At 45.7% G+C, this 144,179-nt stretch overlaps 1 protein-coding gene across 1 annotated transcript; it reads right to left on the bottom strand.

Annotated features, from left to right (window-relative positions):
• Positions 1-57,655: 57,655 nt before the first annotated feature.
• LOC123407980 lies at positions 57,656-58,355 on the bottom strand. The gene has a single exon (XM_045101226.1). It carries the CDS (start codon positions 58,211-58,213, stop codon positions 57,872-57,874), a length of 342 nt encoding a protein of 113 aa, XP_044957161.1. The 5' UTR covers positions 58,214-58,355; the 3' UTR covers positions 57,656-57,871.
• Between the last annotated feature and the right edge of the window lie 85,824 nt (positions 58,356-144,179).

Here is a 144,179-nt window from a genome sequence, read left to right as displayed (position 1 = left end):
TAATAATGATCATCACACTTACAACTCAATACTTAGAGAAATGATGACTCTATATGAAATGCCTCCGGTAGTGTACCGGGACAATGATCTAGCATAGTAATGACATCAAAAAAATGGACAAGCCATGGAAACATCATGCTAGCTATCTTACGATCATGCAATGGCAATATGGAAGTGGTGGCACATGTCATGAGACAGAACGGTGGTAGTTGCATGGCAATATATCTCGGAATGGCTATGAAAATGCCATAATAGGTAGTTATGGTGGCTGTTTTGAGGGTGGCTATATGATGGGTGTAATGCACCGGCGGAAGTTGCGCGGTACTAGAGAGGCTAGCAATGGTGGAAGGGTGAGAGTGCGTATAACCGATGGACTCAACATTAGTCAAAAAGAACTCACATACTTATTGCAAAAGTCTATTAGTCATTGAAACAAGGTACTACACGCATGCTCCTAGGGGAAAGGTTGGTAGGAGTTAACCATCGCGCGATCCCGACCTCCACACAAAGGATGAGAATCAATAAATAAATCATGCTCCGACTTCATCACGTAAGAGTTCACCATACGTGCATGCTACAGGAATCACAAACCTTAACACAAGTATTTCTACGAATACACAATTACTCACTAGCATGACTCTAATATCACATATTCATGTCGCAAAACTATTGCAAGGAATTAAACATATCATATTCAGTGATATAGAAGTTTTATGTAGGATTTTATGACTAACCATGTGAATGGCCAACTCCTGTGAACTCTCTAAATAGGTATAAGTGAAGAATGAGAGTTTAATTCTTTCTACAAAAGATATGCTCCGCTCTAACAAATATAAGTGAAGCAAAAGAGCATTCTACAAATGGCGGTTTTCTATGTGTAGGGAAACAGGCAATCCAAACTTCAAAAGATATAAGTGAAGCACAAGAAGCATTCTATAAAGCCAACCCAGGACTATCTCATACCAGCATGGTGCATAAAATAAAAAGGAAAAATAAACACAAAAGACGCTCCAAGCATTTGCACATATCATGTGACGAATTAAAATATAGCTCCGAGTAAAATTACCGATAGATTGTAGACGAAAGAGGGGATGCCTTCCGGGGCATCCCCAAGCTTAGACGCTTGAGTCTTCCTTGAATATTACCTTGGGGTGCCTCGTGCATCCCCAAGCTTAGGATCTTTCCTCTCCTTATTCCTTCATCCATCGTGCTCTCACCCAAAACTTGAAAACTTCAATCACTCAAAACTCAACAAAACTTCGTGAGATCCGTTAGTATAATCAAATAAATCACCACTTCAAGTACTGTTGTGAACTCATTCTAAATTCATATTAGCATTATATCTACTGCAATCCAACTTCACCATGGTTCATACCCCCCGATACTACCCATAGATTCATCAAAATAAGAGAACAATGCATAGAAAACAGAATCTGTCAAAACAGAACAGTCTGTAGCAATCTGTATATTTCGTATACTTCTGATATCTCAAAAAAACTGAAAAATTACGAACGTCTGGAAAATTTGCATATAAATCAGTAGCAAAACGAATCAACTCAAAATCTCTTCCAGAATAAAAAATAAAATTAATTTTGTGAGCAGAAAGTTTCTGTCTTTTCTCAGCGTGATCAAACAACTATCACCCAAACTAATCGTAAAGGCTTTGCTTGGCACATTATTTTTAAAAACACAAAGTAATTGTACAAGGGGATAATTATTTTTGTGAGAAACTTCCATGAAAAATTCTACATTGTTTTCATGAGCATGAACACAAGTGTTCAAGGTCGACCCTCACTTCCACAATGCATCACCTTTCAATCACTTTTCTTTTTGAAAAAGTTTTAAGTTCCCCTCTATATTTTTTTGTTTTTAAACTAAATAAAAGCACTCAACAGAAATAAATGTCTCTCTAAAACTTCCGGGTTGTCTCCCATGCAGCGCTTTCTTTAAAGCCATTAAGCTAGGCATAAAGTGCTCAAGTAATGGATCCACCCGGATCCCAAGGTATATCAAAGCCAATTTTTATTAGCAATGATTTGAAATTTAGTAGTGAGCACAAGGTAACATATATTAAGCAATGACGAAGTCTAACTCTCTTCCTATGCATTGGCATGTCATAAAAGAACTATTCATGCACACCAAGTAAAGGCCAATACATAGCATAAGCAGTTTCTTGCAATTTTATCATATTGGAAACATAGAGAGGTGGAGATGTAGTTCCTCTCTCATAATAACTGCAAGTAGGAGCAGCAAGCACATGCATATTATATTCATCAAAATCATCATGTGTAACATAAGGAACTATTGTTAGCTCATCTTCATAAGCATCATTCATATTGGCATCATGGCCACAAGCGTAGCAAGCATCAAGTTCATCAAAAAGGGATATTTCAAACGAATCCAAGGGATCATAGCATTCATCCTTCGGTAAAAACGAAGGGAAATTAAATAATGTATGAGTAGAAGAGTTACTCTCATTAGAAGGTGGACACGGGTAGCTAGTCTGTTCTTCCTCCTTTTGTTCTTCGCTCTCCTCGTCATCTTTTTCATCTAATGAGCTCACAATTTCAGCATTTTCTTCTTCCATAGTTTCTTGCAAAATAATAATCTCTTCTTGGGCAGCATAGGATTTCTCCTTAAATCGTTCAATATGGGCATTATATTCATAATTAGTATAACAATAATGAAGCATAGCCAAATTTTCAGATCGGTAAGGAGCATCATCATTATCATCATACCTTTTAAACAGAGCCTCAATTTCATAAGCACCCATAAAAGCAACAAACTCTTCTATTTGATCCACATCATAGTAATCATATATATCGTTAGCATAAGAAGCCAAGGTTCTATGATTATTAAACTCACAAGAAAAGGGAAGGTGTGGAGCCTTCATCCTAGAGCAACAAGTAACACCATGTCTCTTGCATAGTTCACAAGCATACCATTTCAACAAATGGATTTGATCCATAAAAGTTTCCCTTTTTGAGTCAAGCGATAATCCCTAAAGTATTCAGATTGATCCAACGTGTATCCCATTATATAATTGAATGGGGCTTTCTCAGGATTATTAAAGAAGTATACAATATTTTCCACGTAACGAGCATCGAGGGTTTTAGGAGGTTCCCCATCTCCATGAGTAGCAAGTACACCTAATTTTTTTGGTATTTCGTGTTCCATATCCATAACTAAAGATAGAGAACAACTTAGAACAGCAATTAAATCTACTTAGTGATAAAGCAAACAAGCACACATGAGAATATTCACCCCACGCTTTTGCTACCCGGCAACGGCGCCAGAAAAAGGTCTTGAAAACCCACAAGTATAGGGGATCAATTGTAGCCTTTCTCGATAAGTAAGAGTGTCGAACCCAACGAGGAGCTAAAGGTAGGACAAATATTCCCTCAAGTTCTATCGACCACCGATACAACTCTACGCACACTTTACGTTTGCTTTACCTAGAACAAGTATGAAACTAGAAGTACTTTGTAGGAGTGAAAGGATAGGCTTGCAATAAAGTAAAGAACATGTAAATAAAACAAGGGGCTGGTTAGAAAAAAACAAATACGAGTGTCTAACGAGTGTGGAAAAGTAGTGGTAGGAGTTGAGGAATTGTCCCTAAGCAATTGACTACGTTACTAGATCGATAGCAAGTTTTATGTGGGAGAGGCCTCTGCTAGCATGTCATCCCTTACTTGTAATTCTATGCACTTATGATTGGAACTATTAGCAAGCATCCGCAACTACTAACGTTCATTAAGGTAAAACCCAACCATAGCAATAAGATATATTGGTCCCCCTTCAATCCCATATGCATCAATTTCTATGCTAGGTTTGAAGCTTCAGTCACTCTAGCCTGCCAATACGTAGTCCTATCAACATACAACTTACCCTATGGTGTGATCCACGCGCGCTATCATATGATGGGCACCAAAGAACAGCAACATAACCACAAGCAAATTAAACCAACCATAGCAATTCATCAATCACCGATAGGACAACGATAATCTACTCAGACATCATAGGATAGCAACACATCATTGGATAATAATATGTAGGATAAAGCGCCATGTTCAAGTAGAGGGTACAGCGGGTTGCGGGAGAGTGAACCGCTGAATATAGATGGGGGAAGATGATGGAGATGTTGGTGAAGATGACGGAGGTGTTGGTGTAGATCGCCGTCACACAATGATGTCCCGGGCGGCGTTCCGGCGCCGCCGGAAGAGAGGGGGAGAAGGCTCCCCTCCTTCTTCTTCTTCCTTAACCTCCTCCCTAGATGGGAGAAGGATTTCCCCTCTGGTCCATGGTCTCCATGGCGGCGGAGGGGCGAGAGCCCCTCCTAGATTGGATCTCTCTCTCTCTCTGTCCTTCTGTTTCTGCGCTCCCAGATTCTGCGTTTCACCGTTTCTTAAATTCCCGGAGATCCGTAACTCCGATTGGGCTGAAATTTTAACACGATTTTCTTCAGGATGTTATCTTTCTTGCGGCGGAAGAAGGGATCCAACCGCCTTAAGGAGTGGCCACAAGCCTGCCAGCCGCCGCCGTACCTCCTGGTGTCGGCTACAGGGCTTGTGGGCCCTCCGTGCATCGCCTCGCGTTGATTCTTCTTCCCAAAAATCATAAATATTCCAAAAAAAATCCCGTAAGTTTTTATTACATTTGGACTTCGTTTGGTATGGATATTCTGCGAAACAAAAAACATGCAACAAACACGAACTCGCACTGGGCACTGGATCAATATATTAGTCCCAAAAATAGTATACAAAGTTGGCAAAAGTATATGAAAGTTGTAGAATATTGGCATAAAACAATCAAAAATTATAGATACGACGGAGACGTATCACTTACCAGCGCTTGTAGTAGCTCCTGGGTATTTGATACCGGTGTTGTTGCTCACATTTGCAACTCAAAGCAGAAACTACGGAATAAGCGGAGACTGGCCAAGGACGAGGTGACGATGCGCGTCGGGAATGGCTCCAAGGTCGATGTGATCGCCGTCGGCACGCTACCTCTACATCTACCGTTGGGATTAGTTTTAAACCTTAATAATTTTTATTTAGTACCAGCTTTGAGCATGAATATTGTATCAGGGTCTTGCTTAATGCGAGACGGCTACTCATTTAAGTCACAGAATAATGGTTGTTCTATTTATATGAGTGATATGTTTTATGGTCATGCTCCGCTGGTGAATGGTTTATTCTTGATGAATCTCGATCGTGATGTTACACATATTCATAGTGTTAGTACCAAAAGATGTAAAGTTGATAATGATAGTCCCACATACTTGTGGCACTGCCGCCTTGGTCATATCGGTGTTAAGCGCATGAAGAAGCTCCATACTGATGGACTACTAGAGTCTCTTGTCTTTGAATCATTTGACACATGCGAACCGTGCCTCATGGGCAAGATGACTAAGACTCCATTCTCAGGAATAATGGAGAGAGCGACCGACTTATTGGAAATAATACATACTGATGTGTGTGGTCCAATGAACGTTGAAGCTCGCGGTGGCTACCGTTATGTTCTCACTCTCATCGATGATTTGAGTAGGTATGGGTATATCTACTTGATGAAGCACAAATCTGAGACGTTTGAAAAGTTTAAGGAATTTTAGAGTGAGGTTGAGAATCAACGTGACAGAAAAATTAAGTGTCTACGATCTGATCGTGGAGGAGAATATTTGAGTCACGAGTTTGGCACACACCTAAGGAAGTGTGGAATAGTTTCACAACTGACGCCGCCTGGCACACCGCAACGCAATGGAGTGTCTGAACGTCGTAATCGCACTTTATTAGATATGGTACGATCTATGATGTCTTTTACCGACTTGCCGCTATCATTTTGGGGATACGCATTAGAAACTGTAGCATTCACTTTAAATAGGGCACCGTCCAAATTCGTTGAGACGACACCGTATGAACTATGGTTTGGCAAGAAACCTAAGTTGTCGTTTCTTAAAGTTTGGGGCTGCGATGCTTATGTGAAGAAACTTCAACCAGAGAAGCTCGAACCCAAAGTGGAGAAATGTGTATTCATAGGATACCCTAAGGAAACTATTGGGTATACCTTCTATCTTAGATCCAAAGGTAAAACCTTTGTTGCCAAGAACGGATCCTTTCTAGAGAAAGAGTTTCTCTCGAAAGAAGTGGGAGGAAAGTAGAACTTGATGAGGTAATTACACCCCCTCACGAACACGAAAGTAGTGCAGCACGGGAAATTGTTCCTGTGGCCCCTACACCAACTGAAGAGCAAGTTAATGATAATGATCATGAAGCTTCGGATCAAGTTACTACTGAACCACAAAGGTCCACAAGGGCACGCTCCGCACCAGAGTGGTACGACAACCCTCTGATGGAAATCATGTTGTTAGACAACGGTGAACCTTCGAACTACGAAGAAGCAATGGCGGGCCCGGATTCCAACAAATGGCTTGAAGCTATGAAATCCGAGATAGGATCCATGTATGAGAACAAAGTATGGACTTTGGTGGACTTGCCCGATTACCGGCGAGCCATAGAAAATAAATGGATCTTCAAGAAGAAGACTAATGCAAACGGTAATGTGACCGTTTATAAAGCTCGACTTGTCGCAAAGGGTTTTCGACAAATTCAAGGAGTTGACTACGAAGAGACTTTCTCTCCCGTAGCGAAGCTGAAATCAGTCCGAATCATGTTAGCAATTGCCAGCTTTTATGATTATGAAATTTGGCAAATGGACGTCAAAACGGCGTTCCTTAACGGGAATCTTAAGGAAGAGTTGTATATGATGCAACCAGAAGGTTTTGTCGACCCTACGGGTGCTAACAAAGTGCGCAAGCTCCAGCGGTCCATCTATGGGCCGGTGCAAGCATCTCGGAGTTGGAACAATCGCTTCAATGAGGTGATTAAAGCGTTTGGGTTCATACAGGTTTACGGATAAGCCTGTCTGTACAAGAAAGTGAGTGGGAGATCTATAGCTTTCCTCGTACTGTATGTGGATGACATATTATTGATGGGGAATAATATAGAGATGTTTGAGAGCATAAAGGCCTATTTGAACAAGAGTTTTTCAATGAAGGACCTTGGAGAAGCTGCATACATATTAGGCATCAAGATCTATAGAGATAGATCGAGACGCCTCATAGGTCTTTCGCAAAGTACATACCTTGACAAGATATTGAAGAAGTTCAATATGGAAAACTCAAAGAAAGGGTTCTTGCCAGTTTTGCAAGGTATGAGATTGAGTAAGACTCAGTCACCGACCACGGCAGCAGATAGAGAGAAGATGAGTACTGTCCCCTACGCTTCAGCCGTAGGCTCTCTAATGTATGCCATGTTGTGTACCAGACCTGAGATAAACCTTGCCATAAGTTTGGTAGGGAGGTACCAAAGTGATCCCGGTATGGAACACTAGACAGTGGTCAAGAATATCCTTAAGTACCTGAAAAGGACTAAGGAGATGTTTCTCGTTTATGGTGGTGACGAAGAGCTCGTCGTAAAGGGTTACGTCGGTGCTAGCTTCGACACAGATCTAGATGACTCTAAGTCACAGACCGGATACGTATATGTTTTCAATGGTGGGGTCGTGAGCTGGTGCAGCAGCAAGCAAGAAGTCGTGGCAGCATCTACATGTGAAGCGGAGTACATAGCTGCTTCAGAAGCGGCTCATGAAGGAATTTGGATGAAGGAGCTCATCACCAACCTTGGAGTGGTTCCAAGCGCGCCGGGTCCAATGACGCTCTTCTGTGATAACACTGGGGCCATTGCCATAGCCAAGGAGCCCAGGTTTCACCGGAAGACCAAGCACATCAAACGCCGCTATAACTCCATCCAAGACCATGTCCAGAGTGGAGTGATAGATATTTGTAAAGTACACACGGATTTGAATATTGCAGACCCGTTGACTAAACCTCTTCCTCGAGCAAAACATGATCAACACCATAATGCTATGGGTGTTTGATACATCACAATGTAACTAGATTATTGACTCTAGTGCAAGTGGGAGATTGTTGGAAATATGCCCTAGAGGCAATAATAAAATGGTTATTATCATATTTCCTTGTTCATGATAATCGTCTATTGTTCATGCTATAATTGTATTAACAGGAAACAGTAATAATGTGTGAATAAATAGATCACAATGTGTCCCTAGCAAGCCTCTAGTTGGCTAGCTCGTTGATCAATAGATCATCATGGTTTCCTGATCATGGACATTAGATGTCATTGATAACGGGATCACATCACTGGGAGAATGATGTGATGGACAAGACCCAATACTAAGCATAGCACTACATCGCATTGTTCGTATGCTAAAGCTTTTCTAATGTCAAGTATCTTTTCCTTCGACCATGAGATTGTGCAACTCTCGGATACCGTAGGAGTGCTTTGGGTGTATCAAACGTCGCAACGTAACTGGGTGACTATAAAGGTGCACTACGGGTACCTGTGAAAGTGTCTGTTGGGTTGGTACGAATCGAGATCGGGATTTGTCACTCCGTGTGACGGAGAGGTATCTCTGGGCCCACTCGGTAGAACATCATCATGAGCTCAATGTGACTAAGGAGTTAGTCACACGATGACGTGCTACGGAACGAGTAAAGAGACTCACCGGTAACAAGATTGAACAAGGTATAGGTATACCAACGATCGAATCTCGGGCAAGTTCTATACCGACAAACAAAGGGAATTGTATACGGGATTGATTGAATCCTTGACATCGTGGTTCATCCGATGAGATCAACGTGGAACGTGTGGGAGCAACCATAGGTATCCAGATCCCGCTGATGGTTATTGGCCGGAGAGCGTCTCGGTCATGTCTGCATACTTCTCGAACCCGTAGGGTCTATACACTTAAGGTTCAATGACACTAGGGTTATAGGGAAATGTTATACGAGGTTACCGAAAGTTGTTTGCAGTCCCGGATGAGATCCCGGACGTCAAGAGGAGCTCCAGAATGGTCCGTAGGTAAAGGTTGATATATAGGATGGATGGTTTTGGACACCGGAATTGTTTCGAGCATCACCGGTAGCGTACCGGGACCACCGGGACCACCGGAAATGGTCCCGGGGGTCCACCAGGAGGGGCCACCAGGACCAAGAGGTAGCATGGGCCAAAAGAGGGAGGGCAACCAGCCCAAAGTGGGTTGGTGCGCCTCCCACAAGAGGCCCAAGGCGCATGAGGGAGAGAAGGGGGAAACCCTGGCGCTGGTGGGCCTAAGGCCCACCTAAGGGGTGCACCACCCCCTCCCCCTGTCCTTGCCACCACACCTCCCATCTGGGGAGGCTAGCGCACCACCTAGAGGGGAAACCCTAGGTGTGGCACCACCCTCCCCTCCTCCTATAAATAGAGAGGGGTTTGGGGCTGTTTTGCACACGGTTTCTTCTCCCCTCGGTGCAGCCCTGCTCCCCTCCTTCCTCCTCCTCCCACGGTGCTTGGCGAAGCCCTGCCGGGAGACCTCGTCTCTCCATCGACACCATCTCGTCGTGCTGCCGGAGAGCTTCCCCAATCTCTCCCTCCTACTTGTTGGATCAAGGTGCGGGAGACGTCACCGGGCTGCACGTGTGTTGAACGCGGAGGTGTCGTGGTTCGGCACTAGATCGGAATCACACTGCGATGTGAATCATCGCGAGTACGACTCCATCAACCTCGTTCTAGCAATGCTTCCGCTTAGCGATCATCAAAGGTATGATGATGCACTCGCCCCTCTCTCGTTGCTGGTCTCTCCATAGGAAGATCTGAATATGCGCAGGAAATTTTTTGAATTTATGCTACATTACCCTTCATCCCTAACGTCCACAACAGTGGGCCCGTGCACACGGGGTCTTTTGGGCCCCGTGTGCACGGGGTACTCACCAAGTCCTTGACGAGCCCGTTTGCATGGGGTCTTTTGGGGCCCATGGGAACGGGGTGTGTTGGAGCTTGGCTTCTTGGTCTTTAGCTTGGGTCCTTCATCTCTGCTTTATTGTCGCTCTTTCTCTTGGCCTTGGCGATCCTTCCTAGCCTATGGGTGGATGTCTTCCTCGTACCCGGGAATGCAAAGGATTTCATGGTCAGGTAGCATCCAAGTTCCATTGGTATTTATGTCTAGCTCGAAGAGGAGTGAGTTCACCTTAGTTTTGACTTCACGTGCGCGAGATCTTGTCATAGGTCCACTTGTAGCTTGATGGGTTGTTGTAGTATCCATGGGATGGTGGTGGGATGCTCCGTATCAAGTATCTATAGCCGGACCCCTCATACCCGTCATAAACGCGTGGGCACGCCGCCGTGTCCCTGACCGGTCACAAAAAATTGACCCGGTTGGACCCCTCAAACGGGCCTCAAATGCTCGGGCTAACTGGTGCCCTTCATATCCAACCCAAATATGGGGCGGATATGGGGGAGGCCCTCAACGCCTGCAACGTCAGCCTCACGACCTGGCCCCACACGCATTCACCGAGAAACTCGAAAGTCCGATGGGCGCCTCAACCGTCGCCACAGTGTGAACGTCGCGTGGCACCGCTCTGGCTCGCCGCCATAGGCCATAGTCGACTATTTAAGCCGGCCGATGTCCCACAGCCCTAGCAGATCCACCTTCTTGCTCCCTCAGCCGCCACCTTGGAGACTAGGGACGACATGCAGTCGCTCTGAATCGAGCCCGGTTGGAGTGTCCCGACACTCGAAGAAGATCCGCGCAAACCCTTGTTGGCCCGCTCGGCTTTCGCTATCACGCATCTCGCCATGCTGCGCGGCGGGGCGAGCAAGGTGGGGGGACATCGGAGGTGGCGAGGAACTTTCAGCCACAGTAGCAAGGTTCAAGAGAGGGGATGAGAGCGACTCAGATCTGGTGGCGTGGTTCACTCACCTCGCTACCTCGGCTATTTAATACGCTACACGAAGATACCCCATCGAGTACTCCGTTAGCATGAGGAAGATCTACAGGATCCCGGTAACAACGTTCATGTAGCACGAGAGCGACATTCAAGCGCGGGAATCGGGGCGTCACTCCACTACCTCCACTACCCACGTCGTCGTTGATTCCGCTTCCCCACCACGATCCATCAATTCAAAATATCGCGGAGAATTCGCCTCCCTCATAACCCGAATAGATTCCGTAACTGTGATGCGTAATGAGGTGAGCCGAATATCGTGTCGCTCGTCCTTCCGTGGGACCACAAGCATTCGAACGACACAAGAAGGCGACCAGATAGCCTGTACTGTAGCGCGAGTAGGACCCGTCCTACCTCGACGAATGGACAATCGGAGCCCCGAGCTCGCGATCGTCTGAATCATTGAGTTTATCTTCCCGAAAGGTATTCAACTATTACCTATTAGAAGCAGGTCGGCATGCTCCAGCACTCAGAATCTTTAGCTCTTGAATCTGCGGAGGTTTACTCAGAGCCCGAGTGATGTAGTCCCGGGCTATAACCTCAGCGTCCCTGATACGTCGAGGGCACAAAAGAGTGCCTTACACTTGGACAGTAAAACCTCAGATGACTCAGGGGCTACTGACGGGGTTCTACATTAGGGGTAGTCCTACGGACCTGCATCCCTAGGCCTCCCTAATACCCTACATGGACATGAGCGTCCGAAAAGCCACCGGTCCAGTGATGACCTCACTCGGGCAAGCTTATCTTCAATTAGCCTGCACGAGGTCACTCAGATCGTCTCGTGTCAGTCGGATGTGCCCCGACACTAGGACTACTACAAGGCACGGGCAATGAAGGGACTGCAACGGCTACAGACTTAAACTGTCACATGAAGTGTAGTGAAGTCGTGGGTTACGAGTAACGCTGGAGTTAGAGCTGTCGTTTCTACTAACTTCTGTAGTTATTAGCATTAATTCGCCCTTGTAATGAGGCCCGACCGATCATGGCGCACTCTATATAAGCCACCCCCGAGCTCCTGACCGAGGGTTTAACATCATGTACTATCACACATCCCATATGCAAACATCAGCCTAAGGGCTCGAGACGTAGGGTTGTTACCACTCCCGACTGGGGCCCGAACTCGTATATCCGAGTGTATCCGCTGCGCTCTAGCTAGGCTCCGACCCTCATTTGTATCCATGTTATTATTGTTAGGATCATTCCCACGACCCATGACAAATGACCTAGGATTCTCTTATATAGGGACAAGAGAGGTAGGGGACAAAATGGTCCGAAGGGGTGTCTCTCCAGGGATGGGTCCGATAGGCCCGTGCGCATGGCCAAAGTTGACCCCATGTGCATGATGGTCCTGTGGGCATGGTACAAGCCTATGCGCATGAGGTCCTTGGCGTCCACGGCTATGGGCCCGGGTGCACAGGGTCTTTTGGGGGTCGTGCGCACGGGGTACTCACGGAGTCCCTGACGATCCCGTCGCATCGGGTCTTTTGGGGGCCGTGCGCATAGGGTGTGCTAGAGCCTGCCTTCTTGGTGTTCAACTGGGTTCTTCATCCGTGCACTATTGTCGCTCTTTCTCTTGGCCTTGACTATCCTTCCTAGGCTCTGGGTCGATGTCTTCCTCGTACCTAAGAATGCAAAGGATCTCATGATGAGGTAGCATCCAAGTTCCATTGGTATTCATATCTAGCTCAAAGAGGAGTGAGTTCACCTTAGTTCTATACCACGTGCGTGAGTTCTTGTCATAGATCCACTTGTAGCTTGATGCGTTGTTGTGGTAACCATGGGGTTGATGGTGGGATGCTCTGTATGAAGCATCTATAGCCGGACCTACCCGTCTCAAACGTGTGGGCAGGCCGCACGGTCACTAAATGGTCGTAAAAAATCGACCCAGTCGGGTGAAAGGATCGATATGGTTGACTAGAGGGGGGTGAATAGGCAACGACCAATTTTAATTAATTCTTAGCAATTTAGGGTTAGCAACATAAAGGTTCTCTAAAATGACAACTCAGTGATGAAACTATATGATGCTACCAACTAAAATCACTAAGGCAAGTAAGAGATAGTCTACAACAAAAACATACACAATGTAAAGATTAGAGATAACCGCAAGTGGAACCAACGAAGACGAGGATGTGTTACCAAAGTTCCTTCCCTTTGACATGAAGTACATCTCCGTTGGAGCGGTGTGGAGGCACAATGCTCCCCAATAAGCCGCTAGGGCCACCGTATTCTCCTCACGCCCTCACACAATGCAAGGTGTCGTGATTCCACTATAGGTGCTCTTGAAGGCGGTGACCGAACCTTTATAAACAAGGTTGGGGCAAACTCCGCACAAAGCTTGGAGGCTCCCAACAAGACCATGGAGCTTCACCACAATGGAATGTGGCTCCGAGGTGACCTCAACCATCTAGGGTGCTCAAACACCCAAGGGTAACAAGATCCGCAAGGGATTAGTGGGGGAATCAATTTTCTCTTGGTGGAAGTGTAGATCTAGGCCTTCTCAACCAATCCCTAGGAAATCAACAAGTTTGATTGGCTAGGGAGAGAGATCGGGCACTTTTGAGCATAGGGAGGAACAATGGAGCTTAGGAGGGTCAAAAGGTAGGGTTCTTGACCAAGGAGAACCCTTTATATAGTGGGGTGGGAATCCAACCGTTTTCCCACTCACAGCACGAGCCCAGCGGTACTACCGCTGGCTGTAGCGGTACTACATCTCGCACTCCAACGGTACTACCGCTGGCTGCAGCGGTACTACCGCTGAGCCCAAGGTAGCGTAAAGATACTATCGGGACAACCACCGCCAAGAAAGTCTTTGCAAAAATTCCGATGAAGTACAGCCGCAAGGATGACGGTACTAAAGTCCTGGAGCGGAACTACCGCTGACCAGGGGCGGTACTACCGCTGGGCGAGCAGTACTACCGCCAGCTCTAGCGGTACTACCGCCAGCTCTAGCGGTACTACCGCTAGGGCGAGCGGTACTGCCGCTAGGAGACCTTTTTGCGAGAGGAGAAAATACTAGAGTTGGGAAAAGCTCCAAATTGCAGGGGAAAGGGGATGGAGATAAAGTGTGTGCGTGCAAGATTGATTCCACCCAAACTTTCCCAATACGGATCCCCTCTTAATAGTACGACGTTCCTACGACTCAAAAACCACCAAAGAGAGTCGTAGAAGACACCGTGGTTCTATTCCAAGGAGGGTGCCAAATCGTCTTGTGCCTTTGTCATGTATTATCTGAAATGCTCAATGCACACAATTAGTCCATTAAGGTACTGTCATCAATCACCAAAATTACTTAGGCATAAATATGCCCTAACAATCTCCCCCTTTTTGGTGGATTGATGACAATACCGGATTTGCACAGTAGAAACATTTGATCATAAAGATAATTTAATAGAGAGAATTGAAGAGCATATGACTCACACCATATGATAAAAGTAGGTCTCACAATAACAACAAGTCTCACATCACACATATTAAAGATAGCAAATACGATAAACCAAGTTCAGAGAAAATACGATAAAGATAAAGCAAGCAAATCCAACTCCTAGACTCTCTCCCCCTTTGGCACCAAGACACCAAAAAGGGGCACACCTAAGACACAGGTCGTCACTCCTCATCCTCAGAGTCATCCGTGGCATCCGGATCCTGCTCGTCCTCCTCATCCTCAATGTCCTCCTGAGAAGCCTCCTCCTCAGCATCAGACCCATTCCACTCGTAACCTTGAGCCCTCGTCCAGTCAGTCTCTGGAGTGATGTCGTCCTCTGAGCTGCTTGAGATTGGCACATCAAGGGTCTTTAAGACACGCTTGTGCCTCTGACGGTTCTCCTTCTGGGCCACATGAGACTGATACTGTCCCTTGGCCTGCATACAGAAGAGAGTCTTCATCTGATCCTTCAGCTTCACAGCCCAAGATGGCATAGCAGAAGAGCGGGTATGCGAAGTAGGTCCTCCTCCAGCAGCAGTCTCTATGTTTGTATCCATGGGCTGAGAAGAAGTTGATGGGTTGGCCCATTTGTCCTTTATACGCAGCTTGATAGGATCATGCACAAAATAGTCCGCTTGAATAGGGAAGGGAACTATCAGATACATATCGTTCCACTTCTTCTGAATATAGGCAAACAGGTAAGGCCCGTAGATGGGAACCTTACTGTTCATGATGCAATTCCAGAGCTCATGAAACATCACATGAGATATGTCGAGAGGCGCAATGTCCTTAGTCCTTGCCTCCTCACACAGCAGAAGCATCTCAGCCAGATGACCATGCACCTCGTCCTTGTTGCCAATACGAGGGAATAGGGAGTTGCGGAAGATCCGATGCATGATATCCATATGCATGGGGAGCACACCTTTTTTGATATAAAGTGGTTGCAGCCTGTCCTTGGGAGTGGAAGTAGACGAAGCTGGAGCATGAGGACGCATCCCAAGAACATTTTCTTCCCCCTGGAAGTCGACGTTGAGGAACTGCATGAACTCCATCTAGGAACGAGTCAGCTTCTAATTACCGGTCATCCAGGTCATGGTGCGCTCGTCATCAGGTTGAAAGTGAACAGTGACATAAAACTGAGCCACAATATCTGGACCAAAGTCCTTTCTGAAGGTGATGATATTTGTAAGGCCAAGCTTTTCAATCAAGGAGAGAGCCTCACCAAAGTAGTCCGGATGCCGCCGAAAGTGATCGAGGTCGATCCACTGCACTCGGACGAAGATCTTCTTGAAGGGCACGATGATGTCACGATAGATCATTGCTTGTTCCCATGACCAAACATGATCGACGTTCTTGAGCTGAATCTTGTCATCACCATAGGGATCACGAGTGTGGAGTGTCAGAAAGTCCTTAGGGGCCATAGTGCGAACATTGACCCCTTTGGACTTGGTGGCAGTCTTCTTGAAGGACTTCTTCTTAGGATTCGGACTGGAAGTTGCGGAACCTTCTCGAGCCTCTGGAGTGCGATACTGCTTTGGTTGGGTGTTACATGCAGGATTCGAGCGACGAGGACCAGCTGTGACACACAAGACACACACACCAAAAAGAGCGACAAAAGTAGTCATGGCAATGTTCAAAAATCATAAGAAGAAACACATATTGCCAAGGGAATACAAAATAAAATAAAATAAAAAGATAAAAGAAACTACCCTCCTGGCGTTAGTATCGCTCGCCCTGGCGGTAGTACCGTTGGGGCCCTGTCGGTAGTACCGCTCCCCCCAATGGTAGTACCGCTCGGGGTCCTGGCGGTAGTACCGCTAGGGGGTTGACTTTCAGATCTAGACATATTTGAACCAACTAAAAATACTAGATTCGTTTCAAGAGATCCACGGCTAATAAATAAACTCATCGAATCCCCATAGCCCTAAAATATGTGGAACTCGAGATCATCTAGATGGAGACAATCCTAGTCAATGGGATCCGAGGTTCAGATCAAATCCATGAGATGTATGATAAGAGCTACGAGATCTAAAACATGGAGAACTAGGGCATGTGAAAATATTTGCAATAAAGAACATTAGACCTAAAATCCCCTAAGATATCTCCCTCGTTCCATCCAAAAACTAAGCACAAAGCATATCCATGGATCCAAATCAACAAGCTCCTAACCCTAGAAACAAACACACCAACCAAGAGAAGAAGGGGAGGAGCTTTACCGGTGTCCATGGCACTTGACGGAGGAAGTAGGAGGGGAGTAAACCCTCCAACTCAAAGGAGAGGAGGGGCTCCATAGAGAGAGATCTAAACGGGGGGATTTCGGTGTAGAGGGAGAGAGAGCCACGAGGAAGAAGAAGCAGGGCAGGAAAAGACGGCTCCCCCTCCTTTATATAGTCCAAGGGGCACGGGCCCAGCGGTAGTACCGCTGGATCATGGCGGTAGTACCGCTACCCTGGTGGTAGTACCGCTGGGGTCCTGGCTGTAGTACCGCTACCCCTGACGGTAGTACCGCTGGGGTCCTGGCGGTAGTACCACTACCCCTGGCGGTAGTACCGCTGGGGTCCTCGCGGTAGTACCGCTACCCCTGGCGGTAGTACCTCTCTAAAAGTCACAACAAGACATAGGACTTCGTGGAAATGATGTGGGCAACGACTAGTCAGTGTATACAAAAAGGTAACACCAGCAAGATATACTGACTAGTCATTTTGTGTCCTTTCTTCAACACGAGAGAAATGTGGGGGCGGTGTCCGAAGCCACCTATGTTTGAGACAAAGGTATGACACCGCGAAGCATTATCCTTGGGTTCATGACCAACGCTCATCTTTGAAGCACAAGTGCTATTTAATAATGGCCAAAGTGAAAGACTTGATCGATTTATGCATAATGGGGGGAGGGAAAGTTCATTGAGAGAACAACACTCCCCCTATGTCCATGCCTACACCTAGAACAAGATGTAATGCAGAGTGAGATGCAAAGTGCCTAGTTTCAATCCACATTACTTGAATCAATGATATTTAGCTCATGCCTTAACTCCCGGGACCTTGCTTCATCTAGGGGCTTAGTGAAAATATCTGCAAGTTGCTCTTCAGTGTTGATGAAGTGAACCTTAATATCACCTCGCTATCAGTGTGCTTGGTCTTGCTATGTTGCACCGGATTGAGGGAAATCTTGATAACACTTTGATTGTCACACAGAAGAGGCACTTTGTCACAAGTGACACCGTCATCCTTTAAAGTTTGCCTCATTCATAGCAACTGTGCACAACAACTTGCAGCTGCCACATACTCAGCTTCGGTGGAAGATAGTGAGACACAATTCTGCTTCTTTGAAGACCTACTTACCAGTGAACGACCAAGGAATTGACATCCTCCAGAAGTTGACTTCCTCTCCACACAGTCTCCCGCCCAATCTGAGTCGGAATAGCCCACTAGGTTGAAGTTTGCTCCTTTGGGATACCATAGACCAAAGTTTGGGGTATGAGCCAAATATCGAAAGATTCGCTTAACAGCCATAAAATGGCTTTCTTTTGGTGCAGATTGAAACCATGCATAAATCCCTACACTCAACATGATATCCGTTCTAGATGGACAAAAGGTAAAGAAGGGATCCAATCATGGAGCGATATACCTTTTGATCCACTACTTTACCATTGGGATCACTGTCAAGCTAGCATCTTGTTGCCATGGGAAACTTGACCGGCTTGACATCCTCTAGCTCGAACCTCTTAAGCATGTATTGAGTGTACTTGGCTTGTTTGATGAAGGTCCCTTCTAAGCCTTGTTTATCTCGAACCCGAGGAAGAACTTCAACTCACCCATCATAGACATCTCAAATTTCTCGGTCATTAGTGCAGCAAATTCTTCATTGAAAGATTCGTTAGGGGAACCAAAAATGATATCATCAACATATAGTTGGCATATGAACAAATCCCCTTTGACCTTCTTAGTAAAAAGAGTGGGGTCTATCTTCCCAATTTCAAACCCACGATCTTGTAACAACTCAGTAAGTACTGATACCACACACGTGGGGCTTGTTAAAGGCCATAGAGTGCCTTATTAAGTTTGTACACGTGATTGGGGAGCTTGGGATGTTCGAACCTCGGGGGTTGTTTGACATAGACCGACTCATTTAAAGGACCATTAAGAAAAGCACTTTTCACATCCATTTGTTGTAGTTTCAAATTATGATGAGAAGCAAATGCAAGCAGCATGCGAATAGATTCTAGACGAGCAACACGGGCAAAGGTTTCACCGTAGTCGATACCCTCGACTTGGGAGTAGCCTTGAGCCACCAATCTTGCCTTGTTTCGAACCACAATCCCATTGGCATCTTGCTTGTTTTTGAAGATCCATTTGGTCCCGATGACATTATGTTCCTCCTTTGGTCTTGGCACTAAATTCCAGACTTGATTACGCTCGAAGTTGTTGAGTTCCTCATGCATGGCCATAAGCCAATCCTCATCATCGAGCGCTTCCTGTACCTGTTGAGGTTCACAATACGAAATAAACGTGTGGTGCTCACAATAATTCCAAATTTGTTGACGAGTGGATACTCCCATTTTCAAACTGCCAAGCACATTCTTCATAAGACATGACTTGACTCTCATCTTGTTCGCAATCTTGGCTGCTCGACGCTCCAAGAGTTCTGCATTGGATAACTGGGGAGCATCGACTTGATTACTTTGCTTGCCCTTGCATTTTGATCCTCCCTTGGCACCAGTAGCCCTCTTAGGTAGCGTGGAAGGGAATTGATTTTTGACTTGAGCAGGCTCACTTGTTTGTCCTTGATCTTGTGGTTGCTCTTGATCTTGATCTTGTGCTTTTATTTGGTCTAGATCTTGTAGTTGCAATTGATCTTGATCTTGAGCAGATTCGGAACCTTGTGTAAGAACTTGGACATCATGGGGCACATCGTCATCTTTTAGCAATTGATCTTGTCCTTGAACTTGTTCAACTGGTTGAGGGTCTTCTCTTTGTTCATCGGAAGCGTGTGGGGCTTGTGAGGATGATGGCTCCACTTGAGTAGAGCATTGTCCTTCTCCTTCGGCCACAAGGGGTTCCTCAATGGGGAGTATTTGACCAATCCCCATTCTTCTTATGGCTTGGGGAGGAATTTCATCACCTACATCACATAGACCACTTTGCTCCACTTGGGAGTCATTATTTTCATCAAACTCCACGTTACATGTTTCCTCAATGAGCCTGGTGGACTTTTTGAGGACACGGTAAGCATGAGAGTTTGTAGCATAACCAACAAAGATGCCCTCTTGTGCTCTAGAATCAAATTTAGCTAAACGTGCACCTTTCTTGAGAATGAAACACGTACACCCGAATACCCGGAAGTACTTGAGATTGGGTTTGATTCTGGTGAGAATCTCATATGGGGTCTTGTTCAAGCCTTTGCGGATATAGAGCCGATTGGACGCATGACATGCCGTGTTGATGTCTTCGGCCCAAAAGTTATATGGAGATTTGAATTCCGCCATCATTGTTCCTGCCGCGTCCATCAACGATCGGTTCTTCCTTTCCGCCACACCATTTTGTTGAGGGGTGTATGGTGCTGAATATTGATGTTTTATTCCCTCATCACCTAGAAATTAATCCAATTTGTAGTTCTTGAACTCGGTGCCGTTGTCACTTCTAATCATCAAAATCTTTGCTTCATGTTGACGTTGAGCTTCGCTAGCAAAGTTGATGACAGTTTGTTGAGTCTCACTCTTCCTCTTGAAGAAATATACCCAGGTGTATCTTGAGTAATCATCAACAATCACCAAGCAGTACTTTCTGCCCCCAAGACTATCAAATGATGGAGGACCGAAGAGATCCATATGAAGGAGCTCCAACGGCCTCTTAGTGTAAATGAGAGTCCTTGGACGATGAGCAGTTTCATGAATCTTCCCTTCAGTGCAGGCACTGCAAGCACGATCTCTGGCAAAACTCACATTCGTTAGTCCATGAATATGGTCCCCTTTGAGGAGACTTTGCAAAGATCTCATATTGACATGAGCTAGTCGGCGATGCCAAAGCGAGCCCACATCAACTTTAGCCATTAGACAAGTCGCGGTCTTAGTGGGTCGCTTTGAAAGGTTCACCACATAGAGACCATTTTCGAAATATCCAACATAGGCTACTTTAAGAGTCTTGCTCCACAAAAGGACCACAGTATCAAGATTAAAGAATGTGGAAAAGCCCATAATTGCAAGTTGACGAACCAAAAGTAAATTGTAAGCAAGGGACTCAACAAGCATGACCTTCTCAATAGATAACTCTTGAGAGATGACCACCTTACCGAATCCCAATACCTTTGATGATGATGCATTGGCGAATTGGACATGGGTGGGCATAGATGGGGAAGGATGCACATCCACCACTAAGTCCTTGCTTCCGGTCATATGATTTGTTGCTCCACTATCGAGCAACCATGACACGCCACCGGAAGCAAATTCCTGCAATAGATCAAGGCTTGGTTTTAGATACCCATTTTTGAATGGGTCCTTTAATGTTAGAGACAAGGGTCTTAGGAACCCAAATAGCCCATTCAATGGACTCATGGTAAGAACCAACAAATCTGGCATAAACATGCCCATCACCAGCACGACATAAAACATTGGATGGATTGAGTTTGTTGGCTGTGTTGGTAGAAATGGTTTTGCCCTTCTTGACGCTACCATTCACCACCTTTTTCCTGTTCTCCTCTTGAGTCCCTTCGCCCTCTTTGACAAAGATGTCCATGAGGGTAGGGGATCGTTTGTGCATGTTCTTCCTTTTTCTTTTGACTTGGATGTAAGTCCAAGTCCCTCCTTTCCTACAACACCCTTTTGATTGCTCAAGAGGTCATTTAGGTTCTTCTCGCCTTGGATGCATGACACAAGGCCCTTCTCAACTTGATCCTTCAACTTGGCATTTTCCTCCACAAGATGTACATGCTCACAACAAGGGTTAGTTGTACAAGCATTATCAATTATAACAAAAGGAGGACAAGTAGATATCTCCTTGGTAAGCTTTGCTTGGAGTTCATCATGAGACTCTTTCAGGGAGAAATGAGCACCTTTCAAGACCTTGTGAGCCTTGTCAAGTGTGTCAAAATCCACTTTGAGTCTGTCAGGGCCAACCCCAAGTGTAGCTTTTTCAGACTTAAGCGCACGAGTAAGAACAGTAGCATGATCTTGTTCCTTTTGCAATTTAGCGCAGTCATCGTTGTATGACTCCTCGAGAGCCAAACGAAGAGTGCACTCCTTTTCTAGGGCAATAGATAATTCAGCAATCTCATCAGCATAGTCACGACTATGTCCTTGCAGCTCGGAGATGGTCTCCTCATGAGACTCGATGAGGTCATTAGCCTCACCCAGTTGTTCCAAAAGATCAACAAAGTGCTTCTTGGGTTCTCCTTTGATCGTACACATAAACTTGTCAAGATCATGCTCATTAAGTTCCACAACATCACTATCATCAACAAAATTCAACAATGAAGGAGCAGTAGTGATGTTGGTCTTAATGTTGGGTGTTACCTGATCTATACCTTTGGCCATGAGGCACTTGGCGATGTGGTTATCGTTGGGGGCGTTGAAGAGAGACACATTCTTGGGAGAAGGGTTGGCAATGGCGACAGTCGCAGTTGCCACCACATCATCATCGTCATCATCATCGGAGGGGTACTCTTCAAGGTCCACCATACCCTTTGGGTGGGGTTTCTTGACAAAGTTGTTCTTGTTTGGGAATGACTTGGTTTTGTCTTTGCGAATGAGCTTGCCCCGTTGTATTCCCTCTTCTCATAGGGACATTCTGCCACGAAGTGACTCGCATTACCGCAGTTATAGCATGTCCTCACACGTTGCTTGGATTTGAACCCACTTGAGTTGTTCTTGGTGAAGTGGGGTCTTGAGTTCCTCTTGTTGCCCCAGAATTGCCTTGACGCAAGAGCCATGTGCTCGTAATAAGCATACTTAGTGTCTTTATGGCAGCTCTCCTCTTCCTCATCCTCTTCTTCTTCTTCAGAAGCAGTCTTTGCCTTTAAAGAAAGGTTGGGTGAAGCTGCATTTGACCGAACGCGAGCAAGTGCATTGTCAGCGGTCTCATTCATGATTGACATTGCAATGAATTCATCCAACACCTCGCTGGAAGACAAGGAGTGGAAATCTGGTCGTTGGCGAATGACTGATGACATGGCTTTGTTGAAAGGCATGATGGCCTTGAGAAACTTGCGCTTGATGCATGTGTCATCCACATCCTTGCTACCATGATCCTTGAGAGCAACAACAATAGGAGTCACCCTTCGATAGAGATCACGAGGGTCCTCATCTTCCTTCATCACAAACTCATCGGCCTTATCAAGTACCACTTCATAGTTGGACCGTTGAATGCTTGAGCTTCCCTTGTACAACACCATAATGTGCTCCCAACAGTCCTTAGCCAGAGTGAAGGGGCGCAGTGAGGAAGATCTTCAGGAGGTACTGCGGACTGTAGAATAAACAACGCGAAGTGATTATATTGATTGTTCGCTTCTTCTCGTGGAGTGAGGTTGCTTGGATCATGAGGATAGTAGCCTTGCTTGATGATTCTCCATAAATTTGTTGAGTTGTGATTCAAATGAGACTTAATAGAAAACACCCAGTGATGGGGTTATAGTCCCAGGGTAGGGTCATAGGCCTGTCCTATAGGTCCTACCCAAGGACTACCTTTCATAGAGGACAAGGCCCTTAGACGGTTCCGATTGAACTAAGGACGCCTCCATCATCCAGTCGGCGACGAGCACTCGGAGCATATTTAACGTACCGACTGGAATCCACTCTGTACATCGTAACCTCCCACGAGAGCAACGGTCATACGTTTTCATACACCATTATTAACATTTAAGGCTTACGTTACCTGTAACGTAGGCACTTATTCACCACTATTCCACGCCTATCCACCGGGCCATTATGAAGGGCAGCGCACTCTATATAAGCCGCCCTTCCCCACTGGTGCACGGGTTGGCACTTGTTGTAATCGTATAATCCACTCGACACTAAGCTCCCAAGAGCACTGAGACGTAGGGCTTTTACCTCCACTGTAGAGGGGCCTGAACTCATACATCCTCGCCGTAGCTAAGGCTCTGCCCATCCTTTCGTACCCTACACTTCTACTGTCAGACTTATACCCAGGACAGTTGGCGCCCACCTTGGGGCAGGCGTCTAAGCGACTTCCGGCGAGTTTGCGATTTCATGTTTTCATCATGTCGTCCGGCGGAGATCTGTGCATGGGTCATGAGATCCTCTTCGGTGCACTCTCATTCACCGTCGACGATTCAGCATGGCTTCGGGATGCGCCCCTCGACGTCGAGGCGCTCCCCAGTCGCGGGGCTACGCACTTCCGTGCCGGTTCTCGCGGCGTTCTTCTTCTCGAGCCATCGGCCCCGGTGTCGATCTTCGCCCTCGTCACGCGCCGCAACAAGTGATCTCGTCGTCCACGGCTCCAGCGTTGGGTGCGACACGCCCAGGCGCGACAGAGCGCGTCCTCTCAAGTGGCGGTGCTTGAATCGGTTGTGGTCGCGCCGCCATCCCAGTGCTTGGACTCAGTTCTGACTGAGCTACCTTCCGAGTACCTGGGTCGCGGGCCTGCAGCCGAAGTTCTCATGGCCGATTCCCATGAAAGTCCCCTCCGGACTAGTCGGAACGAGCATGAGGTCGGAGAATCATCCAGTGCTCGTCGTCAACACCATCGTTCTGCCAGTAGACGCACTCGCCAGAGCAACGTCGAGGTGTTCCCCACACCCATCCTCAACCTGGGTGCGGCTGCCAGGATAGCCGATTCTCTCCAGCCGACTGATTCAAAGGCCGGTAGGGGGATCAAGCAGATTCGTGCCCTGTTGCATATGGCGCAGCAGCAAAATTCGGCGGTCTCCCAGTCGCACAACAGGATCCACAACAGTTCTGTTCATGCGAACACGCATCGGTCGGTTTTCAGTCCCGACTCTCATCAGCGACACAGAGGGGGCAGCCGTTCCAGGAATCCCGAAGATCATCGCCGATCGCGTACTCCTCCACGGGGTGGGCCTTACAAGCCCCGGCATCATGATGATCGTCGTTCGGTCGGTGACGCGCATGATCCAATGCCCGATGCAAGAGGGTACATCGCCCAGAAGAAGGTCGACAGAAGTCGAGCCCACCGTGATGGTCACGACAGAGACCGTCCGAGTGGAAGCAGGACCGTCGTTTCTGGTCCCGAGTGCTTCAGTCGGGCCATCCGCTCAGCTGACATCCCTCCCAATTTCCGATTGGCGACGGGAATCAGCAAGCTCACAGGAGAGTCCAAGCCAGAAACTTGGTTGGACGACTATGGAGTGGCAGTCCAGATCGGTGACGGAGATGACCAGGTCGCCATGAAACATCTCCCCCTGATGCTCGACGTCTCGGCACGAGCTTGGCTGAACCAGTTAGCCCCATCAAGCATCTACAGCTGGGCAGATCTGTCCCGAGTCTTCATCAAGACCTTCGAGGGTACGTGCAAGCGCCCTGCTGGTCTCGTAGAGCTCCAACACTGTGTCCCGAAGCAGAACGAGCCCCTGCGCGATTTCATCCAGCGCTGGAGAACCCTCTACCACACGGTGGAGAACGTCACGGAGCACCAAGCAGTTTGCGCCTTCAAGGCAGGCGTGCGGTACAGAGATCTGTACCTGAAGTTCGGTCGGACAGGCGACATCTCCATGAGCAAGATGATGGAAATAGCCGCACGCTATGAAAATGGCGAAGAGGAGGACCGCATACGTAGCGGCAAGCATAAGTCAGTCGCTGATGGAGATGGGAACAACAATCGGAAGCAGAAGCAGAAAGCTCAACCCACTCCGCAGGCAGAGGCAGCAGCCGTTACAAATGCCAAGTTCAAAGGAAAGGGGAAAGCTCAGTACACCCCCAAGAAGAAACAGTTCGGGAATTCCATCCTGGATCAGCTGTGTCCAATCCACACGAAGATGGACGAAGAAGGCAACGCCATATTCCCGAAGCATACCACTCGGCAGTGTCGCCTCCTGATCCAAGGATTCGGTGAAGGGCAGCCGAGTGAAAAAGACACCGAGCTGGATGATGAGGACAAGGAGGATCCGTTCCCCAAGTCCATGCAACGTTGATGATTTTTGCTGATGTGGAAAGCAAAAGTCGACTGAAGCTGGTTAACACGGAGGTGAACATGGCAACCCCAACCACCCCCACGTTCCTCAAGTGGTCACAGACTGCGATCACCTTTGATCAGTCGGACCATCCAGCACACGTACCCACCCCAGGGAGGCAAGCTCTGGTCGTCGACCCGGTGGTGGAAGGATTCAAGCTGCCCAAAGTCCTCATGGACGGTGGCCGCGGCTTGAACATCATGTACGCCGACACTCTCAAGGGGGTGGGCTTTCCGATGTCCAAACTTAGTGAGAGCAGTATGCAGTTCCACGGAGTCGTCCCAGGACGAAAGGCCAAATCACTCGGCCAGATCGCGTTCGATGTCGTCTTCGGCTCTGACAAGAACTTCCGCAAGGAGAAGCTGACATTCGAGGTGGTGGACTTCCAGAGTGCATACCCTGAGATTCTGGGCCGTCCGGCATATGCGCGTTTCATGGCCCGTCCATGTTACGTCTATTTGAAGCTGAAGATGCCAGGTCCCGAGGGTGTGATTATGGTCACAGGCAATCGGCAGCGGGCCGACGAGTGTCTGCAGCAGGGGTCGAGGATTGCCGATTAGCAGATGGCTATTCTCGAGCTGGATGAGTACAAGAAGACAGCCGACCCTGCTGACCTGATGTGTTCGAAGAAGCCAGCTTCCGTGTCCGCATTCCAGTCGGCGGGAGACACGAAGAAAGTCAGCATCCACCCGACGGACGACGCCGCAGCTCCGACAAACATCTCCACCACACTTGATCCAAAATAGGAAGCCGAGATCATCCAATTCCTCCGTGAGAACTGGGACATTTTTGCATGGAAGCCCGCTGACATGCCAGGTGTACCCAGGGAGTTGGCTGAGCACCGACTGCATGTGGATCCTGCTGCTCGGCCCGTCCGAGAACGCCGGCGTCGGTCCGCCGTGCACAAGAGGATGGCAATCGGAGAGGAAGGGGCTAAACTTTTGGCAGCCAACTACATTCGCGAGGTACACCACTCCGAGTGGCTTGCTAATGTTGTCATGGTGCCCAAGAAGGACAAGTCTCTCCGTATGTGCATCGATTTCAAGCATCTCAATAAGGTCTATCCGAAAGATCACTTCCCGCTCCCCCGCATTGATAAAATTGTTGATTCGACTGCGGGTTGCGAGCGTTTATCATTCCTTGATGCCTATTCAGGCTATCATCAGATCCGTCTGTATGGTCTGGATGAATTAAAAACAGCCTTCGTCACCCCATTCGGGTGTTTCTGCTACATCACTATGCCATTCGGTTTGAAGAATGCAGGAGCAACTTTTATGCGCATGATCCAAAAATGCCTCCTAGACCACATCGGTCGAAATGTGGAGGCATATATGGACGATGGCGTAGTCAAGTCACGCAAAGGTTCCGACCTGCTGACTGGACTTGGCAGAAACATTCGCTAACCTACGTAGGTACGATATCAAGCTCAACCCAGCCAAGTGTTCATTCGGCGTTCCCAGCGGCAAGTTACTCGGTTTCATCGTTTCCGAACGGGGGATCGATGTCAACCCCGAAAAGATCGGGACCATCGTCCGAATGGAGCAGCCGGTAAGAATACATGATGTTCAAAGGCTCACAGGTTGCCTAGCGGCTTTGAGCAGGTTTATCGCTCGACTCGGCGAGAAGGCGTTACCTCTGTACCGACTCATGAAGAAATCAGATACCTTCGAGTGGACAGACGAAGCCCAAGCTGCATTCGACGACCTCAAAGCCCTGCTTTCCACCCAGCCGGTTCTTCCTGTCCCGCTCAGTAAAGAACCCCTTCTTCTGTACATCGCGGCTACAAATCAAGTCGTCAGCACCGTTCTGACAGTCGAACGCGAATAAGAAGGAAAAGCGTACAAGGTTCAGCGGCCAGTATATTATGTCTCCAAAGTCCTGACTCCTTCCAAGCAGAGATATCCTCATTATCAGAAGCTTATTTATGGGATCTACATGACTGCAAAGAAGGTGGCTCATTATTTCCAAGACCACTCGGTGTCTGTCATATCTGATGCTCCGTTGTCGGAAATTCTCCACAATCGGGATGCATCAGGCCGAGTGGCAAAGTGGGCAATGGAGATGCTATACTGCGACATCAAGTTCGAATCCAAGAAAGCTATAAAGTCTCAAGCTCTGGTTGACTTAATAGAAGAATGGGTAGAACAAAAGCAACCGACTCACATCTACTCGGCCCATTGAACCATGTTCTTCGATGGGTCCAAGATGTTGAATGGCTCCGGCGCAGGCGTAGTGATCATATCCCCAAAAGGTGATAAACTTAAGTATGTGCTGCAGATACATTTTGATTCTTCCAACAACGAAGCAGAGTACGAATCTCTCCTTTACGGATTGCGCATGGCCATCACAGTAGGCTTCCATCGCCTGATGATCTATGGCGACTCAGATCTGGTGGTTAATCAAGTAATGAAGGAATGGGACGTAAGGAACCCCACCATGACTGCGTACTGCAACACAGTAAGGAAGCTCGAGAAGAAGTTTGAAGGTCTGGAACTTCACCATGTTCCCCGACTGAAAAAAACCAAGCAGCAGATGAATTGGCAAAACTTGGATCCACTCGGAGACCGGTCCCGAGTGATGTCTGCCTCGAGCACCTACACCTCCCCTCGGTGAAGGAAGATCCTTTTACAGAGGAGCCAGTACAACCGAAGAGCTCAACAGATTTGACTGAAGTCGAGGTCCCCGCTGTGGTTGATTTGATCATGGAGATTCTTGCTGTCATCCCCGAGTGGACTGTGTCGTTCATTGCGTACATCATGAGGCAAGAGGTGCCAGAAGACGAAGTCCAAGCTAGGCAGATCGTCCGCAGGTCTAAGTCCTTCACCGTCATTGATGGCCAGTTGTACAGGGAAAGTGTTTCGGGCGTCCTTCAGCGGTGCATCTCCCGTGAGGAGGGACAGTTAATCTTGGAAGAAATTCGCTCGGGAACCTGCGGTCATCATGCCTCCTCAAGAGCAATCGTCGCCAAAGTATTCAGAGCTAGTTTCTTCTGGTTGCAGGCGAATGAAATGGCAAAAGATATGGTCGACCGATGCGAAGGATGTCAGTTCTATTCAAACAAGTCCCACAAGCCAACATCTGCGCTAAAGACAATTCCTCTTGTTTGGCCATTCGCCGTGTGGGGATTAGATACAGTCGGACCATTCAGAACAGGCCAAGGAGGATTCACTCATCTGCTGGTAGCAGTCGACAAGTTTACCAAGTGGATTGAAGCAAAGCCCATCAAGAAGCTTGACGCCCTTACGGCCATCAAATTTATCACAGACATCATCGCCAGACAATGGCACAAACTTTGACTCGGACAGATTCAAAGGTTTTTTCACAGGCCAAGGTATCCAGTGGATTTTGCATCCGTGGCACACCCCCAAACAAACGGGCAAGTAGAGCAGGCGAATGGACTTATTCTTCAAGGGTTGAAGCCTCGACTCCTGCGATAAGTTGGACATGCCGTCGGCGCATGGGTCACCGAGCTGCCTTTGGTGATGTGGGGCCTCCGCACAACTCCGAATAGATCTACAGGGCGATCCCCGTTCTTCCTCGTTTATGGAGCAGAGGCAGTCCTTCCGAGTGACTTTCTTCACAACTCTCCACGAGTCGAACTCTTCTCTGAAGCCGAAGCAGAGCAAGCCAGGCAAGACGGAGTGGATATTCTAGAAGAAGAGCGCGAGATGGCACTGACTCGCTCAACAATTTATCAACAAGATCTGCGGCGATTTCACGCGCGGCACGTCAGGAGTCGCACATTCCAAGCAGGCGACCTGGTGCTCCGAGTGGATCAGCAGAGACCACACAAGTTGGCTCCCGCCTGGGAAGGACCCTTCATCATCTCTAAGGTGCTAAACAACGGAGCATATCGACTCTGCAACCTCGACAGGGAAATGGACGAACCGCGAGCATGGAATGGAGATCTCCTGAAGCGCTTCTACACATGACCGCCGACGGAGACAATGTAAAGAACAAGTATCATTGAAGTAATATAAAGCAGATTGATTTCTTGCCGATTCAAAATTCTTCCGCGTTTGCAGACTTCGGTCTGAAAAACTAACTCTGAGTGTACACTAAAAGTCGCACTCGGGGACTTAGGTGCGACCCAGAGTCGCCTAAGTACAATCTCGCTCTGAGTGTGCACTGAAAGTCGCACTCGGAGACTTAGCTGCGACCCAGAGTCGCCTAAGTACAAACTCGCTCCGAGTGTGCTCTAAAAGTCGCACTCGGAGACTTAGCCGCGACCCAGAGTCGCCTAAATACAAACTCGCTCCGAGTGTGATCTAAAAGTCGCACTCGGAGACTTAGCCGCGACCCACAGTCGCCTAAGTACGAACTCGCTCCGAGTGTGCTCTAAAAGTCGCACTCGGAGACTTAGCCGCGGCCCAGAGTCGCCTAAGTACAAACTCGCTCCGAGTGTGCTCTAAAAGTCGCACTCGGAGACTTAGCTGTGACCCAGAGTCGCCTAAGTACAAACTCGCTCCGAGTGTGCTCTAAAAGTCGCACTCGGAGACTTAGCTGCGACCCAGAGTCGCCTAAGTACAAACTCTCTCCGAGTGTGCTCTAAAAGTCGCACTCCGAGACTTAGCCGCGACCCAGAGTCGCCTAAGTACAAACTCGCTCCGAGTGTGCTCTAAAAGTCGCACTCGGAGACTTAGCTGCGACCCAGAGTCGCCTAAGTACAAACTCGCTCCGAGTGTGCACTAAAAGACACGCTCGGAGACTTAGCTGCGACCCAGAGTTGCCTAAGTAAAAAGCTTCCTCCGAATGTATACTCGAGATGCACTCGGAGGCTTAGCAGACCCTCATTGAGGCTCATGTGGATGTGAAGACAACTGAAAACTAGATGAGTAACAACTCGCTCCGAATGCGCACTAACAGTCACACTCGGGAACTTAGCCGTGACCCAGAGTCACCTAAGTAACAACTCGCTCCGAGTGCGCACTAACAGTCACACTCGGGGACTTAGCTGCGACCCAGAGTCGCCTAAATAAAAGATTCCTCCGAATGTATACTCGAGATGCACTCGGAGGCTTAGCAGACCCTCATTGAGGCTCATGTGGATGTGAAGACAACTGACAACTACATGAGTAACAACTCGCTCCGAGTGCGCACTAACAGTCACACTCGGGAACTTAGCCGCGACACAGGATCGCCTAAGTAACAACTCGTTCCGAGTGCGCACTAACAGTCACACTCGGGGACTTAGCTGCGACTCAGAGTCGCCTAAGTAAAAAGCTTCCTCCGAGTGTATACTCCAGATATACTCGGAGGCTTAGCAGACCCACATTGAGACTCATGTGGATGTGAAGACAACTGACAACTACATGAGTAACAACTCGCTTCGAGTGCGCACTAACAGTCACACTCGGGAACTTAGCCGCGACCCAGAGTCGCCTAAGTAACAACTCGCTCCGAGTGCGCACTAACAATCACACTCGGAGACTTAGCCGCGACCCAGAGTCGCCTAAGTAAAAGCTCGCTCCGAGTGCGCACTCGGAGGATTGGCAGACCCTCATTGAGGCTCATGTGGATGTGAAGACAACTGACAACTACATGCTCCGCATGTTTGCCATTGGTTCCACCAAGAAACGCCAAACAAAAACCACGAGCCAAAATCGTGTCAAAAAAAACTTAGCGAAAGAAGAGCAAAAGATCCGATTCGAATTCAAAGTTGGATCTACGATCAGTCGGCTCGGTGTGAATCAAGCTTATCCACACCGAACCATGAATTTGACGGCCAACAGCAGTGGCCAAAGTTTAGTACAGATACCACTCGGCATACCGAGGTAAATGTGCGTTCACCATAAAGTTTTTTCAAGCATCACCGGGACTGGCAGGCTCCACAAAGGTGTCAAGGTCGATTCTGTCTGCAATACGAGTGGCTCTGTCGAGGAAGGCCTCCATGAAATCTTCGAATCGAAGCTTCTTGGTATTGGCGACCTGCAACCTCTTCAGCTTTTCTTCGCGGGCTTCCTTGCAGTGCACTCGGACCAGAGATAGCGCCACGTCCGCACCACAGCGAGCGGCAGACTTCTTCCATGCCTATACTCTCCTTGGGACGTCCTCCAACCGAGTCATCAACCCATCTATTTCTTGCCGGGAGTCGTCCTCAGGCCACAGCTCCTTGTCGATCCGGCCGACAACTTTTCTCAGGCGGCCAATGAAAGGGACCACCCTGTTAAGGCAATAATGCGCTCGGAGCATGTCCCGGTTAGCTTCGTCGCCGAGTGGAACATTCAGAACAATCGACCGCTCAATTTTGGCTGCTTCAGCCTCAACGTCCCGATAGAAGTCTGCACAGAAAAGACAAGCAGAAAGTAAGCACGGAGTGAACTCCAAAGTCAAGAAGCACTCGGCAACAACTTACCACCAAGCAGTGCAACCATCTTCCTCGCCAAGTCGCTGACGTAGTTCTCCTGCGCCATGCACCGAGTGTTCATCACCTTCAGCTGGCCCATCCATTCAGATCTCTGACTCTTCAGTTTTTCAACTTCGGCTACCAATGCCTTGTTGGTCTCGCGAGACTCCTCCAAAGACTTCTCTCGGTCAGCAAGAGCCTCCTTCACACCAGCTAGGTCATTCACAGCCGCCTCCAAGTCCGCAGCAAGCTGAATCTTCTTAGCCTTCAGAGCATTGTACGCAGATCCCATTTCGCAAGTCTTCTGCCAAATAGACACAAAGGGAGGATCAGACACATTCAACAAGGAAAAAGTATCGACACATATGACAAAACAATCAAAGTCCAAAATTCTTCAGACCCCTGCTGATGCAAGCAATCGACAACGGTCTCGGGGACTACACCTAGTGGGTTCACTAAGAGTGACCCCACTGGTATGAAGCTCGAACAGGTCGGCCCTATCGAGCTCCATCGCAAACAAGCAACATTATGAGAATACTATTACTCGACCCGAGTAACACTACTCTCGGGGACTACACCCAGTGGGTGCACTCGGAGTGCCCCCACTGGTACCATTCGGGCAGATCAGCTCTGATCCGTTCAAATTACGGAAAATACATATAAAGACAACTGCCGGTGCAAGCACTCGGCAGAAGTCACAGGGACTACACCCACTGGGTTCACTCGGAGTGAACCCACTTCAAAATCATCCTACTGTATCCGAGTATATCGCTGAAACCCCCAGTGGGTAACAAGAGGAAAGTAAACACTTACTAGCGCACTTACTCGGATATCGTCCCGGAGTTCCAAGCTTTTCTTGTACAAAGACGCGATGGAGTCATACGCCCCCTTGGCATCACCCACCATCAGCTCCACCTCCACCATGGCTTCCTTGGCGGCCCCCACCTGGTCTTCCGGGAGGTGTCGGGCGTCATATTGAACGGTTGATGGACCCGGCGCGACAGAAGACTCCCTGGGCATCCCGAGCTCCGCTCCAGTAGGTTCCGCCGTGAGGGGCACCGTCTCAGTTGGCGGCACCGTCTCAGTCGGCGGCACGTTCGCGGTGGGAGTAGCAGTAGATGGGACAACCTCAAGGACAGGCGCCAAAACTGGCTGCGACCCCCTTTGGTTGTCGTCCTCCAGATGGATCACCTCCGAAGGAAGCCCGACTAAACAAAATGAAATTACAGAAAAAGGTCAAGATCAAGGACAACACTCGTGAAACAGCAATGCAGCTCTCAGAGTCATGACAACGTACCTTGCTCGGACGTGGCGGCGTTATCCGTGTCCATGGGATCATCGTCCTGGCGCGGCAGAGAGGTGGCGGAGGTAGTAGCTCTGTTGAGTAAAATCCACTCGACGGATAAGCGTGAGTTCAATCGGATACTAAAGAAAGATGGAAGAACAAGACACTTACGCTGAGGCGACTGGAACAGCGATCCTCATCCGATGCAAAGCTTTCCGAGGATTAGGCCCACTAGGTTTGGCCATGTTGGACGGCTGGTTCACGGGCTCGGCAGCAGCGTCCCTGGTCCTCTTCACGCTCCGAGCACTCGGAGCCACGGGAGGGGCTGGCGGAGCACTCGGGGCCGCTGGAGGAGCCGGCGGAGCAGCGGGATCGTGACGGCGCTTAGTTTGGTGCTCTGGTGGTGAAGGTGGCGAGTTGTGCTCCCCATCCTCCTCCTCCTCCTCCTCTTCCGTCACCTCCTCCGTCTCCCCACTGTCGGAGACGTACTCGGCGCTATCCACGTTTCCCTCCTGGCTGCCCTCCTCTTCCTCGGCTGGATTCCCGTTCGAGACGGCAGAATACCAGTTGGTCCACTCCTGCACAAAACACAGTCGGCAGCGTCAGTCGGCGGGACAAGAAAATCAATAAATCTAAGAAGATTAAAAGCACTCGACAAGATGTGCTCACCTCATTCGGAGGAGGATTGTCGGCGCGGAAGGGCTTCACCCGTCGGGCTCCTTCAGGGTTATCACATGCGCCTGTGATGCCGCGAACCAACGCTCTCATAGTCTCCCCGCTCACGCACTCTGGATGAGACCGAGTGGAGTCCGAAGGCCCCGCGTAGTGCCACATGGCGTGGTGTCGGGCCTGCAGCGGCTGGATGCGCCGACCCAGAAAAGTCTCCAGCAGGTCCGTGTCGGTGACTCCCTTGCGGACGACGGCTATCAGCGCATCGACCAAAGGCTGGATCTGGATCCTTTCCCCCTTAGAGAGCGCAAGCTTCCTGGGAGGGCCCGGACGGTCTAGGCTAAAAGGTGGCAACTCACTCGAAGCATTTGGACAAGCAATGTCCTGGCAATAGAACCAGGACGATTGCTAGTTCCTAACTGACTCGGACAACTGGAGGGGGGTAGCTACTCTTTGTTTTCTTCTGGAAGCCTAAACCCCCGCAGAGCTGGAGGATATGGTTCTTATCGTCTGACTGGCTAAGCCTTTTGACGGTTTGGGATCTAGCAGAGAAGACGTACTTAAAGAGCGCCCAGTGGGGGGACATCCAATAAAGCACTCGCAAAGGGTGATGAATGCAGCAAGGTGGGCTATTGCGTTCGGAGGAAAATGATGGAGCTGCGCCCCGAAGTAAGTCATGATACCTCGGAAGAAAGGATGGAGAGGCAAGGAGAAGCCTCTGAACACGTGGCTGAGCAGCCGAACGCGCTCCCCCTCTTTCGGCGCCGGCTCCGTCTCGCCTTCCGGTAGCCTCCAGGACTCGTTGACGATCATGCGTGCTCCACCAGCTCCAGCAAGTCGTCCTCCGTCACCAAGGAGGGGAGGAAATCCCCCTGGATCCAACCCACCGGCAGCGCCCGCTGCCGCCGCTGAGTAGGGGCCGCCCCCTTCTTCTTCTTATTCTGCGACTCGAGTTTGCTGGTCTGCCCCTTCGTCATGGCGAATGCGACGGATCCGCAGAAGAGGAGGGGAAGGAGGAGGCTTGAGGCGTCCAGAGAGCTGCGGGAGGAGCGGGATTAATGCGAGGAAGATGAGCAGCGCAACAGGAAATCCCGCCGGAGAGGCTTAAATAAGCTTCCGACTAGGTCACTAACAGGTGGACCCAAAATCTTATCTGCCCAACCAGCCGCTGTGATGTTAGTGGAGAAGATAAAGGCGCGGTAATCGAGGAGGCAAAACCTACTCGATGGCGATGTCGTCATCCCCGCTCAGTGCGCGACAACCGAAATATGAGGATCCCGGAAAATCCGGCGCTGTCAGTTTGACTAGTCACATCGAAAGATTCCGCGGAAGCACTCGGTCCCGGACGGTTCGTTTTGCTGGTATATCCACTCGGATCACTGGATGAAAGGATAAAATGGATCAAGGGAAACAACGCTAAAGTCACCTCCATACCAGTCGGTTCCATACTCTAGACATCACTTCATCGTTCCAACCCCGATCCATTCGGGGACTAATGATGGGGTTATAGTCCGAGGGTAGGGTCATAGGCCTGTCCTATAGGTCCTACCCAAGGACTACCTTTCATAGAGGACAAGGCCCTTAGACAGTTCCGACTGAACTAAGGACGCCTCCATCATCCAGTCGGCGACGAGCACTCGGAGCATATTTAACGTACCGACTGGAATCCACTCTGTACATCGTAACCTCCCAGGAGAGCAACGGTCATACGTTTTCATACACCATTACTAACATTTAAGGCTTACGTTACCTGTAACGTAGGCATTTATTCGCCACTATTCCACCCCTGTCCACCGGGCCATTATGAAGGGCAGCGCACTCTATATAAGCCGCCCTTCCCCACTGGTGCAGGGGTTGGCACTTGCTGTAATCCTATAATCCACTCGACACTAAGCTCCCAAGAGCACTAAGACGTAGGGCTTTTACCTCCACCGTAGAGGGGCGTGAACTCATACATCCTCGCCGTAGCTAAGGCTCTGCCCATCCTATCGTACCCTACACTTCTACTGTCAGACTTATACCCACGACACCCAGTTAGCAAAATCACCCTTAACAAGCTTAGGAGGAGGACCAACAGGGTTAAGACGCGGTGTAGGAACAGGTCCTCCATAGACCATGGGAGGTGGAACTGAGGCATAGGTTCTAGTCCCATCATTTTCGAGAGGGGAAGAAGGTCGCATACCTTTAGCCGCTTCCTTAGAGGAATTGGCCTCCGAATCTGTGTTGGCGGGTTTAACCACCAACGTCGGTTCGGGTTAACCTTTAATTCCCTCAATTAACTCTTTAAGCATGGTTTTGACTTCGTTCATCAAGGACGTCTTGAGGGCGGCCATAGCCGTATTCAAGTCATCCCTTATGACCGAAGTCAAGCCCATGGCCTCGGGTTGCCCATGGGGTACTCCCTCATCATCTTCCATACTCTTCGGGTGGTGAAACCCTTAACAAAGAGACGTGGCTCTGATACCAATTGAAAGGATCGATATGGTCGACTAGAGGGGGGGAATAGGCAACGACCAATTTTAATTAATTCTTAGCAAGTTGGGGTTAGCAACATAAAGGTTATCTAAAATGACAACTCGGTGATGAACCTATATGATGCTACCAACTAAAATCACTAAGGCAAGTAATAGATAGTCTAAAACAAAAACATACACAATCTAAAGATTAGAGATAACCGCAAGTGGAACCAATGAAGACGAGGATGTGTTACCGAAGTTCCTTCCCTTTGACAGGAAGTACGTCTCTGTTGGAGCGGTGTGGAGGCACAATGCTCCCCAATAAGCCACTAGGGCCACCGTATTCTCCTCACGCCCTCACACAATGCAAGGTGTCGTGATTCCACTATAGGTGCTCTTGAAGGCGGCGACCGAACCTTTACAAACAAGGTTGGGGCAAACTCCACACAAAGCTTGGAAGCTCCCAACAAGACCACGGAGCTTCACCACAATGGAATGTGGCTCCGAGGTGACCTCAACCGTCTAGGGTGCTCAAACACCCAAGAGTAACAAGATCCGCAAGGGAGTAGTGGGGGGAATCAATTTTCTCTTGGTGGAAGTGTAGATCTAGGCCTTCGCAACCAATCCCTAGGAAATCAACAAGTTTGATTGGCTAGGGAGAGAGATCGGGCACTTTTGAGCTTAGGGAGCAACAATGGAGCTTAGGAGGGTCAAAAGGTAGGGTTCTTGAGCAAGAAGAACCCTTTATATAGCGGGGGGAATCCAACTGTTTTCTCACTCACAACACGAGCCCAGCGGTACTACCGCTGGCTGTAGCGGTACTACAGCTCGCACTCCAGCGGTACTAAAATCGAGCCAACCACCGCCAAGAAAGTCTTCGCAAAAAGTCCGACGAAGTACAGCCGCAAGGATGACGGTACTAAAATCCTGGAGCGGTACTACCGCTGACCAGGGGCGGTAATACTGCTGGGCCAACAGTACTACCGCCAGCTCTAGCGGTACTACCGCTAGGACCAGCGGTACTACCGCTAGGAGACCTTTTTGCGAGAGGAGAAAATACCAGAGGTGGGAAAAGCTCCAAAGTTGCAGGGGAAAGGGGGTGGAGATAAAATGTGTGCGTGCAAGATTTATTCCACCCAAACTTTCCCAATACGGATCCCCTCTTAATAGTACGGCGTCTCTACGACTCAAAAACACCAAAGAGAGTCATAGAAGACACCGTGCTTCTATTCCACGGAGGGTGCCGAATCGCCGTTTGCCTTTGTCATGTATTATATGAAATGCTCAATGCACACGATTAGTCCATTAAGGTATTTTCATCAATCACCAAAATTACTTAGGCATAAATATGCCCTAACAACGGGCCCTCAAACGGGCCTCAACGCCCGGGGTGATAGGCACCCATCATATCCAACCAAAATATTGGACGGGTATGGGGGAGGTCCTTAACGCCCGCCACGTCGGCCTGACGGCGTGGCCCCACGAGGATTCGCCTGGAAACCCGAAGGTCCGACGGGTGCCTCAATCGTCGCCGCGGTGTGAACGCCACGTGGCACCGCTCTCGCTCGCCACCCGAGGCCAAAACCGACTATTTAAATCGGCCGGCGTCCCCTAGCCCTAGCACAGCCACCTTCTCCCTTCCTCCGCCGCCACCCGAGCCCATCAGCCTCCTCTTCCCCGCTCTCTGGCCTCGGTATGGTGTGTCGTAGGATCACCACCTACGTTCAGCTCACGCTAGACCGCCGTATCAAGATCGAGGCAGAGATCCACGCTCGGTGTGCCGCCCCTCATCGCTATGAGTCTCCCTCCGGGCTCGCCGAAAACAAGGGAGGCGGAGGAGGAGGAGCCAGAGGCCATGGAGAAGCATGAGGTGGAGGATTAGGATGACGCGGGGATCCATGCTTCGGGGTTGAACATGGCAGAGGTGGAGGCAGGGTTCGCCGTTGCCCAAGCCGAGGAAATGGCGGAGCCGCACGCCATCCTGAATTTCATCCGGGATGAGGTCGAGGTGAGGGCCAACCGCCGGCTCTGTTGGAATTATGCCCTAGAGGCAATAATAAATATAGTTATTATTATAATTCCTGTATCAAGATAATCGTTTATTATCCATGCTATAATTGTACTGAATGAAGACTCATTTACATGTGTGGATACATAGACAAAACACTGTCCCTAGCAAGCCTCTAGTTGGCTAGCCAGTTGACCAAAGATAGTCAGTGTCTTCTGATTATGAACAAAGTGTTGTTGCTTGATAACTGGATCACGTCATTAGGAGAATCACGTGATGGACTAGACCCAAACTAATAGACGTAGCATGTTGGTCGTGTCATTTTGTTGCTACTGTTTTCTGCGTGTCAAGTATTTATTCCTATGACCATGAGATCATATAACTCACTGACACCGGAGGAATGCTTTGTGTGTATCAAACGTCGCAACGTAACTGGGTGACTATAAAGATGCTCTACAGGTATCTCCGAAGGTGTTAGTTGAGTTAGTATGGATCAAGACTGGGATTTGTCACTCCGTGTGACGGAGAGGTATCTCGGGGCCCACTCGGTAATACAGCATCACACACAAGCCTTGCAAGCAATGTAACTTAGTGTAAGTTGCGGGATCTTGTATTACGGAACGAGTAAAGAGACTTGCCGGTAAACGAGATTGAAATAGGTATACGGATACTGACGATCGAATCTAGGGCAAGTAACATACCGAAGGACAAAGGGAATGACATACGGGATTATATGAATCCTTGGCACTGAGGTTCAAACGATAAGATCTTCGTAGAATATGTAGGATCCAATATGGGCATCCAGGTCCCGCTATTGGATATTGACCGAGGAGTCTCTCGGGTCATGTCTACATAGTTCTCGAACCCGCAGGATCTGCACACTTAAGGTTCGACGTTGTTTTATGCGTATTTGAGTTATATGGTTGGTTACCGAATGTTGTTCGGAGTCCCGAATGAGATCACGTACATCACGAGGGTTTCCGGAATGGCCGGAAACGAAGATTGATATATAGGATGACCTCATTTGATTACCGGAAGGTTTTCGGAGTTACCGGGAATGTACCGGGAATGACGAATGGGTTCTGGGAGTTCACCGGGGGGGCAACCCATCCCGGGGAAGCCCATAGGCCACGAGGGTGGCGCACCAGCCCTTAGTGGGCTGGTGGGGCAGCCCAAAAGGGCCCTATGCGCCTAGGAAAGAAAATCAAAGAGAAAATAAAAAAAAAGAGGAGGTGAGAAGGGAAGGAAGGACTCCCACCCACCAAACCAAGTACAACTCGGTTTGGGGGGGAGCCTTCCCCCTTGGACTCGGCCGACCCCCTCGGGGCTCCTTCAGCCCCAAGGCAAGGTCCCCTCCCTCCCACCTATATATACGGAGGTTTTAGGGATGATTTGAGACGACTTTTACACGGCAGCCCGACCACATACCTCCACGGTTTTTCCTATGGATCGCGTTTCTGCGGAGCTCGGGAGGAGCCCTGCTGAGACAAGGTCATCACCAACCTCCGGAGCGCCGTCACGCTGCCGGAGAACTCTTCTACCTCTCCGTCTCTCTTGCTGGATCAAGAAGGCCGAGATCATCGTCGAGCTGTACGTGTGCTGAACGCGGAGGTGCCGTCCGTTCGGTACTAGATCGTGGGACTGATCGCGGGATTGTTCGCGGGGCGGATCGAGGGACGTGAGGACGTTCCACTACATCAACCGCGTTCACTAATGCTTCTGCTCTACGGTCTACAAGGGTACGTAGATCACTCATCCCCTCTCGTAGATGGACATCACCATGATAGGTCTTCGTGCGCGTAGGAAATTTTTTGTTTCCCATGCGACGTTCCCCAACAGTGGCATCATGAGCTAGGTTCATGCGTAGATGTCTTCTCGAGTAGAACACAAAAGTTTTTGTGGGCGGTGATGTGCGTTTTGCTGCCCTCCTTAGTCTTTTCTTGATTCCGCGGTATTGTTGGATTGAAGCGGCTTGGACCGACATTACTCGTACGCTTACGAGAGACTGGTTTCATCGCTACGAGTAACCCCGTTGCTCAAAGATGACTGGCAAGTGTCGGTTTCTCCAACTTTAGTTGAATCGGATTTGACCGAGGAGGTCCTTGGATGAGGTTAAATAGCAACTCATATATCTCCGTTGTGGTGTTTGCGTAAGTAAGATGCGATCCTACTAGATACCCATGGACACCACGTAAAACATGCAACAACAAAATTAGAGGACGTCTAACTTGTTTTTGCAGGGTATGCTTGTGATGTGATATGGCCAACGATGTGATGTGATATATTGGATGTATGAGATGATCATGTTGTAATAGAAAATATCGACTTGCACGTCGATGGTACGGCAACCGGCAAGAGCCATAGGGTTGTCTTTATACTAACGTTTGTGCTTGCAGATGCGTTTACTATTTTGCTAGGATGTAGCTCTAGTAGTAATAGCATGAGTAGCACGACAACCCCGATGGCAACACGTTGATGGAGATCATGGTGTGGCGCCAGTGACAAGAAGATCGTGTCGGTGCTTTGGTGATGGAGATCAAGAAGCACATGATGATGGCCATATCATGTCACTTATGAATTGCATGTGATGTTAATCCTTTTATGCACCTTATTTTTCTTAGAACGACGGTAGCATTATGTGGTGATCTCTCACTAAAATTTCAAGACGAAATTGTGTTCTCCCCGACTGTGCACCATTGCTACAGTTCGTCGTTTCGAGACACCACGTGATGATCGGGTGTGATAGACTCAACGTTCACATACAACGGGTGCAAAACATGTTGGGGAACGTCGCATGGGAAACAAAATTTTCCTACGCGCACGAAGACCTATCATGGTGATGTCCATCTACGAGAGGGGATGAGTGATCTACGTACCCTTGTAGATCGCACAGCAGAAGCGTCAGAGAACGCGGTTGATGTAGTGGAACGTCCTCACGTCCCTCGATCCGCCCCGCGAACAATCCCGCGATCAGTCCCACGATCTAGTACCGAACGGACGGCACCTCCGCGTTCAGCACACGTACAGCTCGACGATGATCTCGGCCTTCTTGATCCAGCAAGAGAGACGGAGAGGTAGAAGAGTTCTCCGGCAGCGTGACGGCGCTCCGGAGGTTGGTGATGATCTTGTCTCAGCAGGGCTCCGCCCGAGCTCTGCAGAAACGCGATCTAGAGGAAAAACTATGGAGGTATGTGGTCGGGCAGCCGTGAGAAAGTCGTCTCAAATCTGCCCTAAAAGCCCCATATATATAGGAGGAGGGAGGGGGGCCTTGCCTTGGGGTCCAAGGGAACCCCAAGGGGTCGGCCGAGCCAGGGGGGAGGACTCTCCCCCCCCCAAACCGAGTCCTACTTGGTTTGGTGGGAGGGAGTCCTTCCCCCTTCCCACTTCTCCTTTTTTTTCTTTTCCCCTTTGATTTTTCTCTCTTGGCGCATAGGGGATTGGTGGGCTGTCCCACCAGCCCACTAAGGTCTGGTGTGACCCCCCCAAATGCCTATGGGCTTCCCCGGAGTGGGTTGCCCCCCTCCGGTGAACTCCCGGAACCCATTCGTCATTCCCGGTACATTCCCGGTAACTCCGAAAACCTTCCGGTAATCAAATGAGGTCATCCTATATATCAATCTTCGTTTCCGGACCATTCCGGAAACCCTCGTGACACCCGTGATCTCATCCGGGACTCCGAACAACATTCAGTAACCAACCATATAACTCAAATACGCATAAAACAACGTCGAACCTTAAGTGTGCAGACCCTGCGGGTTCGAGAACTATGTAGACATGACCCGAGAGACTCCTCGGTCAATATCCAATAGCGGGACCTGGATGCCCATATTGGATCCTACATATTCTGCGAAGATCTTATCGTTTGAACCTCAGTGCCAAGGATTCGTATAATCCCGTATGTCATTCCCTTTGTCCTTCGGTATGTTACTTGCCCGAGATTCGATCGTCAGTATCCGCATACCTATTTCAATCTCGTTTACCGGCAAGTCTCTTTACTCGTTCCGTAATACAAGATCCCGCAACTTACACTAAGTCACATTGCTTGCAAGGCTTGTGTGTGATGTTGTATTACCGAGTGGGCCCCGAGATACCTCTCCGTCACACGGAGTGACAAATCCCAGTCTTGATCCATACTAACTCAACCAACACCTTCGGAGATACCTGTAGAGCATCTTTATAGTCACCCAGTTACGTTGCGACGTTTGATACACACAAAGCATTCCTCCGGTGTCAGTGAGTTATATGATCTCATGGTCATAGGAATAAATACTTGACACGCAGAAAACAGTAGCAACAAAATGACACGATCAACATACTACGTCTATTAGTTTGGGTCTAGTCCATCACATGATTCTCCTAATGATGTGATCCCATTATCAAGTGACAACACTTGCCTATGGCCAGGAAACCTTGACCATCTTTGATCAACAAGCTAGTCAACTAGAGGCTTACTAGGGACAGTGTTTTGTCTATGTATCCACACAAGTATTGTGTTTCCAATCAATACAATTATAGCATGGATAATAAACGATTATCATGAACTAAGAAATATAATAATAACTAATTTATTATTGCCTCTAGGGCATATTTCCAACAGTCTCCCACTTGCACTAGAGTCAATAATCTAGTTCACATCACCATGTGATTCCAACGAATCCAACACCCATATAGTTCTGGGGTCTGGTCACGTCTTGCTCGTGAGAGAGGTTTTAGTCAACGGTTCTGAAACTTTCAGATCCGTGCGTTCTTTACAAATCTTTATGTCATCTTATAGATGTTGCTACTACGTGCTATTCGGAAATGCTCCAAATATCTACTCTACTATATGAATCTGTTTCACTACTCATAGTTAATCAGATTAGTGTCAAAGCTTGCATCGACGTAACCTTTTATGACGAACTCTTTAACCACCTCCATAATCGAGAAAAATTCCTTAGTCCATTAGTTACTATGGATAAATTTTGACCGCTGCTAGTGATTCAATCATGGATCACTCTCTGTACCTCTCAAAATACTTTGAGTCAAGGCACACATCAGGTGCGGTACAAAGCATGGCATACTTTAGATTCTACGGCTAAGGCATAGAAGACGACCTTCGTCTATTCTCTTTATTCTGCCGGGGTCGGGTTTTGAGTCTTACTCAAATTCACACCTCACAACGCAACCAAGAACTCCTTCTTTGCTGATCTATTTTGAACTCCTTCAAAAACTTGTCAAGGCATGTATCTTGTCGAAACTTCCATTAAGCACTTTCGATCTATCTCCATAGATCTTTGATGCTCAACGTTCAAGTAGCTCAATCCAGGTATTCCTTTGAAAACTCCTTTCAAACAACCTTATATGCTTTACAGAAATTCTACATTACTTCTGATCAACAATATGTCTACCACATACACTTATCAGAAATTCTACAGTGCTCCCACTCACTTCTTTGGAAATACAAGTTTCTCATAAACCTTGTACAAACCCAAAATCTTTGATCATCTCATCAAAGTGTATATTCCAACTCCGAGATGCTTGCACCAGTCCTTTGAAGGATCACTGGAGCTTGCATACTTGCTAGTATCTTTTAGGATCGACAAAACCTTCTGGTTGTATCACATACAATGTTTGCTCAAGGAAACCGTCGAGGAAACAATGTTTTGACATCCTACGTGCAATATTTCATAAATAATGCATCAACAACTAACATAATTCTAACAGACCTTTAGCATCGCTACGAGTGAGAAAGTCTCATCATAGTCAACTGTTTGATCTTGTCGAAAACATCTTTGCGACAAGTCGAGCTTTTCTTAATAGTGACTTATCACCATCATCGTCTGTCTTCCTTTAAAGATCCATCTTTACTCAATAGTCCTATGACCATCAAGTAGTTCTTCCAAAGTCTACACTTTGGTTTCATACATGGATCCTCTCTCGGATTTCATGGCTTCCAGCCATTTGTCGGAATCCGGGCCCACCATCGCTTTCTCCACAACTCGTAGTTTCACTGTTGCTCAACAACATGATTTCCAAGACAGGGTTATCGTACCACTCTGTAGTAGTACACGACCTTGTCAACCTACGAGGCTTGTAGTAACTTGATCTGATGCTCGATGATCACCATCATCAGCTTCCACTTCAATCGGTGTAGGCGCCACAGGAACAACTTCCTGTGCCCTGCTACACACTGGTTTGAAGTGATGGTTCAATAACCTCATCAAGTTTTACCACTCTCCCACTCAATTCTTTCGAGAGAAACCTTTCCTCGAGAAAGGATCCGTTTCTAGAAACAAACACTTTGCTTTTGGATCTAAGATAGGAGATGTACCCAACTGTTTTGGATATCCTATGAAGATGCATTTATCCGCTTTGGGTTCGAGCTTATCAGACTGAAACTTTTTCACATAAGTGTCGAAGCCCCAAACTTTCAAGAAACGACAGTTTAGATTTCTCTAAACCTCAGTCCATACTGTGTCATCTCAACGGAAATACGCGGTGCCCTATTCAAAGTGAGTGCGGTTGTCTCTAATGCATAACCCATAAACGATAGTGGTAAATCGATAAGAGACATCATAGTATGCATCATACCAAATAGTGCGTGGCTATGATGTTCAGATACATCATCACACTATGATGTTCCAGGTGGCATGTACTGCGAAACAACTTCCACATTGTCTTAACTGCGTACCAAAACTCGTAACTCAGATATTCTTTTCTATGATCATATTGTAGACAGTTTATCCTCTTGTTACGACGAACTTCACTCTGAAACAGAATTGAACTTTTCAATATTTCAGACTTGTGACTCATTAAGTAAATACTCTTGTATCTACTCAAGTCGTCAGTGAAGTAATAACATAATGATATCCACTACGTGCCTCAGCACTCATTGGACTGCATACATCAAATGTATCACTTCCAACAAGTTACTATCTTGTTTCATCTCAATGAAAACAAGGCCTTGCTCATGTGGTATGATTTGCATGTCACTAGTGATTCAAGATCAAGTGAGTATAAAGATCCATCAGCATGGAGCCTCTTCATGCAATTTATACTAACACGACTCAAGCGGCAGTGCCACAAGTAAGTGGTACTATCATCATTACCTCGTATCTTTTGGCACCAATATTATGAATATGTGTAACACTACGATCGAGATTCAATAAACCATTAAAGGTGATTATTCAAGCAAACAGAGTAACCATTATTCTCTTTAAATGAATAATCGTATTGCAACAAACACGATCCAATCATGTTCATGCTTAACGCAAGCACCAAATAACAATTATTTTGGTTTAACACCAATCCCGATGGTAGAGGGAGCGTGCGACGTCTGATCATATCAACCTTGGAAACACTTCCAACACGTATCGTCACCTCGCCTTTAGCTAGTCTCTGTTTACGCCGTAGCTTTCATTTCGCGTTACTAATCACTTAGCAACCGAACTGGTATCCAATACCCTCGTGCTACTAGGAGTACTAGTAAAGTACACATCAACTTTATGTATATCAAATATACTTCTCTCGACTTTTGCCAGCCTTCTTATCTACCAAGTATCTAGAGTTGCTCCGCCTCAGTGACTGTTCCCCTCATTACAGAAGCACTTAGTCTCGGGTTTGGGTTTAGTCTTGGGTCTCTTCATTAGCGCAGCAACTGTTTTGCCGTTTCACGAAGTATCCCTTCTAGCCCTCGCCTTTCTTGAAACTTAGTGGTTTTACTAACCATCAACTATTGATGCTCCTTTTTGATTTCTACTTTCGCAGTGTCAAAACATCACGAATTGCTCAAGGATCATTGTATTTATCCTTGATATGTTATAGTTCATCACGAAGCTCTCATAGCTTGGTGGCAGTGTCTTTGGAGAACCATCACTATCTCATCTGGAAGATTAACTCCCACCTGATTCAAGTGATTGTCGTACTCAGACAATCTGAGCACACGCTCAACGATTGAGCTTTTCTCCTTTACTTTGTGGACAAAGATTCTTGTTTGGAGGTCTCGTACCTTTTAACAAGGGCACAAGCATGAAATCACAATTTCATCTCTTCGGAACATCACTTATGTTCCGTGACGTTTTACAACGTTTTCGGCGCCTTGCTTCTAAGCCATTAAGTATCTTGCACTGAACTATCGTGTAGTCATCAGTAACGTGTATGTCTGATGTTCATGGCATCCACAGACGACGCTCGAGGTGCAGCACACCAAGTGGTGTATTAAGGACATAAGCCTTCTGCGTAGCAACGAGGACAATCCTCGGTTTTATAGACTTAGTCTGCAAAGGTTGCTACTATCAATTTTCAACTAAATTTTCTCTAGGAACATATAAAAACAGTAGAGCTATAGCGCAAGCTACATCGTAATTCGCAAAGACCATTAGACTATGTTCATGACAATTAGTTCATTAATCATATTACTTAAGAACTCCCACTCAAAAAGTACATCTCTCTAGTCATTTGAGTGGTACATGATCCAAATTCGCTATCTCAAGTCCGATCATCACGTGAGTCGAGAATAGTTTCAGTGGCAAGCATCCCTATGCTAATCATATCAACTATACGATTCATGCTCGACCTTTCGGTCTCATGTGTTCCAAGGCCATGTCTGCACATGCTAGGCTCGTCAAGCTTAACCCGAGTGTTCCGCGTGTGCAACTGTTTTGCACCCGTTGTATGTGAACGTTGAGTCTATCACACCCGATCATCACGTGGTGTCTCGAAACGACGAACTGTAGCAACGGTGCACAGTCGGGGAGAACACAATTTCGTCTTGAAATTTTAGTGAGAGATCACCTCATAATGCTACCGTCGTTCTAAGCAAAATAAGGTGCATAAAAGGATTAACATCACATGCAATTCATAAGTGACATGATATGGCCATCATCACGTGCTTCTTGATCTCCATCACCAAAGCACCGGCACGATCTTCTTGTCACCGGCGCCACACCATGATCATCCATCAACGTGTTGCCATCGGGGTTGTCGTGCTACTTATGCTATTACTACTAAGGCTACATCCTAGCAAAATAGTAAACGCATCTGCAAAGCACAAACGTTAGTATAAAGACAACCCTATGGCTCCTGCCGGTTGTCGTACCATCGACATGCAAGTCGATATTTCTATTACAACATGATCATCTCATACATCCAATATATCACATCACATCGTTGGCCATATCACATCACAATCATACCCTGCAAAAACAAGTTAGACGTCCTCTAATTTTGTTGTTGCATGTTTTACGTGGTGACCAAGGGTATCTAGTAGGATCGCATCTTACTTACGCAAACACCACAACGGAGATATACGAGTTGCTATTTAACCTCATCCAAGGACCTCCTCGGTCAAATCCGATTCAACTAAAGTTGGAGAAACCGTCACTTGCCAGTCATCTTTGAGCAAAGGGGGTTACTCGTAACGATGAAACCAGTCTCTCGTAAGCGTACGAGTAATGTCGGTCCAAGCCGCTTCAATCCAACGATACCGCGGAATCAAGAAAAGACTAAGGAGGGCAGCAAAACGCACATCACCGCCCACAAAACCTTTTGTGTTCAACTCGAGAATACATCTACGCAAGAACCTAGCTCATGATGCCACTGTTGGGGAACGTCGCATGGGAAACAAAATTTTCCTACGCGCACGAAGACCTATCATGGTGATGTCCATCTACGAGAGGGGATGAGTGATCTACGTACCCTTGTAGATCGCACAGCAGAAGCGTCAGAGAACGCGGTTGATGTAGTGGAACGTCCTCACGTCCCTAGATCCACCCCGCGAACAATCCCGCGATCAGTCCCACGATCTAGTACCGAACGGACGGCACCTCCGCGTTCAGCACACGTACAGCTCGACGATGATCTCGGCCTTCTTGATCCAGCAAGAGAGACGGAGAGGTAGAAGAGTTCTCCGGCAGCGTGACGGCGCTCCGGAGGTTGGTGATGATCTTGTCTCAGCAGGGCTCCGCCCGAGCTCCGCAGAAACGCGATCTAGAGGAAAAACTATGGAGGTATGTGGTCGGGCAGCCGTGAGAAAGTCGTCTCAAATCTGCCCTAAAAGCCCCATATATATAGGAGGAGGGAGGGGGGCCTTGCCTTGGGGTCCAAGGGAACCCCAAGGGGTCGGCCGAGCCAGGGGGGAGGACTCTCCCCCCCCCCCAAACCGAGTCCTACTTGGTTTGGTGGGAGGGAGTCCTTCCCCCTTCCCACTTCTCCTTTTTTTTCTTTTCCCCTTTGATTTTTCTCTCTTGGCGCATAGGGGATTGGTGGGCTGTCCCACCAGCCCACTAAGGGCTGGTGTGACCCCCCTAAATGCCTATGGGCTTCCCCGGAGTGGGTTGCCCCCCTCCGGTGAACTCCCGGAACCCATTCGTCATTCCCGGTACATTCCCGGTAACTCCGAAAACCTTCCGGTAATCAAATGAGGTCATCCTATATATCAATCTTCGTTTCCGGACCATTCCGGAAACCCTCGTGACGTCCGTGATCTCATCCGGGACTCCGAACAACATTCGGTAACCAACCATATAACTCAAATACGCATAAAACAACGTCGAACCTTAAGTGTGCAGACCCTGCGGGTTCGAGAACTATGTAGACATGACCCGAGAGACTCCTCGGTCAATATCCAATAGCGGGACCTGGATGCCCATATTGGATCCTACATATTCTGCGAAGATCTTATCGTTTGAACCTCAGTGCCAAGGATTCGTATAATCCCGTATGTCATTCCCTTTGTCCTTCGGTATGTTACTTGCCCGAGATTCGATCGTCAGTATCCGCATACCTATTTCAATCTCGTTTACCGGCAAGTCTCTTTACTCGTTCCGTAATACAAGATCCCGCAACTTACACTACGTCACATTGCTTGCAAGGCTTGTGTGTGATGTTGTATTACCGAGTGGGCCCCGAGATACCTCTCCGTCACACGGAGTGACAAATCCCAGTCTTGATCCATACTAACTCAACCAACACCTTCGGAGATACCTGTAGAGCATCTTTATAGTCACCCAGTTACGTTGCGACGTTTGATACACACAAAGCATTCCTCCGGTGTCAGTGAGTTATATGATCTCATGGTCATAGGAATAAATACTTGACACGCAGAAAACAGTAGCAACAAAATGACACGATCAACATGCTACGTCTATTAGTTTGGGTCTAGTCCATCACATGATTCTCCTAATGATGTGATCCCGTTATCAAGTGACAACACTTGCCTATGGCCAGGAAACCTTGACCATCTTTGATCAACAAGCTAGTCAACTAGAGGCTTACTAGGGACAGTGTTTTGTCTATGTATCCACACAAGTATTGTGTTTCCAATCAATACAATTATAGCATGGATAATAAACGATTATCATGAACTAAGAAATATAATAATAACTAATTTATTATTGCCTCTAGGGCATATTTCCAACAAAACAGTTGCGCACGTGGAACACTCGGGTTAAGCTTGACGAGCCTAGCATGTGCAGCCATGGCCTCGGAACACATGAGACCGAAAGGTCGATCATGAATCATATAGATGATATGATTAGCATAGGGATGCTTACCACTGAAAGTATACTCAACTCACGTGATGATCGGACTTGAGCTAGTGTAAGTGGATCATGAACCACTCAAATGACTAGAGAGATGTACTTTTTTGAGTGGGAGTTTAGCGAATAATTTGATTAAGTTAAACTCTAATTATCTTGATCATAGTCTAAGTCCACTTTGAATATATTTGTGTTGTAGATCATGGCTCACGCGAGTGTCACCCTGAATTTTAATACGTTCCTAGAGAAAGCTAAGTTGAAAGATGATGGAAGCAACTTTGTAGACTGGGCTCGTAATCTTAAGCTAATCTTACAAGCTGGGAAGAAGGATTATGTCCTTAATGCTGCGCTAGGAAATGAACCACCCGCTACGGCTGATCAAGATGTTAAGAACGCTTGGTTAGCACGTAAGGAGGACTACTCAATAGTTCAATGTGCAGTCTTGTATGGCTTAGAACTGGGACTTCAACGTCGCTTTGAGCGTCATGGAGCATTTGAGATGTTCCAGGAGTTGAAGTTTATCTTTCAGAAGAACGCCCGGATCGAGAGGTATGAGACCTCCGATAAATTCTATGCTTGCAAGATGGTGGAGAACTCGTCTGTCAGTGAACATGTGCTCAAAATGTCTGGGTACTCAAACCGTCTAGCTGAGCTGGGTATTGAACTCCCGCAAGAGGCTATCACTGACAGAATCCTTCAATCACTGCCGCCAAGCTATAAAGGCTTTGTGTTGAACTACAACATGCAAGGGATGAACAAGTCTCCCGGCGAGTTGTTTGCGATGCTGAAAGTCGCAGAGTCTGAACTCCGTAAAGAGCATCAAGTGTTGACGGTGAATAAGACCACTAGTTTCAAGAGAAACGACAAAGGCAAGAAGGGTAATTCGAAGAAGAGCGGCAAGCCTGTTGCCAATCCGACGAAGAAACCCAAAGCTGGACCTAAGCCTGAAACGGAGTGTTACTATTGCAATGGTATGGTTCACTGGAAGCGCAATTGCCCCAAGTATCTGGCAGATAAGAAGGCGGCCAAAGAAAAATCAGGTATATTTGATATACATGTTATTGATGTGTACTTAACCGGCTCTCGTAGTAGTGCATGGGTATTCGATACCGGTTCTGTTGCTCATATTTGCAACTCGAAACAGGAACTGCGGAATAGACGAAGGCTCGCGAAGGATGAAGTGACGATGCGCGTAGGAAATGGTTCCAAAGTTGATGCAATCGCCGTCGGCACAGTTTCACTTCAGTTACCATCAGGATTAGTGATGAACTTAAATCATTGTTATTTAGTGCCTGCGTTGAGCATGAACACTATATCTGGATCTTGTTTATTGCGAGACGGTTACTCTTTTAAGTCAGAGAATAATGGTTGTTCTATTTCTATGAGTAACATCTTTTATGGTCATGCACCTAATGTGAGAGGATTGTTCATATTGAATCTTGATAGCGATACGCATATACATAACACTGAGACCAAAAGAGTTAGTGTTAACAATGATAGCACCATATTTTTGTGGCACTGCCGCTTAGGTCATATTGGTGTAAAACGCATGAAGAAACTCCATGCTGATGGACTTTTGGAGTCACTTGACTTTGATTCACTTGACACGTGCGAACAATGCCTCATGGGCAAGATGACTAAGACTCTGTTCTCCGGAACAATGGAGCGTGCAAGTGACTTGTTGGAAATCATACATACCGATGTGTGTGGCCCAATGAGCGTGGAGGCACGCGGCGGATATCGTTATTTTCTCACTTTCACTGACGATTTGAGTAGATGTGGTTATGTCTACTTGATGAAGCACAAGTCTGAAACATTTGAAAAGTTCAAGCAATTTCAGAGTGAAGTGGAAAATCATCGTAACAAGAAGATCAAGTTCCTACGGTCTGATCGTGGGGGTGAATATCTGAGTTTCGAGTTTGGTGCTCACTTAAGACAATGTGGAATTGTTTCACAGTTGACACCGCCTGGAACACCACAGCGTAATGGTGTGTCCGAACGTCGTAATCGTACTTTATTAGAGATGGTGCGATCTATGATGTCTCTTACCGATTTGCCGTTATCGTTTTGGGGTTATGCATTAGAAACAACTGCATTCACTTTAAATAGGGCACCATCAAAATCCGTTGAGACGACACCATACGAACTGTGGTATGGCAAAAGGCCAAAGTTGTCGTTTCTTAAAGTTTGGGGATGTGATGCTTATGTCAAAAAGCTTCAGCCTGAAAAGCTGGAACCCAAAGCGGAAAAGTGCGTCTTCATAGGTTACCCAAAAGAGACAGTTGGGTACACCTTCTATCTCAAATCCGAGGGCAAAGTGTTTGTTGCTAAAAATGGAGCTTTTCTCGAGAAGGAGTTTCTCTCGAGAGAATTGAGTGGGAGGAAGATAGAACTTGACGAGGTTGTCGAACCTCTCATCCCTCTGGATGGTGGCGCAGGGCAAGGGGGAAACCTCTGTCGTTGCGACGCTGGTTGAGGAGGAAGTTAATGATGATGATCATGAAACTCCGGTTCAAGTTTCTGTCGAACCACGCAGGTCGACGAGACCACGTGCTGCTCCAGAGTGGTACGGTAATCCCGTCTTATCAATCATGTTGTTAGACAACAATGAACCTGCAAATTATGAAGAAGCGATGGTGGGCCCAGATTCCAACAAATGGCTAGAAGCCATGAAGTCCGAGATAGGATCCATGTATGAGAACAAAGTGTGGACTTTGGAGGTACTACCTGAAGGCCGCAAGGCTATTCAGAACAAATGGATCTTTAAGAGGAAGACGGACGCTGACGGCAATGTGACCGTTTATAAAGCTCGACTTGTGGCAAAGGGTTTTTCACAAGTTCAAGGAGTTGACTACGATGAGACATTCTCACCCGTAGCGATGCTTAAGTCCGTCAGAATCATGTTAGCAATAGCTGCATTTTTCGATTATGAAATCTGGCAGATGGATGTCAAAACGGTGTTCCTTAACGGATTCCTTAAGGAAGAGTTGTATATGATACAACCCGAAGGTTTTGTCGATCCTAAGAATGCTAACAAGGTGTGCAAGCTCCAGCGATCCATTTATGGACTGGTGCAAGCATCTCGGAGTTGGAACAAACGCTTTGATGAGGTGATCAAAGCATTTGGGTTTATACTAGTGGTTGGAGAATCTTGTATTTACAACAAAGTGAGTGGGAGCTCTGTGGCGTTTCTAATATTATATGTGGATGACATATTGCTGATTGGAAACAATGTGGAGTTTTTAGAGAGCATAAAGGATTACTTGAATAAAAGTTTCTCTATGAAGGACCTAGGAGAAGCTTCTTACATTCTAGGCATTAAGATCTATAGGGATAGATCAAAACGCCTGATAGGACTTTCACAAAGCACGTACCTTGATAAAGTTTTGAAGAGGTTCAAAATGGAACAGTCCAAGAAAGGGTTCTTGCCAGTTTTACAAGGTACGAGATTGAGTAAGACTCAGTGCCCAACAACTGATGAAGATAGAGAGCATATGCGCTCCGTCCCCTATGCTTCAGCCATAGGTTCTATCATGTATGCAATGTTGTGCACTAGACCGGATGTTAGCCTGGCCATAAGTATGGCAGGTAGGTTCCAGAGTAATCCAGGAGTGGATCACTGGACAGCAGTCAAGAATATCCTGAAGTACCTGAAAAGGACTAAGGAGATGTTTCTCGTGTATGGAGGTGACGAAGAGCTCGCCGTAAAAGGTTACGTCGATGCAAGCTTTGACACAGATCCGGATGACTCTAAGTCGCAAACCGGATACGTATTTATTCTTAATGGGGGTGCGGTAAGCTGGTGCAGTTCCAAGCAAAGCGTCGTAGCAGATTCTACATGTGAAGCGGAGTACATGGCTGACTCGGAGGCGGCTAAGGAGGGTGTCTGGATGAAGCAGTTCATGACGGATCTTGGAGTGGTGCCAAGCGCACTGAATCCAATAACCTTGTTCTGTGACAACACGGTGCCATTGCCTTAGCAAAGGAACCACGGTTTCACAAGAAGACCAGACACATCAAACGATGCTTCAACCTCATCCGCGACTACATCGAGGGAGAGGACGTAAATATATGCAAAGTGCACACGGATCTGAATGTAGCAGACCCGCTGACTAAACCTCTTCCACGGCCAAAGCATGATCAACACCAGAACTGTATGGGTGTTAGATTTATTACAATGTAATTCACATGATGATGTGAGGGCTAGATTATTGACTCTAGTGCAAGTGGGAGACTGTTGAAATTATGCCCTAGAGGCAATAATAAATATAGTTATTATTATAATTCCTGTATCAAGATAATCGTTTATTATCCATGCTATAATTGCATTGAATGAAGACTCATTTACATGTGTGGATACATAGACAAAACACTGTCCCTAGCAAGCCTCTAGTTGGCTAGCCAGTTGATCAAAGATAGTCAGTGTCTTCTGATTATGAACAAAGTGTTGTTGCTTGATAACTGGATCACGTCATTAGGAGAATCACGTGATGGACTAGACCCAAACTAATAGACGTAGCATGTTGATCGTGTCATTTTGTTGCTACTGTTTTTTGCGTGTCAAGTATTTATTCCTATGACCATGACATCATATAACTCACTGACACCGGAGGAATGCTTTGTGTGTATCAAACGTCGCAACGTAACTGGGTGACTATAAAGATGCTCTACAGGTATCTCCGAAGGTGTTAGTTGAGTTAGTATGGATCAAGACTGGGATTTGTCACTCCGTGTGACGGAGAGGTATCTCGGGGCCCACTCGGTAATACAACATCACACACAAGCCTTGCAAGCAATGTAACTTAGTGTAAGTTGCGGGATCTTGTATTACGGAACGAGTAAAGAGACTTGCCGGTAAACGAGATTGAAATAGGTATACGGATACTGACGATCGAATCTCGGGCAAGTAACATACCGAAGGACAAAGGGAATGACATACGGGATTATATGAATCCTTGGCACTGAGGTTCAAACGATAAGATCTTCGTAGAATATGTAGGATCCAATATGGGCATCCAGGTCCCGCTATTGGATATTGACCGAGGAGTCTCTCGGGTCATGTCTACATAGTTCTCGAACCCGCGGGGTCTGCACACTTAAGGTTCGACGTTGTTTTATGCGTATTTGAGTTATATGCTTGGTTACCAAATGTTGTTCGGAGTCCCGGATGAGATCACGGATGACACGAGGGTTTCCGGAATGGTCGGAAACGAAGATTGATATATAGGATGACCTCATTTGATTATCGGAAGGTTTTCGGAGTTACCGGGAATGTACCGGGAATGACGAATGGGTTCCGGGAGTTCACCGGGGGGGCAACCCACCCCGGGGAAGCCCATAGGCCATGAGGGTGGCGCACCAGCCCTTAGTGGGCTGGTGGGGCAGCCCAAAAGGGCCCTATTCGCCTAGGAAAGAAAATCAAAGAGAAAAGAAAAAAAAAGAGGAGGTGGGAAGGGAAGGAAGGACTCCCACCCACCAAACCAAGTCCAACTCGGTTTGGGGGGGAGTCTTCCCCCTTGGACTTGGCCGACCCCCTTGGGGCTCCTTGAGCCCCAAGGCAAGGTCCCCTCAGTCCCACCTATATATACGGAGGTTTTAGGGCTGATTTGAGACGACTTTTCCATGGCAGCCCGACCACATACCTCACAGTTTTTCCTCTAGATCGCGTTTCTGCGGAGCTCGGGCGGAGCCCTGCTGAGACAAGGTCATCACCAACCTCCGGAGCGCCGTCACGCTGCCGGAGAACTCTTCTACCTCTCCGTCTCTCTTGCTGGATCAAGAAGGCCGAGATCATCGTCGAGATGTACGTGTGCTGAACGCGGAGGTGTCGTCCGTTCGGTACTAGATCGTGGGACTGATCGCGGGATTGTTCACGGGGCGGATCGAGGGACGTGAGGACGTCCCACTACATCAACCGCGTTTACTAACGCTTCTGCTGTACGGTCTACAAGGGTACGTAGATCACTCATCCCCTCTCGTAGATGGACATCACCATGATAGGTCTTCGTGCGCGTAGGAAAATTTTTGTTTCCCATGCGACGTTCCCCAACAGGCTCATCCGACAGAGGCAGGCGGAGCCCGCACCTTCTATGACGAGGTCAAGGTAAACATAGCGGTGGAGGAAGCTGCATCGGAGCAGCCGGAGGCGTCGCAGCAGAGGCGCTGGAGGTGGCGGAGTTGCATCTACCATACATCTACCCGTCGGAGGGCACTGAGGCAACTCCAACAGGGCGCCCCATTTCTTCCGCCTCCGTCCGTTTGGGTCTGCACGGACAAAACTCATGGCCCAACGCGCGGATCCATGGCCAAAACGCGTCTGCTTTGTGTCTGGGTCGATCCATTTTCGACTCAAATTTGAGACTGAAATGCGTCGTCGCGGGCGCAAAGCAGACGCGTGCACGCTTTCGGTGTCCGCATGTGTCCGGCCTGACCACTTGTCACACAGCCATCCACCCACCCGTGCGTGTTTATTTAATTCACTAGCCCACCCCATCCACATTTCTCCTATTTTTTTTATTGACAGGGTGTTGTTGTCCCCTTATTTTTCATTGGTTGCATGTGTTGATCCGTTTTTATTTTTGAAACGAACATGGACAAGCCGGCAGACGATCCAAATGAATAAAAAACGGACAAAAACGTTGTCCGTTTCAATTGCCCGTTGGAGTTGCTCTCAGATTATCAATTTCTTCAACACCGAGTAGATAATTTTAAACTAATATATATCTTTTATATGTTGCATGTATTTCGTATGGATTTAAGAAATCAATATCCTGATGCAGTGGTTTGTTTTAGTTGCAATGACCATCCGAACGGTCAACCTGCTTATTTGTTTATAATTCCTTCATTCTAAAATAAATGACTCTGAAATAAGTGACTTAAAAGTGATTGAATTTTACACTAACTTAATGCAAAGTTGAATCATTTTTAAGTCATTTATTTTTTATAGTATTAAAGTCGAGCTGAAGCTGCCGCTCCATTGAGCCATCCACGGGCACCTCCAAGCAGGGTTTATATGGATTATTTTTACTTCCTTCGTTTCTTTTTACTCCGTGTATAAGATTTGATCAAAGTCAAACAACATAAAGTTTGACTAAATTCATATCAAAAAATGTGAATATCTACTATATTAAAATTATATATAGTATAAAAATACATCTTGTGGTGCATCTGATAATATTAATTTCATGTTGTGAATGTTTATATTTTTTAATACAAAGTTAGTCAAAATTTATAAAGCTTGACTTTGACCAAACCTTATATGCAGACTAAAATGAAACGAAGGAAGTACAAACTCGATTGAGTCATACAAAGTTTCATCATTATGTACAACCTGCCTTGCCACAACCTCAACATCAGGTTGGTTGGTGTATAGTATACTACACCAAACCTGGCCAAACGGACCGGCCCGGCACGGCCTGGCCCACCATAATCGTGCCAGGCATGGCACGGCACGTCTGGGCCCGATTATTAGCCGGGCCGGGTCGTGCCGGCCCACCGACGCAGCCTCCCGGCCCAGGCACGAAGGCTATACGGGCCGGCCCGTAGGCATGCCAGGCCCGATAGCCTATTAGTTTTTTTTTTATTTTTAGGTTATTATTGGGCTGATTTTGGCTTGTTAGGCTGTTTATTGGGCCTATTTTAATATATTGAACTGTGTTTTGGGTCGATTTTGATTTATTAGGTTTTTTTATCCTATATATATAAAAAAATAAACCGTTTAAATCGTGCCGGCGTGGCGGGCCGTTTAAATCGTGCCGGCGTGGCGGGCCGGCCTGTTTAACCCGGCCTGATTGGCCAGGTTTGCACTACACCAGAGGTTTGATGTTCAGGATCATTGTAATAGCAGTATCCTGAAAAAGAAAGGGAATCATTGTAGCATTACATGGATATCCCTTTTTCTTTGAAGATCTAATACTCAATTGACGCGCATCATCTGAAACCGAATTCTGTAAACACTCTCTCACAACGCACACACATATGGTGATGACGACATACTTCTTTTTTAGATCTTCAGATGGGCTACATGGAAACATTTGCACATGGTGTGTAATTACAAAAGAGTAAAAGAGAAGATCGGGGAGGGACCAATCCTAAAACCAGATCCCACCCGTATTCACATCTAGCATCTCCTCCATGATAACAGCACGACGAGAAACATGACTATGTACAAACGCACAGAGCAGCAGTTGTTCTCCTAGGTTGAGCGGGCGAGGCGGGATGCGATGGCGGAGTGGTACATGGCGTCGTGGAAGCTGTCCATCTCCGACATCCTCGCCCGCAGCTGCCGCGCCTTCTCCTCCGTCAGGCCCATGAACGTCTTCCCCTCCTCCTCGACCACCGGCGTGGGCACCGCGGCCTCCATGTAGTCCGCCCGCCCGGACCACCCGACCAGCGGTGCCCACCACTTGCCTCCCTTGGGCGCCCCGGCGCGGACCCGCCCACCGGCCCCCGCCGAGGCGGAGGCGGCGCGCGGCCGGAGCGCGGCGGACGGGCGGGCGGAGAAGGAGACGACCGATGCTGACGGTGCCATCGCCATTGATTTGCTCTGCCTGTCGCTTCGCTAGACGCTCGTGAGCTTCCGCTGGCTTGCTCGGAGTTCACTGAACGGTGAGACGAGACAAGAGGAGATGAGATGTGCTTCTGAGGTCCGTGTTGCGCTTTGTGAGGGGGTGAGATAAGTTGTTGGTGCGAGGGGTGGGGGATTTTATAGCGGCGCGCGGCGGGAGAGGGGAGGGGTGGATAGGGACGCCGCGTGGGCGCGTGTGGGCCGGGACGGCGTCCGCTAGGAGGGTGCGCTTTCCCGTTGCGCGTGACGTGTGACCGCGTGGACTGGCCGTTCGGGTGTGGTGCTTTCATTGCCACGATCTTCGGGGGTGTCGTCCGTGATGAATTTTTCCGACCGGGACTCGTACACGCACCTTTATTCGTATTCGTTAGCATACGTCAAGGCTGATGAAGGTGATGAGGCAGGAATTAGCACAATAATTCCATGTAAAAAGAAAAGAATTAGAACAATAATTGAAATTATTAGCAGTGTGTATGTATATAAATATGAGTATCATAACCTAAACTCGTGAATTCACGTCCAAAATTACACATCCTGCCAAGACGTCATCGGTGATTCGGTATTAGCCTATGACAAAGCTTGCGATGGATGAACACATGTTGGCCAAGGACGGAGGATGTCTCTTTGTCGATTCGCGGAGCGGGGCATAAAATGTGGATCGACACCAATTAAGAATGTACGAAGCACACTACGATGTATCCAGATTCGTACCACCTCATTACATATCATCCTACTTTTCTTGCTGCTATCTGTATTCAATTAAGGAAGGATGTTGTTTTCTTGCTGCTATCTGTATTCAATCAAGTGTCTAAACCCTTTTACAGTAGTCCCATCTTTTTTCTATAGTTCAAGGGGTATCATAATAGGTACGATGGTCTATACCTAACTCTGATAATTAGGTATGCGCAATAAATGCTTGGTGACCCGGGACGTGTTAGCTGCGGTGTCGGATGCGAGGCAGGTGAAGTGATCCTCGCTAGATGATGTAGTTATGTCCAAGTTTCTTTTTGCCTTGAATCGTTGTCGGGTTTCTTCCGACACACCTTGTCATTATAGTAGGGTATGACAAATCTTAACAAAGATCTCCATGCCACCACAAACCTCGATGCCAAGTGAAAAGTGGACTCCTTGCGGATGTTGTAGTCCTTAAGGGTCTTCACGAAGAACTGCATGCCACCATGGATTAGGGTAATAGTTTGGTTGTCGGAGGGCTCCTCTAGTTGTTTTCTCTGACGAGAGGGCTATTGTGGCCCGTGTGCTGTTGGATCCGTGAACCCAATGGTCACGGTACCGACACATTAACCGACGATTGTTCATTGGATGGATAGGGCATTTTGAAAGTTTTTCGTGGCAGTTGTAGTTGCATCAAGAGTGGCAGTTTCTTCAGAAGAGAATGGCATTTTCTAGACACCTCGTCTCGAGAAACTGATACCCTCCAACCGACTAGAAATGTCATGAAAACATTCATAAATACCACCCCTCCTAGCGAAATGTCACCAAATTAGAGGGTCCTTAAATTATAATGAAACCCTTAGAGAATACAACTCAACACCACAACACACAACAAGAAAAGAAAAGAGAATGAAACGACATGATACAAATTTGTTCAGGAACAACCATAAAACAAGTCCATACATACCATGCAAATTAAGTCTAGTACAACAAGATCTCAAATTAAGGAGATGCCCAACAAGTTTTTGATCAAAAGATCACGCCGCCCCACACAAACTGCCCCTTAAGCTTCATCCAACAATGTGTGCACGCAAATAATCATCCCTCTTTCCTGTGGCACGCCCCAACAGCGCGTGCGGACTACATATAAATGTGTAGAGCAACAATGAATCAATGAATCAATCAACAAGTTGAGCAAAGCAAAAAACTTACAATCCCCTCGTGTGCCGTGTACAATGGCCACCTTTCGTCGAGCTAACGAACCACGTTGCAAAACTTGGTGGCGCTAATTTGGATCATGTGCCAGCGATACTACAATGACTTCAAGTTGCGTCGTTGAATGATCTACATGTCGTAGGCGCAATTTCCTTTCGTGCATGAAACGCTTCATGCACTTGTCGCTAGAAGGCTCCCCTCTCGTCTTGCCTACGAAATCCGCGGATGCAGCCAGCTACACATCGCATAACAACTCATCCTCCATGGTTGAATAGAGAGTCATCCTCTAACCTTTAAAAATGACATAAAATTTGAAAATAAGTTCAATGGCAAATGATCGAACACCTGTCGGGCATGGTCACCGCCATGGAGGTCATAGTCAGGGGGCGTAGTGTACTTGGGTACAAACGGCTCCAAGGTGGAAAGATCTGTCGTAGATGACGAGTGGACTCATCGGTGCTGGTTGCAAACGTCTGGCTATGCCTCTCTAGCGGTCAAAGACGTACAAGGAGCAGGGACGATAGTGTTGGGGAACGTCACATGTGAAACAAAAAAATTCCTACACTCACCAAGAACAATCTATGGAGATCAACATCTACGAGAGGGGGGTGCATCTATATACCCTTGTAGATCGCTAAACAGAAACGTTGAAAAACACGGTTGATGTAGTAGAATGTCTTCGCGATCCAATCACGATCTGTCCCTCATACGTCTCAAACGTATCTATAATTTTTGATGGTTTCACGCTATTATCTTGTCTTCTTTGGTTGTTTTATGTACCTTTTATATCTTTTTGGGACTAACTTATTGATTCGGTGCCAAGTGTCAGTTCCTGTTTTTCCCGTGTTTTTGACTCTTTTCACATCTGATTTTGGAACGGAGTCCAAATGGAAGAAAAACCCCGAAATGATTTTTTCCCGAACGGAAGAAGACCAGGGGGCTTTTGGGCCAAGCCAGGTGGGCTCCAGGGAGCCCACAAGCCCCCACTCCGCCACCAAGGAGGGAGGCGGCGGTGGGCAGGCTTGTGGCCTCCCTGGCCGCCCCCTGACCTAGGTCTTTGCCCTATAAATTCCCAAATATTCCGCAAAAAATCAGGGGAGCCTCGAAAATACTTTTCCGCCGCCGCAAGCTTCCGTTTCCGCGAGATTTCATCTGGAGACCCTTCCCGGCACCCTGCCGAAGGGGACTTTGGAGTTGGAAGGCGTCTTCATCATCATCATCGCCCCTCCAATGACTCGTGAGTAGTTCATTTCAGACCTACGGGTCCATAGTTAGTAGCTAGATGGCTTCTTCTCTCTCTTGGATCTTCAATACAAAGTTCTCCATGATCTTCATGGAGATCTATCTGATGTAATCTTCTTTGGCGGTCTGTTTGTCGAGATCCGATGAATTGTGGATTTGTGATCAGATTATCTATGATATATATTTGAGTCTTTGCTGATTTCTTATATGCATGATTTGATATCCTTGTAAGTCTCTCCGAGTCTTGGGTTTTGTTTGGCCAACTAGATCTATGATTCTTGCAATGGGAGAAGTGCTTGGTTTTGGGTTCTACCATGTGGTGACCTTTCCCAGTGACAGTAGGGGCAGCAAGGCACACATCAAGTAGTTGCCGTCAAGGGTAAAAAGAGGGGTTTTTTATCATTGGTTTGAGATTATTCCTCTACATCATGTCATCTTGCTTAAGGCGTTACTCTGTTCTTATGGACTTAATACACTAGATGCATGCTGGATAGCGGTCAACGTGTGGAGTAATAGTAGTAGATGCAGAAAGTATTGGTCTACTTGTTTCGGGCGTGATGCATATAGAAACAATCATTGCATAGATATCGTCACGACTTTGCGCGGTTCTATGAATTGCTCGACAGTAATTTGTTCACCCACCGTCTACTTGCTTTCATGAGAGAAGCCACTAGTAAACACTATGGCCCCGGGTCTATTCACATCCATCGTTTACACCTCCGCTTTTACTTTGCTTTGTTACTTTGTTGCTTTCAGTTCTCACTTGGCAAACAATCTATAAGGGATTGACAACCCCTTCATAGCGTTGGGAGCAAGTTTTTGTGTTTGTGCACGATCTTTAGATACTCCTCCACTAGATTGATATCTTGGTTCTGAAACTGAGGGAAGTACTTACCACCGCTACGCTACATCACCGTTTCCGCTTCGAGGGAACACCAACGCAAGGCTCCAAGGCCACGGGGGAAATCCTTTGCATACTTGCCTAGGAAGTCCCTTAAGGCGTAGCCGTAGCAGAAGGATCAAGCCAAGTATTCTCCCGTCGACGTGCCTATTTCTGGCGCCATTGGAAGGTCTTTTGTTGCACTAGAAGTCCCGCGATCCAATCACGATCTGTCCCGCGATCCAATCACGAACGTCCCGATCAAGTGCCGGATGGACGACACCTCCACGTTGAGCACATGTGCAACTCGATGACGTCCTCACCACCTCGATCCAGCAAACATGGGTGAAGTAGTGGTTGAGTTCTCCGGCAGCACGACAGCGTGGCGACGGTGGCGATGGTGTGATCTCGGCAAGGCTTCGCCAAGCACTGGCGCAATCACGACGGTGGAGTAATACTACTACTACTACGAGAGAAAGGAGGGCATCACCATGGCTTATTCAAGTGTGTCTGCCCTCCCTCTCCTCTAGTATATATAGGAGGAGGGGAGGAGGAGGCTGCGCCCTAGGGTTTCCCCTAGAGTTGGGGCGGCGTCCAAGGGTGGCTTTGTTAGGTAACGTAGCATAAATTCAAAATTTTCCTACGCCATATTCAGATCTTCCTATGGAGAGACCAGCAATGAGAGAGGGGTGAGTGCATCTTCATACCTTTGAAGATCGCTAAGCGGAAGCGTTGCTAGAACGCGGTTGACGGAGTCATACTCGCGGCGATTCAGATCACGGTGTGATACTGATCTAGTGTCGAACCATGGCACCTCCGCGTTCAACACACGTGCAGCCCGGTGACGTCTCCCGCACCTTGATCCAGCAAGGAGGAGGGAGAGGTTGGGGAAGATCTCCGGCAGCACGACGGCATGGTGTCGATGGAGAGACGAGGTCTCCCAGCAGGGCTTCGCCAAGCACCGTGGGAGGAGAAGGAAGGAGGGGAGCAGGGCTGCGCCGAGGGAGAGAAGAAACGGTGTGCAAAACAGCCCCAAACCCCTAGGTATATATAGGAGGAGGGGAAGGGGGGTGCCACCCCTAGGGTTCCCACCCTAGGTGGTGCGGAAGCCCCCCCAGATGGGAGGTGCGGCGGCTAGGGGCAGGGGGAGGGGGTGGCGCACCCCTAGGTGGGCCTTAGGCCCACCAGCACCTAGGGTTTCCCCTTCTCCACCTCCTGCGCCTTGGGCCCCCTTGTGGGAGGCGCACCAGCCCACTTTGGGCTGGTTGCCCACCACCTTTTGGCCCGTGCTACCTCTTGGGGCTGGTGGCCCCTCCCGCTGGACCCCCGGGACCATTTCCGGTGGTCCCGGTACGCTACCAGTGACGCCCGAAATATTTCCGGTGTCCAAAATCATCCATCCTATATATCAATCTTTACCTCCGGACTCTTCTGGAGCTCCTCGTGACGTCCGGGATCTCATCCGGGACTCCGAACAACTTTCAGCAACCTCGTATAACAATTCCCTATAACCCTAGCGTCATCGAACCTTAAGTGTGTAGACCCTACGGGTTCGGGAAACAGGCACACTTGACCGAGACACCTCTCCGGCCAATAACCATCAGCGGGGTCTGTATACCCATGATGGCTCCCACTTGCTCCACAATGATCTCATCGGATGAACCACGATTTCAAGGATTCAATCAATCCCGTATACAATTCCCTTTGTCTGTCGGTATAGAACTTGCCCGAGATTCGATCGTCGGTATACCTATACCTTGTTCAATCTCGTTGCTGGTAAGTCTCTTTACTCGTTTCGTAGCACGTCATCCTGTGACTAACTTCTTAATCACATTGAGCTCATGATGACATTCCACCGAGTGGGCCCAAAGATACCTCTCCGTCACACGGAGTGACAAATCCCGATCTCGATTCGTGCCAACCCAACAGACACTTTCAGAGGTACCCGTAGTGCATCTTTATAGCACCCAGTTACGTTGTGACGTTTGATACACCCAAAGCACTCCTACGGTATCCGGGAGTTGCACAATCTCACGGTCGAAGGAAAAGACACTTGACATTAGAAAAGCTTTAGCATACGAACAATACGATCTAGTGCTATGCTTAGGATTGGGTCTTGTCCATCACATCATTCTCCCAATGATGTGATCCCCTTATCAATGACATCTAATGCCCATGATCAGGAAACCATGATCATCTATTGATTAACGAGCTAGCCAACTAGAGGCTTGCTAGGGACACATTGTGATCTATTTATTCACACATGTATTATTGTTTCATGTTAATACAATTATAGCATGAACAATAGACGATTATCATGAACAAGGAAATATGATAATAACCATTTTATTATTGCCTCTAGGGCATATTTCCAACTGTCTCCCACTTGCACTAGAGTCAATAATCTAGTTACATTGTGATGTATCGAACACCCATAGCATTATGGTGTTGATCATGTTTTGCTCGACGAAGAGGTTTCGTCAACGGGTCCGTAACATTCAGATCCATGTGTACTTTACAAATATCTATTACTCCACTCTAGACATGGTCCTGGATGGAGTTGTAGCGGCGTTTGATGTGCTTGGTCTTTCGGTGAAACCTGGGCTCCTTGGCTATGGAAATGGCCCCAGTGTTATCATAGAAGAGTGTCATTGGACCCGACGCGCTTGGAACCACTCCAAGGTCGGTGCTGAGCTCCTTGATGGCTGCTATGTATCCCTTGCAACGGCGCCATAAATAGTTGTGTTGACGGCACCAGGAATCCATCAGCTGCGGCTACGCCTTAAGGGACTTCCTAGGAAAGTATGCAAAGCATTTCCCCCGTGGCCTTGGAGCCTTGCGTTGGTGTTCCCTCGAAGCAGAAAGGGTGATGTAGCACAACGACAGTAAGTATTTCCCTCAGTTTGAGAACCAAGGTATCAATCCGGCGGAAGAGTATCTCAAGATCCTACACAAACAAAAAAAGCTTACACCCAACGCTATGAAGGGGTTGTCAATCCCTTATAGATTATTTGCCAAGTGAGAACTGAAAGCAACAAAGTAACAAAGCAAAGTAAAAGCGGAGTTGTAAATGATGGATGTGAATAGACCTGGGGGACGTAGTGTTTACTAGTGGCTTCTCTCATGAAAGCAAGTAGACGGAGGCTGAACAAATTACTGTTGAGCAATTGATAGAACTGTGCAGAGTCGTGACAATATCTATGCAATGATTATTTCTATAGGCATCACGTCCGAAACAAGTAGACCGATACTTTCTGCATCTACTACTATTACTCCACACGTCGACCGCTATCCAGCATGCATCTAGTGTATTAAGTCCATAAGAACATAGTAACGCCTTAAACAAGATGACATGATGTAGAGGGATAATCTCAAACCAATGATAAAACCCCCATATTTTTACCCTTGATGGCAACTGCTTGATGTGTGCCTTGCTGCCCCTACTGTCACTCGGAAAGGTCACCACATGGCAGAACCCAAAACCAAGCACTTCTCCAATTGCAAGAATCATAAATCTAGTTGGCCAAACAAAACCCAAGACTCGGAGAGACTTACAAGGATATCAAATCATGCATATAAGAAATCAGCAAAGACTCAAATATATATCATAGATAATCTGATCACAAGTCCACAATTCATCAATCTCGACAAACACAACTCCAAAGAAGATTACATCGGATAGATCTCCATGAAGATCATGGAGAACTTTGTATTGAAGATCCAAGAGAGAGAAGAAGCCATCTAGCTACTAACTACGGACCCGTAGGTCTGAAGTGAACTACTCACGAGTCATTGGAGGGGCGATGATGATGATGAAGAAGCCCTCCACCGCGAAAGTCCCCTCCGGCAGGGTGCCGGGAAGGGTCTCCAGATGTGATCTCGCGGAAACGGAAGCTTGCGGCGGCGGAAAAGTATTTTCAAGGCTCCCGTGATTTTGGGGAATTTATAGGCCAAAGACCTAGGTCAGGGGGCGGCCAGGGAGGCAACAAGCCTGCCCACCGCCGCCTCCCCCCTGGGGGTGGAGTGGGGGCTTGTGGGCTCCCTGGATCCCACCTGGCTTGGCCCAAAAGCCCCCTGGACTTCTTCCGTTCGGGAAAAATCATTTCGGGGTTTTTCTTCCGTTTGGACTCCGTTCCAAAATCAGATCTGAAAAGAGTCAAAAATACGGAAAAAACAGGAATTGGCACTTGGCACTGAATCAATAAGTTAGTCCCAAAAAGATATAAAAAGGGTACATAAAACATATAAATAAGGCAAGACAACAACGTGAAACCATCAAAAATTATAGATACGTTTGAGACGTATCAAGCATCCCCAAGCTTAACTCCTGCTCGTCCTCGAGTAGGGAAGTGATAAGAATGAATTTTTGATGCTTTCATGCTACCTAGCATAGGTGTCCTTTGTAATTCCTCTGATGTGAGTGAATGTTCAGATCCATTAGATTCAAAACAATAGTTTGCTATTGACGTGGAAACAATAATAATTCAAGCAAACTAGCAAAGTAATCATGAACTTTCAAAATAACAAGGCCAAAAGAAAGTTATCCCTACAAAAGCATATAGTCTGGCTATGCTCTATCATCATTGCACAACGAATTTAAATCATGCACAACCCCGGTATTGGCCAAGTAATTGTTTCACACCTTTACTTTCTCAAATATTTTCAACTCTCACGCAATACATGAGCGTTAGCCATGGTTATAGCACTATAGATGGTGTGGAATGTGGTGGAGGTTGCAAGACAAAAAGGAGAAGATAGTCACATTAACTAGGCATATCAATGAGCTGTGGAGATGCTCATCAATAGATATAAATGTGAATGAGTAGGGATTGCCATACAAATGATGCACTAGAGCTACAAGTATGTGAAAGCTCTTAAAGAAAACTAGTGGGTGTGCATCCAACTTGCTTGCTCACGAAGACCTAAGGCAATTTTGAGGAAGCCTATCATTGGAATATACAAGCCAAGTTATATAATGAGAATTTCCCACTAGCTATATGGTGGTGAAAAAACGAGAGACTCTCAATCATGAAGATCATGGTGCTCAATATGCACAAGTGTGGAAAAAGTGGTAGCATTGTCCCTTCTCTCTTTTTCTCTCATTTTTTTGGTGAGCACTTTGGCCTCTTTTTTATGGGCTTCTTTGGCCTCTTTTATTTCCTCACATGGGACAATGCTCCAATAATGATGATCATCACACTTTCAACTCAAAACTTAGAGCAATTATGACTCTATATGGAATGCCTTCGGTAGTGTACCGTGGCAATGATCAGCATGTCATAGACATCAATGGAAACATCATGCTAGCTATCTTACAATCATGCAAAGGCAATGTAGACGTGGTGGCACATGTCATGGTGGTAGTTGCATGGCAATATATCTCGGAATGACTTTGAAAAGGCCATAGTAGGTAGGTATGGTGGCTGTTTTGAGGGAGGCTAATGGTGGGTTTTGTGCACCGGCGAAAGTTGCGCGACACTAAGAAGATAGTGATGGTGGAAGGTGAAAGTGCATCTAAACCATGGACTCAACATTAGTCATGAAGAACTCATATACATGTTGCAAAAGTTTTATTAGTAATCGAAACAAAGCATACAACGCATACTCCTAGGGGAAGGGTTGGTAGGTATAAACCATCGCGCGATCCCGACCGCCACGCAAGGGATGACAATCAATATACTAATCATGCTCATATTTCATCACATAGCGGTTCACCATACGTGCATGCTACGGGTATCACTAACTTCAACACAAGTATTTCTAGATCCACAACACCTTACTAGCATGACTTCAATATTACCATAATCACAACTCAAAACTAATTGAGATGAATCAAACTTATCTAACTATTCAATGCACATGAAGGTGGAAGTTTTCGTATCCCTTTGGATAACTACCCCTTTTGAGACTACTTTCAAAGCATAGATCAACTACCAAGCCACGCACCGCTGTGCTCTAAAAGATATAAGTGAAGCACATAGAGCAAAAGTATCTAGCTCAAAAGATATAAGTGAAGCACATGTGAGCTGAATTGTCTACCAGAAGATATAAGTGAAGCTCGACAAAATCACGGCGTGTGCATGTCTCTCTCTCTAGGTGTGCAGCAAGGATGATTGTGACACAACAAAAATAAAAGACTCCTATGATACAAGACGCTCCAAGCAAAAACACATAACATGTGGTGAATAAAAATATAGCCCCAAGTAATGTTACCGATGGATTGAAGACGAGAGAGGGGATGCCTTCCCGGGGCATCCCCAAGCTTAGGCTTTTACGGCATCCTTGAATCTCTTGGGGTGCCTTGGGCATCCCAAGCTTGGGCTCTTGCCACTCTTTATCTTTTTGTCCATAAGAACTTCACCCAAATCTTGAAAACTTCACAACACGAAACTTAAACAGAAACTCGTGATGACATTAGTACAAGAAAGCAAACCACCACTTCCTTAGGTACTGTAGAAAACTTAAATTCTAATTCTGCTGATGTTTGGTTACTGTACTTTCAATCTTCCATGGCTAATACCCCCCGATACTATACATAGTTTCATCAAAATAAGCAACCAACACAACAAAAAAAGAATCTGTTAACAATAGACCAGTCTGTAGCAATCTGTATGTTTTGTATACCTCTGGTACTTCAAAAATTCTGAAAAATTACGACAGTCTGAAGAATTTGCGTAGCAATCATCAGCAAAAATAATCAACTCAATATCTCTTACATAAAAAAAACGAAAATTCTTTTTGTGAGTAGAAAGTTTCTGTCTTTTCCAGCGTGACCAAACGATCATCCTCAAGACTAATCATAACGGTTTTGCTTGGCACAAACGCAAAAAAGAAACACAAAAAACACAATCATAACAGAATTATGAAAGTGTGGAAAACACAAAACAGAAAGAAAAAGGATAGATTCGTTGGGTTGCCTCCCAACAAGCGCTTTTGTTTAACGCCCTTAGCTAGGCATTCAATGATGCTCTCACAAAAGACAAGAATTGAAGCACAACGAGAGCATCATAAAGCATGTGAAAATCACATCTAAGTCTAACATACTTCCTATGCATAGGCATTTTATAGGAAAATAGATTGTCAAGACAACCAATAGTTGCCATATGCAAGGAAGAAGAAAGAGACAAGAGCAATCTCAACATCACGAGAGGTGATTTGGTAACATGAAAGTTTGTACCAAAATATTTTCCTCTCTCATAGAAATTACATGTGGGATCATATTCAAATTCAACAATATAGCTATCCCATAGGATATTCTTTTCATGATCCACATGCATACAAAGTTGACGCTCTTCAAAAATAGTGGGATTATCATCAAATAAAGTCATGACTTCTCCAATCCCACTTTCAGTATTGTCGCAAATATCATATTCCTCATGAGGTTTGAACAAATTTTCAAGATCATAAGAAAGATCATCACCCCAATCATGATTATTGCAAAAAGTAGTGGACAAAGCAAAACTAGCATCCCCAAGCTTAGGGTTTTGCATAATTTTAGCATGATTATCACTAATAGAATTTATAGTGAAACCATTGCAATCATGCTTTTAATCCAAGGAGCCCTCGTGAATCACTTCATGAATTTCTTCCTCACAATTTTCAGATTCACGCATCTTACGCAAAACTTCAAAGAAATAGTCAATTGCCCTCAACTCACTAGCAATTTGTTCCACATGAGTGGGTCTCTTAAAGAGATTAGCTAGTGGAAGATGATCCATATCAATGGATTTTTAGCAAGCAAAGATGCAAGCTAAAAGAAGGCACATGGTAACACAAGCAAACAGAAAGCGAGCGGCAGAAGGGCGAACGGAAAAAGGCAAATGAAAACGGCAAATGTGAAGTGGGGGAGAGGAAAACGAGAGGCAACTCGCAACAAAAGTAAAGGCAAGAGAAGAGTTTGTGAGACCTACTTGGATAGATCTTGTTTTCTCCTCCCTGGCAACGGCGCCAGAAATAGGCACGTTGTCGGAAATTATCTTGATGTGCTCCTCCCCGGCAACGGCGCCAGAAATACTTCTGATGGCTGCTGTGTATCCCTTGCAACGGCGCCAGAAATAGTTGTGTTGACGGCACCAGGAATCCTTCAGCTGCGGCTACGCCTTAAGGGACTTCCTAGGCAAGTATGCAAAGGATTTCTCCCGTGGCCTTGGAGCCTTGCGTTGGTGTTCTCTCAAAGCGGAAAGGGTGATGTAGCACAGCGACGGTAAGTATTTCCCTCAGTTTGAGAACCAAGGTATCAATCCGGCGAAAGAGTATCTCAAGATCCTGCACAAACACAAAAAGCTTGCACCCAACGCTATGAAGGGGTTGTCAATCCCTTATAGATTGTTTGCCAAGTGAGAACTGAAAGCAACAAAGTAACAAAGCAAAGTAAAAGCGAAGTTGTAAACGATGGATGTGAATAGACCCGGGGGCCGTAGTGTTTACTAGTGGCTTCTCTCATGAAAGCAAGTAGATGAAGGGTGAACAAATTACTGTCGAGCAATTGATAAAACTGTGCAGAGTCGTGAAGATATCTATGCAATGATTATTTCTATAGGCATCACGTCTGAAACAAGTAGACCGATACTTTCTGCATCTACTACTATTACTCCACATGTCGACCGCTATCCAACATGCATCTAGTGTATTAAGTCCATAAGAACAGAGTAACGCCTTAAGCAAGATGACATGATGTAGAGGGATAATATCAAACCAATGATAAAACCCCCATCTTTTTAACCTTGATGGCAACTGCTTGATGTGTGCCTTGCTGCCCCTCCTGTCACTGGGAAAAGTCACCACATGAAAGAACCCAAAACCAAGCACTTCTCCCATTGCAAGAATCATAGATCTAGTTGGCCAAACAAAACCCAAGACTCGGAGAGACTTACAAGGATATCAAATCATGCATATAAGAAATCAGCAAAGACTCAAATATATATCATAGATAATCTGATTACAAGTCCACAATTCATCGGATCTCGACAAACACACCGCCAAAGAAGATTACATCGGATAGATCTCCATGAAGATCATGGAGAACTTTGTATTGAAGATCCAAGGGAGAGAAGAAGCCATCTAGCTACTAACTACGGACCCGTAGGTCTGAAGTGAACTACTCAGGAGTCATTGGAAGGGCGATGATGATGATGAAGAAGCCCTCCACCGCCAAAGTCCCCTCCAGCAGGGTGCCGGGAATGGTCTCCAGATGAGATCTCGCGGAAACGGAAGCTTGCGGCGGCGGAAAAGTATTTTCGAGGCTCCCCTGATTTTTTGCGGAATATTTGGGAATTTATAGGCCAAAGACCTAGGTCAGGGGGCGGCCACGGAGGCCACAAGCCTGCCCACTTCCGCCTCCACCTGGAGGCGGAGTGGGGGCTTGTGGGCTCCCTGCAGCCCACCTGGCTTGGCCCAACAGCCCCATGGACTTCTTCCGTTCGGGAAAAATCATTTCGGGGTTTTTCTTCCGTTTGGACTCCGTTCCAAAATCAGATCTTAAAAGAGTCAAAAACACGGAAAAAACAGGAACTGCACTTGGCACTGAATCAATAAGTTAGTCCCAAAAAGATATAAAAAGGGTACATAAAACATACAAAGAAGGCAAGATAACAGCGTGAAACCATCAAAAATTATAGATGCGTTTGAGACGTATCACTCCTTCATCCAAATTCCTTCATGAGCCGCTTCTGAAGCAGCTATGTACTCCGCTTCACATGTAGATGTTGCCACGACTTCTTGCTTGCTGCTGCACCAGCTCACTGCCCCACCATTCAAAACATACACGTATCCGGTCTGTGACTTAGAGTCATCCGGATCTGTGTCGAAGCTAGCATCGATGTTACCCTTTACAATGAGCTCTTCGTCACCTTCATAAACGAGAAACATCTCCTTAGTCCTCTTCAGGTACTTAAGGATATTCTTGACCGCTGTCCAGTGTTCCATACCGGGATCACTTTGGTACCTCCCTACCAAACTTATGGAAAGGTTTATATCAGGTCTGGTACACGGCATGGCATACATTAGAGAGCCTACGACTGAAGCGTAGGGGACAGTACTCATCTTCTCTCTGTCTGTTGCCGTGGTCGCCGACTTAGTCTTACTCAATCTCATACCTTGCAAAACTAGAAAGAACACTTTCTTTGAGTTTTCCATATTGAACTTCTTCAATATCTTGTCAAGGTATGTACTTTGCAAAAGACCTATGAGGCGTCTTGATCTATCTCTATAGATCTTGATGCCTAATATGTATGCAGCTTCTCCAAGCTCCTTCATCGAAAAACTCTTGTTCAAATAGGCCTTTATGCTCTCCAATATCTCTATATTATTCCCCATCAATAATATGTCATCCACATACAGTATGAGGAAAGCTACAGAGCTCCCACTCACTTTCTTGTACAAACAAGCTTCTCCATAAACCTGTATGAACCCAAACGCTTTAATCACTTCGTTAAAGCAAATGTTCCAACTCCGAGATGCTTGCACCAGCCCATAGATGGAGCGCTGGAGCTTGCACACTTTGTTAGCACCCATAGGGTTGACAAAACCTTCTGGTTGCATCATATACAACTCTTCCTTCAGATTCCCGTTAAGGAACGCTGTTTTGAAGTCCATTTGCCAAATTTCATAATCATAAAAGGCGGCAATTGCTAACATGATTCGAACTGACTTCAGCTTCGCTATAGGAGAGAAAGTCTCTTCGTACTCAACTCCTTGAATTTGTCGAAAACCCTTTGCGACAAGTCGAGCTTTATAAACGGTCACATTACCGTTTGCATCAGTCTTCTTCTTGAAGATCCATTTATTTTCTATGGCTCGCCGATCATCGGGCAAGTCCACAAAAGTCCATACTTTGTTCTCATACATGGATCCTATCTCGGATTTCATAGCCTCAATCCATTTGTTGGAATCTGGGCCCGCCATTGCTTCTTCATAGTTCGAAGGTTCACCGTTGTCTAACAACATGATTTCCATCACATGGTTGCCGTACCACTCTGGTGCGGAACGTACCCTTGTGGACCTTCGTGGTTCAGTAGCAACTTGATCCGAAGCTTCATGATCATCATCATTAACTTCCTCTTCAGTTGGCGTAGGCGCCACACGAACAATTTCCCGTGCTGCGCTACTCTCCGGTTCGAGAGGGGGTGTAATTACCTCATCAAGTTCTACTTTCCTCCCACTTACTTCTTTCGAGAGAAACTCTTTCTCTAGAAAGGATCCATTCTTGGCAACAAAGGTTTTACCTTCGGATCTAAGATAGAAGGTATACCCAATAGTTTCCTTAGGGTATCCTATGAATACGCATTTCTCCGCTTTGGGTTCCAGCTTCTCTGGTTGAAGTTTCTTCACATAAGCATCGCAGCCCCAAACTTTAATAAACAACAGCTTAGGTTTCTTGCCAAACCATAGTTCATACGGTGTCGTCTCAACGGATTTAGACGGTGCCCTATTTAAAGTGAATGCTGCAGTTTCTAATGTGTATCCCCAAAATGATAGTGGTAAGTCCGTAAGAGACATCATAGATCATACCGTATCTAATAAAGTGCGATTATGATGTTCAGACACTCCGTTGCGTTGCGGTGTGCCACGCGGCGTCAGTTGTGAAACGATTACACACTTCCTTAGGTGTGTGCCAAACTCGTGACTCAAATATTCTCCTCCACTATCAGATCATAGACACTTAATTTTTCTGTCACGTTGATTCTCAACCTCACTCTGAAATTCCTTGAACTTTTCAAACGTCTCAGATTTGTGCTTCATCAAGTAGATATACCCATACCTACTCAAATCATCGGTGAGAGTGAGAACATAACGGTTGCCACCGCGAGCTTCAACGTTCATTGGACCACACACATCAATATGTATTATTTTCAATAAGTCAGTCGCTCTCTCCATTATTCCCGAGAATGGAGTCTTAGTCATCTTGCCCATGAGGCACGGTTCGCATGTGTCAAATGATTCAAAGTCAAGAGACTCTAATAGTCCATCGGTATGGAGCTTCTTCATGCGCTTAACACCGATATGACCAAGGCAGCAGTGCCACAAGTATGTGGGACTATCATTATCAACTTTACATCTTTTGGTACTAACACTATGAATATGTGTAACATCACGATCGAGATTCATCAAGAATAAACCATTCACCAGCGGAGCATGACCATAAAACATATCACTCATATAAATAGAACAACCATTATTCTCTGACTTAAATGAGTAGCCGTCTTGCATTAAGCAAGACCCTGATACAATATTCATGCTCAAAGATGGTACTAAATAACAATTATTAAAGTTTAAAACTAATCCCGACGATAGATGTAGAGGTAGCGTGCCGACGGCGATCACATCGACCTTAGAGCCATTCCCGACGCGCATCGTCACCTCGTCCTTGGCCAGTCTCCGCTTATTCCGAAGCTCCTGCTTTGAGTTGCAAATGTGAGCAATAGCACCGGTATCAAATACCCAGGAGCTACTACGAGCGCTGGTAAGGTACACATCAATAATATGTATATCATATATACCTTTAACGTTGCCGGCCTTCTTGTCCGGTAAGTACTTGGGGCAGTTCCGCTTCCAGTGACCTTTTCCCTTGCAATAGAAGCACTCAGTCTCAGGCTTGGGTCCATTCTTTTTCTTCTTCCCGGCATCTGGCTTACCGGGCGCGGCAATGGCTTTGACGTCTTTCTTGAAGTTCTTCTTACCCTTGCCCTTTATGAAATTGGTGGTCTTGTTGACCATCAACACTTGATGCTCTTTCTTGATTTCTACTTCTGTAGACTTGAGCATCGAGTACAACTCGGGGATGGTCTTCTCCGCACGAAACCTTTGTAGCTTGGTGGGAGAGACTGGAGGATTCTGTCAATTATAGCATCATCTGGAAGTTCGACTCCAAGTGAAGTCAGACGACCGTGTAACCCAGACATTTTGAGTATGTGCTCACTGACAGAACTGTTCTCCTCCATCTTACATCTAAAGAACTTGTCGGAGACTTCATATCTCTTGACACGGGCATGAGCTTGAAAAACTAGTTTCAGCTCTTGGAACATCGCATATGCACCGTGTTGCTCAAAACGCCTTTGGAGCCCCGTTTCCAAACTGTATAACATGCCACACCTAACCAGAGAGTAGTCATCACTCCGCGTTTGCCAGATGTTCAGAATGTCCTGGGCTGCTGCGGGAGCAGGAGGGTCACCTAGTGGCGCATCAAGGACATAAGCCTTTTTAGCTGCTTCAAGGATGAGCTTCAAGTTGAGAACCCAGTCCGCATAGTTGCTACCATCATCTTTCAGCTTGTTTTTCTCTAGGAATGCGTTGAAATTGAGGTTGACGTTGGCCACCTACAATATTTATAAAGACAACTTTTAGACTAAGTTCATGACAATTAAGTTCATTTAATCAAATTAAGTATGAACTCCCACTTAAATCGACATCCGTGTAGTCTAAGTGATACATGATCCATGTTGACTAACCCATGTCCGATCATCACGTGAGACGGACTAGTCGTCATGGTGAGCAACTTCATGCTGATCGTATTCAACCATACGAATCATGTTCGACCTTTTGGTCTCTTGTATTCGAGGTCATGTATGTACATGCTAAGCTCGTTGAGTCAACCTAAGTGTTTCGCGTGTGTAAATCTGGCTTACACCCGTTGTATGCGAACGTTAGAATCTATCACACCCGATCATCACATGGTGCTTCGAGACAACGATCCTTCACAATGGTGCACACTTAGGGGAACACGTACTCGAAAGTTTTAAGAGGGATCATCTTATTATGCTACCGTCATTCTAAACAATAAGATGAAAAACATGATAAACATCACATGCAATCATATAGTGACATGATATGGCCATTATCATCTTTGCTCTTTCGATCTCCATCTCACGAACTCCATCATCATGAACTCCATCATCGTGTCTCTGTGAAGCCGTCATGCCAACTACTACTATCACTACTACTATAGCTAACCGTTAGCAATGAAGTAAAAGTAGTAAACACATGGTGTTGCATCTCATATAATAAATTAAGACAACACACATGCAACATCACAACTTTGGCCATATCACATCACATGTCAAACCCTACAAAAACAAGTTAGACGTCCTCTAATTGTTGTTGCAAGTTTTACGTGGCTGATTTGGGTTTCTAGCAAGAACTCCTTCTTACCTACGTGACAGCCACAATGATGATATGTCAAAGCTATTTACGCTTCATAAGGACCCTTTTCATCAAATCCAATCCGCCTAGAGTGGGAGAGACAGACACCCGCTAGCCACCTTTATGCACGGTGTGCATGTGTGTCGGTGGAACCAGTCTCACGTAAGCGTACGTGTAAGGTCGGTTTGGGCCGCTTCTGTTGGTGAACGTCGCATGGGAAACAAAATTTTTCCTACGCGCACGAAGACCTATCATGGTGATGTCCATATACGAGAGGGGATGAGTGATCTACGTACCCTTGTAGACCGTACAGCAAAAGTGTTAGTGAACGCAGTTGATGTAGTGGAACGTCCTCACGTCCCTCGATCCGCCCCGCGAACAATCCCGCGATCAGTCCCACGATCTAGTACCGAACGGACGGCACCTCCGCGTTCAGCACACGTACAGCTCGACGATGATCTCGGCCTTCTTGATCCAGCAAGAGAGACGGAGAGGTAGAAGAGTTCTCCGGCGGCGTGACGGCGCTCCGGAGGTTGGTGATGACCTTGTCTCAGCAGGGCTACGCCCGAGCTCCGCAGAAACGCGATCTAGAGGAAAAACCGTGGAGGTATGTGGTCGGGCTGCCGTGGAAAAGTCGTCTCAAATCAGCCCTAAAACCTCCGTATATATAGGTGGGAGGGAGGGGACCTTGTCTTGGGGCTCAAGGAGCCCCAAGGGGGTCGGCCGAGTCCAAGGGGGAAGGCTCCCCCCCAAACCGAGTTGGACTTGGTTTGGTGGGTGGGAGTCCTTCCTTCCCTTCCCACCTCCTCTTTTTTTTTCTCTTTGATTTTCTTTCCTAGGCGCATAGGGCCCTTTTGGGCTGACCCACCAGCCCACTAAGGGCTGGTGCGCCACCCTCATGGCCTATGGGCTTCCCCGGGGTGGGTTGCCCCCCCCGGTGAACTCCCGGAACCCATTCGTCATTCCCGGTACATTCCCGGTAACTCCGAAAACCTTCCGGTAATCAAATGAGGTCATCCTATATATCAATCTTCGTTTCCGGACCATTCCGGAAACCCTCGTGACGTCCGTGATCTCATCCGGGACTCCGAACAACATTCAGTAACCAACCATATAACTCAAATACGCATAAAACAATGTCGAACCTTAAGTGTGCAGACCCTGCGGGTTCGAGAACTATGTAGACATGACCCGAGAGACTCCTCGATCAATATCCAATAGCGGGACCTGGATGCCCATATTGGATCCTACATATTCTACGAAGATCTTATCGTTTGAACCTCAGTGCCAAGGATTCATATAATCCCGTATGTCATTCCCTTTGTCCTTCGGTATGTTACTTGCCCGAGATTCGATCGTCAGTATCCGTATACCTATTTCAATCTCGTTTACCGGCAAGTCTCTTTACTCGTTCCGTAATACAAGATCCCGCAACTTACACTAAGTTACATTGCTTGTAAGGCTTGTGTGTGATGTTGTATTACCGAGTGGGCCCCGAGATACCTCTCCGTCACACGGAGTGACAAATACCAGTCTTGATCCATACTAACTCAACTAACACCTTCGGAGATACCTGTAGAGCATCTTTATAGTCACCCAGTTACGTTGCGACGTTTGATACACACAAAACATTCCTCCGGTGTCAGTGAGTTATATGATCTCATGGTCATAGGAATAAATACTTGACACACAGAAAACAGTAGCAACAAAATGACACGATCAACATGCTACGTCTATTAGTTTGGGTCTAGTCCATCACGTGATTCTCCTAATGACGTGATCCAGTTATCAAGCAACAACACTTTGTTCATAATCAGAAGACACTGACTATCTTTGATCAACTGGCTAGCCAACTAGAGGCTTGCTAGGGACAGTGTTTTGTCTATGTATCCACACATGTAAATGAGTCTTCATTCAATACAATTATAGCATGGATAATAAACGATTATCTTGATACAGGAATTATAATAATAACTATATTTATTATTGCCTCTAGGGCATAATTCCAACAGCTTCATCCCACAATACCGCCGGAAAAGAATAAGACTAGTAGCGGCAAGCAATTGACAAATCATCGCCCACAACCTTATGTGTTCTACTCGTGCATAGAATCTACGCATAGAAAACCTGGCTCGGATGCCACTGTTGGAGAGCATAGCACAAATTCAAAATTTTCCTACGCCATATTCAGATCTTCCTATGGAGAGACCAACAACGAGAGAGGGGTGAGTGCATCTTCATACCTCTGAAGATCGCTAAGCGGAAGCGTTGCTAGAATGCGGTTGATGGAGTCGTACTCGCGACGATTCAGATCGCGGTGTGATTCCGATCTAGTGCCGAACTACGGCACCTCCGTGTTCAACACACGTGCAGCCCCGTGACGTCTCCTGCACCTTGATCTAGCAAGGAGGAGGGACAGGTTGGGGAAGATCTCCGATAGCACGATGGCGTGGTGTCGATGGAGAGACGAGGTCTCCCGGCAGGGCTTCGCCAAGCACCGTGGCAGGAGGAGGAAGGAGGGGAGCAGGGTTGCGCCGAGGGAGAGAAGAAACAGTGTGCAAAACAGCCCCAAACCCCTAGTTTATATAGGAGGAGGGGAAGGTGTGTGCCACCCCTAGGGTTCCCACCCTAGGTGGTGCGGCAGCCCCCCAGATGGGAGGTGCGGCGTCCAGGGCAGGGGGAGGCGGTGGCGCACCCCTAGGTGGGCCTTAGGCCCACCAGCGCCTAGGGTTTCCCCCTTCTCCACCTTCTGCTCTTTGGGCCCCCTTGTGGGAGGCGCATCGGCCCACTTTGGGCTGGTTGCCGTCCACCTTTGGGCCCATGCTACCTCTTGGGGCTGCTGGTCCCTCCCGGTGGACCCCCGGGACCATTTCCGGTGGTCCCCGGTGGTCCCGGGACGCTACCGGTGACGCCCAAAACATTTCCGGTGTCCAAAACCATCCATCCTATATATCAATCTTTACCTCCGGACTATTCCGGAGCTCCTCGTGATGTCTGGGATCTCATCCGGGACTCCGAACAACTTTCTGTAAGCTCGTATAACAATTCCCTATAACCCTAGCGTCATCGAACCTTAAGTGTGTAGACCCTACGGGCTCGGGAAACAGGCACACATGACCAAGACACCTCTCTGGCCAATAACCATCGGCGGGGTCTGGATACCCACGGTGGCTCCCACTTGCTCCACGATGATCTCATCGGATGAACCACGATGTCAAGGATTCAATCAATCCCGTATACAATTCCCTTTGTCTATCAGTATAGAACTTGCCTTAGATTCGATCGTCGGTATACCTATACCTTGTTCAATCTCGTTACTTGTAAGTCTCTTTACTCGTTCCGTAGCACGTCATCTTGTGACTAACTTCTGAATCACATTGAGCTCATGATGATGTTCCACCGAGTGGGCCCAGAGATACCTCTCCGTCACACGGAGTAACAAATCCCGATCTCGATTCGTGCCAACCCAACAGACACTTTCAGAGGTACCCGTAGTGCACCTTTATAGTCACCCAGTTACGTTGTGACGTTTGATACACCCAAAGCACTCCTACGGTATCTGGGAGTTGCACAATCTCACGGTCGAAGGAAAATACACTTGACATTAGAAAAGCTTTAGCATACGAACAATACGATCTAGTGCTATGCTTAGGATTGGGTCTTTTCCATCACATTATTCTCCCAATGATGTGATCCCGTTATCAATGACATCTAATGCCCATGACCAGGAAACCATGATCATCTATTGATTAACAAGCTAGCCAACTAGAGGCTTGCTAGGGACACATTGTGATCTATTTATTCACACATGTATTACTGTTTCCTGTTAATATAATTATAGTATGAACAATAGACGATTATCATGAACAAGGAAATATGATAATAACCATTTTATTATTGCCTCTAGGGCATATTTCCAACAGGCTTGGCCCCCAAGTTGGGTGGCCGGCCCCCTCTTGGGCTTGCCTCCACCAGTCTTTGGACGTATGGGCTTGGTGGGAGGGGCGTCCAGCCCATCAGGGGCTTATGTGCACCCCTCTTAGCCCATGTGGCCTCCCAGAGCTAGTGAGCCCCTTCCGGTGGACCCCCACAACCCTTTCGTCACTGCCGAAACATTACCGGTGATGCCCGAAACTTTTCCGATGACCAAAATGGAACTTCCTATATATCAATATTTACCTCAAGACCATTTTGAAGCTCCTCGTCATGTCCGAGATCTCATTCGGGACTCCGAACAACCTTAGGACACCAGCACAATAACTCAACAATACCAAATCATCATTGAACGTTAAGTGTGCACACCGTGCAGGTTCGAGAACTATGCAGACATGATCCAGACACCTCTACGGTCAATAACCAATAGCCGGACCTGCATGCCCATATTGGTTCCTACATATTCTACGAAGATCTATATCGGTTGAACCAACGATGTCAAGGATTCAGCTAATCCCTTACGTTGTTCCCTTTGCATATCGGTGTGTTACTTGCCGGAGATTCGATCGCCGGTATCTCCATACCTAGTTCAACCTCGTTACCGACAAGTCTCTTTACTCGTTCCGTAATACAAGATCCCCTGACTAACACCTTAGTCTCATTCCTTGCAATCTTATTGTGATGTTGTATTACCGAGTGGGCCGAGAGAAAACCTCTTCGTCATGGAGAGTGACAAATCCAAGTCTCGATCCATGCCAACTCCACACACACCGTCGGAAGTACCTATAGAGCATCTTTACAGTTGATACGTCCATTTTGCATCATGTTTTGCTACTAATATTTATAGTGTTTTTATACATTATATCAGTTTATGGAGTAATTCTAATGAATTTTCTCTCATAATATGCAAGGTTTACACAAAGAGTGAGAATGTCGGCATATGGAATTCTGGAACTGAAAAAGCTACGTCAGAGATACCTATTTTGCACATCTCCAAATGGGCTCAAACTTCACGGAGAATATTTTTGGAATAAATAAAAAATACGAGAAGAAAGAGGTACTAGAGGGGGGCTTCTAAGTGCCCACTAAGCACCAGGGCGCGCCAGGCACGCCCTAGTGGGTACTGGGCCACCCGGCCCACTTCTGGCGCCCATCTTGTGGTATATATTCAGTTTTGACCTAGAAAAATAGGAGAGGACTTTCGGGACGGAGCACCACTATCTTGAGGCAGAACTAGGGATAGAGCACTTTTGCCCTCCGGCGGAGCGATTTCGTCGGGGGAACTTCCCTCCCGAAGGGGAAAATCGAGGCCATCGTCATCATCAACAACCCTCTCATCTTGGGTAGGCCAATCTTCATCAACATTTTCAACAACACCATCTCCTCTCAAATCCCTTGTTCATCTCTTGTGCTCAGTCTTGTACAGGAACCTCAGATTGGTACCTAGGGGTGACTAGTAGTGTTGTTTAAATCTTGTAGTTGATGCTTTATGGTTTATTTGGTGGAAGATCATATGTTGAGATCCAATATTGCTGTTTAATACCCTACTGATCATGAGCATGTTCATCACTTGTGAGTAGTTACTTTTGTTCTTGAGGCCACGTGAGAAGTCATGTTGCAAGTAGCCATGTGAAGTTGATATTCGTTCAATATTTTGTTGGTATGAATGTTGTGATTCCCTTAATGTTGTTATGTGAATGTCGACTACATGACACTTCACCATCTTTGGGCCTAGGGTAATGCATTGTGGAGTAGTTATTAGATGATGGGTTGCGAGAGTGAAAGAAACTTAACCCTAGTTTATGCGCTATTCCGTAATGGGCTGATTTGGATCCCTATGTTTAATGCTATGGTTAGAATTTATTCTTAATACTTTTCTCGTAGTTGCGAACGCTTATGAGGGGGTTAATCATAAGTGGGAGGTTTGTTCAAGTAAGAACAACACCCAAGCACCGGTCCACCCACATATCAAATTATCAAAGTACCAAACGCAAATCAATCCAACATGACGAAAGTGATTAGATGAAATTCTCGTGTGCCCTCAAGAATGCTTTGCCCATTATAAGAAACCATTCCAACCTGTCCTTTGCCACAAAAGGATTGGGCTACCTTGCTGCACTTATTATTACAATTGGTACTCGTTACTTGTTACAATTATCTTGCTATCAAACAACTAGTTATCGCTATTTCAGTGCTTGAAGAAATTACCTTGCTAGAAACCACTTGTCATTTTCTTTCGCTCCTCGTTGGGTTCGACACTCTTACTTATCGAAAGAACTACGATTGATCCCCTATAATTATGGGTCATCAATAGTCACCGAGTTACGTTACGACGTTTGATACACACAAGGCATTCCTTCGGTGTAAGTGAGTTGCATGATCTCATGGTCATAGGAACAACTATATTGACATGCAGAAAGCAATATCAGTAAACTGGATATGATCAAACGCTATGATTAAGATTTGGGTCTTGTCCATCACATCATTCTCCTAATGATGTGATCCTGTTATCAAATGACATCTCATGTCTATGGCTAGGAAACCTTATCCATGTTTGATCAAGGAGCTAGTCGAGTAGTGGCATACTAGGGACACTTTGTTGTCTATGTACCCACACATGTATTTGAGTTTCCAAACAATACAATTATAGCATGGATAATAAACGATTATCATGAACAAGGAAATATGATAATAACTACTTTATTATTGCATCTAGGGCATATTTCCAACACAAAGAGGTGGAGGGTGGAAAGAAAGGGGTAGAAGGTGCGGGGTGCAAGGAAATGAGACCGGGAGGGGGACTGGATGGACCGGCGGTGTCACATAGCAAAGTTTGTCATGCCCGGACTCCCGTAAATCTCCCCCACTATTGTCTCCAATTTACGGGAGAAATCGCGTCCCAACCGTCCCGCGGACCGATAAAGGACCGCGTTGGGTGGCTTCCGCTGTCCAGACCGCACGGTCTAAACCGTTGCTCAAGGTTTACGGGGTCTGCCTTGAAAATGTCCTCACACAGCTAACATTGGTGCAGAAGAAAAATAAGAGCTAAGAGCAACTCCAAGAGGCGCGCTATATAAGAGGCGCGTGGAAAAAGAGTGTATTTAGCGCGCGCAGAGCGGGCCTGAGCGCTCCAGCAGACGTTGAAAACTAATGCGCGTATTATACGCGTTGCAGCGTGTGGACCAAAACCGCATCGTGTGCGATGTATTTGGTGAGCCCGCGCTTGCGACACTTCCTTCCCTTCCTCACCAACCGTCGGGTCCTTCAAGGCGCAGGTGCTGCCGCCCGGATTCTTCCCCTTGCTCCGACGCGCCGCCGCCGCTTTCCCTGCCCTTCCCCGCATGTCGCCGCTGCTTTCTTGACCTCCCCCGCTCGCCGCCGCCGCTCAAGCGCACCATCCTTGCGACAAACAGCGCCTGGCGGCCGCTTGGAGCTCGATGCTCGCAAGGTGTTCAACGAAATGCTTGCAAGGTATGTATATTTCAACTTTATATTTTGTAGACGAATTTGATGCATTTGTTTGTAGTTTCAATATTGTTGATGAGTTCATCCTACGGTTCTTCCGACGAAGAATTTGATATGCAAGAGGAGGAGGACCCCGCAATAATCGTAGCTATGCACGCCAATAAAAAATTGAAGCACGGTGGTTCAACTATGGGTCGTTGGAAATTGTGGAGGGATAAGATCGATGCCCACAACAGATTGATAAGAAACTATTTTCCGGAGGATACCACATACCCTAAGTTATACTTTCAACGCCGTTTCAGAATGAGCATTGAGTTGTTCAAACGCATTGCAGAGAAACTGGCGAGCCATGATCGGTTTTTCCAGCAAAGGAGGAATGTCGTCGGAGAACTCGGGCATATCACATTTCAAAAGGTTACTGCCGCTTTGCGTATGTTGGCATAGGGTATACCGGCGCATCTCGTTGATGACCATTTGGCCTTGGGTGAGAGTCAAGCCATCTTGTTTGTCAAGCGCCTCGCAGTCGGAATTGTGGAAATGTTTGGTACGTAATATTTGAGAGCTCCCAATGTTGAAGACACCGCAAGGATTTTGGAGATGAACAAAGCTCACGGGTTCCCAGATATGATTGGCTCAATAGATTGCATGCATTGGAGTTGAAAGAATTGCCCTAAGACATGGCATGACATCAACGTTCTTAATCGGTCACCACTCATGAATAAGATTGCAAATGGTGAAACTACACCGATGGAGTTTGTAACAAATGGTCATACATACAACTATGACTACTATCTTGTGGATGTCATCTATCCGAGGTGGCAAATATTTGTGAAGTCGTTGACGACACCGCAAGATAAGAAAAATCTTGATTTTCACAAGGTTGAGTCGACGGCTAAGAAAGATGTGCCGAAACGCATGATGATATTCAGAAGGATCTAATCGAGGAGTGATGGGCATGGCATGGCTGCCAAAATTAGTTTTTTTTATGTTTCATGTGGTATTGTTGAACTATTTATTGTATTGAAAAATAAACTATTTGTTCAAGTTATAGAAATAGTTAAACTATTTATTATTGATTTATTTTATTGTGATGAGAGAAATGTTGTTTTAGCTAGACGCGGACGTTGTAAATATAACACACCTGCATTTTGCAGCGTCTCTAAAAGGACAGGCTCACGCCTCATTTTACGACGCGTGCTGGAGCGGAACCGTGTGCCGCAAAAAAAAAATTAGCGCGTGTTGAAGTTGCTCTAATTAAACATGTTTTCTCGTGCAGTTGTACTCCTCCTAATCTGCACGCGCATCCATGCAACGATACGTCAGAAGCGAATGCGTGGCCACGAACACTCATCCTGCTCTTACCCAGGTCACTCGCATGTTTCTCAAACGTGTTCATTCCTGCCCACGTACTTGCAATGCGTCGTACACCCTTTTGTTATACCTGGCCTTTGGCAACTTGCAAGAAGGAACTTGCATTACACGCCCTCATTTACAATCTTACTTGATCTTTGCCTTCGGATATTTCCAAGGGCCGCAGAAGGGATCACTTTCAAACTCCAAAGGACAAATTTATTTCCCCAAACGTAACGGGAAAATACCACCCCACCGGCCCTAACGGTGGAGTATGTAATGTAAGAGCAAAATACCCATCCTTGTCACTTCCTCGTTCCTACAGGATACGGCCAGCTGTATTTCTCAAAATGTCACTTTCGACCAGCCAGGCAGCCGTCTCTACACATTTTTTTTGTATTTTATCTGTGTCATGAGAGACCCCCCTTGGCATTACCCTTGTACGGGTTCATGGCAAAATCATACAGAGAACGATATGGGAGGTGCGTGGTTATTTCCTCTTGCCTCGTAGGCATTCTTTTCTTCCAGAAGGCGAGTGCTCAACTATCCATGCGCAAGAAGATTGTGTCGTGTCGTGTGTGTGAAGATTGTGTAAAAAGCATGATTTGTGTGTGGGTGGATGCTGGCCTGAAGATGGTTGAGCCTGCCTCAGGGCCGTAACATAACTGAACTAACTAGTGTCAGTTAGCACTCTACGTTTCATCAGTTAGCCAACGGCCCAGATTGAACGTGGCGAGCGAGGATGGACGACCAGAACTCACAAGCCCACAAGCTACCGTTGCTGTTAACTTTTCAGTTATTAGGTCTCTTTCAATGCAAAGGTACTTCGATGCGGTGTGACCCCGCCAACGCCCGATCGCAGAGGGAAGATGGCGTCAAGGCGACCTCGGGGGGAGGGCCTTCCTCTCGTCGTCGACATGGAAGCAGCCCGTAAGGCCGTCACCGGCTTCCTGGTGGTTGGGCGACTTCTTTCACCCTTTCGGGCCAATCCACGGGTCATCGTCGATGAGCTCCGTGCCAGGCGTGGAAGTTTCAAGGGATGGTCACTGTCCAAAAGGTGGCCAGTGATGACAGAAAGTTTGTCATCAATTTTGCCGCCGAGGGGGATCAACGTTTTGTGCTAAAGGCACAACGGTGTCATTACAAGAGAGACGGTATCATCTTTGCCGAGTTTGACGACAAGGGTGATCCGGTGAAGGTCGACGTTGGGGTAATGGCCATATGGGCCCACGCACGTGATCTTCCGTTTGAGCTCAAAACTGAGAGCATGGGTTGGATGTTAGAGGATCAATTGGGAGAGGTGCTTGATGTGTCTCATCGTAATTTTGTAACAGTGGGAAAATTCTTGCGTGTACGTGTAGCAATCTTACTGCATGAACCATTAAAGACCACATTAGAATTTACTCCCTTGGGTAGTTCAAAGAAAGATACATTTGATGTCCGGTACGGAAAACTCCCTCTCTACAGTGAGTGTTGTGGGATCGTAGGTCATAGCTCTGAGAGGTTCTCTAATATCCCAAGGGAGAATAGAATAGCTAGCTACCCAAAAAATCTTAGTGTTGAATTCTACTGGAAAGCTCAAGGTGCTAGCAAAAGAGCTCTTAGTTTTGGGAACATGTCTCGTGGTGAAAAGCGTCAGGTCGCCGGCGCCGACTACCACAAATCTGCATCAGCCATGGAGGACATCTTCGTCAAGGTGGCGACGGCCGTAAGTGGCCTCACGGTGTGTGACAAGGAAGTTGTCGCCTCTACCAGTTTAGTGGATGGGGTGATGGAGGCGACGCGCCAGGCAAACCCTATGCTCGATCAGGAGGGTCGGGTGTTGGGCTCGGTCAGGAGGACTGGGCAATGGTGTCTGCTATTGCTGCCAGCCCTGGCCAGGAGGGCCAGGGAATGACGGTCCTAAAGGACACCTGTACGGGTATTTGATGACGAGTTGATGAATATACTTCTCGCCCCACGTTGGTTACCCCAAGTGGAAGGTGGAGATGTAGTCAGCAGCAAGTTTCCCTTACACGGAGACTATAAGGTTTATCGAACCAGGAGAACTCCGAGGATCAACAAGTAGGCGTCCGCTGCCCTGGCGCAAGCAGAAGACATGGACCTGAACAGACACAAATAACTTTGCTCCCAACAATCACAGAGAGGTTGTCAATCTCTCCGGCCTTGTAGTTTGTAAAGGATCAAAACACAAGCGGGAATAGTGATAGTGGTTGCAACGGAAAAGTAAATGAAAGCAGTAAATGATGGAGGTGTAAGAAATGGTGGTGATATGGACCGGAGTCACATGATGTTCACTAGTGATGTCTCTCTCCCAAAAGACGATAAACAACTATGCTTGGGTAAACAAATTACAGTTGGGCACTTGACTGAATTATAAACGCACCGCAATGCTAATTATGCTACTTGAAAGTTAGAGGCTCAATAGTAATGGGCAGTACGCCAAGATAAGTAGACCGTTTATTCATCAGCATCTACTTACTAATCATCCACCTTGAGATATCTATCCGGAACATATCGCTGGTATTAATTTGCGAGCCCCATCCAAAGTGTAAACTCAAAGCAACGGACAACTGCATTAACAGACTATGCATAAGGTAAACAATCTTTGCAACCACGGTCACAAGCATCGTTGTTTTCTCCCTAGTGGCAACAACACATCCCCTAGTCTCATGTTTCTGTCACTCAAGCTAGACATCAGGGGGCATGAACCCACAATCATGCATGACGCTCCCTCTTGGAGTTACAATCTACTACTCGACCAAAGCAATAAAGAGCAACAGAGAACATGCATGAATCACTAAAGAACATAATATAAAAGGATAATCAAATATATAACTCATAACAATCTGAACATAACCTCATAATCCATCGGATGCCAACAAACCGAGCATAGTAATAGCATTAAGATTACATAGATGCCTTGATCATGTAGGACAGCTCACAAGGGCTTATCATGGAAGCACAAAATTGGAGAGAAGACATCACATAGCTACTGGTCATGGACTCATGGTCCAAAGAGGACTACTCATGGCACATCCAAGAAGCGTCCATGGCGGTGGAGAAGCTCCCGGAGGTCAACCCTCCCTCCGACAGGGTGCCGGGAAGAAGTCTCCTGACGCTCCCGATCTCGGAAGCGCTGCGACGGCGAAACGATGGAGAAATTCGCGATTCTGGATGTGATGGAAGGGTGTCCTCTCGGAGGAGTAAATATAGGCCAAAGGACGGTGTGAGAGGAGGTGGGGCCCACTTAGGCGGCCTGTGGGCGTGGCCAGGGGCCAGGCCGCGCCGGGTGGTCGCCTAGGCAGCCCCTGGCCCCCCTGTGGCCCATCTTCGGTGATTTGGAAGCTTCCGTTACGCTGATTTTTATATATTTTTCTCGGGATTTTTGGGGCTCCAAAAATTTGGGTAAAATACCCTGCAAAAAAGACATCAACAGACATAAACTGGCACTGGTGCACTGAGTTAGTAGGTTAGTCCAAATATGTGTAAAAAGATATAAAAGTGTAGCAAAACATATAACAAAGTCACCCAAAAGATCATGGAACAAGCAGAAACTATAGATATGTTTGGGACGTAGCAACATCCCCAAGCTTAATTTGTTCTCATCCTCGAGTAGGTAAACGATAACACAAATACTTTTTGTGGTGACATGCTAACACACATATAAGAACTTCAAAGTAAATTAAGTAAGATATGCAATTCAAGTTAAGACAATAACAAGCAAGAGTCCATATTTAGTATTGAAATTAGCAAAGTAAGAACATAATGGTGCAAGAGCTCTCGCTCTCCGTGACTCGAATGTCTTCAAATGGTGTTTGCGTGCAAGAAATGGGAGATGAGTTTAGAGAATACAATATATTTTTTAATTGAGAAATCAATCTACTAAACCTCACACTTGGTCTCCTTAAGAATCTTATTTTGACTCATCCCTAGACCACTAGTTAGGCACAAGTCAAAATGATCCTCTCCCTTTCGACTTTGAGCACTCATGCAATGGATGAGCGCAAGCAAGATATGTTGGCACTTAGGATGGCAAATAGAATAATTATGGGGAAGGAAGACAAAAGGGTGTGAAAGGCTCACATCAATGAGAACAAGCATAGGCGAGAGAAAGCCAAATGATAGATACGTTGTGAGGTGTAGGGATTGCCATGCAATGGATGCACATATGAGCTAAGGTAAGTTCTCCAATGGAACTAGTGGGGGTGCATCCAACGTGCTTGCTCATGAAGACCTAGAGCTCATTTGAGGAGGCTCATCATTGGAATATACAAGCCAAGTTCTATAGTGTAAGGGTCCCCACATAATTATGCATGAATGATAATCTCTATGTAGTACAAATATAACAATGGAGTACGAGTGTGGATCTTTCAAAAGGAATAGTAGTGTTTACGCCTTCTCTCTTTTTATTTATTTATTTTTATTTTTCTTTTTTTTATTTTCTTGTGGCTTCTTTGGCTCTTTCTTTTTATCTCTCAATGTCCTCTTTGGGATCTTTTCATTTGTCCTCTTTGGGATTTTTTCCTCACTTAAGGGAAACACTCTATGTTTTACAAGAATAAAAGAAGATCATCACACTTTATAAGAAGTACTCAACATAAAGACAAATGAAAACTATCACGATGTATGCAAATGTATGCCTGTGTAAGTGTAGCAGGATATGCAATGATACTAACGCGTCATGTAGCAATAATAAGGGCAAGGCCCAACTAGCATGCGGCTCCTCGATCAAGCAAAAGCATGTATGACATGAAGATCAAGTCATGAGATGGTGGATGTTGCATGGCAATGTATCTCGGAAAGGCTATGGAAATTCCTTAATAGGTAGGTATGGTGGCTGTTTTGAGGAAAGATATAATGAGGCTTATGATGACAGGGCGTATCATGCCAAGGGTTTGGATGCACCAGCGAAGTTTGCACCAACTCTCAAGACGAGAAAGGGCAATGCACGACATCAAAGAGGCTAGCAAAATATGGATGGTGGAAGTGCCAACAATCGAATACTCACATTAGTCCGAAGAAATCATACACTTATTATCGGTAACTCTCTATCTAGTTAGAAAATTCTCAAAGAGACAAGTACCCCGAGGAGGAGTCTTTGGGGGTTTGGTTATACTTGCGCGTCCTCGACCCATGGTAACGTGAGGGTACTCTATATATTCCAACCCCTCGAGAGGTTAGCGATCAATCTAGTAGCTAGAGTTCTCAATTAATTTTTAGTTTTTCAAAAATCACAAGGATTTCCCAAAATACGACACCTATCACTAATAGGCTTAAGCTCTTGGCACCAATAGTCCAAACATAACTCAAATCAATACCTCAAAACTATTGCAAGTTAATACTATACTTAAATAGCAACCTCAATTACCTACTCATGCAAGACACACAACTCAGTGCAACGAGCCAACTCTCTAAACAAGATAAGCATGATAACTCAAGAGAGTTCCAAAAGAAACCTAAATAAAAGCTCTTAAAAAGATATAGCATGAAAAATAAGAGCTAAGCATGACAGTAGCTATGTAAAGATAAAGAACACACATAAAAGATAAGCATGAAAACCTATGTTGTGTTCTAGAGTGGAATGGAGCATGTTTCTCTCCCAAACAATGTAGGATAGGTACCGAATTGTTATGAACAGCAAGCAAAACTAAAACAAACTAAAAAGTAAAGAGCGGGACGCTCTAAGCATAGCACATAACATATGAAGTGATAAAAATATAGCATGGAGATGGACGAACTGATAATTGTTGATAAAGAGGGGGATGCACGGGGGCATCCCCAAGCTTAGACGCTTGAGTCTCCTTGAATATCTATTGGGGGTGCATGGGGGCATCCCCAAGCTTGAGCGCTTGGCACTCCTGGATCTTCTTTCATCATCTTCCATCGCGTACTTGAAAACTCCCTTCATACGAAACTCATCATAAGCTGATTAGAGTGGTCAGTACCCATGATAAAATAATTCATTACCTACTGGAAATAAATATTTTCATGAAAAGCTACTGTTTCTCATGATTGCCAAAAGGTTTTTGCAAAGGAAAAGCAAGCTTACGATTTGGAAAATGATGAAAACGCAAAACGTGGCAGAATCAGTGAAAAACAGAACAAGAGGTAGTAAATAATTTTTTCGGGGCACTTCTGCAACTCAAATCAAAAAACTCAGAACATATACAGAAAAGAAAATTATATAGATAATGTTGTCAAAAATTTCAGATCAAAAAGATGATCTTGTGATTTTTGGCGAATTTTTCCGTCAGGCACACATAATCTGTTTCTGGACAGCATGTCACAACTTTTGAACTTTCTTTCAATCGGAGGCTAAAGTTGGCACAAAGCTTGAAAATAAAAATACAATGACGTTGCTACAGTAGTAACAAGCACCAAGACCACTAAAACTAAAAGTAAAAACAAATTGGGTTGCCTCCCAACAAGCGCTTTCTTTTATGCCTTTGAGCTAGGCATGATGTAAAAGGATCAAGTTGTATCAATTGAACCATCACAAAGATCATGAAAACGCTCTTCAATAGTACAACTAGTCTTAAGATGACTCTCAAGGAGAGGCTTAGTGGTAACATTTCTAGTAACAAAAGCAAAGGTAGTAAGACCAATTGGAATTTCATTTCTAATTCTATTTAAGAGAGGTATCTCTTCCAAGGTCTTCACAGTTTCAACACCCCTATCAATAGGTATACTCGTTTGGGGTTGAGGAACCTTGGGTATGCTAACGAACCTAGGTCCCTCCCTTGCGGGGGTTTCTACCTTTTTAGTCTTGATGGAGGATAAGGTAGTTCCTAAAGTTTCAATAATATCCTCGATCTTATCAATCCTAGAAGGATCCATATCATGGAATTTAAGGGTCTCCAAAATTTTGTAAATTTTGTGCATGGAGCTATCAAGTCTATTTAAGTTCCCTTGAATCCTACAATCTACTTCATTTATTTTACTCATTCTTGGCATCTCTAGCTCTATCTTCTCGAGTTTACTCATAATGTGGGCTAAAGTGATATCATCCTTTATGTCAACAATAGGTGGGATTCCGACAAGATTTTCCATAATGTTAAGAGCCTCCCCAACAGGAGCTTCTAAGAAATTCCCTCCTATTGCTGTGTCTAGAACAAACCTATGCCAAGAAGTAATACCAACATAAAACAATTCTAAGCAAAATAGTGGTGGATTGCTTCTTGGTGGCTCTATCTTGAGAATTTTTAATTCTATACAAGCATCTTTCAAACTTTCTCCAACCCTTTGTTTGAAGGTGAGAATCTCTCCTTCGGGTGCAACACTAGAGGCAAAGGATTTAGGCATACTGACTAAACAAAGCAAAGTAACTATTTTCTTGGGTTTTTGGTATAAGACTCTAAAGCAAAAACTAGAAAGCAAACTAACAAGACTAAAAAGCAATAGTAAAAGATAGTGTGCAACTCCCCTATCTTGAAGAGTGGAGTCCCCAACAACGGCGCTGGAAACTTGCTTGATGATGAGTTGATGAATATAATTCTCGCCCCTCATTGGTTACCCTAAGTGGAAGGTGGAGATGTAGTCAGCAGCAAGTTTCCCTTACACAGAGACTGTAAGGTTTATCGAACCAGGAGGACTCCGAGGATCAACAATTAGGTGTCCGCTGCCCTGGCGCAAGCAAAAGACGTGGACCTGCACACACACACACAAATAACTTTGCTCCCAACGAGTAGAGAGAGGTTGTCAATCTATCCGGCCTTGTAGTTTACAAAGGATCAAAACACAAGCGGGAATAGTGATAGTGAATGCAACGGAAAAGTAGATGAAAGCAGTAAATGATGGAGGTGTAAGCAATGGTGGTGATATAGACCAGAGTCACATGATGTTCACTAGTGATGTCTCTCTCCCAAAAGACGATAAACAACTATGCTTGGGTAAACAAATTACAGCTGGGCAATTGACAAAATTATAAGCGCACCGCAATGCTAATTATGCTACTTGAAAGTTAGAGGCTCAATAGTAATGGGCAGTACGCCAAGACAAGTAGACTATTTATTCATCAGCATCTACTTACTAATCATCCACCTTGCTATATCTATCCAGAACATCTCGTTGGTATTAAGTTGCGAGCCCCACCCAAAGTGCAAACTCAAAGCAACGGAAAACAACATTAACGAACTATGCGTAAGGTAAACAATCTTTGCAACCGCGGTCACAAGCACCGTTGTTTTATCCCTGGTGGTAAAAACATATCCCAAAGTCTTATGTTTCTGTCACTCAAGCTAGACATCAGGGGGCATGAACCCACAATCATGCATAACGCTCCATCTTGGAGTTACAATCTACTACTCGGCCAAAGCAATAAAGAGCAACGAAGACCATGCATGAATCACTAAAGAACATAATATAAAAGGATAATCAAATATATAACTCATAACAATATGAACATAATCTCATAATCCATCGGATCCCATCAAACCGGGCATAGCAATAGCATGAAGATTACATAGATGCCTCGATCACGTAGGGCAGCTCACAAGGGCTAATCATGGAGGCACAAGATTGGAGAGAAGACATCACATAGCTACCAGTCATGGACTAATGGTCACAAGAGGACTACTTACGACACATCCAGGAAGGGTCCATGGCGGGGAGAAGCTCCCGGAGGTCAATCCTCCCTCCCGCAGGGTGCCGGGAAGAGGTCTCGTGACGCTCCCGATCTCGGAAGCGCTGCGGCGGCGGAACGATGGAGAAATTCGCGATTCTGGATGTGATGGAAGGGTTTCCTCTCGGAGGAGTAAATATAGGCCAAAGGAGGGCGTCAGAGGAGGTGGGGCCCACCAAGGCGGCATGTGGGCGTGATACGTCCATTTTGCATCATGCTTTCATGTTGATATTTATTGCTTTATGGGCTGTTATATTACTTTGTGGTACCATATTTATGCCTTTTCTCTCTTATTTTGCAAGGTTTATTTGAAGAGGGAGAATTCAGGTAGCTGGAATTCTGGGCTGGAAAAGGAGCAAATCTTAGTCCACTATTCTGCACATCTCCAAATGCCCTGAAAAGTTACGTGGAATTTTTTGGGATTATATAAAAAATACTGGTGAAAGAAGTACCGGAGGGGGGCCACCAGGGCGCCACAAGCCCTGCCACCGCCATCCCCCTGGTGGCGGAGGGCAAGCTTGTGGGCTCCCTGATGGCCCACTAGCCCCCCTCTTTTGCTATGCGAAGGGTTTCGTTCCAGAAAAAATAGGGAGCTTTTTCGTGGTTTCGCCGCCGCCACGAGGCGGAACTTGAGCAGATCCAATCTAGAGCTCCGGCGGGACGATCTTGCCGGGCAAACTTCCCTCACGGAGGGGGAAATCGTCGCCATTGTCATTACTAACACTCCTCTCGTCGGAGGGGAGGCATCTTCATCAACATCTACATCAGCACCATCTCCTCTCCAATCCCTAGTTCATCTCTTGTAACCAATCTCCGCCTCACGACTCCGATTGGTACTTGTAAGGTTGCTAGTAGTGTTGATTACTCTTTGTAGTTGATGGTAGTTGGATTACTTGGTGGAAGAGTTTATGTTCAGATCCTTGATTCTATTCATTACACCCCTGATCATGATTATGATTATGCTTTGTGAGTAGTTACTTTTGTTCCTCAGGACATGGGATAAGTCATGTTAATAATAGTCATGTGAATTTGATATTCGTTCGGTATTTTGATATGTTGTATGTTGTATTTTCCTCTAGTGGTGTTATGTGAACGTCGACTACATAACACTTCACCATATTTGGGCCTAGAGGAAGGCATTGGGGAGTATTAAGTAGATGATGGGTTGCTGGAGTGACAGAAGCTTAAACCCCAGTCTATGCGTTGCTTCGTGAGGGGCTGATTTGGATCCACTAGTTTAATGTTATGGTTAGACGTTGTCTTAATTCTTCTTTGTAGTTGCGGATGCTTGCGAGAGAGGTTAATCATAAGTGGGATGCTTGTCCAAGTAAGGTTAGTACCCAAGCGTCGGTCCACCCACATATCAAACTATCAAAGTAACGAACGTGAATCATATGAACATGATGAAACTAGCATGACAGAAATTCCCATGTGTCCTCGGGAGCGTTTTTCCTGCTATAAGACTTTGTTCAAGCTTGTCCCTTGCTACAAAAGGGATTGGGCCACTTGCTCGACCATTGCTACGACTTGTTACTTGTTACTTTTCGCTTGCTACGTTTCACCTCGGTACACCATCACTTGTTACCGCTACTTTCAGTGCTTGCAGTTATTACCTTGCTGAAAACCGTTTACGAGAGCCTTCTGCTCCTCGTTGGGTTCGACACTCTTACTTATCGAAAGGACTACGATTGATCCCCTATACTTGTGGGTCATCAAGACTCTTTTCTGGCGCCGTTGTCAGGGAGTGAAGCGCCTTCGGTAAGTGGAAATTGGTAAGGAAACATTTTTATACGGTGCTGAAATTTATTGTCACTTGTCACTATGGAAACTGTTCCTTTGAGGAGTTTGTTCGGGGTATCTTCACCATGAACGGAAGCACGAGGAGTTGTTCCTCAACCTGAGGTACCTACTGAAAATACCTTTTATGAAATTCCTTCGGGTATGCTTGAGAAACTGCTGGCTAATCCTTTCACGGGAGATGGATCTTCACATCCAGACTTGCATCTGATCTATGTAGATGAAGTTTGTGGTTTATTTAAGCTTGCAGGTTTGCCCGAGGATGAGGCAAAGAAGAAATTGTTTCCTTTATCTTTGAATGATAAGGCGTTGACATGGTATAGGCTATGTGATGATAGTGGATCATGGGACTACAATCGGTTGAAATTGGAATTTCATCAGAAGTTCTATCCTATGCATTTAGTACATCGTGATCGGAACTTTATTTATAACTTTTGGCCTCGTGACAGGGAAAGCATAGCTCAATCTTGGGGGAGGCTCAAATCAATGCTATATTCATGCTCCAATCATGAGCTCTCGAGAGAAATCATCACTCAAAACTTTTATGCTCGGCTTTCTCATGAAGATCGTACCATGCTTGACACTTCTTGTACCGGTTCTTTTATGAAGAAGGATATTGACCACAAGTGGAATTTATTGGAGAGAATCAAACGTAACTTTGAAGATTGGGAGCTGGAGGAAGGTAAGGAGTTAGGTATGGATTTCCAGTTTGATTGCGTTAAATATTTTGTTGAGACAAGCACTTTTAGAGATTTTAGCGCTAAGTATGGACTTGACTCTGAGATAGTAGCTTCTCTATGTGAATCTTTTTCTGCAAATGTTGATCTTCCCAATGAGAAGTGGCTTAAGTATCATCCTCCTGTAGAAAGCAACATAGCCAAAACCAATCTAGTTGAGGAGAAAGTCATTGCTTTTAGTGATCATGTTGTTCCTTGTGCTTACACTGAGAAACCACCATACCCTGCTAGGATAAAGGATTGTTCTAAAGCTCCAACTGTGATACGTAGGGGTTACATTAGACCACTTGCACCCCCTGAGGAGATTAGAGTTGAACCTAGTGTTGCTATTATCAAAGATCTCTTAGCCGAAGACGTAGACAGGCATGTTATCAAATTCTGTGAGGACTACGCTAGAATTGCTAAAGCTCACGCGAAAGACAAACACGGACCTGTAGTTGGCCTGCCCGTTGTTTCTGTCAAGATAGGATATCACTGTTACCATGGTTTATGTGATATGGGAGCTAGAGTTAGTGCAATACCCCGTTCTCTATATGATGAAATCAAAGATGAGATTGCACCTGCTGAGTTAGAACCCTTTGATGTCACTATTACGCTAGCTAATAGAGACACTATCTGCCCTCTGGGAATTGTAAGAGACGTAGAAGTCATGTGTGGTAAGACGAAGTATCCTACTGATTTCCTCGTCCTTGGTACTGCACAAGATAGCTTTTGTCCCATCATATTTGGTAGACCCTTTCTCAACACTGTCAATGCTCACATTGATTGCACTAAGCAGACCGTCACTGTTAGTTTCGAGGGTGTGTCCCATGAATTTAACTTCTCCAAGTTTGGAAGACAACCCCATGAAAAAGAGTCGTTTGGTAGGGATGAAATCATTGCTCTTGCCTCTATTGCCGTACCTCCTACGGATCCTTTAGAGCAATATATGCTTGAGCATGAAAATGATATGCATATGGAGGATAGAGATGAGATAGATAAAATTGTCTTAGAACAATATCCTATTCTCAAGAATAATCTGCCTGTTGAACTACTTGGGGATCCTCCCCGACCAAAGGGTGATCCTGTGTTCGAGCTTAAACAGTTGCCTGATACTCTTAAGTATGCCTATCTTGATGAGAAGGAGATATATCCTGTTATTATTAGTGCCCTCCTCTTAGAGCAAGAAGAGAAGAAGTTACTAAGAACTGTGAGGAAGCATCGTGCTGCTATTGGATATACTCTTGCTGATCTTAAGGGTATTAGTCCCACTCTATGTCAGCACAAGATTAAAACCGATCCTGACTTGAAACCAGTTGCTGATCATCAAAGGAGATTAAATCCTAAGATGAAAGAGGTCGTTAGAAAAGAAATATTAAAGCTTCTAGAAGCAGGAATCATTTATCCTGTTGCTCATAGTGATTGGGTAAGTCCAGTACATTGCGTACCTAAGAAGGGAGGTATCACCGTTGTTCCTAATGATAAGGATGAAGTAATCCCACAAAGGATTATTACCGGCTATAGGATGGTGATAGACTTCCGGAAACTGAACAAGGCAACCAGGAAAGATCATTATCCTTTGCCGTTTATCGACCAAATGCTAGAAAGGCTATCCAAACACACACACTTCTGCTTTCTAGACGGTTATTCAGGTTTCTCGCAAATACCTGTTGCACAATATGATCAGGAGAAAACCACTTTCACCTACCCCTTCGGTACCTTTGCTTATAGACGTATGCCTTTTGGCTTATGCAATGCACCTGCCACCTTTCAAAGATGTATGATGGCTATATTCTCTGACTTTTGTGAAACGATTGTCGATGTTTTCATGGATGACTTCTCAGTTTACGGGTCTTCCTTTGATGATTGCCTCAGCAACCTTGATCGAGTCTTACAGAGATGCGAAGATACCAACCTCGTCTTGAATTGGGAGAACTGCCACTTTATGGTTAATGAAGGCATCGTCTTAGGACACAAAATTTCTGAAAGAGGCATTGGAGTTGATAAGGCTAAGGTTGATGCAATTGAGAAAATGCCTTGCCCCACAAATATCAGAGGTATACGAAGTTTCCTAGGTCATGCTGGTTTCTATAGAAGGTTCATTAAAGACTTCTCTAAGATTTCTAGGCCTCTTACCAACCTCTTGCAGAAGGATGTTCCTTTTGTTTTTGATGAGGATTGTGAGGAAGCTTTCGAAATACTTAAGAAGGCTTTGATAACCGCACTATTGTTCAACCACCTGACTGGAACTTGCCCTTTGAAATCATGTGCGATGCTAGTGATTATGTTGTTGGTGCTGTTCTAGGACAAAGAGTTGACAAGAAGTTGAATGTTATTCACTATGCTAGTAAAACTCTAGATAGTGCCCAAAGAAACCATGCCACTACGGAGAAGGAATTTTTAGCAGTCGTGTTTGCATGTGAAAAGTTCAGATCTTATATAGTTGACTCCAAAGTCACTATTCACTCTGATCATGCTGCTATTAAGTACCTTATGGAGAAGAAGGACACTAAGCCTAGGCTGATCAGATGGGTTCTCTTGCTATAGGAATTTGATTTACACGTCCTTGACCGAAAGGGTGCTGATAACCCTGTAGCAGATAACTTGTCTAGGCTAGAGAATGTCCTTGATGACCCACTACCTATTGATGACAGCTTTCCTGATGAGCAACTAAATGTCATCCGCACTTCACATAGTGCACCATGGTATGCTGATTATGCAAATTATATCGTAGCCAAATACATACCACCCAGTTTCACCTATCAACGAAAGAAGAAATTCTTCTTTGATTTGAGACACTACTTTTGGGATGATCCTCACCTTTATAAGGAAGGAGTGGATGGTGTTATTAGATGTTGTGTGCCTGAACATGAACAGGGACAGATCTTGCAGAAGTGTCATTCCGAAGTCTACGGAGGACACCACGCTGGAGATAGAACTGCCCATAAGGTATTGCAATCAGGTTTCTATTGGCCCACTCTCTTCAAGGATGCCCGTAAGTTTGTCTTGTATTGTGACGAATGCCAAAGAATAGGGAATATCAGTAAGCGTCAGGAGATGCCTATGAACTATTCACTTGTCATTGAACCATTTGATGTCTGGGGCTTTGATTATATGGGACCCTTCCCGAGTTCCAATGGGTACACTCACATCTTAGTTGTTGTGGATTACGTCACTAAATGGGTAGAGGCTATACCCACTAAAAATTTTGATCACCACACCTCTATTAAGATGCGTAAAGAAGTCATATTCCCAAGATTTGGAGTCCCTAGATATTTGATGAATCATGGCGGTTCACACTTCATTCATGGTGTTTTCCGCAAGATGCTCGCTAAGTATGATGTCAACCATAGAGTTGCATCTCCTTATCATCCTCAGTCTAGTGGTCAAGTGGAGTTGAGTAATAGGGAGATCAAATTGATCTTACAAAAGACTGTCAATAGATCTTGAAAGAATTGGTCTAGCAAACTTGAAGATGCACTATGGTCTTATAGGACTGCTTATAAGAATCCCATGGGCATGTCACTGTATAAAATGGTTTACGGTAAGGCCTGTCATTTACCTCTTGAGCTGGAACACAAAGCTTATTAGGCAATCAAAGAGGTCAACTTTGATTTCAAACTTGCCGGTGAGAAGCGGTTGTTTGATATCAGCTCGTTAGATGAATGGAGGGCCCAGGCATATGAGAATGCCAAGTTGTTCAAGGAAAAGGTTAAGAGATGGCATGACATACGAATACAGAAACGAGAGTGCAATGTAGGTGATTATGTCCTACTATACAATTCTCGTTTGAGATTCTTTGCAGGCAAGCTTCTCTCTAAATGGGAAGGTCCTTATGTTATCAAGGAAGTATATTATTCCGGTGCCATCAAAATCAATAACACGGAAGGAAATTTTCCTAGAGTGGTAAATGGGCAAAGAATCAAGCATTACATCTGTGGTACTCCCACAAATGTTGAGACCAATATCATGAATGTCATAACTCCAGAGGAGTACATAAGGGATGTTTATCAACCTGTTTTATACCCTGAAAACGAAGAGGTATCTGTTTCGGTAAGAAATTGGACTCCGATGCTTTTTCAATAGGAAATTTCCTCTGTTTTGGAATTTTTGGAAAATTAGAAAAATAAAAAGCAGTCCGGAGAGCGCATGAGGCGGCCACAAGCTTGGACACCACCTTCTACCCCTGGTGGCGGAGGGCGGGCTTGTGGGCACCTCGTGTGCCTCCCGCACTCCGTTTTCTTGCGGAGCACTCCTTCTAGTCCAGAAAAAATCAATATATACTCGCCCGAAGGTTTTGATCTCCGTATCGCGCAGTTTTCCTCTGTTTTTGTTTCGAGCCTGTTTCTGTGACAGATCTAGATCATCATGACTTCCCCAAACGCTCCCAAGGACAAGATCTTCGAGAAGGTCATCAATCCCTACCTCACGGAAGTGCTGAAACACACTCAATCTATCAAGATGAGCAAGGGGATGTTGCACATCCGTGATGTTGAGGGTCCTAAGAAGACCGGAAGCGTGGGGACGAGGCTCAAAGAAATGGAGCAACAAGTCTTCAAGTGCCAAGGGATGGTGGAGCATGGCCTCAACGCCAACCACATGATGATCATGGAGTTCACTAGCAATCACAAGATGGATGCCATTGACATTGGGAAACACCTCTCCAGGCTCTATGACAGAGTTGATCAACTTCAGGGCTAGATCTATGACCTGCAGAACCAAAACTATGAGTATGAGTACATATTTAAATCAATAAGGTTGGCTCAAGATTTGAGGATTCCGGCGACTCATTCATCCTGCCATGATGGAGCACCTATGCCTTGGAAGACGGAGGATCAGACTACTCCAACAACTACACCACCATCACCACCAAAGGAAGACAACTAAGCATTGGTATGGGCAATCCCCTTGGCTTCTGCCAAGCTTGGGGGAGCTGCCCTGGTATTGTACCACCTTTATATCTTTTGCTTCTACCTTTGTTTTAGTTCTTTCCTTTTCATTTTTTATTTCTTCTCTTAGAGGAATAAGTCTTTAGTGTTTAGTTTGAGTCTTTTGCTTTTGTCTCTCCCCTGATGTATTTGAGTTTGCGAGCTATATAATAAAGAGTTTCTTAGTCAAGGGCTTTGCTTTGTGCCATGATCAAAAGTATGAAAAGAACGATAGCATGAAAGATCATGAGATGATCTTATGGAAAGTGATAGCTTCACATATGACACGTATGATGATTGAAACTTGTTGAGAATAAATCAACATAGACCTCAGTCATTGTTGTAATTAATAAGAAGTACTAAGGAAAGAGAGGTTCACATATAAATATATCATCTTAGACACTTTTTACAATTGTGAGCACTCACCAAACTATTACATGCTTAGGAGTAGATGTTGGACAAGGAAGACAACATAATGAATTGTGTTTGCTTGGTTCCAAACAATGTTATATGATTAGAGATCCCTTAGCATGTGACGATTGCTTCCACCTCATATTAGCCAAAACTCCCGCACCAAGTAGAGATACTACTTGTGCATCCATAAACCTTCAACCCAGTTTTGCCATGAGAGTCCACCATACCTACCTATGGATTGAATAAGATCCTTCAAGTAAGTTGTCATTGGTGCAAGCAATAAAAATTGCTCTCTAATATGTATGATATATTAGTGTGTGGAAAATAAGCTTTGTACGAACCTGTGATGAGGAAGACATAAAAGCGAGAGACTGCATAATAAAGTTCTTTATCACAGGAGGCAATATAAAGTGACGTTCCTCCGCACTAAGAGGACACACATTCAAACCTCAAAAGCGCATGACAACCTCTGCTTCCCTCTGCGAAGGGCCTATCTTGTACCTTTACTTTTTGCCCTTGTAAGAGTCATGGTGATCTTCACCAATTCCCTATTTTGCCTTTGTCTTGGTGACCGTCACATGCTTGGGAAAGATCTATATTCATATATCAACTTGGAGTTGAGTACTCATGCTTTATTATTGTTGACTTTACCCTTGAGGTAAATCGTTGGGAGGCAAAACTATAAGCCCCTATCTTCCTCTGTGTCCAGCTGAAACTTTGACACCATGAGTACTTCTTGAGTTGTAACAATTGTGGAAAACAAAAGAGATGATTGAGTATGTGGGTTTGCCTTACAAGCTCTTATTTGACTCTTTCTGATGTTGTGATAAATTGCAATTGCTTCAATGACTATGGACTGTTGTTGGTTACTTCTCGGTAAGGTTTTTGCTTCATGCTTTGCTTTGTGAAGGAATTGTTACTTTCCCATAAGAATCTTTATGATGTATTGCTGTTCTATGTGTGATCATGATGCCCTCATGTCCGTATTATGTTTTATCGACACCTTCGTCCCTCAACATGTGGACATGTTTATGGAACTTGGTTTTCGCTTGAGGACAAGAGAGGTCTACCCACATATCATGTCCAAGTAAGGGCATCACCCAAGCGCCAGTCCACCCACATATCAAACTATCAAAGTAGCGAACGCGAATCATATGAACATGATGAAACTAGCATCACAGAAATTCCCGTGTGTCCTCGGGAGCGTTTTTCCTCCTATAAGACTTTGTTCAGGCTTGTCCCTTGCTACAAAAGGGATTGGGCAACTTGCTGCACCATTGCTACTACTTGTTACTTGTTACTTTTCACTTGCTACGTTTCACCTCGGTACACCATCACTTGTTACCGCTACTTTCAGTGCTTGCAGTTATTACCTTGCTGAAAACCGTTTACTAGAGCCTTCCGCTCCTCGTTGGGTTCGACTCTCTTACTTATCGAAAGGACTACGATTGTGTTGGAATTATGCCCTAGAGGCAATAATAAATATAGTTATTATTATAATTCCTGTATCAAGATAATCGTTTATTATCCATGCTATAATTGTATTGAATGAAGACTCATTTACATGTGTGGATACATAGACAAAACACCGTCCCTAGCAAGCCTCTAGTTGGCTAGCCAGTTGATCAAAGATAGTCAGTGTCTTCTGATTATGAACAAGGTGTTGTTGCTTGATAACTGGATCACGTCATTAGGAGTATCACGTGATGGACTAGACCCAAACTAATAGACGTAGCATGTTGATCGTGTCATTTTGTTGCTACTGTTTTCTGCGTGTCAAGTATTTATTCCTATGACCATGAGATCATATAACTCACTGACACCGGAGGAATGCTTTGTGTGTACCAAACGTCGCAACGTAACTGGGTGACTATAAAGATGCTCTACAGGTATCTCCGAAGGTGTTGGTTGAGTTAGTATGGATCAAGACTGGGATTTGTCACTCCGTGTGAACGGAGAGGTATCTCGGGGCCCACTCGGTAATACAACATCACACACAAGCCTTGCATGCAATGTAACTTAGTGTAAGTTGCAGGATCTTGTATTACGGAACGAGTAAAGAGACTTGCCGGTAAATGAGATTGAAATAGGTATACGGATACTAACGATCGAATCTCGGGCAAGTAACATACCGAAGGACAAAGGGAATGACATACGGGATTATATGAATCCTTGGCACTGAGGTTCAAACGATAAGATCTTCGTAGAATATGTAGGATCCAATATGGGCATCCAGGTCCCGCTATTGGATATTGACCGAGGAGTCTCTCGGGTCATGTCTACATAGTTCTCGAACCCGCAGGGTCTGCACACTTAAGGTTCGACGTTGTTTTATGCGTATTAGAGTTATATGGTTGGTTACCGAATGTTGTTCGGAGTCCCGTATGAGATCACGGACGTCACGAGGGTTTCCGGAATGGTCCGGAAACGAAGATTGATATATAGGATGACCTCATTTGATTACCGGAAGGTTTTCGGAGTTACCGGGAATGTACCGGGAATGACGAATGGGTTCCGGGAGTTCACCGGGGGGGGGGGGCAACCCACCCCAGGGAAGCCCATAGGCCTTGAGGGTGGCACACCAGCCCTTAGTGGGCTGGTGGGACAGCCCAAAAGGGCTCTATGCGCCAAGGGGAGAAAATTAACAAAGAAAAAAAAGGAGGAGGTGGGAAGGAAGGGGGACTCCCTCCCACCAAACCAAGTCCAACTCGGTTTGGGGGGGGGAGTCCTCCCCCCTTGGACTCGGCCGACCCCCTTGGGGCTCCTTGAGCCCCAAGGCAAGGTCCCCTCCCTCCCACGTATATATACGGAGGTTTTAGGGCTGATTTGAGACGACTTTCCCACGGCAGCCCGACCACATACCTCCACGGTTTTTCCTCTAGATCGCGTTTCTGCGGAGCTCGGGCGGAGCCCTGTTGAGACAAGGTCATCACCAACCTCCGGAGCGCCGTCACGCTGCCGGAGAACTCTTTTACCTCTCCGTCTCTCTTGCTGGATCAAGAAGGCCGAGATCATCGTCGAGCTGTACGTGTGCTGAACGCGGAGGTGCCGTCCGTTCGGTACTAGATCGTGGGACTGTTCGCGGGGCGGATCGAGGGACGTGAGGACGTTCCACTACATCAACCGCGTTCACTAACGCTTCTGCTGTACGATCTACAAGGGTACGTAGATCACTCATCCCCTCTCGTAGATGGACATCACCATGATAGGTCTTCGTGCGCGTAGGAAAATTTGTGTTTCCCATGCGACGTTCCCCAACAGTGGCATCATGAGCTAGGTTCATGCGTAGATGTCTTCTCGAGTAGAACACAAAAGTTTTTGTGGGCGGTGATGTGCGTTTTGCTGCCCTCCTTAGTCTTTTCTTGATTCCGCGGTATTGTTGGATTGAAGCGGCTTGGACCGACATTACTCGTAAGCTTACGAGAGACTGGTTTCATCGTTACGAGTAACTCCGTTGCTCAAAGATGACTGGCAAGTGTTGGTTTCTCCAACTTTAGTTGAATCGGATTTGACCGAGGAGGTCCTTGGATGAGGTTAAATAGCAACTCATATATCTCCGTTGTGGTGTTTGCGTAAGTAAGATGCGATCCTACTAGATACCCTTGGTCACCACGTAAAACATGCAACAACAAAATTAGAGGACGTCTAACTTGTTTTTGCAGGGTATGCTTGTGATGTGATATGGCCAACAATGTGATGTGATATATTGGATGTATGAGATGATCATGTTGTAATAGAAATATCGACTTGCACGTCGATGGTACGGCAACCGGCAGGAGCCATAGGGTTGTCTTTATACTAACGTTTGTGCTTGCAGATGCGTTTACTATTTTGCTAGGATGTAGGTTTAGTAGTAATAGCATGAGTAGCATGACAACCCCGATGGCAACACGTTGATGGATGATCATGGTGTGGCACCGGTGACAAGAAGATCGTGCCGGTGCTTTGGTGATGGAGATCAAGAAGCACGTGATGATGGCCATATCATGTCACTTATGAATTGCATGTGATGTTAATCCTTTTATGCACCTTATTTTGCTTAGAACGACGGTAGCATTATGAGGTGATCTCTCACTAAAATTTCAAGACGAAATTGTGTTCTCCCCGACTGTGCACCGTTGCTACAGTTCGTCGTTTTGAGACACCACGTGATGATCGGGTGTGATAGACTCAACGTTCACATACAACGGGTGCAAAACAGTTGCGCACGCGGAACACTCGGGTTAAGCTTGACGAGCCTAGCATGTGCAGACATGGCCTCGGAACACATGAGACCGAAAGGTCGATCATGAATCATATAGATGATATGATTAGCATAGGGATGCTTACCACTGAAACTATACTCAACTCACGTGATGATCGGACTTGAGCTAGTGTAAGTGGATCATGAACCACTCAAATGACTAGAGAGATGTACTTTTTGAGTGGGACTTTAGCGTATAATTTGATTAAGTTGAACTCTAATTATCTTGAACATAGTCTAAGTCCACTTTGAATATATTTGTGTTGTAGATCATGGCTCACGCGACAGTCATCCTGAATTTTAATACGTTCCTAGAGAAAGCTAAGTTGAAAGATGATGGAAGCAACTTTGTAGACTGGGCTCGTAATCTTAAGCTAATCTTACAAGCTGGGAAGAAGGATTATGTCCTTAATGCCGCGTTAGGAGATGAACCACCCGCTACGGCTGATCAGGATGTTAAGAACGCTTGGTTAGCACGTAAGGAGGACTACTCAATAGTTCAATGTGCAGTCTTGTATGGCTTAGAACCGGGACTTCAACGTCGCTTTGAGCGTCATGGAGCATTTGAGATGTTCCAGGAGTTGGAGTTTATCTTTCAGAAGAACGCTCGGATCAAGAGGTATGAGACCTCCGATAAATTCTATGCTTGCAAGATGGAGGAAAACTCATCTGTCAGTGAACATGTGCTCAAAATGTCTGGGTACTCAAACCGTCTAGCTGAGCTGGGGATTGAACTCCCGCAAGAAGCTATCACTGACAGAATCCTTCAATCACTGCCGCCAAGCTATAAAGGCTTTGTGTTGAACTACAACATGCAAGGGATGATCAAGTCTCCCAGCGAGTTGTTTGCGATGCTGAAAGTCGCAGAGTCTGAACTCCGTAAAGAGCATCAAGTGTTGATGGTGAATAAAACCACTAGTTTCAAGAGAAACGGCAAAGGCAAGAAGGGAAATTCGAAGAAGAGCGGCAAGCCCGTTGCCAATCCGACGAAGAAACCCAAAGCTGGACCTAAGCCGGAAACGGAGTGTTACTATTGCAGGGGTATGGGTCACTGGAAGCGCAATTGCCCCGAGTATCTGGCAGATAAGAAGGCGGGCAAAGAAAAATCAGGTATATTTGATATACATGTTATTGATGTGTACTTAACCAGCTCTCGTAGTAGTGCCTGGGTATTCGATACCGGTTCTGTTGCTCATATTTGCAACTCGAAACAGGAACTGCGGAATAGGCGAAGGCTGGCGAAAGATGAAGTGACGATGCCCGTAGGAAGTGGTTCCAAGGTTGATGCAATCGCCGTCGGCACAGTGTCACTTCAGTTACCGTCAGGATTAGTGATGAACTTAAATCATTGTTATTTAGTGCCTGCGTTGAGCATGAACATTATATCTGGATCTTGTTTATTGCGAGACGGTTACTCTTTTAAGTCAGAGAATAATGGTTGTTCTATTTCTATGAGTAACATCTTTTATGGTCATGCACCGAGTGTGAGAGGATTGTTCATATTGAATCTTGATAGCGATACGCATATACATAACATTGAGACCAAAAGAGTTAGAGTTAACAATAATAGCGCCATATTTTTGTGGCACTGCCGCTTAGGTCATATTGGTGTAAAGCGCATGAAGAAACTCCATGCTGATGGACTTTTGGAGTCACTTGACTTTGATTCACTTGACACGTGCGAACCATGCCTCATGGGCAAGATGACTAAGACTCCGTTCTCAGGAACAATGGAGCGTGCAAGTGACTTGTTGGAGATCATACATACCGATGTGTGTGGTCCGATGAGCATGGAGGCACGCGACGGATATCGTTATTTTCTCACCTTCACTGACGATTTAAGTAGATATGGTTATGTCTACTTGATGAAGCACAAGTCTGAAACATTTGAAAAGTTCAAGCAATTTCAGAGTGAAGTGGAAAATCATCATAACAAGAAGATCAAGTTCCTACGGTCTGATCGTGGGGGTGAATATCTGAGTTTCGAGTTTGGTGCTCACTTAAGACAATGTGGAATTGTTTCACAGTTAACACCGCCTGGAACACCACAGCGTAATGGTGTGTCCGAACGTCGTAATCGTACTTTGTTCGAGATGGTGCGATCTATGATGTCTCTTACTGATTTGCCGTTATCATTTTGGGGTTATGCATTAGAAACAGCTGCATTCACTTTAAATAGGGCACCATCAAAATCCGTTGAGACGACACCATACGAACTGTGGTATGGCAAGAGGCCAAAGTTGTCATTTCTTAAAGTTTGGGGATGTGATGCTTATGTCAAAAAGCTTCAGCCTGAAAAGATGGAACCCAAAGCGGAAAAGTGCGTCTTCATAGGCTACCCAAAAGAGACAGTTGGGTACACCTTCTATCTCAAATCCGAGGGCAAAGTGTTTCTTGCTAAAAACGGAGCTTTTCTCGAGAAGGAGTTTCTCTCGAGAGAATTGAGTGGGAGGAAGATAGAACTTGACTAGATTGTCGAACCTCTCATCCCTCTGGATGGTGGCGCAGGGCAAGGGGAAACCTCTGTCATTGCAACGCCGGTTGAGGAGGAAGTTAATGATGATGATCATGAAACTCCAGTTCAAATTTCTGTCGAACCACGCAGGTCGACGAGACCACGTGCTACTCCAGAGTGGTACGGTAATCCCGTCTTATCAATCATGTTGTTAGACAACAATGAACCTGCAAATTATGAAGAAGCAATGGTGGGCCCAGATTCCAACAAATGGCTAGAGGCCATGAAATCCGAGATAGGATCCATGTATGAGAACAAAGTGTGGACTTTGGAGGTACTACCTGAGGGCCGCAAGGCCATTCAGAACAAATGGATCTTTAAGAGGAAGACGGACGCTGACGGCAATGTGACCGTTTATAAAGCTCGACTTGTGGCAAAGGGTTTTTCACAAGTTCAAGGAGTTGACTACGATGAGACTTTCTCACCCGTAGCAATGCTTAAGTCCGTCAGAATCATGTTAGCAATAGCTGCATTTTTCGATTATGAAATCTGGCAAATGGATGTCAAAACGGCGTTCCTTAACGGTTTCCTTAAGGAAGAGTTGTATATGATACAACCCGAAGGTTTTGTCGATCCTAAGAATGCTAACAAGGTGTGCAAGCTCCAGCGATCCATTTATGGACTGGTGCAAGCATCTCGGAGTTGGAACAAATGCTTTGATGAGGTGATCAAAGCATTTGGGTTTATACAAGTGGTTGGAGAATCTTGTATTTACAAGAAAGTGAGTGGGAGCTCTGTGGCGTTTCTACTATTATATGTGGATGACATATTACTGATTGGAAACAACGTAGAGTTTTTAGAAAGCATAAAGGATTACTTGAATAAAAGTTTCTCTATGAAGGACCTAGGAGAGGCTGCTTACATTCTAGGCATTAAGATCTATAGGGATAGATCAAAACGCCTGATAGGACTTTCACAAAGCACATACCTTGATAAAGTTTTGAAGAGGTTCAAAATGGAACAGTCCAAGAAAGGGTTCTTGCCAGTTCTGCAAGGTACGAGATTGAGTAAGACTCAGTGCCCAGCAACTGATGAAGATAGAGAGCATATGTGCTCCGTCCCCTATGCTTCAGCCATAGGTTCTATCATGTATGCGATGCTGTGCACTAGACCGGATGTTAGCCTGGCCATAAGTATGGCAGGTAGGTTCCAGAGTAATCCAGGAGTGGATCACTGGACAGCGGTCAAGAATATCCTGAAGTACCTGAAAAGGACTAAGGAGATGTTTCTCGTGTATGGAGGTGACGAAGAGCTCGCCGTAAAAGGTTACGTCGATGCAAGCTTTGACACAGATCCGGACGACTCTAAGTCGCAAACCGGATACGTATTTATTCTTAATGGGGGTGCAGTAAGCTGCTGCAGTTCCAAGCAAAGCGTCGTAGCAGATTCTACATGTGAAGCGGAGTACATGGATGCCTCGGAGGCGGCTAAGGAGGGTGTCTGGATGAAGCAGTTCATGACGGATCTTGGAGTGGTGCCAAGTGCACTGAATCCAATAACCTTGTTCTGTGACAACACTGGTGCCATTGCCTTAGCAAAGGAACCGCGGTTTCACAAGAAGACCAGACACATAAAACGACGCTTCAACCTCATCCGCGACTATGTCGAGGGAGAGGACGTGAATATATGCAAAGTGCACACGGATCTGAATGTAGCAGACCCGCTGACTAAACCTCTTCCACGGCCAAAACATGATCAACACCAGAACTGTATGGGTGTTAGATTTATTACAATGTAATTCACATGGTGATGTGAGGGCTAGATTATTGACTCTAGTGCAAGTGGGAGACTGTTGGAATTATGCCCTAGAGGCAATAATAAATATAGTTATTATTATAATTCCTGTATCAAGATAATCGTTTATTATCCATGCTATAATTGTATTGAATGAAGACTCATTTACATGTGTGGATACATAGACAAAACACCGTCCCTAGCAAGCCTCCAGTTGGCTAGCCAGTTGATCAAAGCTAGTCAGTGTCTTCTGATTATGAACAAGGTGTTGTTGCTTGATAACTGGATCACGTCATTAGGAGAATCACGTGATGGACTAGACCCAAACTAATAGACATAGCATGTTGATCGTGTCATTTTGTTGCTACTGTTTTCTGCGTGTCAAGTATTTATTCCTATGACCATGAGATCATATAACTCACTGACACCGGAGGAATGCTTTATGTGTATCAAACGTCGCAACGTAACTGGGTGACTATAAAGATGCTCTACAGGTATCTCCGAAGGTGTTGGTTGAGTTAGTATGGATCAAGACTGGGATTTGTCACTCCATGTGAACGGAGAGGTATCTCGGGGCCCACTCGGTAATACAACATCACACACAAGCCTTGAAAGCAATGTAACTTAGTGTAAGTTGCGGGATCTTGTATTACGGAACGAGTAAAGAGACTTGCCGGTAAACGAGATTGAAATAGGTATACGGATACTAACGATCGAATCTCGGGCAAGTAACATACCGAAGGACAAAGGGAATGACATACAGGATTATATGAATCCTTGGCACTGAGGTTCAAACGATAAGATCTTCGTAGAATATGTAGGATCCAATATGGGCATCCAGGTCCCGCTATTGGATATTGACCGAGGAGTCTCTCGGGTCATGTCTACATAGTTCTCGAACCCGCAGGGTCTGCACACTTAAGGTTCGACGTTGTTTTATGCGTATTAGAGTTATATGGTTGGTTACCGAATGTTGTTCGGAGTCCCGGATGAGATCACGGACGTCACGAGGGTTTCCGGAATGGTCCGGAAACGAAGATTGATATATAGGATGACCTCATTTGATTACCGGAAGGTTTTCGGAGTTACCGGGAATGTACCGGGAATGACGAATGGGTTCCGGGAGTTCACCGGGGGGGGGGGGGCAACCCACCCCGGGGAAGCCCATAGGCCTTGAGGGTGGCACACCAGCCCTTAGTGGGCTGGTGGGACAGCCCAAAAGGGCTCTATGCGCCAAGGAGAGAAAATCAAGAGAGAAAAGAAAAAAAAAGGAGGAGGTGGGAAGGAAGGGGGACTCCCTCCCACCAAACCTAGTCCAACTCGGTTTGGGGGGGGAGTCCTCCCCCCTTGGACTCGGCCGACCCCCTTGGGTCTCCTTGAGCCCCAAGGCAAGGTCCCCTCCCTCCCACCTATATATACGGAGGTTTTAGGGCTGATTTGAGACGACTTTCCCACGGCAGCCCGACCACATACCTCCACGGTTTTTCCTCTAGATCGCGTTTCTGCGGAGCTCGGGAGGAGCCCTCCTGAGACAAGGTCATCACCAACCTCCGGAGCGCCGTCATGCTGCTGGAGAACTCTTCTACCTCTCCGTCTCTCTTGCTGGATCAAGAAGGCCGAGATCATCGTCGAGCTGTACGTGTGCTGAACGCGGAGGTGCCGTCCGTTCGGTACTAGATCGTGGGACTGACGCGGGATTGTTCGCGGGGCGGATCGAGGGACGTGAGGACGTTCCACTACATCAACCGCGTTCACTAACGCTTCTGCTATACGATCTACAAGGGTACGTAGATCACTCATCCCCTCCCGTAGATGGACATCACCATGATAGGTCTTCGTGCGCGTAGGAAAATTTTTGTTTCCCATGCGACGTTCCCCAACAGATTGATCCGCTATACTTGTGGGTCATCAGGGCGCGGCCAGGGGCCAGGCCACGCCGGGTGGTTACCTGGGAAGCCCGTGGCCCCCCTCTGGCCCATCTTCGGTGATTTGGAAGCTTCCGGTACGCTGATTTTTGTATATTTTCTAGGGATTTTTGGGGCTCCGGAAATTTGGGTAAAAGCCCGTGCAAAAAATACATCAACAGACATAAACTGGCATTGGGTGCACTGAGTTAGTAGGTTAGTTTAAATATCTGTAAAAAGATATAGAAGTGTAGCAAAACATATAACAATGTCACCCAAAAGATCATGGAACAAGCAGAAATTATAGATACGCTTGGGACGTATCAGTGTTGTGCATGACGAGAAGGCCATAATGTGCAGCACTTGGGGCGCTCCTCGATGCTTGGTGATGCTTCTTCAGGACATCAAGTCACTGCTACTAAGGTGAATCAAGGGAACCATGTGTGGGTATGTACAGCCACAATGCCAAGGCTACTACAGATGATGCCCTTCACGGCCAGCTTTTATTTCAGCCTCGTGTGATGGAGTCTCTCTCCGGGGTTGTGGTTGGGAGGCTTGCTGCTACGTCGAGTGACACGGTTAAGGCTGGTACTTGTAGTAAATTCAATGCTCCGAAGATTCCTTTGCAGGGCAAACCAAGAAAGAGGGGGCCAAAGATAGAAAGAAAAGAGAGAGTCTGAAATTTGAGGAAGCACGTGGGAAAGTCTTAGGGAAAAAAGAGGTCAACCTTTTGGCCCTCGCCCGACGGGGAGTGACTTAGAATTCTCTTTTGATAAGTCTGTGGATAGTTAAGAGCGTATGTTTTATGGGGAGTGCTACCTCTTGAGCTTGCGTTGGTTTTTACCCTTGAAGAGGAAAGGGTGATGCAGCACAGTAGCACTAAGTATTTCCCTCAATTTGAGAACCAAGGTATCAATCGAGTAGGAGTATCAAGATGAAGCACCAATGTACCTGCGCAAAAACAACAAAATTGCACCCAACGCTACAAAGGGGTTGTCAATCCCTTCACGATTGATTGCAAGGTGAGATGTGAAGGCGGAAAGTGCAACAAAGTAAAAGTGTAGGCCCGGGGGCCATAGTGTTCACTAGAGACTTCTCTCAAGATAGCAAATATTACGGTGGGTGAACGAATTACTGTTGAGCAATTGATAGAACCGCGCAAAGTAATGACGATATCTAAGGCAATGATCATACATATAGGCATCACGTCCGAGACAAGTAGACCGATACTTTCTGCATCTACTACTATTACTCCACACATCGACCGCTATCCAACATGCATCTAGTGTATTGAGTTCATGACAAATAGAGTAACGCCTTAAGCAAGATGACATGATGTAGAGGGATAAATTCATGCAATAGATATAAACCCCATCTTTTTACCCTTGATGGCAACAACACGATGCATGCCTCGCTACCCCTTCTGTCACTGGGTGAGGTCACCGCACGATATGAACGCAAAACCAAGCACTTCTCCCATTGCAAGAATCATAGATCAAGTTGGCCAAACAAAACCCACAACTCGAAAAGAATTACAAGGATATGAAATCATGCATATAAGAGATCAGAAGAAACTCAAATAAGATTCATAGATAATCTGATCATAAATCCACAATTCACCGGATCTCGACAAACACACCGCAAAAGAATATTACATCAGATAGATCTCCATGAAGATCATGGAGAACTTTGTATTGAAGATCCAAGAGAGAGAAGAAGCCATCTAGCTACTAGCTATGGACCCGAAGGTCTATGGTCAACTACTCACACATCATCGAAGAGGCAATGGTGTTGATGAAGAAGCCCTCCGTATCCGAATCCCCCCTCCGGCAGGGCACCAGAACGTGCCCTCGATGGGATCTTGCGGAGGCAGAAGCTTGCGGCGGCGGAAAAGTAATTTCATGGATCTCTCCCGTGGTTTTGTATTTTTCAGGGATTTATAGGCAGAAGAAGTAGGGCAGAGGAGCCCCAGGGGGCCCACAAGCCTGCTAGGCGCGGCCCCCCTGGCCGCGCCTAGGGGGCTTGTGGCCTCCCGTGGTGCCCTCTGCCTTGGTTCTCAAGCTTCCTGCGTATCTTATCTTCCGGAAAAAAATTCTTTTCAGAGGTTTTATTCCGTTTGGACTTTGTTTAATATTCTCCTGTGAAAAGGGTCAAAAATATGGTAAAAACAGGAACTGGCACTTGGCACTGAGTTAATAAGTTAGTCCCAAAAAGATACAAAAGGCATACAAAACATCCAAAGTTTGACAAGATAATATCATGGAACCATCAAAAATTATAGATACGTTGGAGACGTATCAGGGAGCCACATGATAATAATAAATTAGTTATTATTATATTCCCTTGTTCAAGATAATCGTATATTATTCATGCTAGAATTGTATTGAATGGAAACTCAAATACATGTTTGGATACATAGACAACACACTGTCCCTAGTAAGCCTCTAATGGACTAGCTCGTTGATCAAACATGGTCAAGGTTTCATGACCATAGACATGAGTTGTCATTCGATACCGGGATCACATCATTGGGAGAATCACGTGATGGACAAAGACCCAAACTATAAAGTAGCATATGATCGTGTCAGTTTACTCATACTGTTTTCTATATGTCAAGTATTTGTTCCTATGATCATGAGATCATGCAACTCCCGGACACCGGAGGAGTGCCCTGTGTGTATCAAACGGTCACAACGTAACTAGGTGATTATAAAGGTGCTCTACAAGTATCTTCGAGGGTGTCTCTTGCGTTGGCGTGAATCGAGACTGGGATTTGTCACTCCGTATGACGGAGAGGTATATCTGGGCCGACTAGGTAATACAACATTACAACGAGCTTGCACGCAATGGGACTAAGGAGTTGGTCACGGGATCTTGTATTACGGCACGAGTAAAGAGACTTGCTGGTTCTGAGATTGAGCTAGATATGGAGATACCGACGATCGAATCTTGGCAAGTAACATATCGATGGACAAAGGAAATAGCATACGGGATTGATTAAGTCCTTGACATTGAGGTTCAACCGATGAAAGATCTTTGTAGAATATGTAGGAACCAATATGGGCATCCTTATCCCGCTATTGGTTATTGATCGGAGAGTGTCTCGGTCATGTCTACATAGTTCTCGAACGAGCAGGATCTACACACTTAAGGTTCTGTGATGATATAAGCATAATTGAGTCATAGTGTTGGTGATGAGGAACTCCGAAATAGTTCGGAGGTGAAGATTGGTATATAGGATCAAGGTCATCGAAGTCCCGAAGTGTTTCGAGGTGTATTGAGGGATTCACGGAGTGCCGAAATGGGTTTCGGGAGGCCTCGACAATTGTTGGGGGCCTCATACGCCAAGGAGAGAGGTCACCGCAGCCCACTAGGGGGCTGGGAGCAGCCCCTCTCCCCAACCCACTTCGGCCGAAGGGGGGTGGGCTTCTCCTTGGGGCGCCGCTAGACCAACTTGTGTGGCAAGGAACCCAAGTGGGAGGGTCCACCCAACCCTAGCCGCCGCCCCTCCTCTCCCTTGGCCGTCGGACCCTAGAGGGAAAACCTAGGGCGCCCTCCCCTCTCCCTTATTCCTATATATAGAGAGGTATAGAGAGGGAAGCCCCACGACAATCTTGCCGCGATGTTGCACCTCATCTCCCTCGCAGTTTCTCTCCTCGAAAACCCCACGACAAAGCCCTGCTAAGCTGTCACCACCAACACCTCACCACGCCGTCGTGCTGCCGGAGGACTCATCCTGCTACTTCACCATCGCTTGCTAGATCGAGGAGGTGAAGGCGTCACCAAGCTGTACGTGTGTTGAACATGGAGGTGTCATCCGTTCGGCACTTGATAGGGAGATCACGGGACGGTTCGTGATTGGATCGCGAAGACGTACCACTACATCAACCATGTTCTTGAACGCTTTCGCTTAGCGATCTACAAGGGTTTGTAAATTCAATCTCTCCTCTCGTAGATGGTCATCACCATGAATAAATCGTGTTTGCATGTAGGAATTTTTTTGTTTACCATGCAACGTTCAACAACAGTGGTATCAGAGCTAGGTCTATGCGTAGATGACATCTCGAGTAGAACACAAAGGAGTTCGTGGGTGTTGATATTCAGATTGCTTCCCTACTTAGTATTTTCTTGATTCAGCGGTATTGTTGGATGAAGCGGCCCGGACCAACTTTACTCGTCCACGTACGAGAGACCGGTTCCATCGACGGACATGCAACTTGTTGTGTAAACATGGCTGGCGGGTGTCTGTCTCTCCTACTTTAGTTGAATCAGATTTGACAAAAGACGGTCATTGTAGGAGGTTACATAGCAACTTGCATATCACCATTGTGGTTTTGCGTACGTAAGAAACATCGTTGCTAGAGACACATAGCATCCATTTAAAAATTGCAACAACAAGTTAGAGGACTCCTAACTTGTTTTTGCAGGGTATGCATGTGATATGATATGACCAATGACATGATGTGGTATATTTGATCTATCAGATGCTCATGTTGTGATAGTTAATATCGACTTGCATCTCGATGCTACGGCAACCGGCAGGAGCCATAGGGTTGTCTTTATTTTTGAGTGCTTAAATGATGCCTTACTTTATCGCTAAATTAGTAGCAATAGTAGTACAAGCATAGATGGCGTGACAACCTCGATGGTAGCACAATGATGGATATCATGACGATGGAGATCATGGTGTGGCGTCGGGGACGATGGAGATCATGTCGGTGCTTTGGAGATGGAGATCAAAAGCACAAGATCATGGCCATATCATGTCACTTGTGATTTGCATGTGATGTTAATCATTTTTATGCACCTTGTTTTGCTTAGGACGATGGTAGCATTATAAGGTGATCCCTCACTAAATTTCAATATAAAATTGTGTTCTCCCCGAGTGTGCACCATTGTGAAAGTTCGTGATTTCGAGACACCACGTGATGATCGGGTGTGATAGACTCTTTGTTCACATACAACGGGTGCAAGACAGTTTTGCACACGCAAAACACTCAGGTTAAACTTGACGAGCCTAGCATGTACATACATGGCCTTGGAACACAAGAGACCGAAAGGTTGAACATGAGTCATATGGTAGATATGATCAACATAGATATGCTCACCATTGAAGCCAACTCATCTACCCTGATGATCGGACTTGGGTTGGTGGATTTGGATCATGTGTCACTCGAATGACTAGAGGGATGTCAATTTGACTGGGTGTTTTTTAGTAATATGATTAACTAAACTCATTATCTTGAACAATAGTCTAAGTAATCTTTGTAAATTTATGTTGTATATCAATGGCTCGTGCAGTAGCACCCCTGAATTTTAATGCGTTCCTAGAGAAAGCCAAGTTGAAAGATGATGGAAGTAACTTTCTAGACTGGGCCCGAAATCTGAGAATTGGTCTCACGGTTTACCAAAAGGCTTATGTCCTTGATGTACCGCTAGGTAACATGCTACCCCAACCGGCGACCCAAGATGATATGAACATATTGCAATTTTGTATGGCTTAGAACTAGGACTTGAAAGACATTTTGAACATCATGGGGCATATGATATGTTCAAGGAGTTGAAGTTTATCTTTGAAAAGAATGCCCGGATCGAGAGGCATCAAACCTTCGATAAGTTGTATGCTTGCAAAATAGAGTAGAACGGGTCTGTCAGTGAACACATACTCAGAATGTTTGGGTACTCTAACCGTCTGGCTGAATTGGGAATTGTTCTCCCTCTAGAGGCAATCACTGAAAGAGTTCTTCAACCAGTGCCACCAAGCTATAAAGGCTTTGTGTTGAACTACAACATGCAAGGGATGAATAAATCAGTCGCGGAGTTGTTTGCGATGCTGAAAGTCGCTAAGTCAGAAATCCAGAAAGAACATCAAGTGTTGATGGTCAATAAAACCAATAGTTTCAAGAAAAATGGCAAGGGTAAGAAGGGTAACTCCAAGAAGAGTTGCAAAACAGTTGCCCCTCCCGTGAAGAAACCCAAGGCTGGGCCTAAGCCAGAAACTCAGTGTTATCATTGCAAGGCGACTCATGCACTAGAAGCGGAACTGCCCCAAGTATCTGGCAGACAAGAAGGCTGAGAACACCAAACAAGGTATATTTGATATACATGTTATTAATGTGTACATCATCAACTCTCGTTGTGGTGCGTGGGTATTTGATACCGGTTCGGTTGCTCACATTTGCAACTCAAAGCAGGAACTATGGAATAGATGGAGGTTGGCGAAGGACGAAGTGACGATGCGCGCGGGAAATAGTTCCAAGGTTGATGTGATCGCCATCGGCACGCTCTAACTTCAATTAACATCGGTATTAGTGATGAACCTGAATAATTGTTATTTAGTGCCTGTGTTAAGCATGAACATTATATCTCGATGTTGTTATTCCGAGACAATTACTCATTTAAATAAGAGAATAATGGTTGTGCTATTTATATGAGTAATATCTTTTGTGATCATGCACCCAACGTGATGGGTTTGTTCTTATTGAATCTCGATAGTGATGACACACATGTTCATAACATTGATGCTAAAAGATGTAGAGTTGATAATGATAGTACCACTTTCTTGTGGCACTACCGCTTAGGTCATATTGGTATAAAACGCATGAAGAAACTCCATGTTGATGGACTTTTGGAGTAACTTGATTTTGAATCACTTGACACATGTGAACCATGCCTCACGGGTAAGATGGCTAAGACTCCGTTCGCCGGAACAATGGAGAGTGCAAGTGACTTATTAAAAATCTTACATACTGATGTGTGTGGACCAATGATCGTATAGGCACGCGGTGGTTATCGTTATTTTCTCACCTTTATAGATGACTTAAGTAGATATGGATATATTTCCTTAATGAAACACAAGTCTGAAACGTTTGAAAAGTTCAAGCAATTTCAGAGTGAAGTAGAGAATCATCATAATAAGAAGATCGATTTCCTACAATATGATCGAGGAGGAGAAAATGTGAGTTATCAGTTTGGCACTCACTTAAGACAATGCGGAATTGTTTCACAGCTGACTCTGCCTGGAACACTAAAGCGCAATGATGTGTCTAAACATCGTAATCGTACTTTATTAGATATGGTGCATTCTATGATGCCTCTTACCGATTTGTCGTTATCATTTTGGGATTATGCATTAGAGGAAACTGCATTCACTTTAAATAGGGCACCATCAAAATCCATTGAGACAACGCCTTATGAACTGTGGTTTAGCAAGAAACCAAAGTTGTCGTTTCTTAAAGTTTGGGGATGTGATGCTTATGTCAAAAGCTTCAGCCTGAAAAGCTGGAACCCAAAGCGGAGAAATGTGTCTTCATAGGATACCCAAAAGTGATAGTTGGGTATACCTTCTATCTCAGATTTGAAGGCAAAGTGTTTGTCGCTAAAAATGGAACTTTTCTTGAGAAAGAGTTTCTCTCGAAAGAATTGAGTGGGAGGAATATAGAACTTGATGAGGTTATAGAACCATTACTCCAACCAGAGACTAGCACAGTATAGAAAGAGGTTTCTGTGGAGCCTGCATCTATTGAAGATGAAGTTGATGATGATGATCATATAGCTTCAGATCAAGTTGTTGTTGAACCTTGTAGGTCGACAAGGTCACGTACCACTCCTGAGTGGTACGGTAACCCTATCTTAACAATCATGGTGTTGGACAATGATGAACCTACGAGCTATGGAGAAGCGATGGTGAGCCTAGATTCCAACAAATGGTTAGAGGCCATGCAATCCGAGAGAGGATCCATGTATGAAAACAAAGTGTGGACTTTGGAAGAATTACCTGAAGGGAGAAAGGCCATTCAGAATAAATGGATCTTTAAGAAGAAGACGGACGCTGACGGTAATATCACCGTCTATAAAGCTCGACTTTCTCACCCGTAGTGATGCTTAAGTCAGTCAGAATCATGTTAGCAATAGCTCCGTTTTTTGATTATGAAATTTGGCAGATGGATGTCAAAACAACGTTCCTTAACAGTTTTCTTAAGGAATGGTTGTGTATGATGCAACCAGAAGGTTTTGTCGATCCATAGAATGCTAACGAAGTGTGCAAGCTCGAGCGATCCATTATGTACTCGTGCAAGCATCTTAGAGTTGGAATCATCGTTTTGATGAGGTGATCAAGGTGTGTGGGTTTATACAAGTTTATGGAGAAGCTTGTATTTAGAAGAAAGTGAGTGGGAGCTATATACATTTCTAATATTATATGTGGATGACATATTGCTGAATAGAAACAATATAGAATTTTTGGGAAGCATAAAGGATTATTTGAACAAGACTTTTTCAATGAAGGATCTAGGAGAAGCTGCTTACATATTAGGCATAAAGATCTATAGAGATATATCGAGACGCTTAATAGGACTTTCACAGAGCACATACCTTGAAAAAGTTTTGATGAAGTTCAAAATGGATGAGTCTAAGAAAGGGTTCTTGCCTGTATTGCAAGGTGTGAAGTTGAGTAAGACTCAATGCCCAATGACTACACAAGATAGAGAAAAGATGAGTGTCGTCCCCTATGCTTCATCCATAGGCTCTATCATGTATGCAATGTTGTGCACAAGACCTATAGTCAGCCTTTCTATAAGTATGGCGGGAAGGTTTCAAAGTGATCCTGGAATGGAACAATGGACAGCGGTCAAGAATATTCTGAAGTACCTGAAAAGGTCTAAGGAAATGTTTCTCGTATATGGAGGTGATCAAGAGCTCGTCGTAAAGCGTTACGTCGATGCAAAGTTTTACACTGATCCGGATGACTCTAAGTCGCAAACCGGATACATATGCATTCTCAATGGGGGTGTGGTAAGCTGGTGCAGTTCCAAGAAAAGCGTGGTAGCTGATTCTACATGCGAAGCGGAGTACATAGCCGCCTCGGAGGTTGCTAAAGAAGGTGTGTGGACGAAGCAGTTCATAACAGATCTTGGAGTTGTGACAAGTGCACTGGATCCGGTGACTCTGTTCTGTGACAACACTAGTGCCATTGCTCTAGTCAAGGAACCAAGGTTTCACAAGAGGACCAAACACATAAAGTGATGCTTCAATTCCATCCGCGATTACATCAAAGGGGAGGGCATAAATAATTGCAAAGTGCACACGAGTCTGAATGTTGCAAAACTGTTGACTAAGCCTCTTCCACGAGCGAAACATGATCAACACCAAAACTCTATGTGTGTTAGATTCATTACAATGTAAATCACATAGTGAGGTGAGCTAGATTATTGACTCTAGTGCAAGTGGGAGACTGTTAAAAATATGCCCTAGAGGCAATAATAAAGTAATTATTATTATATTTTCTTGTTCAAGATAATCGTTTATTATCCATGCTAGAATTGTATTGAATGGAAACTCAAATACATGTGTGGATACATAGACAACACACTGTCCCTAGTAAGCCTCTAATGGACTAGATCATTGATCAGACATGGTCAAGGTTTCCTGACCATAGACATGAGTTGTCATTTGACAACGGGATCACATCATTGGGAGAATCATGTGATGGACAAATACCAAAATTATAAACGTAGCATATGATCGTGTCTGTTTACTGGTACTGTTTTCTGCATGTCAAGTATCTGTTCCTATGACCATGAGATCATGCAACTCCTGGACACCGAAGGAATGCCTTTTGTGTATCAAACGTCACAACTTAACTGGGTGACTATAAAGGTGAACTAAATGTATCTCCAAGGGTGTTTGTTGGGTTGGCGTGAATCGAGACTGGGATTTTTCACTCTGTATGACGGAGAGGTATCTCTCGGCCCACTCGGTAATACAAAATCACAATGACCTTGCAAGCAATGTGACTAAGGAGTTGGTCACATGATCTTGTATTATGGAACGAGTAAAGAGACTTGCCGGTAACGAGATTGAGCTAGGTATGGTGATACCGATGGTCGACTCTTGGGAAAGTAACGTACCGATGGACAAAGGAAATAACATACGGGATTGATTGAATCCTTGACATTGAGGTTCTACCGATGAAAGATCTTCATAGAATAAGTAGGAACCAATATGGGCATCCAGGTCCCTCTATTGGTTATTTACCGGAGAGTGTCTCTGTCATGTCTACATAATTCTCGAACCCCAGGGTCTACACACTTAAGGTTCGGTGACGATATAAGCATAATTGAGTCTTAGTGTTGGTGACCCAAGGTTGTTTGGAGTCTCGGATGAGAACCCGGACGTGATGAGGAACTCCGGAATAGTCCGGAGGTGAAGATTGATATATAGGATGAAGGTCATTGGAGTCCGGAAGTGTTCCGAGGCGTACCGAGGGATTCACAGAGTGCCAAAAAGGGTTTCGGGAGGCCTGGGTAATTGTTGGGGGCCTCATGGGACAAGGAGAGAGGGGTGGGCTTCTCCTTGGGGCACCGCCAGCCCAACTTGGGTGGCAAGGCACCCAAGTGGGAGGGGCCACCCAACCCTAGCCGCCGCGTCTCCTCGCCCTTGGCCGTCGGCCCCTAGGGGGAAACCCTAGGGCGCCCTCCCCTCTCCCTCCCCCTATATATAGATAGGTAGAGAGAGGGAAGCCACACGACAATCTTGTCGCGGCGCTGCACCTCGTCGCCCTCATAGTTCTCTCCTCCAAAACCCCATGGTGAAGTTGTGGTGAGATGTCACCACCAACACCTCACCACGTCGTCGTGCTGCCGGAGGACTCGGGCTGCTACTTCACCATTGCTCACTCGATCGAGGAGGTGAAGGCGTCACCAAGCTGTACATGTGTTGAACGTGGAGGTGTCGTCCGTTCGGTACTTGATCGAGAGATCGCGGGACGGTTCGTGATTGGATCGTGAAGACGTACCACTACATCAATCGCGTTCTTGAACGTTTCCGCTTAGCGATCTACAAGGGTATGTAGATTCAATCTCTCCTCTCGTAGATGATCGTCGCCATGGATAGACCGTGTTTGCATGTATGAATTTTTTTGTTTCCTGATACGTCTCAAACGTATCTATAATTTTTTATGGTTTCACGCTGTTATCTTGTCATCTTTGGATGTTTTATGTACCTTTTATATCTTTTTTGGGACTAACTTATTAATTCAGTGCCAAGTGCGAGTTCCAGTTTTTTCTATGTTTTTGACTCTTTTCAGATCTGATTTTGGAATGGAGTCCAAACGGAATAAAAACCCTGAAATGATTTTTTCCCGAACAGAAGAAGATCAGGGGGCCTCTAGGCCAAGCCAGGTGGGCTCCAGGGAGCCCACAAGCTCCCACTCCGCCACCAGGGGGAGGCGGCGGTGTCAGGGCTTGTGGCCTCCCTGGCCGCCCCTGACCTAGATCCTTGGCCCATATATTCCCAAAAATTCAGCAAAAATCAGGGGAGCCTCGAAAATACTTTTCCACCGCCGCAAGCTTCCGTTTCCGCGAGATCTCATCTGGAGACCCTTCCCGGCACCCTGCCGGAGCGGACTTTGGAGTTGGAGGGCTTCTTCATCATCATCATCGCCCCTCCAATGACTCATGAGTAGTTCACTTCAGACCTACGGGTCCGTAGTTATTAGCTAAGATGGCTTGTTCTCTCTCTTGGATCTTCAATACAAAGTTCTCCATGATCTTCATGGAGATCTATCCGATGTAATCTTCTTTGGCGGTGTGTTTGTCGAGATCCGATGAATTGTGGATATGTGATCAGATTATCTATGATATATATTTGAGTCTTTGCTGATTTCTTATATGCATGATTTGATATGCTTGTAAGTCTCTCCGAGTCTTGGGTTTTGTTTGGCCAACTAGATCTATGATTCTTGCAATGGGAGAAGTGCTTGGTTTTGGGTTCTACCATGTGGTGACCTTTCCCAGTGACAGTAGGGGCAGCAAGGCACACATCAAGTAGTTGCCATCAAGGGTAAAAAGATGGGGTTTTCATCATTGGTTTGAGATTATCCCTCTACATCATGTCATCTTCCTTAAGGCGTTACACTGTTCTTATGGACTTAATACACTAGATGTATGCTGGATAGCGGTCGACGTGTGGAGTAATAGTAGTATATGCCTACAGATATAATCATTGCCATAGATATCGTCACGACTTTGAGCGGTTCTATCAATTGCTCGACGATAATTTGTTCACCCACCGTCTACTTGCTTTTATGAGAGAAGCCATTAGTAAACACTACGGCCCCCGGGTCTATTCACATCCATCGTTTACACCTCCGCTTTTACCTTGCTTTGTTACTTTGTTGCTTTCAGTTCTCACTTGGCAAACAATCTATAAGGGATTGACAACCCCTTCATAGCGTTGGGAGCAAGCTTTTTGTGTTTGTGCAGGCTCTTGTGATACTCCTGCACTGGTTCGATACCTTGGTTCTCAAATTGAGGGAAATAGTTACCACCGCTACGCTACATCACCCTTTCCGCTTCGAGGGAACACCAACACAAGGCTCCAAGGCCACGGGGGAAATCCTTTGCATACTTGCCTAGGAAGTCCCTTAAGGCGTAGCCGCAGCAGAAGGATCAAGTCAAGTATTCTCCCGTCAACGTGCCTATTTCTGGCACCATTGGAAGGTCTTTTGTTGCAGTAGCAGAAGTATTCCTGGCGCCATTGCCGGGGAAGCACAGCTGACATCATTTCCCATGCAACATTCCCCAATAGATGTCACTGTTTCTTCCAAGAGGGTATGCAGGGGAAGAGTATAAATAGTCTAGGATGTGGAGAGGATGGTCACTCACGTTGCAAAAGAGGTAGATGATAAGGAAGAGGGGTATGTGCAACAGAGGGAGGAATCGCATTTGAATAAATGTAAAGCCGATGAGCTGCGACGTATTTTAGTTTTTGATTATATGTTTGTTGTGGAAAGTGATGGTCCGGCCGGTGGCCTTGTTTTGTTTTACCGAAGTCTGAATTTAATTGTGTTTAACTATTCTTTGTCTCATTTTATTGATATTCTATTCATGCACGATGATACTGCACAGTGGCGATTCACAAGATTCTATGTTACCCAAACTGGGCTGAACGCAAATTCTCATGGGATGATATTCGCAACGTGCATAGAAAAGGGGATCACCCGTGGGTGGTTATGGGCGATTTAAAAAAAATCCCTCGAAAAAGGAGGGTGGTAACGCAAGACCAAATGTAATGATTAGGGATTTCTGCGAGTGCCTCATTGATTGCGGTCTGGAGGACTTAGGTTATACTGGGGATCCTTTTACTTGGAGTAGAGGTGAAAGGCGAGAGCGTCTTGATCGGGTAGTCTGCAATATAGGATGGGCAAGTAAATTCCCCCGAGCGGCGGTGATTAACGAAGAACATGTCCATTCTGATCATCGCCCGTTGGTCCTGAACATGTATTATTTGGATGATAATATTTTCAAACGCCCTCAGAGGTGTGTAAAACTATTTGAATCTAGGAGGCTAAAAGAAGAGACCGTTATAGAAATTGTTAAAGCATATTTGGAAAAAGCCAAGTTAGCGGGTATTGGTCCATCGCTCGTGGATTGCACAAGAGTTGTGCAAGCTGATCTACACTCTTGCGACCGTGATATTCTCAAGGGTTTGAAACAAAGGATTAATAAATTAAAAAAGGAGCTAGTAAAATTAAGGTGTGATCCAGCGGATACAGAATCACATTCCCCACAAAAGGAAATCAACATGCTACTTGGGAATCTTTTAGATCAAGAAGAAGTATTCTGGCTTTAGTGAGGTCGAGCAAACTGGTTGATGCATGAGGATCGTAACACTTCATTTTTTCACAACGCAGCCACGACCAGGAAAAAAATAAATTATATTAAGAAACTTGTCGATGATTCTGGAACCTGGAGGGAAGACAAGGAATTGAAGGATCACGTAACTGAGTATTTTTCTAAACTCTTTACTTTGGAAGTTTTGGATCCAAATCAAGAAGGTTTGTCCCTTGTGCGTAGGAGAGTGTCCATTGAAATAAACAATGCTCTACTAGCCCCTTATACTTCGGACGATGTTCGTAAAGTTTTATTCGATATAGGGGACTTGAAATCCCCTGGGACAGACGGTCTTCATGCTATATGTTTTAAAAGATTCTGGCTCATGTTAGGGGAGGACCTAACTGAGGAGGTTCTGCATGCAATCAATACATGTACGATCCGAAATGGATGTAATGACACTGCGATCGTGATGATCTCTAAGATCAATAATCCAGAGAAGGTAACCCAATTCAGGCCTATTAGTTTATGCAACATGGTATTTAAAATAATTGAAAAAATGGCGGCTACTCGGTTGAAGGTTTTCCTACCTGATATTATTAGCCCAACTCAAAGCGCCTTTGTTTCTGGGAGATTGACTACACACAACATCCGTGTGGCTTATGAGTGTTTTCACACTATCAAATACAAAAGAGAAGGTAAAGAGGGCTTGTGTTCTATAAAGCTGGATATGCACAAAACTTACGACAAAGTTGAGTGGACGTTCCTGAAGGAGATTATGCCGAGACTTCGCTTCAGACAACAATGGGTGGATTTTGTTATGCAATGTGTCTCAACTGTCGAATACCGAGTTTGGATTAACGGGGAGGAAAATGAGAGTTTCAAGGCTACAAGGGGGTTGAGACAAGGAGACCCGTTGTCACCTTATCTTTTTTTGTTGTGCACATAGGGGTTGAATGCTTTATTAACGCGAGCACAGGAAAATGAAAACATCTCGGGAGTGAAAGTTTGTAGAGATGCTCCACCGATTACCAATGCTCTCTTTGCGGACAACTCGCTGATTCTTATGAAAGCAAACGCTCACTGTGCGGAAGCACCGAAATTCTTGCTAGACTTATATTGCGAGGCATCGGGACATTTGGTAAGCGTTGAAAAATCCAATGTATTTTTCAGCCCAAACATGAAGGTGGAGATGAGAGAACAAATGTGCATCACACTGAATATTTTGACTGAAGCCCTTAATGATAAATATTTGGGCCTGCGAGCAAATCTGGGAGTAGATAAAACAAATTGTTTCCAATTCCTAATTGAACGTATTATAAAATAATTAGTGTGTTGGAAGGAAAAATTATTGTATGCGGGGGGGGGGGGGGGAGGAGGTCCTGCTCAAAGCTGGTGTCCAAGCAATACCCACCTATGCAATATCGGTCTTTCAAATTCCTAGAAAAATTGTAAAGGAATCATTGACGCGATAGCGCATTTGTGGTGGGAGATGAGGAGAACGAGAGGAGGATGCAATTAGTGGCTTGATGGAAAATGTGTGTCCCTAAAAATCAAGGAGGGATGGGATTTGGTGATATTCATTGTTTTAACTTAGCTATGCTTGCAAAACAGACGCGACATCTCCTTGACAATCCGGACTCATTGCGTGCTACTATTCTAAGAGCTAAGTACTACCCTGATGGTGATCTGTTGAATAGTAAGCTGAAAAGGGTTCTTCTTTTACCCGACAAAGCATTATGGCACACATTAATTCTCTAAAAAATGGTTACATTTAGCGCGTGGGGAATGGAGAGAAAATCAATATTTGGGAATACGCTTGGATTCCTAATTGCGCAACTAGGAAAATTGTGACGCCGAAGGGGAGACAACTTTTATCTAAAGTGGGTGATCTAATTGGTCCTGTTTCGAATAGCTGGGATGAAGAACTGCTTAGACAAACTATGTGACCCATTGATGTACAACGGATTTTTTCAATCCCTCTACCACAACACGATATGCCATATTTCATAGCTTGGAGTTATACGAAAAATGGTATATTTTCGGTACGGACTGCTTACTCAGCGGAATGGGACAATCGGTATGGAAATAAACTCACACATTCTAATGGGATGGGACGAGCCACAGTTAATCCTATTTGGAGTAAGGTATGGAGCTTATCGTATTGAGCAAAGGTAAAAAAATATGGCGTACACTACATGCTACATTACCATGCCGTGCTACTCTAGGTAATAGACATATGAAGATCTCGCCTACTTGTCCTACTTGCTCTCAGGGGGCACGATATACAAAACACATGCTTTTTATATGTAGCAAAGCGAAGGAGGTTTGGACAAGATTGGGTTTGGATGATATCATTAATAAAGCTTGTGATGTTGATCGGGCGGGAGAGGTGGTGCTAGAGCACTTACTTCTCTTTCCAGATCAAGAACTATGGATACTCGGTCATCATAATTTGAGTGAAATGATTGTCATCTCAGCATGGTATCTGTGGTGGGAGAGACGAAAGTTGGTGCACATGGAAACTACTCAAGACGTGCATCGCATTACAATGGGAATTCTAACCCTTACGACAAACTTTGTTAAGGCATCGTATCCTAAGGCCTATATACGGAGGAGAGGTTGGTCATGTCCTCCTAGGGGTTTTGTGAAACTTAACATCGATGCTTCTTTTGATCGCAATTTACTTACGGGTACGACGGGGGCAGTACTTAGAGACGACAGAGGAAGGTTTATCGCTGGAGGGAATGCAAAGATCAACTATTGCGTAGATGTTTTGATGGCTGAAGCTTTGGCCTTGAAGTTCGGTCTTGCAATAGAAGAAAGGGTGGGATGAGAACATCTCATTATTAATTCAGACAATCTCGAGGTAATTGATACCATGAAGGATTGAGAACATTCGGCGGGCGCAGCGGCAACAATCTTTGATGATTGTTTCCATTATGCTTGTGATTTATTAAATGTCAGATTTGAACGTTGTAATAGAGAAGCTAATAAAGTAGCTCATGAGCTCGCTAGTTTAGCAAAAATTTCTTTGACCTCAGATTGGTTTGAGGAGCCTCTAAATGATATTGTAATGATCCTCACAAACGATGTACTTATTATTTCCAACGAATAAAGTGTGAGAGTTATTTCAAAAAAATAGTTTAGCAACTCAAATTACATCCGACGAACCCAATCTGAACTCAGTGCACCGGGGGGGGGGCCTCGAGGCACCGGCTGAAGCGAAAAGGCGCGTGAGGCCGCAGTGTGGGTGACACTAGTCGGTTTTCCTGCCATTTTTCACCTTTCCCTCCCTTTCCCTCCCCATCACCCCATCTCCCTGATAATTCCCGCCAATCTTCCCAGATTCGCCCGCCATGCCACCGAAGCAGTATGTGGCCCCTCGTCTAGCCATCGAACCCCCAACGCCAAAGCCGAGGAAGCCGAGGGCGTTGATGCCAATGCCCCCAGGTTTGACGAACATCGAGTGAAAGGCCCACGTTGATCGTCGGGCGACGGTCACCAACGATCAGCGAAACAGGCTCAACGTGAAGAAGGCCATAGACGCGACGACCGCGGAGCACGAGGTGTCGTCTCGCGCTGCCATGGCAAACGAGCACGAGATCCTTCATCAACATACATGCCCATACCCACAAGGCGCGTGGGGTAGCGAGCAGAGCGTCGCATCGTTAGCTAACTTCTCGCCGCCAGTGTGGGGGTACGCGCCCTCGCGTGAATATGCCTACGGTGACGCACTCGGCGGCTGATACGCCTCCAACGTATCTATAATTTTTGATGGTTCCATGCTATTATCTTATCAACTTGGGATGACTTATATGCATTTATATGCCATTTTATATCATTTTTGGGACTAACCTATTAACTCAGTGCCTAGTGTCAGTTTATGTTTTTTCCGGGTTTTTGACCTTTTCAGAAAAGAATGTTAAACGGAGTCCAAACAGAATAAAACATGTGGGATGATTTTTTCCATAACACAAGATACCCAAAAGACTTGAGAACCAAGGCAGGAGGTCTCGTGGGAGGTCACGAGCCCCCTAGGTGCGCCCTAGGGGGGCCTAGCAGGCTTGTGGGCCCCCCGTGCCTCCTTTGCCCTACCTCTTTCGCCTATAAATTCTCTAAAATCCCGAAACCAACAGAGAGAGCCACGAAAATACTTTTCTGCCGCCACAACCTTCTGTCTCCGCGAGATCCCATCTGGGGACCGTTCTGGTGCCCTGCTGGAGGGGGATTCGGACACGGAGGGCTTCTTCATCAACACCATTGCCTCTCCTATGATGCGTGAGTAGTTCACCACAGACCTTCGGGTCCATAGCTAGTAGCTAGATGGCTTCTTCTCTCTCTTGGATCTTCAATACAAAGTTCTCCATGATCTTCATGGAGATCTATCCGATGTAACTTTCTTTTGCGGTGTGTTTGTCGAGATCCGATGAATTGTGGATGTATGATCAGATTAACTATGAATATTATTTGAGTCTCCTCTGATTTCTTATATGCATGATTTCGTATCCTTGTAATTCTCTTCGAGTTATGGGTTTCGTTTGGCCAACTTGATCTATAATTCTTGCAATGGGAGAAGTGCTTGGTTTTGGGTTCATACCGTGTAGTGTCCTCACCTAGTGGCAGAAGGGGTAGTCAGGCACGCATCGTGTTGTTGCCATCAAGGGTAAAAAGATGGGGTTTATATCATATTGCATGAATTTATCCCTCTACATCATGTCATCTTGCTTAAGGCGTTACTCTGTTTGTTATGAACTTAATACACTAGATGCATGCTCGATAGCGATCGATGTGTGGAGTAATAGTAGTAGATGCCGAAAGTATCGGTCTACTTGTCTCGGACGTGATGCCTATATGTATGATCATTGCCTTAGATATTGTCATGACTTTGTGATATTCTATCAATTGCTCGACAGTAATTCGTTCACCCACCGTAATACTTGGAATCATGAGAGAAGCCTCTAGTGAACACTATGGCCCACGGGTCTATTTGACACATTATATTTTCAGATCTACATATGAAAATACCAAAAATACCTTGGTGCACTTTTATCTATTTACCTTTCATCACTATCCGATCTCACCTTGCAAGTAATCGTGAAGGGATTGACAACCCCTTTATCGCGTTGGGTGCAAGTTTGTTTGTTTTTGCACAGGTTCATTGGTGCCTCATCTTGATACTCCTACTGGATTGATACCTTGGTTCTCAAACTGAGGTAAATACTTATCTCTACTTTGCTCATCACCCTTTCCTTTTCAAGGGAAAAACCAACGCAAGCTCAAGAAGTAGCAGGAAGAATTTCTGGCGCCGTTGCCGGGGAGTATTCAAGTGAAGCATATCTACCAAGTACCTATCGCAAACTCATCTCTTGCATTTACATTATTTGCCTTTTTCCTCTCGTTTTCCTCTCCCCCACTTATAAAAAACAAAAATTGACAAAAATATTTGCCTTTCTTTGTTTGCCTTTTTTGTTTGCCTTTCCTTTGCTTGTGTGCTATGTGCGTTCAATATGCTTGCATCTTTTCTTGCTAAGTATCTATTGATATGGATCCACTTAAAGTTTTCTACTTGGATCATCTTCGATCCCTTTGTGCTCGTGCTGAAATCCCAACTAGCTTGGTTGATGGGAAATCTTTAAATGAGCATGCTCATTTTGTGTGTCACCGTTTGTTTGAAAAGGGGAGACTCTTATGGCATCACATAAATAGTTTGCTATGCTATGCTTTGAATCTATGTGAAATTTATGATTATACTTGTTGCTCTAAAAACCCTAAAAAACACCTTCCCTACCTATGTGAGTTTAATGATAATGAAATCTTATCTTCTTATGAAAAGGGTGTTTGTAGCTATTATGATATCGAACAAATAGAAGAATTTGTTGTTTTTAAGGGTGCTCATGAAGTTGCTTCTTTGATTGAAAAGTATGATATTACTCTCTACAAATATGAAAATCTTGACATACTTAATTACTGTCGTGAGAACTTTGCTTCTAATGCCTATGTTATTGAATTTATTGAGAGAATGTCCGGTTCTTTGGAGGAAAATAATGATATGCATGAACCTATAGATAATTGTGATTCCGTTGATATGATTGAAATATCTCCCCTTGATAAACATGATGCTTGCTATGCTTGTGGCCACGATGCCAATATTAATGATGCCTATGGAGATGAACTTGCTATAGTACCTTATGTTAAATGTGAAATTATTGTTCTTGCTTCCACACTTGCTAGCCCCTTTAAAGAAAAGCATGATTGCAATGATTTTATTATAAATTCTATGAATGCCAATTATGTTGAAAATATGCAAAACCCTAAGCTTGGGGATGCTAGTTTTGCTGTGTCCACTACTTGTTGCAATGATCATGATTGGGGTGATGATTTTTCTTATGATCTTGAAAATTTGTTTAAGCCTCATGATGAATATGATATTTATAATAATGATTGCAATAATAAAGAGTGTCAACTTTGCATACATGTGGATCTTGAAAAAAATATCCTATGTGATAATTATATTGTTGAATTTGAATATGATCCCACATGTAATTATTATGAGGGAGGAAAATACTGTGGTAGAAACTTTCATGTTACTAAATTACCTCTCGTTACGTTGAGATTGATATTGTCTCTTTCTTCTTCCTTGCATATGGTACTTATTGCTTGTCTTGATAATTTGTTTTCCTATAAAATAGTAAGTATGTTAGACTTATATATGTTTGTCACATGTTTCATGATGCTCTCTTCGTGTCCGATTGCTATCTTTTATGTGAGCATTATTGAATTATCAATGCCTAGCTAAGGGCGTTAAACGATATCACTTGTTGGGAGGCAACCCAATGAATAAATTTATTTTTTTGCTTTTCACTTTCTGTTTTGTTGAGTACACACCATCATGATTCTGTTATGATTGTGTGTTTTATGATTTAATTAGCGTTTGTGCCAAGTAGAACCTTTATGATTAGTTTTGGTGATAGTTGTTTAATCATGCTGAAAAAGACAGAAACTTTGTGCTCAAGAAATTATTTTTAATTCCTATCCAGAAAGAGCTTTTGAGTTGATTCTTGTTGCTGCTGATTGATATGCAAATTGCCTTAATTTTCATAATTTTTCAGAATTTTTGGGATACCATAGGTATACTAAATATACAGATTGCTACACATTGCTCTGTTTTTGACAGATTCTGTTTTTTGTTGTGTTGATTGCTTATTTTGATGAAACTATGGTTAGTATCGGGGGGTATGAGCCATGGAGAAGTGAGAATCCAGTAATATAACATCAATATAAATGGAAATTAAGTTTACTACAGTACCTAAAAAGTTGGTAGTTTATTTTCTTATGCTAATGATATCACGAGTTTCTGTTTAAGTTTTGTGTTGTGAAGTTTTCAAGTTTTGGGTGATGTTCTTATGGACAATGGAATAAAGAGTGTAAATAGTTTAAGCCTGTGGATGCCCAAGTCATCCCAAGCCAAATTCAAGGACACCAAAAAGCCTAATCTTGGGGATGCCCCAGGAAGGCATCCCCTCTTTCGTCTTCAATCCATCGGTAACGTTACTTGGAGCTATATTTTTATTCACCACATGATATGTGTTTTGCTTGGAGCGTCGTGTATTATAGGAGTCTTTGTTTTTTGTTTTATTACAATCATCCTTTCTGCACACCTTTTTGAGAGGGATATGCACTCATCGTGAATTTGTTAGAATACTCAATGAGCTTCACTTATATCTTTTCAGCTAGGCAATTTAGCTCCCATGAGCTGCACTTATATCTTTTGAGCTAGGAAATTTAGCTCCCATGAGCTTCACTTATATCTTTAGAGCTAGGCAATTTAGCTCCCATGAGCTTCACTTATATCTTTTGAGCTATATAATTTTGCTCTAGTGCTTCACTTAAATCTTTTTAGAGCACGGCGGTGTCATATTTTGTAGAAATAAAAACTCTCGATCTTCACTTATATCATTTTGAGAGCGCTCTCTCTAAGTAACTTGGAATTGGAGTGTGCTATGAAATTAGTCCTAAATATGATAGGCGCCAAAGAGGATATAATAAAAACTTTCATATTCAAGTGCATTGATTAGTAAGAGAAGTTTGATTCCTCACAATTAGTTTTGACATATGGATATGGTAATATTAGAGTCATGTCAGTAGGGTGTTGTGAATCTAGAAATACTTGTGTTGAGGTTAGTAATTCCCGTAGCATGCACGTATGGTGAAACGCTATGTTAGGAAGTTGGAGCATAATTGATTTATTGATTGTCATCCTTTGTGTGGCGGTCGGGATTGCGCGATGGTTAACACCTACCAACCCTTCCCCTAGGAGTATGCGTTTAGCACTTTGTTTCAATTACTAATAAAACTTTTGCAATTAGTATATGAATTCTTCATAACTAATGTGAGTCCATGGTATAGATGCACTCTCACCCTTCCACGCAACTTCGCCGGTGCACAAACCCACCATATATTTTCCTCAAAACAGCCACCATACCTACCTATTATGGCATTTTCATAGTCATTCCGAGATATATTACCATGCAACTTCCACCGTTCCGTCTCATTACATGTGCCGTCATTTTCATTTTGCCATTGCATGATCGTAAGATAGCTAGCGACATGTTTCAACGTCATATGCTAAGCTAGATCGTTGCACATCCCGGTACACTACCGGAGGCATTTCATATAGAGTCATTATTGTTCTAAGTATTGAGTTGTAAGTAAATAAAAGTGTGATGATCATCATTATTAGAGCATTGTCCCATGTGAGGGGAAAAAGAGAGGCCAAAAATGCCCACCAAAAAAGGGAAAAATGAAAAAAAAGGCCAAAGAGCCCAAACAAAAAAATGAAGAGAGAAAAAGAGAGAAGGGACAATGCTACTATCTTTTTCCACACTTGTGCTTCAAAATAGCACCATGTTCTTCATGATAGTGAGTCTCTTGTTTTGTCACTTTCATATACTAGTGGGAATTTTCATTATAAAACTTTGCTTGTATATTCCAAGGATGGGCTTCCTCAAAATTTCCCTAGGTCTTCGTGAGCAAGCAAGTTGGGTGCACACCCACTAGTTTTCTTTTTGAGCTTCCATACACATATAGCTCTAGTGGATCCGTTGCATGGCAATCCCTACTCATTCACATTGATATCTATTGATGGGCATCTCCATAGCCCATTGATACACCAAGTCAATGTGACCATCTCCTCCTTTTTGCCTCACGACCTCCACCACACTTTATTCCACCTATAGTGCTATATCCATGGCTCACGCTCATGTATTGCATGAGAGTTGAAAAAGTTTGAGAAAGTAAGAGTGCGAAAACAATTACTTGGCCAATACCGGGGTTGTGCATGATTTAAATTCGTTGTGTGGGGATGATGGAGCATAGACAGACTATATGATTTTATAGGAATAACTTTCTTTGGCCTTGTTATTTTAAAAATTCATGATTACTTTGCTAGTATGTTTGAAGTATTATTGTTTTCATGTCAATATTAAACTACTGTTTTGAATCTTATGGATCTGAATATTGATGCCACAATAAAGAAGTTACAAAGAACAAATTTGTTAGGTAGCGTTCCACATCAAAAATTCGGTCTTTATCACTTCCCTACTCAAGGACGAGCAGGAGTTAAGCTTGGGGATGCTTGATACGTCTCCAACGTATCTATAATTACCAACTTGGGATGTCTTATATGCATTTATATGCCATTTATATCATTTTTGGGACTAACCTATTAACTCAGTGCCTAGTGTCAGTTTCTGTTTTTTCCATGTTTTTGACCTTTTTGAGAAAAGAATATTAAACGGAGTCCAAACCGAATAAAACCTGCAGGATGATTTTTTCCATAACAGAAGATACCCAAAAGACTTGAGAACCAAGGCAGGAGGTCTTGTGGGAGGTCACGAGCCCCCTAGGCGCGCCCTAGGGGGGTGCCTAGCATGCTTGTGGGCCCTTTGCCCTACCTCTTTCGCCTATAAATTCTCTAAAACCCCGAAACCAACAAAGAGAGCCACGAAAATACTTTTCCGCCGCCGCAAGCTCCTGTCTCCGCGAGATCCCATCTGGGGACCGTTCTGGTGCCCTGCTGGAGGGGGATTCGGACACGGAGGGCTTCTTCATCAACATCATTGCCTCTCCGATGATGCATGAGTAGTTCACCACAGACCTTCGGGTCCATAACTAGTAGCTAGATGGCTTCTTCTCTCTCTTGGATCTTCAACACAAAGTTCTCCATGATCTTCATGGAGATCTATCCGATGTAACTTTCTTTTGCAGTGTGTTTGTCGAGATCCAATGAATTGTGGATTTATGATCAGATTATCTATGAATATTATTTGAGTCTCATCTGATTTCTTATATGCATGATTTCGTATCCTTGTAATTCTCTTCGAGTTATGGGTTTCGTTTGGCCAACTTGATCTATAATTCTTGCAATGGGAGAAGTGCTTGGTTTTGGGTTCATACCGTGCGGTGTCCTCACCTAGTGACAGAAGGGGTAGCGAGGCACGCATCGTGTTGTTGCCATCAAGGGTAAAAAGATGGGGTTTATATCATATTGCATGAATTTATCCCTCTACATCATGTCATCTTGCTTAAGGCGTTACTTTGTTTGTTATGAACTTAATCTCTAGATGCATGCTGGATAGCGGTCGATGTGTGGAGTAATAGTAGTAGATGCGGAAAGTGTCGGTCTACTTGTCTCGGACGTGATGCCTATGTGTATGATCATTGCCTTAGATATCGTCATGACTTTGCGCGATTCTATCAATTGCTCGACAGTAATTCGTTCACCCACCATAATACTTGCTATCATGAGAGAAGCCTCTAGTGAACACTATGGCCCCCGAGTGTATTTTACACATTATATTTTCAGATCTACATGCGAAAGTACCGAAAATACCTTGCTGCACTTTTATCTATTTACCTTTCATCACTATCAGATCTCACCTTGCAAGTAATCGTGAAGGGATTGCCAACCCCTTTATGGCTTTGGGTGCAAGTTTTTTTGTTTTTGCGCAGGTTCATTGGTGCCTCATCTTGATACTCCTACTGGATTGATACCTTGGTTCTCAAACTGAGGAAAATACTTATCTCTACTTTGCTGCATCACCCTTTCCTCTTCAAGGGAAAAACCAACGCAAGCTCAAGAAGTAGCAGCGGCTTCAACCCCAACACCACCTTCCTGTGCACCCCCTTTGCGTTCACTGCCGACCTCAACACCTAGTATGACTAATCGTCGACGTACTCAGGTTCATCTGCGTCGGCTCTATGACGTGGCCCCTACCCTTTGCACCTAGCTCAGCGCCACAATTCACCAGCGTCGACGCTAAGATGGACAAGATAATCACGAACGGCTCAATCGCCGCCGCTTCGTGCCCCGGGTTCCGCATGCAAGAAATGAAGGACGTCGGCGGCGACATGAAGGGCGTCTAGTGGGACAATGTCGGGGAGGAGGAGGAAGAGGAACAACCGGTGGAGTCGGAGCCAGCAAGCAAAGGAAGAAAAAAGAGGCGGTCGTCGAACGGCAAGCCGGGAGAGCCTCGCATCAAGTGGACGCCAAAGGAAAATGGTCAGCTTTGACCCGATCACCGACGCGAATCAGAACGCCGACAGGTACTCGAGAAGGGTCAAGACGGCGTTTGACGAGCGCAAGATGGTCGACCCCGAGTTCTCCAGCATCCACATGGATCGCGGTGACAAGCCCATGGCCAACCATTGGGCAACCATCCAACAATCTTGCAATAAGTGGCATAGGATTCAGGAGGAGGTCATCGCTTGCCCAGAGAGCGGCGCCAACGTCGAGCGCTAGGTATGTCCATGGCTCACCGGCCCAACTCCTCGCCATGTTCTTTCACCAACACTTGTTGTTTCATATGTACAGATGGTCCGAATGTTCGACATGTATCGCCCAAACAACAACGATGCCGAGTTTAAGTTCCTTCATGTCTTCACAAGGATCGAGTCATGCGAGAAATGGACAGGGGTCCAACTCGCTCTAGCCAAGGCCAAGGACGGTGTCTACAACCTGGACGCGCCTGTCTTGGGGCGTCGGAATGGCGCCCTGATGGCAATAAGAAAACCAAGGTGACGAGGGACTCGGCGCCCGCTACCGAACGACTGTAGTCGTCGATAGAACAATGCATTGTCGACACCAGGAGTCACTCCGCCATGAGGGAGGAGAAGTCAGAGGCGAGGTGGTCGGCGTTGATGGCAAAGAAGGACATCAAGCTCGACCTTCTCAGGGCCAACGTCACCGCGAAGAAGAGGAATGGCAACCTCGCATACCTCATGGGAGCTGACATGGCGACGATGGACCCACATGTGAATGCTTGGTATTTGGCGGAGTGCGATCTCATTTTGAACCACATGTCAGGACCGACGACAACCACATCCACGCCCACGGCGACGGCGAGCACTGCAACTGCGACCACATGCCAACGCCAATGTGACAGCCCGACGCCGACGTTCCAGAAGCTTCCCCTTTTCTTTCCGTTTTCGTCGTGTGGGTATTTTCAGTTGCCGCATCATCATCGCATCATGCGCATCATCAGCATTGCATCGGCATCTCCGTTGCCGCCAGTTTTCAAAACTTGCATTCGTTGTTAGTTGTCGGTTTGCGCCGTCGTCCGTTCTGAGCCCGATCGCACTCGCACGCGCCCGCGGCACCGTCGAAACCCTGTTTTTAAAGTGCGTTTAAAACTTTCTCTGATCGGGTTGAGGTTTGACGTGCGGTCTTATTTTATTATAGGTAGGCCGCCTGTCAAGTTTCGTCGCGATCGGAGTCCGTCTGGTACCCGAACGGTCGACCGTAGCGGCACCGTATTCGGTCTACCGTCGGACGTGTGTCGGTGTTTTAAAATTCATGCCGCGTCGCCCGTTCTCCCTCTCGCCTCCGGATATCCCCTCTACACAGCCGCGTACCCATTCCCTCGTGCGGAATCGTCCGAAACCGACCCCGTGGTTGGATCCGGATCGCGATTCCGGTTAACCGACCCCCTTTTTCTCTATAAATACCCCCTCCTCCTTAATTTTTGGACAACCTCCTCTCTCCTCCTCGAAATCCGTGCCCTAACCCTAACCCTAGCCGCCCCCACAGCCTCTCTCTCTCCTCTGAGATCTGATCCACCAGGGCGCCGATCTGGACCGTCGGATCCCTGATCCAACGGCCCAGGCTCCTCCCGTAGTCCCGTCCTTGGCCTCCCGAGCTGCAGCTCCTCGGGCCGAAGTGCCCATCCGCCGCCGCCAGCCACCGTGCGCGCCTCTGCGACCTATCCCGTCGCCGGCAGGAGCTCCACCGCCCTCGGGCCCGCGCCCTCCCCGTCGGCCGCGCCAGGACACTGCGTCCCCGAGCCGCGCCGCCTGGATCTCGCCTCCCGCCGCCGCCTGTGTGTGCAACCAGTGGCCGCCGCACCGCCGACCGATCTCCCTGTCCGGCGTCCTCCTCGCGCCGGCACCACCGGGAATGGAGCCCCGGTGGCCGGATCCGTCCTGTGCCGCCAATCTCCACCCGCTTCGCCTCGCTGCCGAGGCCGGAGCTCCTCCGGCGGCTCCCTCCTGCGCCGCCATAGCCCGAGCACGGGAGAGACGAGGAGCACGACGCCCTCGTCTGTCGGCCTCCCCGCAGGCCAGCTCGCCCCTGTGGGCCGGCCTCCTCCCGCGGCCCCGATGGCCAGGAGCCGGCCCAGCTTCTCCTGGCCCAGGACCACCTCGGCCCCGCCTCGCCTTTCGCCCCAGGCCGGCTCGGCCTCGCCTCCCGGCCCACTCCGCCAGCCCCTCCAATCCGGCCCAAGTGGCTTCCCCTCGAGGTGAGCTATTCCTCGCCCCACGCGAGCGTTGCTATGTTACGCCCTTGGTTTCGGCCCGTTAGATAATTAGGATTTTTTGGAATTTAATAAAATTCCAGAAAAGGCTAGATTTTCAAACGCGTGTATCTTTTCAACCGTTAGTCGGTTCGCAACGTTTTATATATGTAAAACGTGTATTTTCTCGCGTAGAACCCGATTATAAGACTTGCATTCTTATTCGACGTCGTTTGGCGTGCCGTATGCATAGATTAACTTGCTGTCCTAATTTGTTAGTGTCCGGCATTTATTTTTCGCGCGTTCTCGGATAGCCCGGATGCCGTGGTATAAATGTCCATGTTTTAGGGACTATTTTCCGCGTATTTTAGAGCGGTCATTGTCATTTTTGCGTGTAGGGATTGGCCGTTAGATTTTTTTTGTGTCTAGGCTTATTTCTCCCGCATTATTGTGTGGCTTTATTTTGTTGTGCAACCCCACATATTTATATGTTTCCGGGGTAGAAAAATCCCATGGATTTTTCTGTGCAATTAGTTTTAGCTTTTGCGTAAGTTAGTTCGCGAGATATTTTACCGTGATGCCCTTTTGTTTAATTCGTAGGATTTATTCCGTGCCTCGTTTGAATTAGTTGTCAACTAGAGAGTTGATCTTGGATGTTTTGTTTAGCCCCTGGTGTTTTTGGTTGCAATAGAAATGCATGTTTAGGTGTTGTTTGCTTGCTCTCAAGTTGCTAGAAATAGTGCTGTTTTAGAGGAGCTGAAATATTTCTAAGTCTGGAATCTGTTATATTTTGTTGCTGTCTTGTCTTGCTTGCATCTTGTGATCTGTAGCTCTTTTGGGGTTGGTCCAATGGAGTTAGTTGTTTCCCTTGTGTTTCTCTAGCATGCTGTTAATTTTCATGCCATTTGGAGACCTGTAGCTTAGGATTTTGCTGCTGTCAATATGCCTTCAGGCTGAAAATTGCACTTTCATGAGGTGTAATTTTCACTAAGTCTGAAATAGTGTGTGAGATGCCATTTTGTGTCTTCTTTTCCTAGTGATCCATGATGCCATGATAGTTGTTGTTAGTTGTTTGTAGCAGTGCGTCTTGCCCTCTTTCATGCCATGCCTTGCTTGATTTTATCAGAGTTGTGTAGCCAAAGTTGTGAGGCGTAGAAAATGCTATGTGGCTGATTTTGGCAGATTGTAGCGTTTTCTTGTTTTGCTCGTAGTTTTCGAACCATAGCTCCGTTTTGATCGTTTCCTACATGAAACTTGCTTAGAATCTCGTGTAGTTTCATTTTCTCTTGCTGTTCGAATGTTTTGAAGTGTTCGTAGCCACCGTTGCACACATTTTGCATTCATGCCTTCATATCTGGCGGTGCTTGTATCTTTTGAACCGTAGCTCCGTAGGAGATGTTCTTTACGTGTAGATTGCTTGCCTTGACGCGTAGAATCATGTGAACCTATTTGTTTTGCTGTTTAACAACCAATTAAATGCATTAGTTCAGATCTGGACAGAATTCTAAATTAACATGTGAGGTCGTTTCGGAGGTGCTATATGTCATTTCCGACCTCATTTAAAATGCCTAGATAGGTAGTTTAATTTCCTCTTCACCTCTTGCATGTTTGACAACATTATTATTGCCGTGTAGATAACCGGGAGTGAACTAAATAATTAACGTGGAGTTTCGTCAATATGCAACTCGAGCATATTGAACTTCACTTAATGTGTAGTGTTTGATTGTGTGATTTGTCATGCCGTGACTTGCATGTATTCAGTAGCTCATGCATCATATGTGTAGTGCATCGTGTGGTGAATTTCGTGTGTTGATTTGTGTCTCCGATTTGCTTCGTCTCGATAGAATTCCTCAACGTGCCGGATTGTGAGGACCCGCTCGACTACGTCGGTTCGTTTGCTTCACGGAGGCATTCTTCTTCCAAGCAGGATCTCAGGCAAGATGATCATTTCCCCAGATACCATTACTATCATTGCCATGCTAGATTTACCATTGCTACCATTTATGTCACGTTGCCTACCACATGTTAAATATCAGCCTCTCAACAATGCCATGATTACCTTCAACCTGTTCAACCTAGCAAACCACTGATTGGCTATGTTACTGCTTGCTTAACCCGGTGATAGCGTTGCTAGTTGCAGGTGCAGTGCTTCCATGCAAAGCATGGGTTCCTTGTTATATCACCATATTAAATGCTATTTAATTTAATGCACCTATATACTTGGTAAAAGGTGGAAGGCTCGGCCTTTCTAGCCTGGTGTTTTGTTCCACCTTTGCCCCCTTAGTTTTCGGCTACCGGTGTTATGTTCCATAAATGAGCGCTCCTAACACGATCGGGGTTGTTATGGGGACCCCCTTGATAATTCGTTTTAGATTAAAGCTGGTCTGGCAAGGCCCAACTTTGGTACTACATTTGCCTAAACACCTAATAAAATTGCATAGAGACTTTCCGGACCCCGAGGATAATTTAATCAACCCCCGGGCCAGTGCTCCTCATGAGTGTTGGCCCCACCTGAGCGATGTCCGGCGCCCCTCTGGTCACCCGGAGGTTTAGCGATCCTGACGTCTAGCTCATCCGCCGTGTCCTGAGAACGAGGTACGCGACTCCTATCGGGATCGTCGACACGTCAGGCGGCCTTGCTGGATTAGTTTTACCATTGACGAGATATCTTGTGCATCGGGATTCCGGTGATGCTTTGGGTAATCTCAGAGTTGAGGTTTTTCACTAGGGAATCCGACGAGGTCGCGAGCTTCGTGATTGAGGATTTCTATGCGGCTTGTGGTAATTTGTGATGGACTAGTTGGAGCACCCCTGCAGGGTTAAATCTTTTCGGAAAGCCGTGCCCGCGGTTATGTGGCAATGTGGAAGCTTTGTTTAACACTGGTTCTAGATAACTTGAAGTTAACTTAATTTAAAAACTTGCCAACTGTGTGCGTAATCGTGACTGTCTCTTTCGTGAGTTCCTTCTGCGATCGAGGACACGGTGGGGTTATGTCTGACGTAGGTAGGTGTTTAGGATCATTCATTTGATCATCAGTAGTTCACGTCCGTTATGCGTAGATCTTCCCCCTCTTATTTCTGGTACTCGTAAGTTAGCCACCAAATATATGCTTAGCCGCTGCTGCAACCTCACCACTTAACCATGCCTCACCCATTAAGCTTTGCTAGTCTTGATACCTTTGGAAATGAGATTGCCGAGTCCCCTGTGGCTCACAGATTACTACAACACCAGTTGCAGGTACAGGTAAAGGTTACTTGACGCGAGCGCGTTGATTGTTCATTTGGAGTTGCCTCTTCATCTTCTTCTTCATCGATCTAGGATGGGTTCCAGGCCGGCAGCCTGGGATAGCAAGGATGGACGTCGTTCTTATTTTTCTCGTTTGTTTTCGTCCGTAGTCGGACCCTGCTCTTACTCTTGATGTTTATGTAATGTACTGATGTGACTCTAATGTAGCTTGTGGCGAGTGTAAGCCAACTCTTTATATATCTCATCTTTTCAGTACATGTACTTGTAACGATATCCATTCTTGCGACACGACGAGATGCGCTTCTATCCCTGACGAGGCCTTCGTGCCAAATTGAGGATAGGGTCGCATCTTGGGCGTGACAGCCAAGGCCTCCCATGCCAACGTGAAGTAGTGCAACTGCGGCTCCTACGCCGAGCTCTCCCACCCCTGCACGTGAGGAGCTTGCCATTTGAGTTCCATCTCTATGGTTCCTGTCTTTTTTCATCGCCGGATTTCAGCTATATGTTCGATCACCGACCTACGACATGATCATCGCCAGACGTGTCGTTTTTTGATAGCGGGATTTTTTTTTGAATTTATGCGCATTCGAAACCAAAAACTAGGGTGCGGTTGGATTTTTTTTGAATTTATGCGCATTTAAAACCAAAAACTAGGGTGCGGTTGGAAACATGTCCCCCTATCCTAAACCGAAAAAACCGTCGACGCACACGCACAAACGTCATCGTAGAATGCGATAGGGAGCAAACTGCCGGAGATGCCCTAACATCACGCGGTTTAGCAATGATATGCCGCAGCCCATATGTTCAGCCACTGGACCAGCCAATGCCATTTGCGAATAGTATAACATGGCAGCAAAGCACACTTGCATTAGATTTAATGTAAAGCTGCTGGCCTGCCGGGCACTTGATGCATTTTACTACCGGGAAAACAATTGCGTAAAAGTTGTCGACTGAGTACTTTTTGTGCAATTAAATACGAAGGTATGGATATAATCGCGTATCATCGTGGTTGGTAATGGTTCGTCAGTTCGTATAATGTAATGCAAGCGAAGAGTTCCTTTCACATAGTCCACCCACCGCACCGCAACCCAACCGAATGTATGAAGGAAAGGTATCTTAAAAAAATTGCGTATGAAGGTTGGTACAGATCCTGCGTAGCGGCTACAATGCTTTTGATTCATGGCTGCAATCATAATGCTAGGGCTGATAACACAGAAACATGCTAGTTTGTTGAGGAGAAGGCAACATGGAGTGTTCAAATCGAGATTTAATCGGTGTTTAGATCCAAAAGAGCTAGCACAAGCACTACTGAAATTCAGAAATTTGCCGTCTGCCAAGGCGGACGGCAAAGGGGGCAACCACGGACGGCAAAGGCTTTGCCGTCTGCCCCCTCATGGCAAAGTAGACGGTAAAAAAAATCCGGTGAAGAGGCTCTTTGCCGTCTGCTTTCACAAAGCGGACGGCAAAGAATCTTTGCCATGAGGGGGCAGACGGCAAAATAAGTGGGACGGCATAT

The sequence above is a fragment of the Hordeum vulgare genome, chromosome 1H, assembly GCF_904849725.1.
Source record: "Hordeum vulgare subsp. vulgare chromosome 1H, MorexV3_pseudomolecules_assembly, whole genome shotgun sequence".
NCBI lineage: Eukaryota > Viridiplantae > Streptophyta > Magnoliopsida > Poales > Poaceae > Hordeum > Hordeum vulgare.
This window is presented reverse-complemented; position numbering and strand designations above follow the sequence as displayed.

Excerpts from the sequence above, each read along its gene's own strand:
- LOC123407980 (XM_045101226.1), bottom strand. The coding sequence starts at position 58,213 with ATGGCGATGGCACCGTCAGCATCGGTCGTCTCCTTCTCCGCCCGCCCG.